The sequence below is a fragment of the Gallinula chloropus genome, assembly GCF_964237585.1.
Source record: "Gallinula chloropus genome assembly, chromosome: 1".
Lineage (NCBI taxonomy): Eukaryota > Metazoa > Chordata > Aves > Gruiformes > Rallidae > Gallinula > Gallinula chloropus.
Genome location: NC_140085.1, coordinates 205,769,239 through 205,913,417, shown reverse-complemented (window position 1 = coordinate 205,913,417; position 144,179 = coordinate 205,769,239). Strand labels below are relative to the sequence as shown.

At 41.1% G+C, this 144,179-nt stretch overlaps 4 protein-coding genes across 4 annotated transcripts in view; 2 read left to right on the top strand and 2 right to left on the bottom strand.

Annotated features, from left to right (window-relative positions):
• The window catches only part of POGLUT3 (protein O-glucosyltransferase 3), a gene marked incomplete at its 5' end in the record, with an annotated part of 12,698 nt that extends 5,363 nt beyond the window's left edge, over nucleotides 1-7,335 (top strand). Inside the window, 7 exons of the mRNA XM_084273868.1 lie at nucleotides 237-434; nucleotides 1,852-2,138; nucleotides 3,040-3,256; nucleotides 3,973-4,169; nucleotides 4,583-4,777; nucleotides 5,765-5,869; nucleotides 6,805-7,335. Coding sequence (XP_084129994.1) covers nucleotides 237-434; nucleotides 1,852-2,138; nucleotides 3,040-3,256; nucleotides 3,973-4,169; nucleotides 4,583-4,777; nucleotides 5,765-5,869; nucleotides 6,805-6,930 — 1,325 coding nt within the window. The 3' untranslated portion in view covers nucleotides 6,931-7,335. The remainder of the gene's footprint in view (nucleotides 1-236; nucleotides 435-1,851; nucleotides 2,139-3,039; nucleotides 3,257-3,972; nucleotides 4,170-4,582; nucleotides 4,778-5,764; nucleotides 5,870-6,804) is intronic.
• Nucleotides 7,336-30,373: 23,038 nt separating this feature from the next.
• On the bottom strand, nucleotides 30,374-95,312 carry ATM (ATM serine/threonine kinase). The gene is made up of 62 exons (XM_084279086.1): nucleotides 95,209-95,312; nucleotides 95,010-95,122; nucleotides 93,680-93,825; nucleotides 93,149-93,313; nucleotides 88,775-88,940; nucleotides 88,274-88,512; nucleotides 87,322-87,485; nucleotides 86,783-86,952; nucleotides 85,247-85,618; nucleotides 84,532-84,726; nucleotides 84,127-84,222; nucleotides 82,889-83,114; nucleotides 81,401-81,526; nucleotides 80,558-80,683; nucleotides 80,347-80,436; nucleotides 79,635-79,797; nucleotides 78,288-78,487; nucleotides 77,907-77,989; nucleotides 77,638-77,793; nucleotides 77,109-77,184; nucleotides 76,827-76,957; nucleotides 74,944-75,064; nucleotides 74,105-74,281; nucleotides 73,550-73,719; nucleotides 73,030-73,276; nucleotides 72,371-72,486; nucleotides 71,571-71,697; nucleotides 70,172-70,371; nucleotides 68,304-68,478; nucleotides 66,261-66,425; nucleotides 65,871-66,003; nucleotides 64,905-65,000; nucleotides 62,879-63,050; nucleotides 62,309-62,450; nucleotides 61,481-61,657; nucleotides 60,925-61,096; nucleotides 59,888-59,975; nucleotides 58,966-59,121; nucleotides 58,003-58,111; nucleotides 56,968-57,056; nucleotides 56,771-56,873; nucleotides 55,732-55,880; nucleotides 54,441-54,545; nucleotides 53,818-53,937; nucleotides 52,563-52,797; nucleotides 49,688-49,855; nucleotides 48,915-49,034; nucleotides 47,792-48,009; nucleotides 45,927-46,134; nucleotides 44,950-45,063; nucleotides 43,367-43,525; nucleotides 42,082-42,220; nucleotides 41,662-41,744; nucleotides 40,737-40,877; nucleotides 39,257-39,373; nucleotides 37,712-37,861; nucleotides 36,531-36,696; nucleotides 35,170-35,256; nucleotides 34,977-35,091; nucleotides 33,465-33,528; nucleotides 31,842-31,978; nucleotides 30,374-31,712 (listed from the first exon to the last, which is right to left on the bottom strand). Exons 1-62 carry the CDS (start codon nucleotides 95,278-95,280, stop codon nucleotides 31,529-31,531), a joined length of 9,189 nt encoding a protein of 3,062 aa, XP_084135212.1. The 5' UTR covers nucleotides 95,281-95,312; the 3' UTR covers nucleotides 30,374-31,528.
• Nucleotides 95,313-97,309: 1,997 nt separating this feature from the next.
• NPAT (nuclear protein, coactivator of histone transcription) lies at nucleotides 97,310-123,123 on the top strand (the record flags this gene model as incomplete). The annotated part of the gene is made up of 18 exons (XM_084265843.1): nucleotides 97,310-97,346; nucleotides 100,594-100,712; nucleotides 102,313-102,373; nucleotides 104,407-104,479; nucleotides 104,943-104,983; nucleotides 106,034-106,264; nucleotides 106,776-106,860; nucleotides 107,894-108,026; nucleotides 108,513-108,604; nucleotides 108,688-108,775; nucleotides 111,198-111,294; nucleotides 111,794-111,925; nucleotides 112,350-114,044; nucleotides 114,500-114,615; nucleotides 114,709-114,817; nucleotides 116,527-116,584; nucleotides 118,570-119,725; nucleotides 120,837-123,123. 18 exons carry the CDS (start codon nucleotides 97,310-97,312, stop codon nucleotides 120,912-120,914), a joined length of 4,401 nt encoding a protein of 1,466 aa, XP_084121969.1. The 3' UTR covers nucleotides 120,915-123,123.
• Nucleotides 123,124-123,250: 127 nt separating this feature from the next.
• Nucleotides 123,251-139,845, bottom strand: ACAT1 (acetyl-CoA acetyltransferase 1). The gene is made up of 12 exons (XM_084265864.1): nucleotides 139,782-139,845; nucleotides 137,563-137,610; nucleotides 134,667-134,784; nucleotides 133,628-133,723; nucleotides 131,955-132,055; nucleotides 128,987-129,130; nucleotides 127,417-127,567; nucleotides 126,799-126,894; nucleotides 126,046-126,159; nucleotides 125,657-125,721; nucleotides 124,964-125,121; nucleotides 123,251-123,651 (listed from the first exon to the last, which is right to left on the bottom strand). The coding sequence occupies exons 1-12, from the start codon at nucleotides 139,830-139,832 to the stop codon at nucleotides 123,531-123,533; spliced, it is 1,263 nt and encodes a 420-aa protein (XP_084121990.1). The 5' UTR covers nucleotides 139,833-139,845; the 3' UTR covers nucleotides 123,251-123,530.
• Between the last annotated feature and the right edge of the window lie 4,334 nt (nucleotides 139,846-144,179).

The window sequence follows — 144,179 nt, the reverse complement described above, 5'->3', positions numbered from 1 at the left end:
AACATTTTATCTCCATCTGCAGGTTTTCCTTTCATTAGGAATGTGATGATCAAGAAAATCTATCCTTCCATCATTGGAAATTAATTTTAGCAACTTGGTGTAATTAAAAAATTTCTAATGCAGTTAAATTCAATACCATGGACTTAATCCAGTAGAGTTTGCTCTCACCTTTATTTCATATATGTGATTCCAGTAGCTTAAAGTGCTTTTCTCTCTTTTTATTTTCCTCTTTTCAGGAAGCACACAGTTTAAAGTGGTAATTAAAGCACTTTCTCCCAAGGAAGTCACTAGAATTTACACTCCTCGTCCTTTGGATAGAAATGATGGCACGTTCCTCATGCGGTATCGGATGTACGGGAGTGTCAGAAAAGGGTTAAAAATTGAGATACTTTATGGTGATCAGCATGTAGCTCAGTCTCCTTATATTTTGAAAGGTAAGGGTATTTTTTTTTTCCTAGTTAATGTAATGTGTGCTGGTAGCTACAGAAGTGCTCCAGACCAATTTACTGCTAGGGGAAGAGGTGGGAAATTAGAGGTTGGTTTGCCCTAGTTCATGTAGTCTCTTCACAGATGTTCTCCTAATACAGAGAAGTAAGCACTGACAATCTCTATATGTTGCCAAGTTACAGGACCTAGATACGTGAGCACATGGATCCTGACATTAAGGTGATGTGTCTGGACAACCTTCTTACATAAGGAAATGGATCTCTTCAGATTTGGCAGGGAATAAGAGAGCAATGCTTGTTTTTTTTACTGTTTTCAATCAAATATTGACTTAAACATTGTCTTATTTTTATCTAAAGTAGAAAATATTACCTGAAAAAACAGGGAGTTTGTGTTGTTCCCAACATTCTACAGTTCAAATGCCTGGCATTTCTGTACAGGCTGAGCCTTCATACTCATGAAGACAGTATTTCTTAAACCAAGCAAAATTTAACTTCCTTTCCATTAGCCCAGTTTAATTCTGTGCAGGCCTATACTATGGAAAGGCTATTTCAAAGCAGGGAAAACAAGGCAAATTATGCCCTCATTCCACATGTGCTTCTTTAACTTCCTTCTCTTCCTATCAAATGGACTGCTGTTTAGCAAAGAAAAATAGAATAGAAGGCTACTTCTCTGGAGAGTCTTTCAGTTCACCACTACTTTTTCTAACCAGAATTTGCTCATGTTTTGTTGTTCGGGGGGTTTGGGGTGACTTTTTGAGATTTTTTTTTAAAAATGTTGTAAATATAAACTTGGTAATGTCATCAAACTGAAATGAAAGTGCCCTGAGTCCTCAAGGTTGTAGTGTGCCTTCTTTTTTTCTGGAGCCCATTTGCCAGCAGCCACGAAACTATGACACAGGACAGAACCTGTTTGGATTAGAAGTCCATGAAATAAGGGCTTGTTTTCACGCTCTGTGAGGCTCTTGCTTATACCTAAGCTCTCTGCTTCAAAAGGACAGAAAGAACAGCTGATTAGACATAAAACACCTTATGCCAGAGGTAAAGACTGCTGTGTCAAAGTTCTGAATGCAATACCCAAGCTTTGCCAGGTAAGGATGGTTAGAGCAATTCTGAATACCCTACCTGACTGGCAGATTGCACAGTAACAGAGCTTCATTTTGCAGGTGAAGTCTACCTTGATAGCAAAAGATCTATTACTTTGATTTCTGAAGAGTAGAATGTTGCTGCTTTCCTAGTTACACCACTAACCCCCAGAATGTTAAAGGGAGGATGATTTCCCTTTAGAAAACTTGGAATAAAAACTGTCAAGCCACTGTAATGGATACATTTATATGCCCGTGTGTTTGGGGAATTGGGATTGATGCAGAATCAACAAATACAGACTCCAGTGCTTTGTTTTCTGCAGGACCAGTTTATCATGAATACTGTGACTGTCCCGAAGAAGACCCTGAGATCTGGCAGAACATTATGTCGTGTCCATCCCAAGACCCTCAGATTACAAAGGACTTCATGTCTTTTCCCACCATTGACCTTCAGCGAATGCTTAAGGAAATCCCAACAAAGTTCAGTCAAACAAGAGGTGCTATTGTTCATTACACTCTTCTCAATAATCACGTCTACCGTCGCTCCCTAGGGAAGTATACAGACTTCAAAATGTTCTCTGACGAAATGTTCCTGTCACTGGCCAGAAAGGTATCAGTTTCCATCATTTAAGACTATGAAGTCACGTTCTAATATGACAATGCTGCCATTTGTTGTTGTATCTTCAGATCTGTAATTCCTCAAGTAACATTTGACTTCTGCTTCTTCAAGATGATGACAGTGTCTCTTTGGGTGGGCACTGAGCTTGATGGTAATGAAATTGCTAGGAAACCTGGAGGGGCAAAGGCTCGACTCTGATAGCCTTTTCTGGCCTCTGAGAGTGTTCTTTCCATACCTGCCTGTGGGGCAGAAACTTGAAATTCATACCTTAAATCTCTTATCTGATAGGTTTATTGACTCTGCATGATAGAAGGGAACTGAGGAATATGAGAGTGACAACAGCTTCTTTTGTGTCCAGTTCTGGGCTCTCTGGTATAAAAAGGACAGGGATCTCCTGGAGAAAGTCCAGAGAAGGGCTATGAAGATGATTAAGGGCCTCGAACATCTCCCTTGTGAGGAAAGGCTGAGTGAGCTGGGACTGTTCAGCCTGGAGAAGAGAAGACTAAGGGGGGACCTAATTAATGTTTATAAATATCTTAAGTATGGGATGCAGTGGAAATTGGCCAGCCCCTTTTCAGTGGTCTGTGGAGACAGGACAAGGGGCAATGGCTGCAAGTTGGAGCACAGGAAGTTCCGCACCAACATGTGGAAGAACTTTTCCCCAGTGAGGGTGACAGAGCCCTGGGACAGGCTGCCCAGGGGGGTTGTGGAGTCTCCATCTCCGGAGATATTCAAGACCCGTCTGGACGCCTGTCTGTGCAATGTGAGCTGGGGAGCTGCTTTGGCAGGGGGGTTGGACCTGATGATCTCTCGAGGTCCTTCAACCCCTACAATTCTGTGATTCTGTGATTCTGTCTCAGTGTCTATTATCCTTTCTTGGCTATACATTTAGGTTCGTCTTCCTGATGTGGAGTTTTATCTTAATGTTGGAGATTGGCCAGTTGAGTATCGGAAGGCTAATGATACACCTGGTCCTATACCTGTCATTTCATGGTGTGGTTCTGTGGATTCAAGAGATATAGTCCTTCCAACGTATGATGTAACCCACTCAACACTCGAAACCTTACGTGGAGTCACGAATGATCTCCTTTCTATTCAAGGAAATACAGGTAAATTAGAAAACAGGGGTTAAAAATAAATAAATTGTCGATTCCATCAAAGAATTAAGTTCTATTCAAATAACATTTTGAGGTCTTCAGTTAACAAGTGCCTTGGGAGATCTCAATATAAGCAAGCTGGTCCTTATAAACTCTGAACACTTTGAATACTGCTACCAAGCAAGTGTTTAATAAGGATTTAAAGATAAAGTGTAAGAGTAAGTTTACAATAATGGTGAATTTTAACTTATCCAGAAGATACCTACTGTGACCTGTCAAAAGAGAAGTCAATATAATTAAAAGGCCTTTCTCCTCAAAGACCAAACTAAATTGTTGGGTAACAGAAGTGGATTTCACTAAGGAAATTTTGGTTGTTGTGGCAGGCTTTATGGATGAAGAATTACTTTAATTATTAGTATTTTACTGACATAATTTGATTATCTAGCTTTCAAGATATTTCAAGTGATTTAAGTATAAACTTGTGTGGAAAAGCAATTCTCTGATTTTCCTTTTGTAAGTGACTCAGAGTCTCATCCCAAAATTCAAGCCCAAAGTGGGAGTTTAAACCCTATGATTACTAAGAGATTATGGATTCAGTACGAGATCATGCCTGGTTTACCATGTCTCTGACTGTAATGCCACTGTGATGGCAAGTTCCTTATTTGCACTAAACAAATCACAAACATGTCATTACTGTTTGCTTTTACCTTCTCACTCAACGCTCACAGGCCCGTTCTGGGACAACAAAACTGAGCGAGCTTTATTTAGAGGTCGAGACAGCCGAGAAGAACGTCTCCATCTTGTCAAGTTATCCAAGGAAAATCCAGAACTACTTGATGCTGGAATAACAGGATATTTCTTCTTCAGAGAAAAAGAGAAAGAGCTGGGCAAGGTTCAGCTGATGGGCTTCTTTGACTTCTTTAAGGTACCAAGCAAATCACAGTCTTGGATTAATTTTGCTGGCAAGTTCTCAACAGCTGAAAAGACAAGATTTACTTTTGCTAACTCCATTCAGTAAACAAAATAGTTACATTACACTAGGGATACTGCTCCATGCAGGGTAGACAGACCACCTGTGATCAAAGTCATAGTGGGATACACTTCTAAAGAAAGCCACTATTTTTTCATGGAATCTCTTAGAAACTGTTCTTGGAGATTTTTAGGGGGTTTTAATAGATTGAGAAATTTGATCTCTCACCATCAGGGATTTTATTTATTTGGGGTAGATACAAGAGCAATGGACATAATCTTGCCTGTGAATGTAATCTTTATACAGTCAGTGTTCCTATTCTGATGCAAAATGTTTCACCTTTCTTTTCTTCTGTATTCATATTGTAGTACAAATACCAAGTGAATGTAGATGGGACTGTAGCAGCTTACAGGTTCCCTTACCTCTTGCTGGGTGACAGCCTAGTATTGAAGCAAGATTCCCAGTACTATGAGCACTTTTATGTTGGATTAAAACCTTGGAAACATTACGTTCCAGTTAAGAGAAACTTAGAGGACTTGCTAGAGAAAATAAAATGGGCAAAGGTAAGTTCCATTACAAATTGAAGTTTCAAGTGGTAGACATGTAAACCAGTTATCTTAATACTCCCTTTTTTGTATTTCCACATACATACCTTTCATGAACTCTTATGGAGATCCTAGGAGAAAGGAAGTGTATTTTGTTGTTAGTGTAAGATGGGGAGGCCTTAATTCAAGTAACTATCTCTATTTGGGGACATTCTTAAGAAATCATTATAGGTATGTACAGAAGTGTTTCATGTGTCAGAGCCTTAGCATACTGACTAATGCAGGTGATTTTCAGAGAAACACCCAGAATCCTAGATACTACTTAATTAATTCTATCACTTTTTTTAAGGTCCTCACTAAACCAGAAGTCATTGCATGTTCTGTCTGAATGCACTGCTCTGTACCATGCTCACAATGAGAAAGGCTGGGATTCTGTAACCAGACACAGCAGTATAACTGTGTGATTGCAAACAGCATTTGTGCTTAAAGCGTAGCTATTAGGTCAAAAACATAGGAGAAGCTTCTGTTCTGAGACTACTGTAGCTCTTCATAGAGGGTCAGATAAGAATACTAAAAGCTTTGAAATACAGACCTAAAAAAACTTGAGACTAAGTACACAAATTCCAGGAGAGCCCTTTTCAAAAGGAAGACACTGAATTGGATTGCGTAGGAGAGGACAACATCTGTGGCTTAGTTTCTGTGAAAGTATGTCTGGGAGATGTCAGACCTCATTTTGAAGAGGCTTGTGGCTTGCTGAGTTTTCAAAATCATACAGTTACCCACAAAAGTAGTTAGTGATAGCCCTAAGGTAGCAGTTGTGACCATAAAAGCAATCCAGTATTTTTTTTAAATCTGCAATTTAAGGTGAGCCTTTGCCATCTACCTGTAACTGCACATAAACTCAGGGATTTGAATAGCCCCTTTAATAAAACTTCTAGTGCCAGCCAGGCTTTGAGTAACTCACTGACTGCTCTATTATTTGTTCGTTTCATCTCCATTTTCCAGGAAAATGATGAAGAAGCAAGAAAAATTGCTAAAGAAGGACAATTAATGGCAAGAGAATTACTTCAGCCTCACAGGCTTTACTGCTACTATTACAAAGTGCTCCAGGTTAGTACAACAGATCACTTGACTACTTTCCCCCACCTGCTACTGATGCTACAAATTTCATTCTCAGTCCTTACTTAGATCAGTAGCAGACATGGTTCATATAATGCATAGGAGATCAGTGTGAAAAGCTTTGCTAAAACTTGCTTCATCATTAAAGAGGTGACCTGAGACAATAGCTGTCTTACAGAATCAGAGTTTATGGTTTTTTTCCCCTATCCCCAGAGTCAGACCCATTTTCAGTGTCACTTGGTATGTTGTTTCCAATAGACATAGCTGATGTCTACACAACGTTCTTCCTTTTCATAGAATTGCAGACTGGTTTGAGTTGGAAGGGACCACAGAGGTCATCTAGTTCCAAACCCCCTGCCCTTTCCAGCCCCCCTCTCCTTTTCCCCTTCATGCTTATATTCCTTCATGATCTACTCCACTGTATTCTGTAACAATGAATGCATGGAAAGGAAATTCTGGCAGTGTGGCTAGCAGAGTGGTAAGGGGTGAAGTCATTGCTTCCCTGGGAGATGCAAATCTCCAATGAAAGATGTTTCTGTCCTCTGAAAGTATTCATTTCTTTTTCCTGTTTTTCTGTGCAGAGTTAGATCCCAGCTTCAGCAGCCATGGGTTGACACAAAGTTTGGAACTGTTCAGTGTTCAAATATGACAGCATTACCTGCATAAAGTGGTTAGAGGCACAAATAATGACAATATTCAAATTACCATTAATAACAGGACAGGGGGAAACATTAAAGGAGGTTTTCAGAGGCAGTGTAGCCTATTAGAAGGTGTGTTATAGAAGCACCTTGTAAACAGTTTGTAAACAATGACATAAGGAGTGTGGATAAAGGCAAGCTTGTGAGTGGAAGGGAGGAGGAAAACTCTGTTTCATGAATTATATGTTGGTGGTTATAGCATTCTTAAATGTTGTTTACATATTTCAGAAATATGCCGAACGCCAAGCCAGCAAACCTGAAATACGGGATGGAATGGAACTCGTACCTCAGCCTGATGACAGAGACTCAGTATGCAGCTGCCACAGGAAAAAGCCTTTAAGGGAAGATCTATAACTGTACCGGATGGAGAAAATCACCCACTTACAATGCAAGAATTTAAATAGGAATTAAGCTGTGAAATCTAAAGACACTTAAGCACTAGCAAACATTCTTAGTTATGTATTCTTGTATTTACATACCCTTTTTCACACTGACTCTGAGCAACGACGTTGGTTCCCACAGTTTCGTCTCCGTGAGCACCAGCAGACAGATACTGAGCCTGTAATGGGGAGCGTCTAGGGGATTTGTTTGATGTACTACATCATCAGGAAGAAGAGTGTGGTGCTGCTTGTGTTCCAGCTGGGACCTAGTTACCTAAGTTTTATGAGGAACCAGTAATCCACAAAAGATCTTCCATGAGTCAGTGCATGTTATTCTAAAGGAGTATTTGCAACATACTAGAACAGTGTTATGATTTCTCCATAAAATTCACCTCTGTGTTAGATTGTTTCTTGTACACAAAACAATTTTCTAACTAGACAAAGAAAATGAATATTTGAAATTTACAGATACAAAATCTGGTGATGCTTTGAGATTATGTTGTGGTCTGTGAACAGAGAACATGATATAATACCAATTTCAGAGGAAAATTAGGAGGAGGGGGAGAGATCAGAGTAGTATTTTTATAGATACCATGGCTGTGAATGACCAAAATGAAATGCTGCTTTAAAGGGGACTCTGCAGGTATCACAATCACGCCGCTCTGAAGACCTGTTCCCTGCTACCGACTGTGGCACAGAACCACAGAAGGATTTAAGAACTTCACGTGAGGCCAGGTGACATACTGTTGTCTAAGCTCAGCAATACAGTCTCCAGTATTCCAGGCTACTTGGGTATTCACACATCTGAAATTTGTGAGTAGCATTGTACGCTGCCTAAGTTTAACTTCTGTGAAGAGCTAAGGATCTTCTTCACTTGGGTTCATGAACTACTTTGTCCTGTGCCTAAGTCCCCAGAGGGATCTTACCTATTTTCTGAATTTAGATCATACCTAAACTTATACTGAGATCAGACTTCATTATTTTGGTTCAAATATATGACAGAAAAACTTCAAGCTGCACTCTCTATGCACAAGGGGTTAGAGACCATACTAAGCAATTGGGAAGCCACTTGTCCTCCCTGGTTTGATTCAAAGCCATTTCTCCAGAGTGCCTTAGCTCCAGACTGGGGAAGAGGTCTTCAGGTCTTCCACTGAGGTTGTGAAGCCATGAATCTAACAGTACCAAATCCACAGGGCCAGAAGGAGCTGGTCATACCATTGCAATAAAGTGTGCCTTTGGGTGGGGCGGAGGAAAATCCCTAGTCCTGGATGTGGCTTCCAGTTTGTCTACTTCAGAATGTATAAACAATCCTGGGAGACCAATGCCCACAACCACCCATTTCTGTCCTCTGTATTTACATCTTGGCTCATGTAGCCTGCCTGAGTGAGTAGCTTCCTACTCACCTCCACTCAGACACTGTCTCTCATGGAGACCAAATTCTCCCTACACAAAAAAGGAATGGAAACATCTGAAGATTGTGGACTCATCTAATTGCTTAGATGTCTGCAATTTAGTGCTCTACACCTCATGTAGGTTTCAGTCTTGGTTCTACTGTGCAAGTTACTCTCCTAAAATCCATAAAACAAAATTTCTGGACAAGAACAGGAAGAAAGACTGGATTTTTCAGTATGCTAAATATGGAAAGAATTTGATGTTTCTAAAGAGGTAAATGCAGCCATCCGACCATCATTTACTGCATTACATCAGTTAAGAAAAAAACCTGGATCATACTGCTCTACCCATCATCCTGTTCGTTCTGGTTCTAACACTAATACATAAAGTGGTTGTATATTTATTTAGCATGACAGTCCTAAAACTTCAGACTATATATAGATCACCTGACCTATAATTTTCTACATCAAAATTCAGGAACAGGGTTACACTGCTGAAAACAACACTTTAAACTTATTTGCACCCCTTCTCTCTGTACAGTCATTTTTACTGTATATGATTTAATTTTGTGATACTATCCATTATACCACGTGCATTTTATATTCATCAGTATTTATGGAAGTGGTGTGCTCAGCAAAAGCAATTCACCATACCAGCAACATGAAACAACAACACTTTCCAACTTGCATACATACATGTCAAACCAAAAGTCCAAAAATGACCTGCTTTAAAAACAGAGGGAACAGGGAGAGGGGTCGTGAGGCATATCTTAGTGTTCCTAGGAAACACCTGTAGGAAAACTTGCCTGGCTTGAAATAGAAGTCTTTCAAACTGGAAGGAGAATCAGATAAAATTAAAACGGTCATGAATATAAATAAATGTGAATATTTCATCCTTCCTTTCTACCCTCATAAAGAGGGGAAAGCCATTCTGAATTGTCTGCCAAAAAAAAAAAAGCCACCTTGCATTTGTAATAAGCATCCCTTCAAAGCAAAGAGTAGTTTGTCACTGAATGCCTGACAGATGCTTTTATAGCTTAGAGGCAAGAAATGCCCTGAAAAATATGAATGCATTCATCTTCCTGCCAAAGTTAAAAGACAGTAGAGGCATTGTAGAACTTTCATTAACACTGCTTAGTCATTTGAGAAAATCTGGTTCAATTTATAACTACAGGTCTCCCAAAGATAAGGGAAGGGAAAACCTCTCTTCTTTCCACTGGTGGTACTATATGCAATTTAAATTGTAATGCAGAGCAATCGTACCAATTGCTCCTCCGGGCCAGAAAGTGTGTCAGATCTCTGTTAGTTGGATGGCAGGAGGATACTCATTGGACTGGTGTGTTACAAGAATTGCTAAATATTCAGTAAAACCTGTTTGTACAAGTAAAGTGTAACACATACATTACACAGTATTTTTAAACGACATACATACACTAGTTTCTATTACTCTATAGTAGTTCTTGAACAGCAACTGGGTAAATCTCTTGTACACCTATCAGTTGGTGGTAATTTTAAGGAATAGTTACTATACCACAGTACTGAATTTTGCTACAGTAATTTCAGCTTTTAATACACAACATAGGATTTAATGGAGTAATGTCTGTCCAGTTATCTTCATCAATGGTATTCATTTTTAACACACTGTAGAACTTATCACTGATGACACAGACAGGTTTGTTTGTTTGAAACAAATGAAGTCCAGGGCTGATATTTTCAAACACAGAAGCACTCTGACTTCCAAAAAATGTTGGTCACACAAAGCCTTTACTCAGGGTTCCTTTTTTTCAGATCCCTTCAGCTTTAACAGTAGCTTCATACAGTGAACGCTCCAGAAAATTAGTCCTTTAATGTTATTTCATATATATATATATGAGAAATATATGCTAATATATTTGGGCACCCACATTTGGAAACAGCCAACCTCAATTTCATCTCGAACACTAGGAAATCATGATCTATTGAACATAAAGGAGATATAAATTCAGTACATTTTGAGACTGTATTTTTGAGATTTACCTCAAGATAACTAATATGCTAGTTTCATGACAGTATTGGGCCAGGTCTGCGTTGTAGATTCATAATTAAAAAAACCCTATAATCATAGCTTGCCTGATGGAATGTTAGATTCAAGCATCCATGCTGGGAAGCATACGCCCGACATTTATTACATTAGAAAGTAAATTATTTAGTTAGGGAGGAGAGCTGACAGGGAAAACACACATCACCTGTTTGAGCACGCTTGGGAAGCTTGCAAAGAAATTATAATAAAGCAGCATTATATAAACCTAGGATATTATCAGCTCCTTTACAGCTTTGGTTTTTCAAAAGTGTTCTGTGTAAGGGCAGTGATGAAGTATAAGACGTTATATAACTATATTGTTCAAGTTCACAGGATTTAAGCACTAGAATCTTCTCTGTGAAAACTTCTGTAGCATTTTAATGAGGCTATATGAGTTCTAAGACTTGGCTTTTGTTTTGACTTGTTAATAGTCCAAGAAAATCTATACTGTAGAGAGCTGTGACATTCATTTTGGGTTGGTTGCTGTAAAAATAATGAAAAAATGATTAATTTGCATGCCTGTTTGAACACACCATAGACATCTGTAGCACATACCTTATTTGAGTCCCATCAAGCAAGACTCAGGCCAACAGGTCAAGGGAGATATTTCTTCCCTTGTGTTCAGCAGTTTTAAGACTGCAACTGGAGCACTGAATTCAGTTTTGGACTCTGCTATAGAAGGAAACATTAATTTAGCACAGCAGAGCCAGCTGAGGACCATCAAGGTGATAAAGGGGTTGGGGCACATGAGGTTCAAGGAGAAGCTTGAGTGAACAGGGTTAGGTCAGCCTTAAAAATGGGAGGCAAGGGAAAGACTACCCTGCTGAACTCTAAGGGGAGGGTGTAGAAAAGATGAGTCTGGACTTCTCAGAGGTACAGAGCAGAAGGCCTGCAAACCACAGACACATGCTGCAACATGGGAAATTCCAATTAGATAGGGGGAAAAAATCTTCACACTGATATCCCCAAGGAGATGAAGCTTGGCCTGGATGACCTCCAGATGTTCAGTATTCAATGAACTACATTTTGGTCATACAACAAGCATTTATCTAGTCACATAGCAGGAGGATAGAAGCATCCAGCTCTTGAGTGTCCCCAAAAGGCAATGTAGCCTTCCTGTGCTGACACTATCAACACTACACCTGTTTATGTCTCCCTTGATAATGTAGCATGTATTTTAATGTTGGTTTACAAGATTATGAAATTATATATTAATATCACGTATTATTGTAATGGTTTAGCCCCAGATGGCAGCTGAGCACCATGTGGACACTTGCTCACTCTCCCCACATGGCAGGGGATGAGAATGGGGAGACAAAGGCAAACTTCATGGGTTGGGATAAATATCGTTTACTGGGACAGCAAAGGGAGGGAGAAACAACAAGAAGACTTAGCATGGAATATACAGAACTAGTGATGCACAGTACAGTTTCTCACTGAACTGCACAACTCAGACCACACAGCTCAGAACCATCCCAAAGCCAGACTGTCCCCAAGCTGTGCACCCTGGAGCTGCACACCCCTCCACTAGCCCCTCTTTATACTAAGTATGATGTCATGGTATGGAACATGCCCTTTAGGCAGCTTGGGTCACCTGTCCTGGCTGTGTCCCCTCCCAACTTCTTGGGTGACCTCATTTTGTCATTAGCAGGGCAGTGTGAGAAGCCAAAAAGTCCCTGACTGCTTGGCAACAGCAAAAAACATCAGCATGTTATCAATGTAATTCTCATCCTAAATCCAAACCACTGCACTACACCAGCTGCTAGAAAGAAAATTGACTCAATCCTAGCTGAACCCAGGACAATTATTACTATTTATTATCACAATATACCAGTCATAGAGTACACAGAGGATTTGACAGGATATACTGATTTGGCATTACATGCATGGACACAAGACCTGTTCTCTCAAGCAGCTGAATCACGGATTCATCAAGGTTGGAAAAGACCTCCAAGATCACCTAGTCCAACTGTCCCCCTACCACCTACATTACTAACTAAACCATGTTCAATCTTTCCTTGAACACCTGAGGGATGGTGACTCCACCACCTCCTTGGGCCACCCATTCCAATGCCCAACCTCTCTTTCTGAGAAGAAATTTGTCCTAATTTCTAACATGAATCTCCCCTGGCACAACTTGCAGCCATTCCCTCTTGTCCTATCACTACTTATCTGTGAGAAGAGACTGACCCCCAGCTCACCACAACCTCCTTTCAGGCAGTTGTAGAGGGCAATAAGGTCTCCCCTGAGCCTCCTCTTCTCCAGGCTAAGCAGTCCCAGTTCCCTCAGCTGCTGAGGGACAAGACTTGTGTTCCAGATCCTTCACCAGCTTCGTTGCCTTTCTCTGGACAAGTTCCAGGGCCTTGATGTCTTTCTCACAGTGAGGAGCCCAAAACTGAACACAGTATTTGAGGTGTGGCCTCACCAAAGCTGAGAATATATGCTTTACACATATCAGACCATTACAAAAGATTTTGAGTACAGTTATGAGCTGTCAAAGTAATTAATTTTTAAGCAGTCTGTAAATTATACATATACTTAAGTGCCAGCATACTCTGTAGGCCACTGGTGAGTGAGCATGGCATATTCCCATCCCAGTCCCAACAATAAAGTCAGTCAGGATCCCTCTGTACCACAGATTTGCAATAGATCTCTCTTTGCAGCACAGAGATACCCAAGACAATAGGACAGCATTTCACATAGTTAATTTCCTGCTGAATACATTGTTCTGGATGGCACCTGCCTAAAAGCCAGACAATTCAAGCTGTACTTGTGAGACCATAATTTCCACTATAGCTCATGCAACTCAGAGAGGTTATTTAGCATTAGCAGACATTGCTTACCTCTGTGTCAACAGTAACCATGCTTCCAGCAACTCTTTTTCTCCTCAAATGTCCAGCCAAGCTGTTACACCACCCCAGCTGCAGAGCTGTGCCATATCTGATACCAAGCTAACATCCTGATTTCGTCTTGCCTGCTACTCTCACCAATTTTTTCACTGTTGCAACAGAAAGAGATTTGAGTATTTGATTAATTTTAACATGGAAATCTGCTGACAGAGTGAAAACAGTTTACAGCAAAAACTGGGTTAGCTTCCAGGTGACAATGTTTTTGCCTTCATGAAGAAGGTAATTTTGTCAATACAGTTTGAAAAAAATACCAACAGTAATACCAAAAATATTCTGCTGGTAAAAGCTGATACTCTTGAAGAAAGATATGCTGGTATATTCTTTGTAGTGAAGGCAAAGCATGAAGTGAACTTCATGAGCAAAATAAGTTTAAGGGGCTACTTCAGGACCAGTCTATACTCTATGAACACTAATATTGAACTCCAAGATCAGATAATTCACAACAGTGAAATTGTCAGTTTAAAGGTGGTACAGATCACACAGATATGATTTCATAACACAGTGTAAATATTTGGCAACACTTAAATGCAAGTAATGTATATATATAAGATCATAGAATCACAGAATGTGTTTGGTTGGAAGGGACCTTCTGAGGCCATCTAGTCCAACCCCCTGCAGTGAGCAGGGACATCTCCAATAGATGAGGTTGCTCAGAGCCCCATCAAACCTGAAAAATGCAGAATAATTCTGAGCATTTCATTGAAATAGTTTCTAAAGTCTGGTTACCTGCAGGAAAATATTTTTTCTGTGATAAAATGTTTCATCAACTAAAAAATATTCCCAAGGATCCAGAAAACCTGTAACTTTTTACTATCAATAATACTCAACATACAGTGAATCATTCACTGAAATTAAGACCATGGCTATTGCTATTTGATCTTTGGCAAGATATTTCACTCATCACAGTTCCATTCCAGTCAGAGAAACACACACCAGCAATTGGATTTTTTTATTTCAAACTTAACAGATACACAGGAAAACTGGCTTTTCCCTGTAACACGTGAACTGACCAACTCAAAACAGGCAATTTCTGGACTGGAAGATGCCAATTTGAATGAGGTCTCCTCTAGGGACAGTTACTGTCATACTCCTGTTCATGAACCAAATGAAATAAACTCTTGGGGAAGTCCTTCAAGAACACACAGCTCTAAGTACCGTTAGCAAACAAATTCAAGCATTTACTTGACTCTGATGATCAAACTACTCTCATAAGCAGTAGGTGCTTTCTCCATTCCCAACACAAGATGGAATTACTCCAAAACCAAACAATTCTTCTGCTCAGAAGCTACTACCTTCAACCTTCTCAAGCAACAATGGTCCACTATCAACTGTGTTTGCTATATTAATTTAATATTAAGTTACACCCTGCTTTGATGACATGCACTAATGTGTAACAGTTGTCAAACTGGATCTGTTAAGTAGGTTACTAGGTGCAGTTGTCATCAGTTCCTTGATGATCTAGTTAAGGAAGCCACTATAAAATCATTTCTGATGGGGAATACAAATGATATTCTCATAGGGCAAGTTCTAGTCCCAGAAGAGTAAATGGAATAGGGTTTTTGCTGAGTGTGTTCATATTCATAATTAAGGTCTAGAAGGTTACTGATGAAAAACTTGAGGGAGGGAAACGCACCTACTGTTCAGAGGCAAATGAAAAATTAGCTTGAGTATCTTTGGGTTTGAGACACAGGACAGCTAATCTAAGACTAGCTAAGCAGTTTCCTATTTCTATGAACTTAATACCTTGCCAAGTGGTCCCCTAGATCAATTCCCTTGAATCAGCCCATCATTTGAGATGACTAGCTGTTGTAGTTCTGCATGGCTGGGTTCTGGTGGAGGAGGGGGGCTGCAGGGGTGGCTTCTGCAAGAAGCAGCCAGAAGCTCTCTGCAGGCCCCACAGAGCAAACACCAGCTGGCTCAAGGCCAGAGTCGTGGCTGACCAAGGCCGAGCCCATCAGTGATGGTCACAGCGCTTCTGGGAATCACATTTAAGAAGAAAAAACCCACAAGCAGCTGTTTTTTGCCACCAGAGAAGGGAGTGAGAAGATGTAAGGGACTGTGCAGACACCAAGGCCAGGGAAGGGTGGGGAGCAGGTGCCCCAGGTGCCAGAAAGATGCCCCTGCAGCCTGTGGAGAAACCCATGGTGGAGCAGGTGTCCCCCCACAACCCATGGAAAAGGCTAAGAGTCCACCTGCAGCCTGTGGAGCCATACAGAAGATGCTGTGACCCACGTTGCAGCAAGCCTCTGCCAGCACTTGCAGCCCATGGAGAGAGACAGAGACACAGAGATGACAAAGAGAGAGAGATCTGTGCCAGAGCAGATTTGCTGGGGGGACCTTGTGACTGCATGGGGTACCAGGCTGGAACAGTCTGGGCTTGAGAGACTGAGAGACATTCTATGATTTATGGCTGCACCCCATGGAAGTGACCCACACTGGGGCAGCTGGTGAAGAGCTGAAACCCCATGGGAAAGGACTCATGTTGGAGAAGTTCATGGAGGACTGTCTCCCATGGGTGGGACCCCACACTGCAGCAGGGGAAGGGTGTGAGGAATGCCCACCCCAGCTATGAAGGAAAACATCTCATGAGGAACTGACCAAAACCCTCAATCCCCCAGTCCCTGTCCCTCCCTGTGCCACAACAGGGAGAAGGGACTGAAATCCTGACTAAAGTGAATTCTGCTAAGAAGGGAGGGGTGGGGGGAGGTGCTTTAAGATCTGGTCACACTTCTCATTACCCGACTCTGGTGTCACTGGCTGTGCAGGGCAGTGTCATAAATTAGAGTTTTCTTTCCTTTATTCTGTGCTGAGTCTGTTTTGCCTGTGACACTGATTGGGGAATGATCTCTCCCTGTCTGTATCTCTACTCCTAAGCCTCTCAATACCTATTTTCTCCCCTGTCCAGCTGAGGAGCGACAGAGTGACTTTGGTGGGTGTCTGGCCTTCAGCCAGGGTCAAACCATCACACTAGCCAAAAATCTAAAGCAAGTAAGAAATGGTATACAAAACTGTCAAAGTTATGGAGAAACAACCTTTATGGCTTTCCAGTTAGGCTTGTTTCTTATTGTTACACCACCAAGTGCAATTTTAACAATCTCTGCCCAGATATGAAGAGCCTAATGAATGTGGCTGATAAACTATGTCATTCCCTTTGCAACAGAAACAACATCAACTCTCAGTGAACTCATAAAATTGGACCTTCAAAATTACATCATATCAAATCACAGTCTCCTACATATTTCTAAGAACAAAATGGTCTGTTCCTAAGGAATTCTCGGTAATGTAGAGAAAGAGAAAATATGTAATGATACTTGCCACTTAATTAACCCAATTTAGTAAGCAAATAAATTCAGACATATTCTTGGACGACTTCTTTAAAATGGTTTGGTTTTTACTAAAAAACTGTGTTAATTAACCACTTTATTAATTTTTGATTTTTTTAAGTGGACCACTACGCTACATTGTGCCAAGTTAACAAATGGGTAAAATGTCTTCCCTGTAACTCAGCAATTTCATGGGAAATAACTATTTTCTGAGTAAATAAATATATTCTGATAGTGCCCAAAGACTTAAAGTGGGTTGCCTGAAAAAGAAACCTATGAAGTTTCTCTTCTTTATGAATCAAATCTGAGACAGACTTTCCTTTGGGAAAGAAAAGAAGTAAAGAAACCAAACCTTGAGTGGCAAAATTAGCAGTCTGACCTCAGGGGAACACTTGCCCCTGTCACGGAGCTGGCAGATACTCCCTCAGTTATCATCTCAAGCTCTGAGAGCCATGACACCTCTCCTGGCATTTCCCTATTGCCAAGCAGAATTCACTCACAGTAGAGGAACCAGACCCTGTATTTTCAGTTAGGTTCACACTTGCTACAAGGCCCTCTTTGCTCTTCCCATGAACAATGTCATACATTTATCTTTATAGCTACCTATTTGTATAATAATGTACATACATTTGTATTCTTCCTATATTGTCAAACTAATATTTATCTGGATTTAGCTTTGCATTTTAATTTAATATGAAATTACATGTAATTACTTTCTGTAATAAATTTTCATTTGGACTACTGATGAAGATGAAGGCCTCTGGCAAGACCTGGCTAATAAAACTGGCCTGAGCAAGTTTCAAAGCTATCCTGTGAGTTAGCATAGTTGGGCCTACTTTCATATTACTTACACAGCTTTTTGATTGGTTTCAAACTTTGTCTTTCAAACCAAGCTGTAATGTCATCAATATAACCAAGGTGGGTTTCTGCTTGTGCTGTATGTCCTCTTCTTCAAGGATTCAAGGATTTAGAATCTCGTTACATACAAGGCAAAAGTTTTGGTGAAACAGTGTGTCCTGGTTTAATCAGTACAGGCATTTTTTCCTTCTCTTTTATCTATCTGATTTTATTTATGTATCTGATCTAACACCATTAATCATATCTAAAAGATTTATTTTAAAAATTTGATTTTTGCACTTAATAATACAGGGTAGAATGCTACAGGATAAGAAGGATTAATAAACCAAAATTAAATAAAGTCTTTTCTTTCTCTGATTATTTAAAAAAATACCATTACTTGGGACTGGATGCACAGTGTGAATACGAGTGTCATCTATCTGGTCTTCATATTACTGGCAAAGAATAGAATCACAGAACCATAGAATGGTCTGAGTTAGAAGGGACCCCAAGGAATTCCAAACTCCTGCCACAGGCAGGGCCATCAACCTCTAGGCATCATCTAGACAAGGTTGCCCAGGGCCCCATCCAACCTGGCCTTCAACACCTCCAGGGATGAGGCATCCACCACCTCTCTGGGCAGCCCAGCTCAGCACCTCTCCACTCTTTCTGTAAAGAACTTCCTCCTAATATCTAATCTAAACGTTCCCTCCTTTAGCTTCAATCCATTCCCCTTTGTCCTGCCATTGTCTACCCTTTTAAAAAGTTGATTCCCCTGCTGTTTCTCTGCTCCCTTCAGGTACTGGAAGGCTGCAGTGAGGTCTCCCCACAGACTTCTCCAGGCTGAACAAGCCCAGCTCCCTCAGCCTCTCTTCATAGGGCAGGTGCTCCAGCCCTCTGATCATCTTTGTGGCTCCTCTGAACCCTCTCCAACAGTCTTTCTTGTATTGGGGGCCCATATCTGGACACAGGACTCCAGATGGGGCCTCACGAGGGCAGAGTAGAGAGGGACAATCACCTCTGTCCCTGGTGGCCACCCCTCTTCTGATGGAGCCCAGGATACCATTGGCCTTGCGAGCTGCAAGAGCACACTGCTGGCTCATGTTAAGTTTCTCATCCACCAGAACCCCCATGTCCTTCTCAGTAGGGCTATTCTCAAGGAGCTGTTCTCCCAGGCTTTATATCCTTTCCTCCTTTCTTGTTCCTCAAGGGAAAAGGCCGATTTCTCTTCTCATTCCCTGCATATCGCTCCGTGGGGCACCACTTCCTTACCCGTGCATCAACCTCAAATTTGGAGACCATCGAAGCCCTCAATCTCCTCTTTGGAATAAGGCTGTTCCTTCAGGCTGCCCGCCGGGGGCGGGAGAGCCGGCTAGCGACACAACCACGCGTTTACCGTGGGTTTAAAGCCTCAATTAAACCATCCCTTTCCCCGAGGAGCTGTCGGCGTTCCTCTCGCCATCGGCTGCCTGGCCCGGGGCGGCAGGCTCTCAGGGAGCGCTTTCCCGCCGGAGAACAAGGCCCGGCTCGCCGTGCTTGGAAGCGGCTGCAGATCCCCCGCAGTCGAGGAGACCTCACCCTTCTCCCGCTGCCGCCCTGCCGATCGTGGCCCTCGCAAGGGGAGGGCGCCAGGCCAGGCCCGCCCCGCCGGCCGCTCTGAGGCGAGCACGGATCTCCGGAGGCCGCGGACGGCCCAGCGTTTGTGTGAGCGAGTGCACAACCGTGGGATATTTTTCAGTGATTTTTGAGCTTTTAATAGTTTGGAAACATTTTAAAATCACCGCTTTTGCTATAGCCAACACTACGGATTGAAACAAGAGGTGGGAGCTGTTGGTCTCAAAGAACTAGTTTTCCTCTGAAGGCTTCCTTCAGCCAGTACACTCTGTGTGTGGTTGAGTTGTGGTCACACAGAAAACTGAGTATGGGAGTAATATCCGTTAGAAATGGATACACATACATTTCAGATGTAGATGAACTAGAAAGTTTTAGAAGAACAGATCTACTTCTGGTGAAGAGCAATTGCCCTCAGGAGATAGGAGCTGTATAGGCTACACAGTACAGTGCAATGTCAGATACTTACCTTCTACTCGTGGCTTGTCTCACTGTTTTCTAGTTGCAGTACGGTGTTGTACAGCAAAGGTCATTACAGACAAATAACGTCTGTAATAAAATACATAAATATTTTCATTTTATATATATTATATGTGATTTTTATAGATTTATACAAAAAGTATAATTTTATAGAAAAATAAACGTTATAAATAATAATAATAATTTGGTTTTAATATGTAGGGAAAAAAAATTTAAAACTTCTTTACTGCCCTCAGTCTTTCCTGGGTCCCACAGTTCCAGATGCACTGTGTGGTTGAAAACAAACTATCATCCAAGGGATCCAAAGTGGAACATCAAAGTAAACACAAACAAGACAAAACTGAAGAAAGAAAAATATTAAGCACACAGAAGGCAGCTGTCTTTTAGAATTAATTATAATGGACTGGAACTAATTTCTTACAAGCCACTTGAAAGCTGTTTGATAATTATGAAAATATTTATTGGGCAAGTTGACTTCCTTTGCTTGTCCCTGGGAGACTGTAGATGGTGTATTCCTGTAGCAGCTTTGCCTGCTTGGCTAGATGCCTCATGTTTTACATGTTTTCTAGTAAAGTACCTAAACCTGATCAAGAGCTTGTTTGTGCACGTACTACTAAGTAACTGAATCAGAATATTCACAGTAATATGTTGTTTCTGGCTTAATTTCATGGTAGGACGGGAACATTGAAGATTATTGTTTTTGTACTTGCAGGCAGAGATGTTAGGTGTTGCAGCAGGTGCTTTCACCAGATTCAAAATAGTTGCTGTATCATTTTATGGTACATGATGCGGTGGTATTCATTCTGGATGCACAAAATTGCCACTACATGAAATTATTAGGTATATTTGCATACATTCGACTAAGCAAGTCAAGGTGGATAAAACTAGGTTCCTAAATCCAGTCTCCGCAGTCAATCCATTTGTCAATCCATTCAACTCAGAGATTAGTAGATAGACTGCTGTACTAAAAGCACAGCTGGTTTTATCCTAGTCTTATTTTGTTCTGATGATTTCAGTGGAACCTGTTTTATAGGCCAGACTTTTAGTGGCCAAATTTATTCCACCTGTCTTTGGCCAGTTGGAGATACAGAACATAGTTGTTCAAGATCCCTCTGTAGGCAACAGGAAGAAATTATTATCTCTTTTTGGCAGTTAATATCTTCGCTGTCTTTGTCTCCCCAGTAGCTACAGAGTGAGCCTATGGTGCATAAGCTTCTGACTTGGATATGACAGTGAGATTTGAAAAGTGGTGTGAAATGCTTAATTATTGTGTTATATGAAATGTCTTGGTACATTCATCTGCTTCGAGTTAGGCATAAAATACTTGCCTTTTGATTTTTGATATTTAAATAACTTGAAATATCATAGTCCTAGGTAAATATCTCTTGCTTTTAAAGTATTTAGTTAAGAATGAAGAATTATGGCTACACCACCAGAAATTGCTGGAAGGAATGTAATTTATTGCCAAAATTATTGCTCAGCTGTCTGGCATTTTTACTAAATTTCTGCTTTTCTTCTATAATTATCTAGTTTCTGTTCCAAACCTCCTCCTCCTTATTTACCATTGCTTTATGAACAAAGCCATCATTAGCGTGACTCACATCAATTACACAAGAAGCTTTAGACACTACTTAGACTTCTGTTCAAGTTACAGTGTAGAGGCCAAGTTGAAAAGTTCATTTTTTTTCCAAGATGACCCCCATAGTAGGAGCATGAATTAAGGAAAGAGTATGTAGGTAGGAATTATAGAACCATTGCATAACTCTCTAGAGAAAAAAAAAGACACATACTGGCTGTGCAGTGAGGTAGAGCTCCAGGTGAAAGTACTTAGAAAAGGCAAATATTTTGTGCCAGACTGGTCATTGCCAGCCATGGCTCAGCATTTGTTTCTGAAGTTAACTGGTCATTGCTCCAGAGGCAGGTGGTGTTCCTCTTTGAGAATAGAAACAAATACAGGTCACTCTTCTCGTGTAGGTTGACACTGTCTAAGAAAACTCTTTCCACAGTGAAGCATCATACAGAATTACTGCCATGAACCCTCTGTAGCAACGTGTAGCAAGGCAATCTGTCAGCTGAATCCCTAAGCTGTAATAGCCCACTAAAGCATTTGAAATATTGACCTGTTCAGCCATCGAGAGTTCTGCATAATTCATCTATTCTTTTTAATTACTCTAAGGATTAATTAGTTTTATTGTCTTTTATTGTTAGCATATGGGTTTGTTAATTGAGATTGTATTACAGCCGCATGTGTACTCAGTGTATCTTAGAATTAAGGTTATTCTGTTCTTGACTGGACTGTTTGAAGAACAGCAGACAGTATCACAAAGGCAAATGCAATTCTTTGCAGCACTGTCTCTGTGTCTATATTTAGCACTTGCAGTATTAGGCAATGTGTGTCTTCTACCACATAACAAAAAGTGTCATAAAGGCCAGACTTCAATACGTGGGAGTGATCTCATGGATCTTTCAGGAAAATAACCTGGTTTATATTATTCCAGAAGATTCAGTCACCCTCAGATGGTAAGAAAATACATCACCCTTCAAAAGGAAGCCTTTGTTTTCTAAGTTTTATCACCCACTAGGTGGTAAATTCAAATTAGCTCATAGAGAGACTTGGAAAACTGATATTGAGTTAACGGGCTATTCTTAAATTGTGTGTGTTAAATGCATTGTGGCAGCCAGCATTTAAAATAAATTAATTATTTTATATAGGGAACATGCTGTAACGGCCTCCTGCTGCAGCTAAGAAACCCATTACACTCCTCAGTGTATAGTCAATTGGACTACTAGAATACTGACACATTTATATTTCTAATAAAGAACAATTGGGCAATGCAATAGGGTAGAAATGTAAAAATATTTTTTCTTTTTATGTCATCGCCAAACTTGTTAAAATTATTTTACAGTCATGTAATTTCTTAAAGCATTATTTAACTTTAAAAGCTTCAAGCATGCCTATAATTAAGCAATGAGTTGCACTTGCACAGCAGCAAACTATAAAAAGACCCTTCAGCTACATCTGTGATGCAGGTGCTGTAATGCAAACAGGAAGCTATGAGTGAGGTCCTGGAGAGACAGGCTGAAAGTCATGTCTGGTGAGGGCTTTTGGAGTCAAAAGAAAAAGGAGACTTTGAAATCACTAGAACTAAGACTTAGTGATAGGATGAGGGGGAATAGTTTTTAATTGGAAGGGTGTAGATTTAGATTGGATGTTAGGAAGAAGTTTTTCATGATGAGAGTGGTGAGGCCCTGGCAGGTGGTTGGCCAGGGAAGCTGTGGCTGCCCCCTCCCTGGCAGTGTTTAAGGCCAGGTTGGATGGGACTTTGGGCAACCTGGTCTAGGGGAGGGTGTCCCTGCCCAAGGCAGGGGCCTGGAACTTGATAATCTTTGAGGTCCCTTCCAACCCAAAGCATTCCATGATTTAAAACATACTGTAGGAGCGAGAAGGGAAGTGGATGAGAAGAACAGTGGGAACAGTGCAGACAGGGAGCCCACAAGCTTATTTCTGTGTTTTATGTTGTGTAAAGCTGATAATTTGGAACTGAATGATGACAGAACACTTCTGCTTTAACTAATCATTGTATATCCTGAGGAGAACCACAATCTCAACAGTCTGTGTTTATCTTTCCCTGTATAATGTCTACCTTAACACAATACCTCATTTATTGTCATTGCTTGAGGAAGCCTTGTGTGTAAATGATGGAATTAAGATAAATGGGTAAGAGATAATTATAAACAGATGTGTGTCACATGGTGGTTTGCACCCACAGTGGTTTTCACAGACCTAAATAAATTGATTTTAAACTGGTTTTAATTACACTGGTAGGACTGCTGTGTGCTGATAGGGCATCAGTTATGCCTCAGTTTCTGTGTTGTGATATAGCTAAGGGCCTTTTAGGGTGTATGATCTAATTATGTATTATGCAATGCATAGGTGTGTTGACATACTTTATCAACTGATTAACATAGTGAAGCAAGTCAAAAACACCAAAACAAAATTGTGTTAAGAGCCTTCTCTCATTTATACTTATGTAATTTAAAATCTTTAATGCAATTTTGGGCTTACACTGCTGTTTGCAAAAAAAAATTGGCCAACAAACGGATCTTATGAGAAATAATATTTTTTTAACAATAGTGCAATATCAAGTAGAAATTAAGTAAAAAACACCCAAGAGCATTCATACCAATTATGTACCATACTTATTAAAACTAGCTTTTTAAATGTACAGTCTTAGGGAAAGTTCATTCTTTTTTGTCTCCATTTCTGTAACACAAATAGAACTGTCTCTAGCTTTGGTTTTGCTTTTGGGTTTAGTTGTTTTGGGTTGGGTTTTCTATAGTTTTATGTTATAAGGATTTATAGCTGGTGTTGGTAAAGATAGCATAATTTTAAATACCTAAATTATATCTTTACTTGCATTTCTCTCTTGTTTATACTTTGTTTCTTAAGTCACAATATGATCTACATGAATCTGAGACAATTCCTCACCATAACTCACAAAAGAGCAGCAGACTTCACATCAGGACCAGACTTACCAACACCATGTTCACCGGTTCTCCAAGGATTTACCAAATGGATACAAATCCTGAATGGTGATTCTGCTACTATTTGTTTATGTTTTGCTCTACTTCCCTGTGATGTGGAGTTGGAATCTCAGGAATAGAAGCTGATTAAACACACACCTGCCTGACTGAAAAAGCAAAAGTCATCTGCTTTGCAGTGGTCTCTGCAGTGGAATCCAGTTCTGCTCTAAATGTCATCTGCAATAGTTTCCTTTTCCAGAATGTGTTCCCTCAGAGCACAGCACAAGACTTCTGCACAGCAGATTGCTGAATGAATGCACAAACTTTATACTGAAAAAGTTATTACAAAGTGGTACTTTTCTTCAGTTCTTATTTTCTTTAACCTGTTTTGAAAACATTTACTTAAATACTTCTGCACTCCACCCATCAACTGTGATTATTCTGTCTCTGTGTCCAAGGCCGTTTGATTTACTTCTGGCAGCTGACTGAAGACAGAAGCACTGCTCAGGAACGGATGTTATAAGGGGATGTTTTGTCACTGGCAGTGTGGCAAAAGCCACAGGGAAGATGAAGCCTGTCTGAAGCATTAGCTCTAAGCCCTGAAGAACCATGTAACTCATATTAGATTTTGCTGAACTGAAGTCTTTGTACTGCTAAGGGAGCTAGGAAGCATGCTCAAGGGCCACAGGTCAAGCAAGCTGGATCCCTGATTCTCCACACTGCTAAATAAACACCTCATTTCTGGGCTCTGCTTTGTACAGCACCAGTTGGCTTTTTCTGAGCAATACTTGGCATTAGTTTGGCACACAGTTCCTTCCAGGAACAGGGTCCAAAAGGGACAGTGGATAGCGCTGCTTGAGGTTTGGCTCCTCCCAACTACACACTGGCCCAAAAGGGTGAATCACAGAATCACAAGGTTGGAAGAGACCTTTGAAGATCAAGTCCAACCATTCCCATCCTATGCTAAACCATATCCCTGAGTACCTCATCTACCCTTTTTTTGAACACATCCAGGGATGGTGACTCAACCACCTCCCTGGGTGGTTGATCCCATTGAGGTTATATCCTTAAACATTCACAGGTAACCTTATGTTGCACCCCACTTGTGCAACATGGGACTTGGTGCCATCCTAAAGCAACTGCAGGTTGGACTGCAACAGAAAGGTATTTCAGAAACTAAACAAAAATCTCCTGAGACAATAAATTGTCATGCCCCAGCTGGCAGCTGAGCACCACACAGCTGCTTGTTCCCCTCCCCGCCCCCTCAGTAGGATGGGGATGACAATTGGAAGAAAAAGGTAAAACTCATGGCTTGGGATAAGGACACTTCCCTGGGACAGCAAAGGGAGAGGGAAATACCCACAGTAAGACAGAATATAGGAAGCAGGTGATACCATGGTGTAATTTGCTCACAGCCTGAAGCCTGACATTCAGCCTGTCCCCAGGCAGCAATGGCTCCTCCTCAGCCAGCTTCCCCTTTACATACTGAGCATGACATCATATGCTATGGAATATCCCTTTGGGTAGTTTGGATCACCTGTCCTGGCCATTTACCCTCCCAGCTTCAGCCTGTGCCAGCTGAAAGCCAGGAGAGTTGCTGTTAACATAAATGGCTAGTATTTATGTACCAGGACAGTGGTACCCAAAAGAACCCCAGGTAGGGGGCTGTGGGTGCAGCCACTTGGCTAGAAAAAGGAAACACAAACCAACGTGAAGATAAGCAGAGTGAGAGATGCTAAGGAGGCTGCTTAGATATAGTTTCTTTTTAAGTCTGATTAGTGTAATTGACTTAATTTTAAAATTTTAATTGAACATGCTGATTTTACTTGGCAAACTTCACAGAATGAAAATCTTAGGAGTACTAGTCTAGTCTCAAAGTGCCAACCACTTGAACACAGGTCAGGAGGACTCCAAAGGTCTCTCCTCCCCCACAAAAGCATTTGGTTTGGAAAGTGCCCATGGGAAGTACTCAGCTGAGCCAGGACTCTCCCATTGACAAGTGTTATCTACAACTTGCAATGGCATGTTTGGGTGCTGGGAGAAGGGCTGGAGACTGGAGGACTGAAACTGTAACTCTCTGTTGAGCAATAAGTGTGTTGATAAAATTTATGGTGTATGGTCTTGGTGGTAAGACGTTAAATTCCCTTAAGAGGGCAGTGGGGGTGGAAGATAGGATATGGAATGCACACACTGCAAGCTTCAGCTGCTGTACAACTGTGTCATTTCAGATTGTCCTTTGGCTGACTGACTGTGTGCGTGTTTAGTTATTGATGGGCCATAATCCAGCAGCAGTGTTCAGTCAGAGGGAAGCTCAATGAGTGTAAGGCTTCTGGATATTCTAGGTAAGTCATGGGAGATGAAGTACAACTACCTTACTGTTTATTTTACTGCAGTCTGAACTCTGTATGGAATGCTTCTGGGTAGAGAGTTTCCAAAGCCACCATACAGACCTGAGAAACATCTACAGTTCAATGGTTTGTCTTCCAGAAATAAAAATCTGTGTCTCTGGGAAATCTGGAGAGCTCTATCCCAGATGCAGGTAGTTTGGGAGAAGTATGTGGAGGGAAAGCTGGTTTTCATGTGGAAGTCTTAACATCTTTGGTGACAATCTAACATCCTTGTCTAGGTGGGGGGAAAAAAAATCACATAAAAACAGGAATTTACCCTTCCTTTCTGCAAAACCAGCTGCAATCAATAAAATGTGGTAAGTGTAATGCTCTGGGACTCTCAGGGACTGGTGAGAGCTGCAGAAATTAATCTCTTGGTAGAATTAGGTATTTTCTTTTTCAGGTGAATATATTTTAAGTAAATACTTTAATAAAATATATAATATACATATGTAATGGAGGCAGTAATGGATGTGGAACAAACTTACTGAAGTGCTCATTAACTGATGCACTGAAATCACAACTGAGCTTAAGGAACTGCCACGTTGGCACTGTAGGTGCCAGCATCACACGCAGCGTAAAGACATTTTTCCAAATAGTTAGAAATAAAATCTTCCCTGTCAGAAAAATGCTGATCAAGGCATCACAGGCTGAAGAACCTTTTGTGCTTGATAGCTATCCAGCTCCCTATAAAACAAGCTCTAGCTGTGATGCAGGGCAGGATTACACTTTAGGGAATGGCTTCATTCCTGCTATGCCATCGTGTTTAATTTCCAGGGCACAACATTGCCAACCCATAAACTCAATTTTCTCTGCTTTCATGAAAGCAAACATGATGTGTGAGAGCACAAAATAGGGGCTTTGAGTGAACAGATCAACCCACTGAAAAAATTCCTGCAAGTCCAGTATGTGTTCTCCATGGCAAGGATTGCCTGCACCTGCAGACCAGGGCTCTGGGAAGAGCAAGGTGACTTAGTGATTAGCAGCATTAAGGATCCTCATTACAACCCAGGGGCACATTATGTCTTGGGACTGGAAACCTGAAAACTCTATTCTGCAGTAGCTAGAAGAGCATGGTGAACCTCTCTCTCTCCTCTTTCCCCCACCCTTCCTACCCCCATCCTCACATTCCACATGCGTGAGGAATATTCCCAGCACTGATTCAGTTCTACTTTAATCACAGAAAGAAAACTATGTCTGGGAAGAATACCACACTACTCAAATTCTGCTACTTAACAGGGAGAATCAACCACCACAGAGCACCCACACTGTAATGCTGCCTCATCCTAGAAACTGCAGGGAAGACTCAGTGCAGCACAGCCAAGGAATATTTAAGAGAGGAGGACTTCACAACTCAATTCAAAAAGTTCCTCCAAAAGGGGGGGGGATCTTCTGTGGGTAGTTGTGGTTTCTTATAATCCTTTCTGCTCTGCATCCAGCACAGGTGGCATACAGCACCTGAAGCAACCAAAGAAACCCACTGTGGTGTTTGGCAGGATGAGAGTGGAGAGAGGAAGAAGAGCTATGGATGCTGCAGCAGAACTCTCCAGGACAGGCAAGGGTGAAGTCACTTTGCACCACATTTGTTGTGGACACACGTACAGCAAGGAAGGAATGAGGGAGCAGGGAGAGCAGCAGCTGTGTGTGCCCTTGAAGATATAGCTGACAGTGTTCACCCTGCAGCTGCAGAAGCTGAAGCATAGGTCTACTTAGCAGTGCTGGTGTGCGTGAGAGGTGGTATGGGCTTATGTTCTGTGAACAAGATGTTAGTCTTCTCATATAAGCAGGATACAGGCAAGACTGAAACGGGGGGGAGTGGGGGGAGAGAAGCTAAGCCCTCCCTTGCACACTTCCCAGCTTTCTCACCGTAGTTTCACTCTCCAACCTACCTGTTGAAATGAATGACTTTGTTTAACACTACTACTGAAGTGCTAGTATTAGGTAATCTCTCCCTGACAGCTGTTCCAGGCTATCTATAGGTTTCAGAAGACAAAACTGTCTTACTTCAGCTTTGAACTCCCAGAGATGAAAGCACTTCATGTTTTTACGTGTAGTGACTTGGCTGTCACACAACCAAATCCCCCAGGCAGAGTTTGGAATAGCCTGCTTATGAAGGTGCCTTTATTGACCCTTTGTCGCTGAAACATTTCCACTTGTGCAGGTAGGGGACAACAATATTGATGAAGAGTATAATTAGTAACAGTGTGTGATAGAGTGCATAATCCCCTGAAAACATGAAGCCTAACACTTTAGGGCACTCAAAACCGTTTAGAAGTAGTGAACACTTTTTATAAACTCAAGAGTAACTTAACAGTGAAGTAATTAATTCATAGTTACTGAGAAAATTATTTTTGTGTGGTTTTGTCTGTAAGAAAACCACAGGTTTTCAGATCTGGTGGCCCCTTTAATCTGATTCCTTTTCAAGGGACAGAGCACCTTTCTGATGGAACATTTAGCCAAGGTATGTAATTCCAGTTGGTTTACACATAACTTTTAACACTTCACCTTTTTACAGTTCGTACTCCTGAGGCCGTTTCTCCAACAGACGTTTCACCAGAAAGAGTTGATTTCAAATAAATACACTGCTGCTTGTTTATGAACTCATCCCCATGACTGCAGATCACAGGCTCATTTTTCTTAGAAATTCTCTTTTCTAAATGTAAAAGTTTAACATTACTAAGATGCATTAACCCCTCACCCCCAACCCCAAAACTTCATTGCTAGAGCCAACTTATCTCACATAGGTAAAGAGCACCTTCCCTGCTTACTGCAGGGGGTTGGAATAGATGACCTTTAAAGGTCTCTTCCAACCAACCACATTCTTTGACTCTGATTTCTAGCTCACTATGCCAGTACATGAGGCCCTCAGACACTAAGCCACCTTCCCAGCAGCAGTAGCGTTCGTGACAAAACCAGCCTTTCCATCCAGGTTTTGTTTTTCTAGCTTCACAGGGGAAAGCATTTATCTACAGATGATACACTGTAGCACACCACTCCCTTGCTAATTTTGACTATTCTTTAAAAATGAAGACATTACTGGAATAAAATGCCAGCAGTCTCTGGTGGTTACTCCTTGCCTACAGGCGGCTGTGCAGAGATGACAGTTACCTCAGGAATGCTACACTGGCTGAACTCCGATCTCATAGTAACAGGATTGTGTCACATGGATTTTCACAGTGTTTTGGAGACTCTAAGGGTAGCTAATAATTCAAACTGTTCCCATATTTTCATCAGCTAACTGGTGGTTCACTGCTACAGGAGCTTACAAATAAGGCCAGCAGGTTTCAATTACATTTACAGCATCTATGTGCATTTTTATGTGCGTTTCATTCAGCGTGGGCAATGAAAATGTATAGACATTGGAGATGTGGAGACACTAAACACCAAGTTAACGGCACTGCAGGGGAATAATCAAATTATTTCCTCTGAAGTCAGACTTTCAGGAGGCAGTCTCATTAATATTAATGTTTCACTGTTTGCTGGAAGTAAAAAACCTGAACAGCAGCCCAGCATGATGAAAATATTCCTTGTCAAGTGAAGCATCAGCAGCTCATGAAGGACAGGATCTGCCAAGTGCTTTTATGCAACTATATGATCACTACAGTTCTAGTACTAACTAAACCCAAAAATGCCTACAGAACTTCCTCTCTGAGAGGCACAGGAAAAGTTTCCAGATTTGAAGTCTGTGTTTAAACAGAAACATTCTTTACATGCATTTGTTTAGTCTTTTCCTACCTGTAATTGCCTGGTAGGACTTTCCTCCCTTCCCTAAGTGTCATTTAAGTTTCATATGCAGAGTGTGTGCTCTTGTCAGTGAAGCTTCATTTTCAGAGCACAAACCAGTGTATCCCTGGAGGAGAGCTCTAACCCACAGAAAGGCCAGGACGCGCTTTTGGTTCTAAGGATCAACAGAAATTTATGTCGGCTTCATGAAAACATAATACAAAAGACTCATCTTGCCATGCTGACATTAACTTATAAAACAAAGACACAGCACAAAAACTGTGGATAACTGTACAAATAAAAATCAGTGAAATGCTAATTAGAACAGAAATTCTTCACTTGTACTGCCATAAAAATGCATAAAGGGTAAACTAAGCTCACCTGAGAGCAAAGTAAATTGTATTAATATTTTAAAATATTTTGACCTGGGAAGATTTATCAGTTATAGCTTCAGGGGATTCTCCTACTATCTGTGCTCACTGACTATCCAGTTACAATAGGTCTTTCAGAAGGAGCAACCTTTGTAAAACTTCTGTTTTACAGAATGAGATTTTTGTGCTCAAAACAGAAAGTCAGAGTTTCTGACAGGTATTTATTGCAGATAAGGAGGACTCTGCTTTAGAGGTATATCGGGAATGCTAAGCTTCATGGTATAGTCAGTCTATTTTGTCAGAGAAGTCAGACCTAGAAAAGCTAAATATTTTAAATTGCAGTGTGCTATTAATGGTATGAAAGTACCAATATAATTTTGTTTACAACAGGAAAAAAAGCAGCTGTATTATACTGGGCTATAAGTCTGCACCTACTTAAAGAAGTGCCCATTTAACTAAGCTGAAACCCAAGAACCCTCTATTTATGAAACTTGAGGTCCTGTGGGTTTCTTTTACATTCACTGTACATTATCTTTAAGTATACTCCCCTTTTGAAATGCACTTCAGGTAGTGAATTCACGACTCCTGGTTCTCAGATCATCCATTCCGCACAGGGATGTGACCGTACAGAATTGCTCCATACACGGCTCTGATTGTGTAACATACACACCAAGGTGACAAGTCTGTAGGAGCAGCATGCCCAAGGTATGCCCAAGGGAAAGTCCCTGCAGGCCCCAGGGAACAGCACAGCGCTGCTGGGTGCTTCACACCGTCTGGTGAATGTCAGGGGACAGACGATGTTTTCTCGGTAACAGGGTACTGAAAGAAGCCCCCAGACACCCACCTAACACTACTGTGAGCAAGCCTGCCTGGCTGTGAAAGACCACTTTGAAATGTTAAGACACTTGCTGGAATAAAACATATGTTTCTCCTAAAAATGTGCTGGATCCTTCCAAGTCACACCCAGGGTTTCCATCCGGGAAAGAGTCGGCTCAGATTTTTAGGGTCCATGGCCTGCTGTATGAGGAGGTTCACCTGCCCTCCCACACTGAGCACTGTTCCCTCCTCGACACCTTTCAGCTTCTCCTGAAGTCTCATCAGAACACGCTCAGCCACTTTGTTAAAACTCTGGTCATCGCTGCTGGCAGAACAGAAGGAGGGAAACGGGTGCGTTACACAGAACCCAAACAACATGAGCAGCCTTCAGAAGAAAACCGGCAAGACCGCGGCCAAAGTGCAGCACGCGGATGAGAAGAAATAAACCTGGCACCTGGCTTTTCTTTTACATTCTTGTGGATCAGCACTGAGTGTAGAGCTCATGTCAGCCTCATCCTCTGGTCTCTGCTGCAAATACAGCGCTTTCAAGGGGTTCATGGTCCAGTCGAAGAGAGGATCGTAGAGCAGCACCTGCACCGTAAACAAATCTCTACTTGATTTACATGTAATTACAGCCAGTTTAGTGCCTGAGCAGGAAAGAAACACTCTGTTGGTAATGCTCGGGCTAATTGCAATATTAGGAGATTGGGGTTTTTTACAATTAAATAGAATTGGGCTAAATTGCATCATTCATACCCAGTTTTGCCATCCAGTCGCATCTCAGCCTTGAGGAGGTCATTTTTTAATATGCTTCTAGGCACTAAATAGCATCATTAGTTTTTAATGATATGAGCTGCTTTTAAAAATTACTCTCATTCTCATCTCTGTGACCTATGCAAAGAGCGCTACTCCAGATAGGAACCTTGCACTATGGCCACAAGCGTGTTGATCCCTTCGATTGAGGGATTGAATGCTCCCTCAGTAAGTTTGCAGGTGACACTAAACTAGGAGGAAGTGTTGATCTGCCTGAAGGTAGGGAGGCTCTTCAGAGGGATCTGAACAGACTGGACCGATGGGCTGAGACCCATGGGATGAAGTTTAACAAGGCCAAGTGTAGAGTGCTGCACATGGGACGTAACAACCCCATGCAGCGCTACAGGCTTGGGGGAGACTGGCTGAAGAGCTGTCAGGAAGAGAAGGACCTGGCGGTGTTGGTTGACTGCAGGCTGAATATGAACCAGCAGTGTGCCCAGGCAGCCAAGAAGGCCAATGGCATCTTGGCTTGTATCAAAAACAGTGTGGCCAGTAGGTCTGGGGAGGTAACTGCGCCCCTGTACTCGACATTGGTGAGGCCACACCTCGAGTACTGTGTCCAGTTCTGGGCTCCCCACCATAAAAAGGATATTAAGGTCTTTGAGCAAGTGCAGAGAAGGGCAACCAGGCTGGTGAAGGGGCTGGAGGGCAAATCCTATGAGGAGCGGCTGAGGGAGCTGGGTCTGTTTAGCTTGGAGAAGAGGAGGCTGAGGAGAGACCTTATCACCACCTACAACTACCTGCAGGGAAGTTGTAGAGCGGAGGGCGATGGTCTCTCAGCCAGGTGACAGAAGATAGAACAAGGAGAAATGGCATGAAGCTGTGCCAGGGCAGGTTTAGATTAGTTTTAGAAAAAATTTTTTTACTGAAAGAGTTGTCTGGGCCTGGAACAGGCTGCCCAGGGAGGTGGTTGAGTCACCATCCCTGGATGTGTTAAAAAAAAAGGGTAGATGAGGTACTTAGGGATATGGTTCAGCTTAGGATAGGAATGGTTGGACTTGATGATCTTCAAAGGTCTCTTCCAACCTTGTGATTCTGTGATCCTGAAGAGGGAAGATGCACGTGCCTGAGACGAACAGTTCCCCCAGGAAATGCAAACTGGTCTGATTTTATTCAAGATTACATGAATTAATGCCATCTGGCCAACACTGCTACATTCACACTGAACAAAACCCCTCCCCGAGTATTTGGTACAGTGCTGCGTGCTGAGACAAAGACAGGAAAGCGAAGACACTCCGTCAGGTTACTATCAGAACCCGCTTACCTCTACAATAGTCAGCAATGCCTCCTGAGAATTTCGCATAACAGCCATTGTTTTCTCACAGCACCTGGAGGATATTTCAGTTTGTTTTCAGGTTCTTTTTGGTAAAATGCAATTGTATTTTCATCATTTAAATAATGGTATCTGTACCCTTCTTAATGGTGAATTTTTAACATAGGAGTAGCCTCTCTGAAATGTCTGTTTTGGAAAAAAGTAAATGGAGACATTCAGAGTTGTAAGACCAGAGGGAGACAGGGTAGCTCTCTGGCTGTATTCCCTGTGGGAAGGAAGGAGATCGCCTCTTCCACTGCCTGAAAAGTTTCTGTGCACAGAATTATCCACTAGTGAATGCTGATGGTTGAGGTATGCCACGGCGCCAGAATTGCTGGGCTGGATGAAAATGCCGGTGGCTGGGGCACTCGGCAACACATTGGAGATACTGGATTCCTTCACGTGAAATGAGCAGATCCAGCAGCCAGACAGGAAGCTATTTCTGAAATCTCTCCAATGAGGTAAAATATAGAAATTAACAGTCACACCCATTCCTGAGATGACTTGCTTATGCACTTACAGCTATACTGCTAATAAACTCGGCCTGGCTGAGCCACAAACAAGACCTGCACTGGCATCTTTTTCATCACATTCCCTCCAGCTGGAGCCAAACAATTCCTATTTTTTCTGTATCATGGGGCAGAGGTTTCAGAAGTGACACAAAACTGGATTTGACAGCATCATCTTTAGAAAAGAAGTGGCAGAGGCTGTTCCTTTGTCCTACAAAGGTATGTACAGAACTACTTCTTAACGGCAATTGCTACCTTGCAAAGGCAAAGCCTATGCTATCAACTTTGTTAAAGACATGAAATTTGGGGGTTGCAAGCACTACGTTCATGAACATAATGGAAAGTCTTGAATGAGGGAACTGTCTGCTTTTTAGGACTCTCTTGGATCACTCATGGAAGGTAGGATGGACACTGAGAGGAACTCAGCCCTTTTGGGGTTTCCATGTTTTGCAGCTCAAATCTGTTGTGGGGTTTATAGCTTGCACTTGGCAAGTGATATGAAATACATGATGCAAAAGAGGAAAAAGACTGTAAGTTACTTAGACAAAACTGAACAGAAAGAGGAGACTGAACAAAATGGTTTGATGGAACTTAACAGCTCCTGCTATATAGCACAACTCTGAAAGAAAGGCATACTTCTGAAGGAAAAAAAGTATCAACAGTCTAAATCAAGGGATGACATTGAGCTGGGGAGCTTCTGGAAGCACCGAGTCATCCTGGAATTCCACAGGAGCACAACAATAACCCAGGAGTTAGCAAGGAATATGTAAGGCTGGGCAACAATAACTTGTAACTGCTTATATAAATAATGGTGTATGAGTTAGAGGGCAGCATTTATGTTTGGATACTGTCAGCATAAATCTCAGGCTCCTCTCACGCATCAGAACTATGTAACAATCATAATGCCAAAGTACTCTGCTGCCTCCTTACCCCTATGCAATGCAGGAGCACTCACCTTCTGAAGACTCCCTCCACGCCAGTAATGCCCATTCCATCCACAATGTCCCTGGTTAATCTAAACGGAACAGTCTCTGGTGTGGGGAGGATTTTACCTTGCTCGAAAGCAACACCTAAGTGAGAGGATCATAAACGTTTTAAAAAACACTCAAGTAAAGAAAAATGCAGGTTCTCTTGTCTGTCCCACTTACCCAGATCTATATGCACTAGTTCTGCAGTCTGTTCGTCTATCAGGATATTCTGAACGTGTCTGTCTCCAAGCCCAAGTATGTAGCCAACTAAAGGAAAAGGTAAAGCGATGAAAACATATTTACATGCCATAAAAACCAGGGAAAATTTAACAGAGAGAAGATTGTCAGTGTAACACGTGTAATCAAATTAAAAGTGAGACTACTTCTTTCCCCGTGTGTCAGTATCACTCCAGTGAAGAGCAAGTGCCATTCCAAAAAGACATGGTTAACTGAATGCAATTCCAAGCAGGTTGTTCTTGTATGAATGTATATTGCTTTATCTACAGCAGAGTTCTTGCCTGTTTCTCTCTGAAGGTTGGTTAACCAAACAATCTCACAGCTTTAGGAAAAAAAAAAAAAAAGGAAAAAAAAGCAAGCACATGAAACCCTAGGGTTTGTTATTACTACTATTTTTAAGAAAACCTTTTAACCCACTCCAAAGCAGGACTGGACATAATGCAGTCCACAATTCAGTCAGGCATTTGTTCCTGAGTGATTCTTGCTGAAGTCAGTTTTAAAATCTCCAGTGATACTAATATAGGAGCTTCCCCCATAAGCCTGTTCCAGTGCTTTACTGTCCGTAAATGCAGAACCCCTCCAAACAAAACCTCCCTTGCTGCATTTTACACCTGTTGCTGGTTTTCCATTAGCTGGCAGACATGGATAGCAGTACTCTTTCCTACAAAAATCTAGGATTTGAGATCTGCTAAACTGAAGATTTAGTTTTGTTTTCCCCCAGAGAAAAAGGAGGTGTATGAACAACACATTAACATCTAAAATAGGATCTCCTGCAACGTATGCAATCTGCTATGTAATGTCTTCCAGAGACTCAATACAGAACAGAGTCATCCAAAGGAAATCCACAATCTAAGCACATGTATTTCCTTATCAAGGCAGAAAAATCAAAGGGGAAGTGCCAAAGCTTAAAACAGCATTTTGGCCCTGGCTCACAATGCCAGTACAAACAGAGTGAATAAGCCTTTCATCTCAGTTAAACCATTTGAGGTTACAGATGTGATGAATAAATGTTAAATCAAAACAACAGAATTAGTCAGCTAAAAACTGATCCCCCCCACAAACCACAACCTGAAAGACACAGAGCGTTTTCTTCTGTCCTGCTGCTGCGAAGGGGCAGGGGGAGCTGGGGACATTTCAGACATCTTAATTACACAACTAATGCCGGTGATATGGCTGGCATTTTTGGCCCCTTACTGTCCCTTTTCTGACTCATGACAGAAGCAGAAAAGCCATTACCTCTGACATGGTATAAACTCTTTGTTTACATCATCTGAAAAGCTAATGTTAGTCATCCTCTGTAATACCTATAGAAGATGTAGCCACGCTGCGAGTGTACGCCAGGCGTTTCTCAAACCACACGGCTGGATCCAGGAACTTCTCCATGCAGAAATAACGGAACACAGGCTGGAAGTGCTCACAGACTTTCATGAAGATGTTGTATTTCTCCTCAGAATGCTTCTTCTGTGCATCCTTTAAACACATAAGAAATGTTTTCCCATGACTACTCTGAAAGTAAAATGACCTCTTCATTTGAAACACACTCCTGCTTTCTTCCCCTCTCCCCTCCATCCGGTGCTGTTGAGCTGTGACTTCATGTCTTTTCTATTTTACAACAATCAGTAAGGCACTTATCCTGTTTTACTAAACAATTACATTTTCATGCAAAACTCCTGGGCCACATGTGAAAAACATGCTCCCATCTTTCTGGCTCAGCAGGTGCATGTTTTCAAGGCACACCGAGGTAAATGCATCTTGTTGGGAGATACTTCCTATGACACCGTTCTGGTACCTTTGCTTATCTGATGGCTTCAGGTCACTCTCACTTGTTCACATGCAAAAGCTGCACAAAGCCAAAATTAAACATACTTTTATCCTGTTAATATTATACAGATTTGAAAGGAAATAACTTCTTGCACTATTACAGCTATAGAAAGTAACAGGCAAAACTGCCTGCTATTTTCTAAACCTACGGTGAGGTGGTTTGTGGAACTAAACTAGATCAGCTGAATCCACCCAGCAGCTACCTATCACCAGAAGAGAGAAACCTCCAGGTATTTTTTTTGCCAGTTTAAAAGAAAGTTGATCTTCTTTCAGCTTAGCTCGCTGCAGGGGGCAGAGTACACATCTGTCCCAGTGGCAGAGCAGCCAGACCCCTTCACACTGCCTTACAGCAATTAAGACATTCTTATACTCTCAGCTGCATTCTAAAATCACACTTTTATTTTCAAGGGCTAGTATTTTGAATTTTGGGTTATTCATGAAAATAAAACGTTTTTTCAATGCAATGAGAAACACAACAAATATAAGTTAATTCTCTAAGATAACTTTATGCTGACTCTGTTGGGTCTCTGTAATGATACTCCTCACCACTGGTCATATTCATTATTATATAAATTCCATATATTATATATATTCCATAAAATCCTCCCCCCCCCAGTAGAGAATATGAGCTAGCTATTTGGGTTTTTTAGCTGTTTTGACTCACCACCATTATTTTCTGACACTCATTACTGGAGTAATCCTTTGGCCTGTATCTCTTGTGAGCTCCCTCTTCCACATTCACAAGAAACTCCCCGATGGGAGTAGTTCCTGAGCACCACTCAAGAACACCGCTCCTCTGGGAAAGGGGAACCACCTGTGAAAACAAAGCCACGGGGCAGGGTTATACACACACTGCTATGAGCCTGCTAGGAGCCTGCACGCTCCAGAGCATGGGTGGTTATTTGTGCTTCTTTAAGAAGACAAAAGACCAAACCACAGAGCTGACCACAATCTATGTTTCACATACATATGTATCTGTGGATATAAAACACACTTGAGGTTTTTCTAACAAACACTTGCAATTTTTCTCCTAGCCCAGAGAACCTTCTGCTGCATACTCTGGTATGACTTTGTGATTGTGCTCGGTACTCTAGATGACCCGTGACTGCCAACAGCTCACTACGTGCTAACGGGGTAATACAAACACTGTGCGAACTGCACGGAAAAATTAAGACCTGGAACAAACACAGGGTGGCTGCATGAACACATGAGGCTTGTCTGAGTCTGCTTCCCACCCCAGGGAAGAGTTTCTCACTTCATAACTGGATGTAATAGTTACCTCAATTGCTGCAGCACAGAACTGGCTGGAATAAACGATCCCCTCTCCTCAGAGAAATAGCTACTGCCTGCTTCCTTCAATTTTCTTTTCTTATGAAAGTCTCTTTATCTCATAGTGCAGCCCCCATTCTCTTTTTCCCTGCTGTCATTCATTTTACACACATAAAAACCTGAGTCTTCTTTGAAAATTATTAAAAAAATTATGTCTCTACCTCCACCTGTGAATCCAAGCAACTATGCTGGCAATTCAGGTCATCTCCTCTGGAGATCCTGGAGTGCACATTTCTCATTTGTCAAAGATAAGAACTTTTACATAAAGAGTACTTATTCTGAGGTCACCTTCACAGCTATTACTAGAAACCCAAGTACATAAGAAAGGAGGAGGAGAGGAAAGCTCCTGTTCAAATACATTTTCTGCATTCACAAGAATTTATTCCTGTATTGCCAACTCCAAGAAAAACAGTCTTGCAGTTGAAATTCTGCATGAACAGAACCTAGATGGGATTCAATTGTAAGGATACCGCAAGACTGAAATGAATTATTAATTAAATCAGAAATATCACAAGACTGAAATTAATGAGAATTAATAAAGACCTCATATTCTCAAGTCTAACGACTGCCATCTTCCAGTTCAAAGACAGCCCACGACAATTTCTTTTCAAGTTCACATAAAGAAAGCTTTGAAAAGTATTTAAATGTATGTTGGGCAACAGATTTTTTTTAGGATTTGGGAAAAAATGGAATTGTAATAATCATTGTAATCATAATAATTGCATTAAATCTTTATGCCATACCTGAAGGAGCAGGACTGGTTTAATAACACATGCACAAATATCCTTCTACATTGCCTTTGGGTTAAAAAGAGGAGAAAGGGGAAATATGTTTTAGTAGTAACATTTATTCCCCTGCTGTGGCAGCAGTTTGGAGTTACCTTGTATCTTCGGATAGTTAATTTTCTCTTTCGTGTTTCAGTGTTTTGCTGGAGCAATGTATTGCACATCTGGAAAACCTGCTGCATAACAGCATCTTGTCTCAGGTCATCTCGCCCCTTAAGCATAAGCAGAAAAAGCAGTTAAAGAACACTTTCTTCAGCATCTAATTTCTTGTTCAACAACTTAAAAATGTCATTTTTAAAACTCCACAAAACACAAATGACTTTTCCACAGTAATCACCTGTAACAAAATGCAATTAACCATTGTTTTTTCTCTGTATTTGGCTTTCTAACAGAGCTCAGATGCTTAAGCACAGCCATCATTAACTCACATCATCACCTTTTTCTTCTTTTTTACTACAAATGTTATTTGAGTAAGGTTCCAGTCCACCTACGTGCCTTACAGTGCCCTTCCCTTTTTAAACTAGATGCTTCACTCACAGTGTTTAGCAGCCCAGCACAGAGCTGCGGCAGCGGCAGTTGGTACTGCAGTTCCAATTAGTGGATGCAGATGGAAGGAGTCACCCATTCCTTGAAAGCATTCAAAACCATCCCATACTTAACAGCAAAACCAAATTCTCCCAGCAGCTGCTGAACGTTTACATTCAAGGACAGAGTGAAATCAACTGAGTTTCACAGAATCACAGAATCACAAGGTTGGAAGAGACCTTTGAAGATCATCGAGTCCAACCATTCCCATCCTCTGCTAAACCATATCCCTAAGTACCTCATCTACCCTGTTTTTTAACACACCCAGGGAAGGTGACTCAACCACCTCCCTGGGCAGCCTGTTCCAGGCCCTGACAACTCTTTCAGTAAAAAATTTTTTTCTAATGTCCAATCTGTCCCTGCCCTGGCACAGCTTCATGCCATTTCCCCTTGTTCTATCTTCTGTCACCTGGTTGAAGAGACCATCGCCCACCTCTCTACAACCTCCCTTCAGGTAGTTGTAGGTGGTGATAAAGTCTCCCCTCAGCCTCCTCTTCTCCAGGAGTTTAAAGATAAATAACTTTTTCTTAGAGATCTGTATGACAATGGTTATGTTTTTGATTGTCTCTGAATCGTAATTTTTTTTTATATGGGGAAGAAGGAAAACAGGAGGTAGGTAACACAAAATGCTGGTGGCTTTTATTTGCTTTACACTCCTGGCCACTAGTTGAGCCATGAACACACAAGTCAGCAGGCCTGGTAGTTGTCAGGTAAACTATCACATATTGCATGCACTGTTGAAAAGTAATTACAAAATAATTACTATTACCAAATATTTCATTATCAATTGCATTGTATTATTATGATGTTATTTATTATTACTTTGTAATTGCCTTTATTAAAGCATCCCTGGACAAAGAAAACTGTCACTGAACTCTGAACTGCACTCATAGTACAGAAGCAAAATGTAAGAAAACTGACACAAGAACTTAAAAAAAAATTCCAATGTGCCAGATCTCTTGAGACATCATTACAACTGACAGGACCTACCTTGACCAGCTGCCTCCTTTCTTTACCATCTGATCCTACACAATCTATTATTTTAGGCAGATTCAGGCCTCCTGCTAAACGGAATTGTGGCTTGAAAGACACTATTGTCACCAAATTTTCATATCTTCCTGTGGGATCCACCTGAAATTATAAATTAGTTTAATATAAATGGTAATTCCTTTTCATTCAGAGAAAGTGGTAATAAATTGTTTGCAAACCTCATTAGCAGGCTATAGGCTAAATATTACTACGAGCATCTATAAGGATAATACCCACAAAAGCTACTTAAATATGCTCAGCAAAGGAGTGATTTGATTCCTCCTTGTTCACCTCACTGGTAGATGTGGTGCTCAGACTTCCACCAAACAAGCTCTGACACAGTTTCAGCCTGTCCCAACTAGCACTGTCCCCAGAAAACATTCACATGGCATTGGGGAGCACTAGGCTCACGTCAGGCTGCAAACGGACCCAACCAACAGTCCTAAAAATGTTACAATCTACAGGATGTGCATCTTCAGCCATGCTCTGTATCCTCACACCCCAAAGCAGCTCTACTCAGTCATCTGTTAGGAAATACCACTAACTGCTGCTTACATCAGACTTCCAATTAATTTACACAGATTGTACTGGGGAAGAAGAAAGGCAAAGAAAAGGACAATTGAGTCATACAGATGAGCAACATCTGGGGCCAAGAGGAGCCCCACAACAAATGCTATTTGGCATGGGTGGCCATTTCTGGCCTCTGAAGTCAAACAGCATATAACATTCCCTCAGCTTGTTTTATTTGGCTTTACAGACATAGCCTGAGGGACCTCAGCACAGGGAGTTTGACAAAGAGGTATGTGCCCTGACTGCCATTAAAAAAAGCCTGAAGATGATTCTAAGATTTGAAATTATAGTGTATATTTATTTCAACTTCAGTCACCTTAATTTCCATGGTAGGAACAACTACATCCTTCAAGTCCTTCAGTTTAGTAATCGGTTGATCAGCTGGAATACTTATTCCCCCTGTAATTAAAAAGAATTCATATTTTTAAATTCAGAACTATAAACATACATCAAATTTCACCAGAAAAGAGCTGACCCAAAACATCCTGCATGCTTCTGTCAGGCTGAGGAAGATGACCACAGGACAACAGGATTTGTACTCAGAAAGTCAGACCTTTGCAAGTGGTGACTATACTTTTAATCTAGGCCAAATTCTAGATTAACAAAAACAAATACACAGTGCTAGCAGAGTGTTTCCTTTAACTAAACAGCAGTATTTAGTATTACAATTTTTAACCCAAGAAAATAAAGTATCTCTTCATTATTAAAAACAAAAAATGATTTTTCCAAGACTTACTTCTTTGAGATTTCCATGGAGTAGCATCTAGATTTGCCAACGTGATGTAAGCATCACAAAGCGCCTCGATGTCTCTAACCATATGAGCTCTCCTTTTTCTTACAATACTGATTATATTGCTAGCAGCCTCCATTCTGTCCTAAAAACCCCAACAGAATACAAATGTCAGATCTTGCAAACTATGCCATGTAAGATTAAAGATGCATTGTAACACGGAGTCAAATTAGCACAGCTGAGAGAAGTCCTATGCAAACAGAGAAAATGGCAATAATGGATGGCCCTTTGTGATATGAACAGAAATAATTTGAAGAAAAACTGTGTGTTGTCTTGTCTGAGATAATAAGAAAAGTAAAAATATTATTTGGGATGGAGAGGGAGCAATCTGTCCAGGTAAAGAGCAAAATTCTTCAGAAGAAGGGACAGGCAGTTTTGGATGTTCTTCCACAATCTTCCTGTTTGTGTTGTTTCCTCCCAAGTGAAAGAAAAGCCTGTGTGCAAAAGGCAAAACTGTGACCACAACTCCCTCTCATGCCTCACTCTGAGACTTAGCTGAGTTTAGCATAATCCTACTCCCAAGACTGGGACAAGAAAAGATCTACAAATCTGAGAGAAAAGCAAAAAAAAAAGGCCCACAAAAATGTGATGAAAAATTCTATCAGTGTGGGGGTAAGAAGGTAACAAAACCCAACCATGCCAAGCCTACAGTGATGGGGAGAAAGGGGGCATTAATCTAGATATGATATGATTCCAAAGACAGGTTGCAACAAAAATTAAGCAATAATATTAGCACAGTTCAGCATTACCCATCACCATGGCTTTTAACGTATTATGACTGTAAAAAGGAACAAAAGATATGCTTCACCAGGGTAAATACTTGGGAAGAACAGATGTTACTACCCAAAGCAGAAAAAAAATCTTCAAATCAGTATGTATTTTTAACAATAAACCCGCTGAAGTCTTTGTTGCATCTAAAATGCCTTTTACAGACTCACACATCTGACATTTAGCACAAAACTCTCTGTAATAATTGGGTCTATTTGTTGCAGGAAATGTTAACTGCACTTTGTTCAACCCCATAATTACTTATTTCAATAATAATTAGGAATGCATGCACAAAAGGAGGGGATTTTATTATTAAAGGTATTTTGTCCTCCTTTTTTTGTTTCTTAACAAAAGTCAGCTAACAAACTCTACATTAAAATACGTCCTGACATAATTATTTTTTCATTTTTAAACAAGATGAAAGGACTGAATGTGATTAGTAGAATAGATTTTTTGCAGTCACCACATCAAGCTGGGAGATTTCTTTCGGTGCATTTTTAATTAACTTATTTCTTCTTATTGTGTCTGGTTTTGTGAGGATTTCGTCTTTGTTCGCATTTGCCAGTGCTAATATAATAAACAAAGTATGGTGTGGATGATCCAGTGAAATTCTAGACATTAGCTGTGAAGACAAAAAACAAAAAAATCTCATTATTGAAAACTGTACAGAAGAAAAAAAAATAACTTAATTGACATTATTAATTCTTTTGAGCTTCTAGGGTTCCTAACAACACATAAAATGTAATACACTAGATGGTATTTCCACAACTATCACAGAATCACAGAATCACAAGGTTGGAAGAGACCTTTGAAGATCATCAAGTCCAACCATTCCCATCCTAAGCTGAACCAGATCCCTAAGTACCTCATCAACCCTTTTTTTGAACACATCCAGGGATGGTGACTCAACCACCTCCCTGGGCAGCCTGTTCCAGGCCCTGACAACTCTTTCAGTAAAAAATTTTTTTCTAATATCCAATCTAAACCTGCCCTGGCACAGCTTAGTGCCATTTCCCCTTGTCCTATCTCCTGTCACCTGGCTGAAGAGACCATTGCCCACCTCTCTACAACCTCCCTTCAGGTAGTTGTAGGTGGTGATAAGGTCTCCCCTCAGCCTCCTCTTCTCCAGGCTAAACATCCCCAGCTCCCTCAGCCGCTCCTCAGAGGATTTGCCCTCCAGCCCCTTCACCAGCCTGGTTGCCCTTCTCTGCACTTGCTCAAGGACCTCAATGTCCTTCTTATGGTGAGGAGCCCAGAACTGCACACTCAAGGTGTGGCCTCACCAATGCCCAGTACAGGGGCACAATCACCTCCCCAGAACTACTGGCCACACTGTTTTTGATACAAGCCAAGATGCCATTGGCCTTCTTGGCTGCCTGGGCACACTGCTGGCTCATATTCAGCCTGCAGTCACCCAACACCCCCAGGTCCTTCTCTGCCTGACAGCTCTCCAGCCAGTCTCTCCCAAGCCTGTAGCGCTGCATGGGGTTGTTATGTCCCATGTGCAGCACTCTACACTTGGCCTTGTTAAACTTCATCCCATTGGTCTCAGCCCATCGGTCCAGTCTGTTCAGATCCCTCTGAAGAGCCTCCCTACCCTCAGGCAGATCAACACTTCCTCCCAGTTTAGTGTCATCTGCAAACTTACAGAGGGAGCATCCAATCCCTTCATCAAGGTCATTGATAAAGATGTTGAACAAGACCGGACCCAGGACTGAGCCCTGGGGGACGCCACTCAAGGTATATATATATATATACACTCAAGGTATATATATACAGTCAAGGTATATATACATATATATATATTCAAAGTATATTTCTATACGTGCATAAGGCTATTCTTATTCAACAAGAAAATAAATTAAGCAGCAAGGAAAAAAATCCCATATCTCACCCCCCCCCAATGATTTTGCATCACTCATTTTTAATACACCTTTATGACCGACATCATGCGTTTGGCTACAACTGCACAAAGATACATACTGCTCAGAAGTATGCACTGCCAAGCCAAATGAAATATCTTTAGCTAAGAAAAGCATAAATTACATTATTCAGAACTCCATGAAATCCTAAACCGCCCATCATCTTGGTTCCCATCCGAGCAGCCAGCTGGTACATCAGAGGCAAAAACTTGTATGACGGGATCTTCTCTGCATTTTTCTGTAGTAGATGAAATTCAGTTAGAAAGCTGTACTACACACAGAGTTATCATAAAAGACCAAATATGGTTAGCAATTTTGGGTTTGCATTTTTTAAACTGAGAGTAATCATTGCTGTGAGATGAAATGGCAATTCAGCAAGTATGACATCATTGTGGTCCATGTCTCCTGAGTGTTGCAAGTCCTTCACAAGAAAACTACTATCTTCTATTCTTTTGGGGCAGAGCTTAGATATATTGATCCAGAACTCACTTCTACATTCTTTGTGGCAAGAGACAATCCTAATAAAATAAGTAATAAAAATGAAAATCTAGTTTAACACAAATTTGATAGTTAAAAATACACTTTGACAAAGAATTAAATTATACTCTCTTACAAACAGATCATTCAGGTAAGAATGAACAGATATCCTGCATGATTCTAGAAATGATAGAACCTGCCTGACAACAAGAACATCACTAGTCCCTGGCTACTGTGTTATACAGACAATCTAAAAGCACGTCCCTTCACCTAAAAGTGCAGGTAAGATAAACTAGAATCCCATACTAAAGGATGTTGAGGATGGGCAGCATCCAAGGTATTTAATGAACAAGGTGACAACAGTGAAAGATCATGAGATATACAGACTTGCCAAATTAAAATGGTAAATTAAGTTAAATTAAAAGGCATTGAGAATTACAGCTTTCACTGATGAAGACCTAACTGATGAGCAATGATGACTGAAGACAGCAAGTTTTGAATGAAAATTTAAGGAGATGCACAGAAGAACACACTGCACAGCACTGCAGTTCCTTTTATAGGAACACAGGAAGAGAAGATGGAGCATTTAATGTCAAAGCATAAGGGACAGCAGCAGCCATATACCTTCATCATTTCATTGACTCTATCAACTCCAGAGTTTTCAAGCCATAGGGAACAGAGTCGGAAGATCCACATGTCATGTTCTTCTCCACTTAGTAAACAGCTGATATAGTTCTCCACTGCTTTACACAAGAAACGTTTACGATCCTCAGTCAGGGCACGTATGGCACATTCATCCAGTTCCAGTTCTCGCTGAACCTTCACTGTGTATCTATGGGAACAGACATTATTTTTAAACAACAAAGTATCTCTTAAACAACTTACAGCAAAGCTGTCCCTAGTCCTCTTTCTAACACTTTTAACTTGCTTCATATGTACAAGCCCAGTAAAACAAACAACTGAGAACCAAACTGTGGGAGCTAATCCTCTGGTCTACATGCATACAGACCCACCATTCTAAGTAAATCTGCAGTCAGTGGCTTTTTTCTTTTTAATGAATTAATTAATATCAATGTAAATGTGAATTCTCAGTACAGATCATTTGTGTAAAGCTCTAGTTGAAATTTTTCCAACAGCTCTCACTTGAATTTTTCTGCTCATTTGCAGTTGAATCACAGAATATCCTGAGTTGGAAGGGACCTGTAAGGATCATCTGAGTCCTACTCCTGGCTCTACACAGGGCCAGCCAAGTCAGAGCATGGGACTGAGGGCATCGTCCAGATGCTTCTTGAACTCAGTCAAATTCAGTGCTATGATCACTTCCCCAGGGACCCTGTTCCAGTGTCCAATCCCCCTCTCAGAACAGAACCTCTTCCTTATACCCAGCCTAAACCTCTCCTGTCACAGCTTCATACCATTCCCTTGGGTTCTATCACTGGTCACCAAAGAGAGGAGACTGGTGCCCACAGCTTCACTCCCCCTCCTCAGGAAGCCATAGACCATGATGAGGTCTCCCCTCACCCTCCTCTTCTCCAGGCTGAGCAAACCAAGGGACTTCAGCCTCTCCTCATGTGTCTTCCCCTCCAGACCCTTCCCCATCCTCACTGCACTCCTCTGGACATTCTCCTACAGTTCTGTGTCCCTCTTGTACTATGGCACCCAAAACTGCACCCAGTACTCGAGGTGAGGCCGCACCAGCACAGTGTAGAGTGGGACAATCCCCTCCCTGGACCTGCTGGCCATGCCATGCTTGATGCACCCCAGGATACGTTTGACCCTCCTGGCTGTCTGGGCACACTGCTGGCTCATGTTGAACTTGCTGTCGACCAGGACCCCCTCTCAGCACGGCTGGCCTCTAGTGCCTGATCCCCCAGGCTGGATGCGCAGCCACAGCTGCCCCTTCCCAGATGCAGAATAGGGCTCTTGCCCTTGTTAAGCTTCATGCTGTTGGTGACTGCCCAGCTCAGAGTCAATAGCTCCTCCCAATTTGGTGTCATCTATAAACTTAATTAAGACACCTTCTAGTTCTGTGTCCAGGACTTAATTGCTCTTAATTACTTAATTACTCTTAAAGAGGACTCTTAAAAGTAATTGCTCTTATTAAATCTTTGAGAATTCTGTATTAAGATGAATACTGTTGTTTCAGCAAATGTGTAATGGAAAAAAATGTCAAACTTACTTTTATTCCCTAATGTTTTCTTCATCAAGGAAACTGAACATATCAAGGGAATGAATGTGAATTCTGGCCCACAATCTTCCACACTGTTTAACTGTGGTAACACTTTGATTTAGTTTTGGCCCATGCAATCTAACACTCTTCTAGACCATGCTGAGGCACAGTTCAGAAACTACTCACAACAGGCACTGCAGATTTTGGCCACTGCTTTGTGAAAAATTCAGCTGTAGAGGCATGACCCATGCTGTTACCACTCGCCCAGAGAATTAGTAAAGTTGGAGCCTCTGACAGCTCAGTAATAACCACCTCTCACCTATTTGTCTGAACTCGACACTCCCTGAGGAGGCCAACCTCCTCCTTGGCCTTCTTCAGTAAGGCCTGCTTGTTTTCAAACTCTGAGGATTTCATGTAGTTCTCAATCCGCTGGTACTGATTATCTGAGAAACGAGCCAAAGACAGGAACGCCTTCATCTTCCCTTTCTTCAGCTCATCACTGCTGTCCCTGCTGTGGCTTGCAGCAATTTCCACAGCCTAAAATGGAGGTTCAATCATGATAAGACTGATAACCACATTAACAGTGTTGCACAATACTTGATTAAACACTTATTATCACAGAAAAACATAATGGGTGAGGTCGGAAGGGACCTGTGGAGGTCATCTTGTTCAAACCACCTGCTCAAACAGGTTATTTAAATATACAATAAAACCTACCAGGCTGAATATTTTTCTCCTAAGTGAATTTAATCTTTGTGGAGTGTTTAAGTGGAAACAGTCAAAAATATCAACCTGTATGAAACAGCTCTATTAACCATACAGGAGTCTCCCACAGCTATCTTATTTTTTTTGAGTAATGAAGTTTTTTGAGCATGAAGTTTTACATTACTTAATCATAAGATGGTGAGAAAAAAAGTAGAAGACAGTCCAAAAAAGTGTCAAAAAGACAAGGAAATTACATGTGAGCCATTGATTCAAACCATCAGACTGAGGAAATTAGCATGAAATAAAGAAATGAAGAGTGGACAAATATTAATGAAAATGTTTCTACTAGTAAGAAATAATAAAAAGTGCTTCAAAACATCAGAACGCTTGGGGAAAAAAAAAGGTTACAAATCCAATGCCCATACTGAAAGCAAAAGTGGATGATTTGTCCTGAGAAGGAAAGGATGGGGATGGGGTGGAAGAGTAAAAGGAATACTGGACTACTAGTTGTCATCACAACACTAATATGTCAATGTTACACAGAAGTTTCACTGAATTCTAAAAAGCCATATTCTGAGTGTTATACAATACTATGTGAAACTATTATATTTTCATAAGAAACCATATTATCAATCCAGAAATATAAAGACTGCATTGAAAAATTTCCTTGACACTTTCCCACCACAGTTTAGCCCAGCATTCTCCCAAAGACTGCACGTTTCAAAGACTTGATGCACCTTTTCCAAGTATTTCTGCATGATGACTGTAGGGTTTTCCAAGCACGTTTCTGCTAACCAGGTTCCACACAGCCTCAGGCACTCTGTATACACCAGTTTCAGATGAGGATCATTCTCAACCTTTGAGCAAGCAAGTTTTGAGAAAAAAGAGAAAAGTTGCATCAGGAAAGATTTAGATTGGATCTTAGGAAATACTTCTTCACCGAAAGGGTTGTCAGTCATTGGAACAGGCTGCCCAGGGTAGTGGTTGAGTCACCATCCCTGAGGGTATTCAAGATGTGTAGATGCTATGCTTAAGGACATGGTTTAGTGACAGATTTGGTGATGTCAGGTTAATGGTTGGACTCAAAGGTCTTTTCCAAACTAAGTGATTCTATGATTATATGCCTAAACAATCCTGGCCATTAGGTTCTTTGACTACTGGCACAGAACAAGATGATACACCTCTATTTAATAGTTTTGTTTTAAAAAGAAGCATTTTTTTAAATGAAGGGCAATCATCTCTGTTTTAAAAAGCTATATATTTCACAGTGGTGGCACTGACGGGAAAATAATGAAAAATGAATTCTAAGATTTGTCACTCTCACAGACTTGCTTTGAAACCCCGATAAGATTTACTAATACAGATTTTTTTGCTTTCAGATATTCTGAGAGTACAAAACAGATTTAGTAATAATGCAAACAGCCTTTTCTTCCAATGAAAACATCAGAAAGTAGAAATAGGATCTTAAATAATTCAATTTCCATAAGTTTAGACAATGTATGACACATACCTGAAACCAATCTGCATCTAATTTTTTTATCATCCCTTTAAGAATACTCAGTGCAAGACTTTCTTCCTTTTTAGCCCAGAAAACTTGGGCTTCTTCTAGTTGCCATTCAGAAACTCCACATCCTGTTGGATTGTATTGTTTGATCTGAAACATAGCTCTTTCTGGAAGCTGACATTGAAAATAAAAAACATTGTAAACAATTCTTTAAGTTAAATACACATATCTCACAGCAAGCTTTGTTTTTAAACTCCATCTTTATTTACTCTATTTGTGCAGCATGTTCTGCATGTCCAATGCTAAGGATTTATTTGCAGCAAAGAAAATGAGTTATTTTTCTATATACTTGCAGAAAATCCTGATTTGCAATGAAAATACATTATGGAATTAAACATCAAACTCCAAAAAGAAAAGTACCAATGTTTAACATTTTAAATTACTTGGGAGGTAATAAAGTATAGAAATTCTACAATCAGTACCCATTGAAATGTGTGGGTTATGGCTGGGATAAAGGTAATGTTATGGGGCTCTGATTTGGGTTTGTGCTGACAACAGTGCTGATAATACAGAGATGTTTTCATTACTGCTGAGAAGGGCTTGCACAGAGCCAAGGCCTTTGTTGCTTCTCACCCCACCCCAACAGTGAGCAGGCTGGGGGTGCTCAAGATGTTGGGAAAGGACACAGTTGCGACAGCTGACCCCAACTGACCAAAGGGATATTCCACACCATATGATGTCATGCTCAGCAGATGAAGCTGGGGGAAGAAGGAGGAAAGGGGAGAACATTCTGGCTGATGGCATTTGCCTACCCAAGTCACTGTTACATGTTACGGAGCCTTGCTTTCCTGGAGATGACTGAACACCTGCCTGCCCATAGGAAGTGGGGATTGAATTCCTTTTTTGGCTTTGTGTGGTGGTTTAGGCTTGCATACACAGCTCTTGCCTTACCTATTAAACTGCCTTTACGTCAGCCCGCGAGTTTTCTCACTTTTACTCTGCCAGTTCTCTCCCTCATCCCACCAGAGGGTAGTAAGTGAGTAGCAGTGTGGTGTTTAGTTGCTGGCTGGCTAATTTTAGCTTAGCAATTGTTATTACATCCTAAGAGACCGCAGAAAAATAGTCGGAAACATGGTACAACCATACACTAACTCTCTTGTATGCCTAACTCTTCACTATACCATTGGTGAAGTAACATCCTCATTATTTAGTAATCTAATATCCCTTTGACAGTGCAAAGAACAAACTATCTTTTCAACAATGTCAAAAATTGAGACTAAAGTGTATTTTCACAAGTTGTCCAACCAATAACAAAATCAATCAGACTTTTAAATTAGCAAGCTAAGCCATTAAACACAAGAATGCCCATAAATCATAGAACACGTTAGGCTGGAAGGGGCCTTTAAAGGTCATCTAGTCCAACCCCCTGCAGTAATAAGGGACACCTTTAACTAGACCAGGTTGCTCAGAGCTTCATCAAGCCTGACCTTGAATACCTCCAATGGATGTGGCTTCCACCACCTCTGGGCAACCAGTTCCAGTGTGTCATCACCCTCTTAGTGACTACCTTATTCCTAATGTCTAATCTAAACCTACCCTATTCCTAGTTTAAAACCACTGCCCCTCATCCTATCACTATGTGACCTTACGAACAGTCCCTCCCTAGCTTTCCTGTTGGTCCCCTTCAGGTACTGGAAAGTTTGGGTACTTCAATTAACAGTCAGTGTGATGACACTGTATAGCACTATCTTCCTTCTCCCAGATGACAGTAGCACCAAAGAGGAAGAAAAGCCATTAGTTGCAAAGAGTACTTCCTCAAAAATGTTCCTACATCTAGACACTTAGTGTTGTCAACTACTAGTGTGCCAAAAAGAAACAGTTATCATCCCATGGTTTGAAAGATTGGTAAGACCCAGAACTACGTCCCAGTGGTTGCACGTGCCCTACAACACTGAAAAGGCTGGAACAGCATTTTCAGAAACACACATGCTAAATCTTTGAGAAACTTCTAATCCTCCCAAAATATGGCACCCCAACTTTAATCTTATTCTATATGTAAAAATCAATGTGAAAAAGACTTTACTTCTATTGAAGCTCTTACAGGACACTCATCACCACAGCATTAGTGGCTGGGAGGCATGACATGAAAACACTTGTGAAGGAATAATTTTCCCAAATGATTCCGGAGGCATTGAGTACAACTTGCAAATCTATGAAATCAAACCCTATGGCTCTAGTGATTTCATTATTATTCACAAAGGTTAATAATGTTTCACATATGTGAAGCATTAAACATATTTCCAGGATATATATTTAGCTGGAACTATTTTCTGCAGTGTTTCTTGGAGCACATTGCTGCTCTATAAATTCTTGTTGTGTTACTCCTCCAGATGTGCTACCTAGAAAAGCCAAGCCTGACTCTGCACCTCAAATGCACCAGTGTCTGCAGAAAGCACTGACACCAGAAATCCCAATAAGTCGTTCACAGAGGGAGATTCCCCCAGTGCAATGGTGCTTTGGGAGTACAAAACCTTGAAGAAAAGACTAAACATATTTTTGTGGCTTTACTCTGGAACACTGCAACAGTATGATGCAAGTAAAAGCTGAACATATAAAACTACAGAGCTGTAAGAGCATGCTTGACTAAAAGTTTCATTTTTATATTATCTACCTCATAAAGTAGCCAACAGTTGAACAACATTCAGAAGATATACCCACAAAATATGTAGAACCCACTCTTAAGTTGTATTTAAGTCTCCACCTAATTGATTCACTGAATAAATGTAGAACACCGTTAATCTTTAGTATTGTAAAAAAATGAAGTTCTTTTATAAACTAAAAAACTAAACAACTGTGAGTGAGCTTTCCTGGAATTTGTTACCTGGGTATTTTTAGCAGTTCTTGCCAATCTAGAGAGCTCCACTAGATGTTTGGTCAGGATATCTTTAATACATTCTCTTTTTGTATTTTCACTCTCCTTTTCAAGCAAGATCTCCAAAATGACAGTGCGCAGAGCCATGACAGGCTCCTGGAAACAGAAGTCACTGTCCTTGAGAAGCTGGGACTGTCTCTCCCACTTCAAATAAATATCATTCAGTTGTTGTGTAGTAACAGATCTGCAATTGTTACCAGAAGATAAAAGACCTGTTATTAATTCTCAGTTAATATTAGTGAAATGCAAAACTATCAACAAAAGCCAACTGCTGAGGTAGTTCCCAATCTACAATTCAAACCCAAGGAACAGTCCATAAATGGGATTAATATGCAGAATAAACTGACAGGCTCCCAGTTTTCTCAAACACAAAGATCAAGATATCAACACTAGTAAAGTGAAAAACTCCACTGTAAACCTTCTTCATTAAGCATCAAAACTCACTGTGTTAAAAATCTATCAGCAAAGGAAATCACATTGAAATATAGGGCTGTTTAAAAGATTGGAGACCAAGACTCCAATTTTATTATATAGGTCATATTCCATACTGTGACACTGTAGCTGTGTAGGTTGTCACTATATCTATTATTTTCTTAGGTGAAAATATTTTCTTTTTTCTTATTTTCATTAACTGCCAATATGAATTGAACAAAGTCCTGGACATGCTGAATGACTGTAGGATGATTACAAGCTACCTAACTGATACAACTGTACAGAAAAAATTCAGCATTCACAGCACTACAGAGTTGATTACCTTCATATGATTAAACCACACTGTTAAGAATTCAGGTAGAATACTGATGGTGATAGTGGTCCATGAGAAAGGGATTCAAACTAAAACAACTTTCAACAGATCTATGCATTTTTAGAAACTAGAAGAGGATGACTCAGTTATTTAGCAAAACAAAGGTTAAGGGATATGACTTTGGACTATACCAGGGAACTCAAAACAAAGGAAAGAAAACAACTGTTTAAAATACAATACTGGTATAATATCAAATAATTAAAGCTTGACCATGAATAAATCCAGTCTGGAAATAAAGAAAATCTACATTTGTCTTCACACAGCAAAGCTAGAAACTGTATAATTTTAAAGATGAAGTTTGAGATGTCCATGAATAAAATTTGTTGAGGTAGTTTTATTTTTGTGCTAGATTTCATTACAAATAATCCTGAAAACTGAGAAAGGAGTATGAAACAATACCTGGAGAACAGCAGACCTATATTTTCCAACTCTCCAACTAGCTGTAGTCTGCAAAGTGTTGGATATAATGAATAAACCGACTCAAGACTGCCTTTGCACAGCTCTTCTACTTCATTCACTCTATGGATTTAACACAGAAATAGTAATTATTTTTTTATATCCACAAGTAATTCCAAATATCCATAGTATCACTTCCATGCAGTGAACAGAATTCAAACAGTGAAACTATTCAGTTTGGAATTATTCTACATCACCATTAAAGTTTAGAAAATTAAGTTTGTCAGTAAATGAAAGCAAGGTAAGCATATCTAAACTTGCCTATGTGATAGCTCAGATAAAGAATAACATTCAAATCCACTTAAAAGGACCACAAAGTAAGGGGTGCATACTACAGGGAATGTATCCTCAGTTAGCACAAAAATTGCATCTGTACAAAAGACAAATTTAAGTTAAAGAACTTGGAAATTACACTGAAGTCAAGAAGTATTACTTTTATTCTATGTATGAATCTTTATTTAAGCCCACAAAACCCCATAGTAGTCTTTTATACATAAGTTGTGACTACGAACACGCATACACATTCTCTCCATCTCTCTAAGAGCAGAACACTGGCATACAGTTACCTGGCATCTTTAAGGCTTCCATAGAAAGCAGAGAATTCCTTATCTCGTAAAGACTGAAGGGCATCATACAGAGATTCATGGTATCCTGGTCTTCCCATCTCATCTCTTAAAAACAAAAGTAACACAAAATAAAAGTAAAGTTATATTTCTCTCTCGAAGTCAATTGTATCGTTATGAAAAATACTTTAGCTGTATGTTTTCTGCAGTTAGACAGACTGCTGCTTCACTTGATAAAAACTAATGTAACCCTTTAATTATTTTTTAATTTTATAAATTCAAGCTGTTCTTTCGAAACAAAGAAAAAGCCAATAATTGTTAAAATGTTTAGAATACAGAGAATTTGCTCAAGATTGTATCAAAAATAGGACTCAAAGCCAACTGCCAAATAGAAATTTAAATGCAACAGGTTTCTCAGTATTATGCTGAAAGATGCACATTGTGGTATGTGTGCAACTTCAGAATCAATGATTTTTTACAGTTAACTTCCTAAATGTTTTTTAAAGCTGAATAGTCTATTTGCTAAAGAGGTTTATAACCACAGAAGTTTGTACAGACTTTGTCCCTAATCCAGGGACAAAAGGAGTCCACCTGCACAAAGTTTCTTCTGATTGTGGCATGACATGCCCTTCAACAGGGTATGTCTGTGAAGCCTTCTAGGTTGTTCTAAACAATGATGTTAGGGCAGTGCTGGAGAAGAAGATAAGCACACCAAGAAAATGTTCCCCAAATCAATCTATCTATAAGAGTCTTAGGATAAATTCCTCCATTTTCTGACTACTAAAAGTTAATGTAGAAGGAGTTACTGAAGACCCCATCATGTAACTTCTGCTTTTTCCAAAATGTAGGGAATCTATTCTGTGTTCCTCCTGAAATGTGTAAGATGGGTGAGGAAGGGACAGAGTCCACACTGTATCCTGGCTAGTCATCCAAAATAACGAATGCCGGGCATACAGCCTTACCCAAGGGAGGAGATTACTCCTCATGAGGGAGTAGCCATGAATCAACACAGGTGTTTGCCTACCCAAAGGTAGGTCTTGATAACCTCTTGTGGCTTGTATTTTCTCCATTTGCTTATCAATTAAACATTAAAAACTATTTATCCCTCATAAATACTTATGATACATCTACCAAGTCAAAACAATGGAAAACTGCAGTTCATAGCTCTGAACAACTGAAAACAGCACCGACTGCATACACTTTCCCAGGCAACTATTATATTCCAAGTCTTTTTGCTTGGAACTGAAACAATTGCCTTTCACATCAAGCACCAGCAAAAAGTAAGTTGGCTTACTTGAGAGAAGATATGTGGCCCCACTGCATATTCCTCCATGCTGCCTGGTAGCGTATTTCCTGCAGTTCCGCACACCACTCTGTGTTTTCATTTTCCAGTCCTTTTAAATACATGGAAAGAGTGTGGCAAAGCCCAAAATTCTGCAAAGCCTGGAATTAACAAAATCATTGAATGTTGGGTTTTCCTTCTTCAATAAACTGAACTATTTTTTAAATGGGTCTTATCTTTAGAAACAAGTCTTTTTCAGGTGAGTATTTCAAAGTATTCTGAGTACTTAAATGTATTTCTTAACTTGGCATTATGTAAGATGCAAACTTTTAAATAAGACTACCAATCACACTATTGATACCTGTCAGCCCAGAAAAAGTTTCATTACTACTGTGGTTGGCAATCTTTGCAATAAAGTACCATGTTGTGTATCAAATGAACCATCTATCTGCTCACATTTCTCCATCCCATCACTCCTGGGTAGTAAGCCAAAACTGTTTTTACTTCCTAATGAACTGTTTTCCCTGGTAGGGATGTGAAAAAAGTTTCCTAAAACTCCTATCTGTGCTGTGTTATTACAGAAATAGTACAAACATTTTTTTAGGCTAAAAAAGCAACATATTTTTAAGGAATCAAAAAAAGACAATATAAATGCTATTTATTTATCAGAAATACCACAGCCATAATGGAGAGGTTTAAAGAGTGAGGTGGCAAAAATAATTAATTACATTACTATTAATTTTAGGAGCTGGCCAAATTCTATACAAAATTAAATATATTTATTTTGAAGTATTTCATAAAATTCATTACCCAAGATAGGGATTATGGGTAAGTGACAAGAGGACTAGAAGCCTTAATGTTTTCAAGACAAGCACTGAGTAGCACTGAGTTGTCTTACATTAGGGAGTTTGGATGCCTATGACAGTAGGCTGGACTTGATGAGCAAAGAGATCTCTTTTAGTCTTAAACCAATTTTTCCTTTACTACAAATGACTCTCAGAACCATGGAAATCAAGTCCTACATTCATTTCCTACTATAAAATAAAGTTACCTCTATTATTCCTGCCTGGCGAGTAGGAGGAGAGAGGCTTGTCTCGAGGTCGTATGTTACAAGGGCTTTCTCCCATACTGCTTCATGCTCATAAGTTCTTATCCTGTTTAATTTAACAAGAAGTTTTCAGTTTAAGTTCTTTACTAATAAATGAAAGCAGTGGCTTTAAAGAATGTAAGAACATCAATAAATCATACCGTGCTAATGGTTGCAGCATTCTTCCTCCACCACAGCCATAGAGACTGTCAGGTTCTCCAATGCTTCTATATATGTCCATGAGAAGGTCCTAGAACATGCGTCATAAAATGAAGAATTCTCTCTTTTGGGACCAGGTCAAGTGACCTTTATACATATTCACAGTAAGGGTGACAGAGCACTGGAACAGGCTGCCCAGGGGGGTGTGGAGTCTCTTTCTCTGATTCAAGACCCTCCTGGACGCCAACCTGTGCGATATGTCTTAGGGAACCTGCTTTGCCAGGGGGGTTGGACTTGATGAACTCTGGAGGACCCTTCCAACCCCTACAATTCTGTGATTCTGTGATATCAAGTAAGTTTCTAAATAAAAGTCCTTCCACGTAACAAGTTGTTACCATTGCTTAATTTACCTTTTTGCAGTACCTGAGCTTGCTATCACCACAGGAAGAAAAGTTCTGTAGGCTAGCAATTCTCTTCACAATTACCTAACTTCTCTGCTACGTTACTAAGAAACCAGTGAGGACTGGCTGAAAAGCACAAGGCACCATTACTCAATGAGCATCTGACATAGCAGCTAAGCAATACATTTGAAAGACATGCAAGCACAGTTCTGGAACAAAGAAGCATGGAAAGATGTAACTTAGGATGAGGCTGTTGAATTGGATTTTATGTATCGAATACATTTGTAGGAGATAATGCTACTATGGTTTTGATTATTACAACTTGCTACACCACCTGCTGATTTTTAATGAGTATATCTCTCTGACAAAACAAACTGAAAAATACTTGGCTGGTTACCACCATGAGGTCAGGTCTTTGGGGCAATAAAGTCTGCTTTGCTGCAATTTAAAATGTGCCTGGTAATTAGTGTTTCAGGTGAATGAATACTTAACTGAGTTCACTTTGAATTAGAGCATGAAAAGAACTTTTACACAGAGTTTTTGAAGTTTAACAAGATACACCTTCAGCTCAGATGAAGCCTACTGTTAATTGTAATTATATGAGGTTTGTTTTCAGATCATGAAGCACATACGTACCTGTAAACTTACGCCAGATTCTTCTTTACTTTTTTCATTCAAAACAGTAATAGTTGATCTTTGACTTTCTTCTTCAAATGTCAAACTCTTAGCTGCTTTAAAACATGACCTAAAAGAAATGTTTCAACCAGTACAGTTAAATTAAATTTCACACAAAGAACTAAAGAAATTCTGAAGCAACACTTAAGAAGTGGCACAAACACCAAACACAGTATCAGGCCAGTTGCATCTCTGGGTTATGCAAAATGGCTCTTCCCAAGAAGAGTGATCAGCTAAACTGAGAACATAACAGCAGGGGATTTCAACATCAAGGTGGTTTTGCAGAGAAAAAAAAACCCATCTTGTAGTGTCTAATCTTTTATTAAATCAAATTGCTTTAGTGAATGCCTGCAGGTTTTCTGGGAAAGAAAAGCAGCAGCTACATAATATATAAGCTTACAACCATACTTTTGTTATACATTCACTACCAAACAAAGCTAGCAAACTAGTTCTGTGTTTTAATCTTCTTAGAACAAAAGTCAAAGATAATTGTCCATTACAGAAGAAAACTCCTAGAATGATCATTCAGCTCTACCCACATAATTCTGGTCATCATTCTGTGGTTTCTTTCTCCTCTTGATTCACTTCTGGCTTTAATTTAATCACTAGCACACTATTCATTATAAGAAATAGGCTCTGAATATTGTTGAATTTAAAAAGACTATTCAGAAGCATCAGCTTCAGTGGAATCTCTCCAGGACACAGACTAGTAACAAAACCTTTATGGATAGAAATCAAAATTACACTGTTTTGATTGTGTCACAGCTTGCAAATCTGACTGCTCAAAATACTCTACAGGTCAATACACACATGTAAGTTTTTAAGTTTCTTTGACTTTTCACATAAGAAATAATTCCTGGGACACACAAAACATGATCCATTTCACCAGAGATGTCAAGAAACTGCATTTCTCAAGCCTTGTACCTTTCTTGCTGTTTGTCTCTATTTATCTTGTCGGCGTAGATTTCTGCATAGAGCAAGGCTGTGAAGTGAGCAGCACAAGACTGTGCCGCTATAGCCACCTCAAGATAATTCAGGTCTAACCAGAAGCTGTCATCAAAAACTGTACCTGAAACAGATCTGCATAAATACAGACTTTAATATTGCTGTAACAGACCTTCCCTCTAACATTAAACAAAACAAATCCAACCTAACTATGAAGGCTAATTTTATCTTAGTGCCCCCAAAACCCGTAACACAAAAAGTTTATCAGACAAAAAGTTTTCTAAAACTCCTTAAGCATAGTTAGAACCCTTTAAGGCCAGCCATATCACCTCTGTAACAGGAATCACTACTCACTACTGTATTTTAATTATTTTAACTGAATCATAGAATGGTCTGGGTTGGAAGGGACCCCAAGGATCATAGAGCTCCAACCTCCCTGCCACAGGTAGGGCCACCAACCTCCAGGCCTGGATCTACACAAGGTTGCCCAGGGCCACATCCAACCTGGCCTTCAACACCTCCAGGGACGGGGAATCCACTACCTCTCTGGGCAGCCTGTTCCAGCACCTCACCACTCTCTGTAAAAAACTTCCCCCTAATAGCTAATCTAAACCTTCCCTCCTTTAGCTTTAGTCCATTCCCCCTTGTCCTGCCATTATCTGCTCTTTTAAAAAGTTGAATCTCCTCCCTTCAGGTACTCCCTTCAGGTACTGGAAGGCTGCAATGAGGTCCCCCCGCAGCCTTCTCTTCTCCAGGCTGAACAAGCCCAGTTCCCTCAGCCTCTCTTTGTAGGGCAGGTGCAACTGACATGTTTTCTACCACATCATTCTTCCTCAATCTAGAGCATTAAGAGAACAGCCATAATGAAATTAAAGCAATGTTTTGGAAAGCTATAATTCACCTCTTTTGTCTTCTTAAGTAATCAACAACAGCAAGCATGGCTCGTCGGGATACTTTATCCAAACTTCTAAAATTATTCATTTCTTGGTCTGGGATGTATATTTCAAAAGAAAGAATATAATGAACTTCTGTCATAACACATGCTTTTACAAAATGAAAAGGTGTATCCTGTACTCAGGAAAATAGATAAAAACTTGCTTGGACAGCACTTCCAAGATTAAACTAATAGTGTCACAACATGTATTTCCCTTCCTTACATGATGTTAGTCACACTACAGTAGTTTATACCAGTTTTCTTTATCAAATTATGTTTGCATCAATAATTCCATTTATTTTTATAGAATTCAAAGATGATCCAGCACCACTGCATAAAGCTAAGTAACAGACCTCTTCCCTTTGGCTTTAGCTTGATTAGAAAGTGCTTTGTTTTTAATTGAACTTACTCCCTTATCATTACTCAGCTGCAGTCCTCTGGATACAACTTCCTTTCATTCTGCTGGAATGGACAGGTCTTTTGAACATATAGGGAGAACATTATCAACATTAGGTAGCTAAAGCAAGGGTTAGCCTTTTTTCCAAGGGGAAAATTCAGGTGCAAATTCCCTTTAATTGCTCTTGTTTGAGTAAGAGAGTATTCAATTAGTCATTTTAAGAGACAGTCCAAGATTTGGTCTTGCAGCATACAACACTGGATCACATCTAAATTCAGCAACTGTCCTGGTTCTGGCCAGGCCTGAATTAACCTCCCCTTGGGAGGCTTGGGGAGGTTAACTCTGGCCTGGGCAGAACCAGGACAGCAAGTAATAAACATTTTCTTGTGAATTAAGAAAGAAGCTATACAGAAGAAACTATTTGGGTGCTGCCAATGAGTAGCTTCAAAATTATTGGTATCATCACTGAAAAAGGTCAAACAGTTGGACAGAAGCTTCTAAAATTCTGTCTGCCTGCATGTGTGCATCATACATTTGATGCCAGAAGATACATTTTTTCACAACCAGAATCCCTCTTTAAGGTGAAACAAGAATATTATGGTCGTACCTGAATCAGAATTTGGTGGTGTAGATCTATTGGATGAGGCAAATCTGCAACAGGCTGTAAAAAACTTCTGGATATGAACTGACAAAAGATTTCTCCAAGATTCATCCGAGTCATGAAGAAGGATATCATGAATCAGGTATGGAAGCAAAGTTTGACACAAGTCTGTTTTCACCTAGAAAATAATCATGCACAGCAGCTGCTGAGAAAAAAACCCCAAACGCCTTCCCTTTCTTAGGTTATAACCAAACTGACAACTACTCAAGCATGTAATGCTTGAGAAAGAACATGTAATGTAGAAAATATAAACCACTCAATAGGGCTGTGCTGGCATTCAGTTAAAGTAGTCACATAAAGTCATTGGTGTTTACCATTATCTCTCAAATCGTGTATTTTAAGAATGTAGTGTATGGATATCTGCAATATCTGACTACAAAGGGCAGGTATTACTGTTAAGAAAAAGTAGTAACTTAACAGCAGAAATTACTATTTGCTATCCAGATGAGTAATTGTATACCCTTGTGCATCACAGCACATGCATGCAAATAATCTAGCTCACCTCACAGAGTGGTTTCATCAACTGGAGAACTTCATTTTGCACACCTCTGCTGTCCAGTATTGAACTAGTCAGCTGCTTGATCCAGGTCTCATGACTTTCTCCCAGAGGAATCCACAGGTTCGTGTCTTCCAAAGATTGTACAGGAGCCTTCGTATCGCTATCAGGTAGTACAAAAAACTAGAAGGGAAAAAATATATATTGCAAATATAAACAAATGGTATGGCATTTAAAAAAAACAGACTGCACTCTGCACAGATTAAAACATTACATATTAGCTGTGCTTTAACTGACTGAAAAGATCAATTTTATTCATGTAAATGTAAAGTTTTCCAAGGAAATCTGAAAGTATTAAAAATAAAATTTTACTGATAACCTTGATAACGCCACATTAGACACTACACTGAGGTTACAAATCAAAAGTTTGAAAATTAGGAAATAATCTCACTTATGGCTAATTATGCACCTTTTGGGGATGTGTTTTCCACTAGGCTTTTGCATCAAGTGATACTTGAATCCTGAGAAAGGAAGCATCAGATTACCAAATAGCAAATCAAAAGGTGTCTGTCTAATAATGAAAGTAGGTGGCTTTCTAACATCAATTTGCTAACTTCCTATGTGAAGAAGCCACAAATACTGGAACAGAAAGGAGAAACACATGTACAAAGGTAATCATAATCATGTTTGCCACCAGACTGATGAAAAGTCTAAATTCTGCATTCATCAAAGCCTATCTCAAAAATATTTTCACATTTAGTCTTTAAAAAATACCTAATTTTATGCTTTCTCTACTCCAAATGCCATATAAATAAGGTATATAAGAAGAAGTACCTTTTTCCTAGACATTCTGAAAGGCTGTAGGTAGATTAACATGGGATCAGCTTTATTTTTATAGACTTCCCAAAACTCACTGCCAGACTTGGTAGCCAATATATTTTTCAAACAGGAAACAGCAGCAGCTCTAACATCAATACTGAAGGAGTAACATACACAACATTGTTATTATTACTAACTTCATTCAGATATTTTACTTTCAAAATCACATTAATAAACATACAAGACAAAGACTTCCAGAGTCTAATAATGTGTGCATCAAATCAGAAAATCTTGGACTAGTATATGCCATTGCATGTTTTGTTATAAAGCAAAGCTTCAGTATTTACTCCACAGCACTGTTACCCTCTGTACAGAAGATACTCTATGGTTCAAGTCCAACTAGAGAATTTCTAGGAAACATCTAAGCTTGATTGGATAAGTAATCTGAGCCCTGAAGAAGCACATGGTTGGACATGTGTTAAAAACATTTTCAGAGTGTTACTCTGAGGTGATCTGAACAAAGTAAAACTCAATGGCTCCTATTAAGCTTTGAACTAAGCAGAATAAATAAGAAGGTCTACTCACCAATTATCTGTTAGCGCAATATTTATCTGAGTTAACATGATGAAAACCCACTGAAGTTTTCTATCTTCAAATAAGTCCACTGCTTTAGAATCCAGGGCATTTTCAGCACGCTGAAGAGCTATGGTGGAGAAATCCATGGGACCTATTTCTCCCAAGCATCCTCCAACAGCCTCTGCAAAAGCAGGTAATTCTACAGTGTTATGCACCCTAAATCACGGTCTCAGCCTAAAATGTTGCAATTAATATCAGCTGCTTTAGGACAGAGATTATTATGGGGTCAAAAGCTGCAAACATTCATAAACACTTCACATGGACAGCAGTGAATGTAGCAAGGATTACAGAGCCCTAGGAATGGTCATAAGGGTCTCAAGCACAGGTACTTTCTTCATTAGTCCTCACGGTCAAAGGAAGGGGTACAAACCAGCCAGTCAAATCTGGCAAACCAGCAAATGGTTACAGGGCTGCTGCCACAGCCAGGGCTTCAGCTATGTAAACAATGGGATGCACTTTGAGAGACCTGGACTACTGTGGGGTGATGGGGTCCATCTGTCAGAGAAGGGGAAGAGTATCTCCAGTCATAGGCTGGCCAAGCTGGTGAAGAGGGCTTTAAACTGAAGTTGCCAGGCAACGGGAACCTCAATCCATCCTACTCCTACCAGTTTGATGCCAGTGCCAACAATAGATGCCCAGAGCTGGGAGATGGATCACATGTCAGCAGGAAAGCACCTGAAGTGCAGCATAAAGAAATTCCAGCCACTCCAGCCAGTTTAATCAGGACCCAACTGAAATGCCTCCAAGCAAACACAGCTCCCACCAGATAAGGTGGGATGGACTGCTGGCATGGAAGGATATAGGCTCTTCGGGAAGGACAGGCAGGGGAGACGAGGAGGGGGTGTCGTGCTCTATGTCAGTGACCAGCTGGAGTGCATGGAGCTCCACCTGCAGATGGATGAGGAGCCAACTGAGGGTTTATGGGTCAGGATTAGTAGGAGCACAGGGAGTGTTACACATGTCCCTTCACCCGAACAGGAAGACTAAGCAGATGAGACCCTCTATAGACAGAGAGGAACAGCCTTATGTCACAAGTCCTGATCCTCATGGGGGACTTTAAACACTCCAATATCTGTTGGAGGGACAACAAGCAGGACATAAGCAATCCAGAAGGTTCCTGGAATGTATTGATAACTTCCTTCTCCAAGTAACACAGAAGCTAGCAAGGAGACGTGCCATGCTTGACCTTGTTCTTGCCAACAAGGAGGGGCTGGTGGAGAACATGAAGCTCAAGGGCAGCCTTGACAACATTTCCATTTGTTACTACACTGTTTTAACCACCAGTGTAAATAAAGAACAGTTGTGTTTTTCAATTAAATTTAACAAATTATCTAAGGAAACAATGCAGAAAAGGCTGAAACTTACAGCTTGCAGAGATGCTGAAGAATGTTGTATCATACTGAATTCAATATGAGCTTCAAGTGCTCAGCATTTGTAATTATCAGTTATTAATCTTTTAGACAAGTAATGTATTAAGGCAATTGTTCTCATTACTTGTGTTTCTTTTTAGTTTAGATATCTAATTTCAGTAAACATCACCTTCATGGATGTACTCCCCACTTGAGGAAGAGTCCTTTGGATCAAACATTAATCACATGCTCAATGTAAACAGTGAGAATAATTTTAATAATATAGAAGAGGCTTTAAGGTGCAGAACAACTATTTTCAATTCCACTATGAAATGCTTTACCAATTTTCATATTGCTCTTCAATTTTTCTCACTAATTTTCAACCTAATAAACATATAACCCATATAACAGCAGATGACTCTATTGAGTATAAGGAGACCAGGGTCTAACCTGATGACAACTTAACTTCTTAGTCAAAGCTGTAAAATCACTCATTTTAAAATTCTTGATGGCTACCTCTGGGAGCAAATGCAAACCAGCAGTGATAAGTAACACTGAGAACAGCCAGTTTCCACCTGGGGTTTGCAGTGACAGCCACAGGATGCGTGTGGGAATAACTGACTTACCCAGCACTGCTTTTCCACCGGTATGGTTCACTGCCATCTTGGACAGCTGCAGTAAGCTCACCACCAGTTTTACTACTACAGAATCTTCTGGCTTGTCTATCATTCAGAAAGAAAAATAAACCCCAAAAATGTCATTGATTATTTGTAATGTGAACCTATTAGAAGAAAATACTGCTTTACTATCTTCTATCTACAAATGTCAACATGCATTATTAATGCTGAAGCAAGCTGGCGTTACATAGTACTTAAAAAAAATTGTCTCATTCATCATGTCTTGAAAAAGTTTCTATGCATTTTACTATACCACAGAATCCCCAAAACTAGAATACACAAATGCTATTATCTTGAGTCTTTTGATGCAGTAATTAGAATTAAACACAGAAAATATTAGCATAAATTAGTGTAAGAATGTTAAGTGAAACAATGAAATCATACTATGTGACTCCAGTGACAGCACTAAAGCTAATATCATCATTCTGTTCTTAATCCCAAAATAAGGCTTTTTGCCAGAATTCTAGAATTTTACTAGCTTTCAGTTGCCTAATGAGTTTTTCCACATTATAAACTTGAGAAGGATATTTCCCTAAAGAAATAAAATAAGCATAATTTTAAAAGAGTAGGGAAATTCATATTCAAGAAAATTCATTAAGCAGCCACAAAGCAATATACTCGTATGCCATCCCGGTCATTCACAATCAAATGCCAAAAGCTGCAAGAGCATTTTATCCTCTCTGCCATGTAACACCTCATACAATATTTATAATACGCTCTGCTACAGATACTTCAGATTTTGCATTAATAATAAATGCTACTCTGCATCTGAAATTATAATAGGGCTACACTGTTAAACTGACAAAACCCAAGACACTAAATAAAACACTCAATGCCAACTTAGAACAGGGTTCCATCGCTACATGTCTAAAACCAGATACAAAAGAAATAAAATACATAATCAGATGTCAGTACCCTGGATGTTTTTCAGGAGATCCTTCATCTGATCTTTATACTGTCCCAGTTGTTTGCGTAAATCATACAGTCCTTCAAGCCGTGTTAAGGGCAGTGAATCACAAACCCCAACTGAGAGAAAGTGAGTAATTTCCTGCAAAACAAGGTGTTGCATTAAGCACATTCAGCATATAAAAAGGCTTCCAGTAAAGAAACAGATCTCACAATGAGGCTATCAGATATAAAATAGGAACAGAGACTGAAAAATCTCTTAAGTGTCTGCAACTGGCAATAAACAGAAACCACTTAAACCTTTCCCAAATACCTCTCTAGCTAGAAAATTGTTTTTATTTTGCAAGTTTGCATTACAGAAACCACTATGCCATGAGATATATTTTAAAATGTAATTACCTCCAAAAGGGAATATGGTCCTTTACTGTATTTTATTTTCTGTTGAGCTGCTCGCAGATCTTTAAAAGTGGGATGTTCAGGAAAAGGATCTAAACATTTGATTGCTTGGTAGAGATTTTCATTATCTGTATTATCTATCACCAGATACCTCAACAAGCCCAGGACCTGAATATAAAATAAATGAAAACAAACAAAAAACCAAACATAAAAACTTTTTTCAGCCAGATTTCTTCAGGTGTTAAAAGTTCACTATTTCTTCAAGTTCCATTAAACTAAGAACTCTATAAGAAGATGGTAAGATAATTTATTTATGCTGTTAAAAATTATAAAACATTTAGAGGATTAATATTCTAAAATGGTGAGGCATTTTTAAATGGTGAGGCATTTTTGCTACTCCCCTCCCAAACAGCATTAATTATCACACCCAGCAGCTCTATCCTGTCTCTTTATGAACCTGATTTCTAAGACTGGCTAATACAATCACTGCAATATTGGCAATGGTTTAGCAACACACTGTACTCAAGCAGGCCTTCTAATGTTATTAGGACTTTATTGTTTTTACTAACTGAAGTGCTTGTAAATTGAAATTCGACAAATGCCTAAACATCATTAAAAAACATCTAAAACTTAAATAAATGCTTGCTAAAGGGGTACCTTTAGCAAGGCATGCAAACATGCATGCAAAGGCTGCTTTTATGCTTAAAAATCAACACAATTGGATATTCAAACAAGGCAGCTTTGAGGATTCCACAATCTAAATGATGACCTTTTATTTGGAGACTTGTATTGACCTGAAAATGATTAACTAGCCTCAATTCAATGCTAGAGGAAAAATAAAGGGAAGAAACTGAGAAGTGATCACTAAAAGGACTTCCCTGCATGAGTATGATATGAAAAGGTTTCATATTTGATAGCAGTTCCAATTGAGAGAAACTTCTGCCCTCCCTGTGTTGTTTCTGCCCTGGGATGCCCTGACATGCTGCCTTTGCAGTAAATCTGACCATGATTATTAAGCTGGGAAAAAAGATTGCAACGTTTTTCTCAGGTGGATCAGCACAGCCCTCCAGCTGAACTGGAAGTACAAGGTGGAGACAATGCAGGGCTACACAAAGGTGCATATGGCACCATGGGATCAGATTAAGCTAGGAGGCAACCATGAGGACAACAGGCATACGCTTCACACCTTCAGCTACTAATTACGGGTGTCTGGATCTAAGTACACTTCCACTCCCAGCAGAACGAACATAGAAATCACCACAGGAAGGAAAACAAGGCTTGTCACACAGCAGAAACTGCATCACTTCCCTTTTAAGGCCTATGTGCCAGATTTAATGATAAATTCGTTAAATAAAGAACTGAACTACTGAAATCTGTTCTTTCCACATATTTCCTCTCTGTCCTCTAGACACCTTCCCCCTCTAAAGGTCTTCATCATACTTCCTGTGAAACCCTCCACAGAGCTTTGTAGGTAGCTGCTTGGCTGCTCGATGTGCTTGTACTGGTGAGCTCGCCATCACCAGTGGTTTACCACTGCCTATGTTCTCTCTATCTTCTCCTTAGTGTTACCACTGATTTGGTGTCTCTACTCAACTACGGGAACACTGTCTGAAACCTTCCCTGAAGGTTTTAAACCTCTTTCAGATTTGGCTGAAAAAAGTGCACAGATTCAAAGCAGACAAAATCCCATTAGAACAGCACTAAGGCTCTTCAAGAAATCTGGGTTTTTTTATAGACCAAGTAAATAGAGAATTAGAATAAGTGATACAGTAACCTCAGCAATTATGATACACCTCAATCACTGTTTAAAGCCATATGAATGAAATTAAACACTGTATTTGTTAAAACAGATGTGCCAAAAGATACTTTTATTAAAAAAACAAACAAACAATTGAGGTATAGTGTAACATCACAAAATATATTTTTAGCATAAAAATCTACAAAAACATAGAAATAAGTAATTAAAATTGAACATGAGTATAGATGCAGCTTTCGTGACCAGGAGCTAAAAGCTAACAAGATAAGGAATAAGCAACTCAAAACCACCTGTTCCTGAATCTCAGGCTGGTCCACGGCCAGAGGTATTAGGGTTCCTACAATAACATGAAGGTGGCTCTCTAGAGCATCGTTGCAACACGTAACTGCTGTGTGGCAAACATGATGAAGAAGATCACAACAGAGTGAAAAGCTGCGCATGGAAACGTCTCTGATAATAACAGGTCTGTCACAGGAAACAAAAATGTGAATTAAAAAATATAAATTGTCAGTGTCTCAAGTATTAACCTATTATACAACAGGGAATAATATGGGAAAATGGGAAATATGAATAAACTTTCTAGGAGGAACTGATTCTAAGTTTCAACATTTGTCAAATCAATCAGCTCTATGGATTTAGCTCAGGGGGCAAAGGAGAACTAAACCAAACAGAATTTGACTGATCATTTAAAAAAATGGAGAAAAAGAATGAATGAAAGAAAAAAAAAATTCCAAAAAAAAACCCCCAAACAACCCAAAGGAACCCAGAGTGTCTTTTAGATTATTATTTGCCAAAACAATGTTGACAGAAACAGAACAAAGTGGGAAACACACTATCTGAACCTTCTTCTCTCATAACCATTAGGTTTTTTTAAAAGTAAACAAACAAACAACATAGATTACAAAGGACACCTGGGGATTATCTAGCCCAGCTTCCTGCCTAAAGCAGGGTCAGCTTCAAAGTCAGATCAGGTTCTCAGGGATTTACTGAGCTAAATTCTGACACACTCCTTGGATGGTGAATCAATAGCCTGTCTGAGCAACCTGCTCCAGTATTTGACTATTCTCACTGCAAAAATCTTTTCCCTTAAGTCCAATCAGAATTTCCCATACTGAAACTTGGTGTTACCTCTTGTAGTTTCACTGGGCACTTAAAGGAAAAATTTGGCTCTACCTTGTCTACAAGGTATCTTCCCCTCCAAAAACTGGAGAAAAGAAATCAGAGTATATCTGCTCATCTCCTTGGGGGTCTTCCACTCAGCCCATTCTAGCTTGTCCTACAAGACTCCTTGTTCTCTTCTGCAAAGCTATGTTCATGCATGGGGTTATTCCATCCCAGGTGAAAGGCTGAGGGGTTGTCTTTGTTCAACTCCATCATGTTGTTCTACTCCTACAGCCAGATGAGGTTCCTCTGGATGGCAACCTTGCCCCCTCAGTGCAAGGGACTACCCCTCCCCAGTTCAATGCTGATCACACCAGTAAGTCTCAGAGTAACAGCATTTACCACTCCTCAATATTTCAGGGTATGAAACAATCAACTTGAACCTAAATTTAATCACATTCAGGAGAATAACTGTCTCACAAATCCAAAGTTAAACCTCAAGTAAGAAAATATCTTTATTCTTTCTGAAAGGTAAGAATCTCTGTTTAAATGTTAAGCCTGATGAAGTACCAGTTTTCTCAATCTGAAGCTAAGATAACATGTACAATTCTCACTCATTTTGTTATCTACTTATTGGTGAGAATGTAAATGCTGGTACTCTTTCTCAACTCAGTAAGCACATTTTATTTGACATGTGCTTACTTTACACTTAACTCCACAATTCTAGTTTTTCTCCCCACCCCTTAAATTCCCAAATGCACTTTGTGTCACAAAAATCTCCCAATAATTCTTATGTCTACAATTTGATAGCCTGCTGTAGATACCAAATTCTGCACTACAGCAAACATTTTAATATAAGGAAAGAACAAAACATTCCACGTGTTAGTAGGAGCTCTACATTTAAATTATAACATCATCAAAGAAAGGCTTTTTTTTTTTCTTTTAGCAAATTACAGTGATTGCTGTAAATGAACTAACTTCTAGAGATACAGAAATGTAAGGTTACACAAACAAGGGAGCACAGACAGGAAGAACAACATATAATTATCATATTTACCTGCTATTGATGTGGTGAATCAGGGTGTAAATTACATCACGGAGGACGAAAGCCCATGCTCCTCCTAAACCATCTTTAATCTCTTTAAGTAACAGACTAACAAACAAGTGGTAAATCATAAGAACTCTGTGTTTCTTGTAAATGTTGTTTGCGTCTGATGCATGTCGACAAAGAGCTAGAAGGATTTTCTGGAATGAATCCTAAAAATGAGTAAACTATGAGTTATAAAATAATTCATAATGATAATACAGATACATAGAGATTTTTTAGGGATTTTGTTTTAGTAAAAGACAGACAAAAAACCTTTTCTTTTTTTTTTAAATCAGTAAAAATAGTAAAAGACCTATACAGAAACAAATTCCACAAGCACAACTCTAAGCCCCATCACTCCTAATTTTGTTTTCTTTTTTTCCCCCCACGAGAACAGTTTTGACATTTTCAGAAAACTAAAGAATTATGGCAGTTTTCACCAATAGGAGAAATATCAAATAAAAGCCATTAAAATACCAGGTAGTGCTTCAATTTATGTTCTTTCAAACATAATGTTCATGCACACATTTCACAGAATATATCAATACAGATTTTATCCATTAAAATGGTAATCTTAAAAAAGTAAGTAAACAAAACTACCTTAAAGTAGTAGGCAGTTTTTATTTAAAAACACTGGTTGTGTTTATTAATTATTAATTTATTCCACTGACTGGCAACATTAACTTTTGCATTTAAAAGATTTAGACAAGCACCATCCAGAAAAAGGTTTTTTTCTTAATTTTTGATTGTTTATGGATTGGGAAAGGAAGTTGTTGGCATAAATGCAATAAAAGAGCAAAAATTTTGAAAAGATACATTTTTAAGGAAAGATGCTACAAGAGAGTAATATGTTTATGATTTATTGCAAGGGCTGCAGAAATTTACATGCCTTCATGTTTGCCTTTAACAAATGAAAATCAAATGTCCAAGAATTCTACAGACTGTAAAAGTTCACATAGTCGGTAAGGAGACCAAACTTTAATATCTCAATTGTAGATACTATTTAGATAAAATTGTCCAAATATAGTTGTTTGAGAATGTTCTTCAGGCATATGACAAAGAAATAAATTGCATCTAAAGTGTGCCTGGTACACACAGATTTCCTCAACCTTTCAAATAATCCTATTTATACTTTATTTTATATGTATTACATAATGCATGCAATCACTCAAGCATGTAATTTTTTTTAAGGTTACTGTGTCCCTGAACTTAGGCTGTCTTCCATTTCAGAAGGCAAACAAAAGAAGAGAAAGTTTTCTAAGGCAGTATTTTTTCCTCATATAGACATGACAAAAATGTCAAATTATACCAAAATCTACCCATAAAAATAAATGTTATATTCTACAGAAAATCCTCGTTACATACTTACAGGGCTTTTAGAAAGAACTGCTACAAGACTCTTTAATTTGCTTTTATGACAGTTGCTGATATAGTCCAAGGTTGCCTTAATCACGTAAGATGGAAAATAAGGAGGATTAGGTGCAGGATCCAGTTCTCTAAACGAATAAAAAAGGCATTTAATATTTTTTCTTCCTTAAATCAAACCCCATGTATTAAATAAAGTAAATCTGGCTAAGAAGGAAAACAAATCATGAGGAACTGACTGAAACCCCCCATTCCTCCAGTCCCTGTCCCTCCCTGTGCCACCACAGCAGGGACAAGGGCAGAAGGGAGCAAAATCCTGACTAAAGTGAAGTCTGCTAAGAAGGGAGGGGAGGGGGGGAGGTGCTTTAAGATCCGGTCACACTTCTCATTACCCGACTCTGGTGTCACTGGGTGTGCAGGGCAGTGCCATAAATTAGAGTTTTCTTTCCTTTATTCAGTGCTGAGTCTGTTTTGGCCATGCTGCTAATTGCAGAATGATCTCTCCCTGTCCTTACCTTGACTCCTAAGCCTCTCAATATATAGTTTCTCCCCTGTCCCTCTGAAAAGGGGAGTGATCGAGTGACTTTGGTGGGCGTCTGGCCTCCAGCCAGGGTCAAACCACCAGAGGTTCTCCTGACTTACACTGGGGTCACTACGTGTGAAAGCATGACTATGACACATCATCACTAATGGCAATAACATTCTTTAATTATCACCTTCAAGGCCACTTTTTCTTATGCCTGAAGGACATGTTATAATACACAACAAATACACTCGGCATGTAGAAAATCTACAAACACATACCTTATATATTTAGATAGATGAGTCCCTTCTGCTGTGGTATCAGGTGGTTCATGTAAGGTCATCAACAATTCAACCACAATCTCTGGTAAATTATTATGAGATAAACTGTCGATTTGCTACAATGAAGAAAAGGGGTTTAATAAGAAAAAAAGTTTATTTCTTTTCCTTCTAAAAAATCCTATTTTATTCTGTCTGGATTCTTCATTCAATTATCCATGACATACAATCCATCTATGGCTTTCACAGGTAGAACAATTTACTTTCCTACAGTATCTGGAAAAAAAATTGTTTAATTTTACCACTAGTTCTGATATAGAGTCTGCCCCTGGGGAAGATGGCTCATCATAAAGTATTAAAATATCTTAAGACTAAAACATGATTTACTTAGATATATGATAGGAAAATTTGAGGTTGAATAATGAATGGTAAAAAAAATTCCATTACATTCTGAAAATTATACTTTAATCAACTGTCTGCCCAAAGGTTTCTATTGAATTACTACTCAAAAACCTTGGGATAAAAATGTGGCTAATTTGGCTTTATTAAAACAATAACTTTGTATCTAAAATGAGCTATTTACATTTTTATAGAATATATATTGGTTTGCTTTATGCCTATTAAATGCTACAGTATTCAAGTTACATATTTAAAACAGATACCTGTTTTCCTAAGCAGTTTTCATCCTCAAGCATGTCATATACTTTAGAAGCCGTTTCTCTTTGCTCTGCTACTTCACTCTTTCCATGGCTTTGATAGGCAAAATATGGAAGGATGTTCACAACTATCTTTGGAAAACAGTCCGAGAGAATCTGTCTCCAGTCTCTTTCAATCTTGTTGGCAAGTGATTTCACATCTTCAAACTGACTTCTAATCACCAGGTGTGGAACCAAAACTTTATAACAAGACCTACATGTAGTAAATACATTTCCAGAATGTCCTTGAATTATTTTTTCTTTTAAAACTCATGCATAATACACCAAATACCATTCCTCTACTGTACAACTAAGGCTATATGAAAACATCACCAGCATAAATAGAATACACAAGATACTTGGAATTTCAAGCTCTCAATGTGTTCTTACAACAAAATCCTTATGCATGACTACATTTAGAAATTCGAAACCGTGAGTCCTAATTGGAAATACATCTAAATAAACTGCTTTCATACAGCAAACTTACCTGTAGAATTCCTCAAGGCTAGCATAATTCAGAAGAACATAAGGAAAAGCAGACAGGCTATATCCAGTGTCATTTATTTTCAGCCACTCCATCACCAAATAGTCTAAATGTGATGTCATGAAGTCTTCTGTACTTTTATAGCCAAAAATGTCAGATACTTTTTTCAAAACCTGTACATGAGATAAGATTGCAGAAATAGCATGTAGAATCCATGATTCCATGGCAAACTCTCAGTACATCTCCATGTCCCATCTCCTCCCCAGCCTTTTAAGGAATATTTGCATATCTCAGCTTCCACTTAGCATGTTTTATTATTTGCACTGCTGTATCTCAGAAGAGTGCAATCAAGGAACTACAACCACCAGCAGGAGTTGATATGTAAGGCCAGCCAGTAGAGACTGTGTGTAAAAACAAGAGGCAATGAAAAGAAAGAAAAGATAAAAAGGAGACAACACATGCACTAAACCAGTGACTGGCAGGAAAGGCTGCAGTATCCGTATAAACCACGATTATTTCAGTAAATAACCTAAATATGAAATGGAATTTTATACTTGCCTTTTTCACAAGGTGAGGTTCTAATCCATTCTCTTTCACAGACTGGCAAATAGCAAACAAAGCTTGTTTCTCACAGACTGGACTGCAGCACAGCACCATGGTTATAAGCATCAACAAAACTGCTTTTCCATTACACTGTTTGTCCAAAAGATCTTCAGGACTTACATCACCCCTGACCTTCAGTAAGAAATAATTAAGAATGCATACAAACATTGTGTTAAAACAATCTCCTAATTAATCAATGTGCATAATTCAATACTTTCAAATTTAATATTTTAAATTAATAATTTAAAATTAATGGCACTGACATAAATACAGCTGAAAAACTTGCTTTGGTTGCTTAAAAATTACTACCGTCAGCTGTCTGCTCCACTCCTCAGTTATTGCCTCCAGCATGCCAGCACACAGGCCACACCTCATACAGGCCAATACCTCATACACTTCAGTTCATTTCAAAAATAGCAGCTTAAACAAAGGAAATGCACTTAACAGAGAAACAATGGAGGCACTGGCAAGTGTCCTTTTTGCACTATTTGTATGTTGTCTAGAAGACTGAGGCTACAGTTTCCTTTAAGTGTTACAGCACTGAAGCCCACAACAAATAGTATGATACAGAAGAGCAGTCTGGAATATACAGTGAAAAAATTTACACACTTCTAATGTGGGCAGAACAGTGACTGACTCAATGTGTAAGGGATTTTCTGACTACCACCTTGCTTTACCACCTCAGATTATATCCAGAAGAATTAACTTTCTTGGAAAACTAAACATGATCATTTAAAAAGTCATCTTATTCGTTAGAAGAGAACTAGGCAAAACTAATGACTAGATGTGGGTACCAGATTTCTCATTCCTTCCTGAACTCTGAGATAGGCATTCTCAAAAGCCTTCTGCTGGAGCTTCAAAGGAAGAGGTTTCGACATTCCAGATGAATCTCTCTGTTTCACATCTTGAAACAAACTTTTTAAAAAAGAACAATAATTATTAGCATAACATAGACTCATAGAATCCTACAATAGTTTAGGTTGGAAGGGACCTCAAAGACCATCTAGTTCCAACCCCCTCCCCAGGTAGGGACACCCTCCACTAGCCCAGGCTGCCCAAAGTCCCATCCAACCTGGTCTTGAACATTGCCAGGGAGGGGGCAGCCACAACTTCTCTGGGAAACAACATTTAGTCTACAGAATTACTGCATATTACAGATATCAAATAATAATATTCTGGTTTTCACAGTATCATTATTTTCTTCTCAACTTTCTCATACAGCAGTCTTTCCTTCCTTTCCTTGAAACATTATCAATAACATTAAGAACATCTGTTAGAGAAAAATGGTGGAGAATAGCCTGAAAACATAAAAGTTTCCCAATCTCACCATGTTCAGGAAGCCAAACTTCAGCTCTCTATTGTAACAGAATATTTCATATCAAGAAGTACATTGGGAACATATTTATTGAACAGATTTATACGTAAAAAAAAGGTTTCTTAAGGATCATTTTTTTAAAGGTCTGACCCATTTTGTTAAAAAAACCCAGGAACAACACAGTGGATTGGACCAGATGGCATCTGGCCATTTCTCAGTGACTATCAGCAAATACCTAAGAAGGAGTTTGCCTTGTATGCATAAGAATTCCATGATTATAACATTTGACCACAGGTGACCTAGCAGATCATGAGTGGTGACTGTATCTAGTACCCATTAATTATTTCCTCTTTCATGAAATCTGTTGCTATTTGAATGCCTGTGATCATCCAGACAGTAGAAGGTAGTAGGGTAACACTCAAACTGGTGCCGATCTCTCTTTAGTGACCAGTGATAGAACCTGAGGGAACAGTATGAAGCTGCAATAGGAGAGGTTTAGGTTGGATACAAGGAAGAGGTTCTTTACTGAGAGGGTGGTCGGGCACTGGAACAGGCTCCCCAGGGAAATGGTCCTTAGCACTGAGTTTGATTCAGTTCAGGAAGAGTCTGGACAATGCCCTCCGCCCCATGCTCTGACTTGGCTGGCCCTGTGTGGAGCCAGGAGTTGGACCTAGTGATGGGTTCCTTCCAACTCAGGATATTCTATGATTCTATGATGTTGTACAAAAAGGTAGACCTTTTTTTTTCTTAGAATGCCAACCTGCTAGCTTCACTTGATGTCCCCTAGTCTTTAAACTGGAAAAATATGCCAATCTACACACTTTGTTCTGCATGGGGTTTTGTAGTTATGTTATAGCTCCTACAATTAAACTTTCTGTGCCAAAGTGCTCCAGTTTAAACAACCAGTAGCCATGCATAAAGTGTTTCATACTTTTGAACATCCCTCCCCTACTCCTATTCCAGCTGAATTACATCCTTTCTGATGTAGGGAGAAAGAATTACATACAGCATTTAAAACGCAAGATGTTTTGAGAAGATTTTTATGCTATGCAACACACCTAATCTATTTCTACAGGATAAACAACTATTTACTATTCCAGTTTTGTATAATAACTTCAGTGCAAAATTTGCTATCATATATAGTTTATATATATATAGACAGTCTCATATATAGCTCACATCATAGAATGATTGAAATGTAGACAAAGTTTGAATACCTTAACCAAAGAAACTCGGTAGGCCTTTATATCCCATCAAGATTAAATCCCAGAAGTACTGAGAAGAGTAGCTATACAGCAGCAGAAATAACACCCAGTTAAGTGAAATTAAATGTTATAAACAGAAACAGATCTACATTATCACCTGGTAATCAACTTTGCAGCAAGAATGCGAACTTGATGGTGACTGTCTGCGAGAAAATGTGGGAAAGCATCACTCACAGGCAGGTCTTCATTTAACACATTAAGGATAGCCCACTTGCAATGAGGATCAGCCTGAAGAAAAATAATACTGTGGTTTAAAATAAACAGAAGATGTACAACAGAATATTAACTGATGTATGCAAAAGATTGACAAATACTGTTTTTAAGTACACTTTAAGCATATGCTTAACATGCTAATGAAAGTCAGAAAATCTGGGATTACCTCCAGCAGGGCCTTCATGCAGTTTAAAAGGGCCAGTCTTACTGGTGCTGTGCATTTCCCTCCTTGACCTAAATGCCTAAAATAAGGAAGATTTGAATACAGGAAAAAATTGCCAAAATATTTGAGAGAAAGTCTAACAGGTTCATTTCTGCTGCTCATTCACTCTTCTGTGCTCAATTGGCTTGTTTGGGAGGATTTGATGGTTTTATTGGTAGTACACAATTGTAATATTCATTTTTGGTTGCTGAAGTTATCAGTTGTTATAATTACTGACACAATTCTGAGCAGAATCAGCCTTCGCTAACAAACAACAGCGTACCATTTATTCCTCTAATACTATCTTAAGGACAATGTGATTCTTTCCTACAAATCTAACATGAGACAGAAAATCTGGAAAGTTAAATGCTGGGAAAAGATATCATAGGATACCAACAGCAAGATAAGCAACAGCACTACAGTCTTCACAGTGATAAGCAAAATTAAAAATTTTACGCCCAGAAGACTTCTGCATTAAATAGATAAAACATACCAAAAGGCTCCAACAACTCTCAAAACCTGTCCTTGGGCATCCCCTGTCTCTTCAGCTTGTGCGCTGGACTGGGCCAATGCTACTGCTATAGGAAGCAAGTTATTTAGAATTACTTTACAAACGTCTTGATCTCGACGGTAGAAAGAACAAACAGCACTGTGAAAGAAAGAAAGAAAGAAAAAATATCTTGAAACACTAAACCAGCTCCCATACCCTCTAGCTGTTGAACTAAAATAGCTGTAATATATGCTGAATAGTTTCTCTCTTACGAAAGAGGCCTAAGAAGCAGAAGAACATCATCTTCAGGCAAGAGGTGTTCTTCAACAGGGAGCTCCTTCAAAAGGACCAAGTACTGGGGAACATACAAAAAAAAAAGAAAGAAAAAGAACCAAAATGGAAAACAATACTTCAGAAACTAAGGAGACAAAATATATATATACCATTTTCAGTAACTCTTATGTGAAATCATGCAGCAAGGATACCTATTGTCAGCTCTTACATGTTAGACTGACCATCTTTTTATGCAAAGGCTGCCAGCCAGTAATGTGGCTCAGGAAGTTTCTACTTTCAACAAACATATTTCCAGATCCCATTCTACTACAGAGACCATTTCCAGATATTTAACAAACAATGAACAATAAAGAACTCACCATGTGCAGATGCAGGGGCTTGGCAGTATCAAAGATGCTGCTGTCAGTAAGCATTAACAGCTTCCTCCGTATATCAGAGGCTCGGAAACTCACTGTCTGAATTTGGACCGTAGTTACACAAATACACAGGAACCTCAGAATCTCAAGGAGAAGTAAATCCTGCTTTGTCAATTGTTCTTCTGCTAATGGGCTCAAAGCACCTGAAAATAAGATTTGCACGAAAGAAATGCTTCACCAAGGACAATAAAAGAGTTGGTAACATTTTAGATCTTTACAAAACACATTCATGTTCTCAGAACAGAACAGAGTACTCAAAACCTTTATTTGCTTTGAGCAGTTACTGCATCAGTAACAGCTTCTTGAGTGTTTCTCGCTTCTAAAAGACCTCTCAAACAGAGGCTTTTAGTTTTATGTGCCCATACATACCATTCATTTCTTCCTCAAGTTTACAGTTAATACAGCAGAACCGTCTACAGCTGTGTTCTGTTGTTAACTATAACTTAGGAAACATTTTAAACTACAGATTCAAAGTTTCCCCAAAATCAAAATTATGGCAATTACTGGTATGTTAGTATTCTCATTGAAATTTTGATTATAACATAAACCAAATAGCTGCAAGTGCCATTTTTTGTCACATTTAGAAGTCTTGTAACTTTCTGCAATCACAAGCTTCATATATTATTAATCAGATGACTAGAGAAGATACTTCTCAAGATAATCAACATGATGAAGATAATCAACAGGCCAGCATGGCATTAATGTAACACCCTGATTTCCTTCTTATTCGATAATAAACAGAAAACACAGTCCTGATTAAAAGCTATTTTAAGAAAGAATTTAAAACAAAAAGAGAACTTCATTACTTGTAGCTCCTAACAGGAGTACAGACAGATTTGTGCTCCTTTCCCTTGGCAGGTCCAGAGATAATAGAAAGCCGACCTCATCAAGAATTACTGACTAGGAACGGAAAAAAAGTTAAAGGGGACTACTTTACAGACATGAAGTACAATCTAGTGACAGACAGGTATCCTACAGACAACACTTTCTAACCTCTTCTTTGCCAAAATTTCTGCCTGACTTTGAACAAGTTACCTAGCTTATTTGCTTGCATTTTACTATTTATAAAATAAAAAATAAGCTTATTTCCAAATAAGCTAGAACACTTCATTAAATCTTTAAAACACTAACGAGGTACAAAGGGAAGATTACTGTTTATACCTCGTTCAACCATCACCTGCTTCAACTATTAATAAAGCAGCGGGGTTTTGTACCTCATTGTCATTTGAGCAAGGAGCAATCCATGAAAACAAGCTTTTGCAAATAGTTTTGGTCACAGAGATGACTTACCTGTTACATTTTGCATCTCAGCAGATTCATTTGTATCACTGATGTCAGTCACTGAATGATCATCAAATAGATCATCAGATGCTTGATTATCTACTTCCATTATACTCTCCTCAGGATCATTCCCTGTTAGATCCACTTCTCCCAGTTTTCCAGTAAATGTCATCTGACAAAAACACCACAACCTTTTAAAGACAGGAGAAACACTGCAGGCATAACACAAGGAAAGACAGTACAGTTTCCCAGTGAATTAGAACAGGTGAAGACAATCAGGGGTACACTGAATTTATAAACTTCATCCTTTGTGATAAACCTGTCTTTTACATATGAGAATTGTTTTATTTGAACTACTCTCTTTAGGAGAGAGAATTAAGTAACTGCATAAAAGTTAATGTCATACGCTATAGAAATTCTTACTGTGGCATGGAATCTGCATATAATTTCACTCTGGTACAGTATTAAAAAAATTGCTAAAATAACATAATTTGGTTTTTAATGTGAGCTGGCATGCTAACCCTGATCAAATGCTTACATTTTTCCCTGTGTTCAAATTCTAAGAAAAAATGTTTCCAGTTAGGAATTCTCTATAAAACTGGATGTATTTTGATTTATTTTTGCAGTAATAAGTATCTCATTTGGTTTGCCTCCAAATTATCATACTGTAAAGACATTCATAGAAGAGCACTGCATTTAGAAACAGACAGAATGTACTTACCAGAGTTTTGCAAATGTCTACAAGATCATTCATAAATTTTGATGTTAACAAACGCAGGAATATATTAGACAGCATCTTACTAGCACTGTTCTGTAAGACAGAGAGACATACAGGTAAGTTAATTCTATTTTTTCAGGTACCATATGTATTTTATTCAACTTTGTAACCTCATTAATGAAGAAATAAATGTAAAATCCTTTATAAACTTTACCTTGGTACAATTGCATAAACATTTTGTACACTGCATTATCAAAGTCCTCAGTGAATTGATCTGGGCATCTTCATGTAGTTTGGTTTTTGACTGAGAAATGCTTTCTCCAGCATAATGAATGAGAGACTAGTAAAAATACAACACAGTTAAAATTCCTCAGTTAAATCCCTGTATACATTGGCACATGCAGAGTACATACACACAGACAAAAGGACATGATTCCCATTCACACATTCTCGTTCATACAGCTTTGATATTTCCAGTGTGTATCAATGAGTCCAAACATTTTTTCTTTGATTTTTGTTTCCCCCATTCTGATTGAGAAGTGACAAAAGATGATCTAGACCTGCCTGAAACATTGGTATTTTCATCCCAAAAGTACAGCATCTGTCCATAATGTGTATGCTTTGGGTTTCCATATTTAAGCAAGAAACCACTTCAGACAGCAGTAGTAATAATAATAGTTAATAGCAGCCAGCTTTGTGACAGTTTAGATGATAATATGATCTTAACAAATTCCCACAGAAAAGACCCATAAATGAAAGGATTTGTCATCTTTTAAGTTCACTTGTCCACAATTTATTTTTTTTAAAGAGGTGACTCAATGTTTAGAATACTCTCCACTGCAAAACTGATGCACTGGTGTACTGACAGAATTTCAGTGACTTCTCTCTTTCAGCACCAAAACCATAGTTCAACCTGTCTCAACTGCCTTTTTAAAGCAGAAACCAGTGGAAATATTAATGCTCTGAAAAGGTGAAAATATGAATTAAATTTTTAAAAATTATTTTATGCCTAATGGATTATTTCAGTTTAACAGCTCCCAAACACATTACTGCTTACCTTAGCATTCTGGAACAACTCTGATTTACAGGCATCCTCTTCTTTAAATATACCAGTGTAGCAATAGCAACCAAGAACACCAATCAGGAGACTGACGCATCGGACAAGGTGTTCTGCAGCAACAAACTTTGAGGAAATCAGATACACGGTATAAATGCCAGTGGTTTATCACTAAACTTTTCCACCAAAATACATAATTCTTTAGTATTTTTTTTAGAGAATTTTTAAAAAGATTTTACCAAAATTAAAGCTTTGCATCCTAGTGTTTTGCACTGCAGTGCTTCAGGTCCCTAAGAAGTCCTTTTGGCTCTCCATGTTATAATCATCTCTGTACGTCCCATGGCTCTTATGCTTTCTTCCTTCACAATACTTCAAATTCTCACTTTCCTTCAGATTCCATCATAGCAGCACTTCCAGGTCTTCCTACCTGCTCTATTTATTTATTTTACCTCCCACCAGGACAAGAGACAGTATGAGCTAGTCAGGAACTCTATCATATCTTTACACAGGCATAAGTTATATAGCTCCTAATTGCCAAGATTCTTCTCCAAAGGAAAGATTCTGTGGTGTTTCAACAAGGTGCAAATAGGATCACAAGGTAATTCAGGCTGAAAGGGACTTCAGCAGGTCACTGGTTCAACCTTCTGCTCACAGCAGGTCAGCTGTGAGACCAGAACAGGTTATTCAAGGCTTGATCCATTCAGTGTTTGAAAACCTCCAAGGACTGCACAGCCTCTCAGGCAGGGCAACCTGACTCTCCTCATGTAGTAATTCTACTTTTATCCAATGCAAACTTCTCTTGACTCTGCCTGCTGTCTCTCATCCTCCTGCAATACAACACTGTGAAGAGCCTGGATCTGTCTTCTAGACAATCCTGCAAGCATCAGCAGGCTCCCACAAAGCCTGTTAGGTCCCCCCAAAGCCAACTCTGCTCCAGGCTAAACAAGATCAGTTTCCTCTGTCTCCTCACAGGTGAAGTGTTGGAACCCCAGCATCTCAGGGGCCTCCACTGAATGCCATCTAAAGGCACCGAGGGGGATAATTAGTTCCCTTGAGCACTGGCTGTGTTCTTGTTAAAACAGCCTGTATTTGAAGCTTTCTTTACAATTAATTCTGTACACAGCTGCCTTGTTTTACAAAACCTAACTCTTTGAGACCAAGGCTATCTTGGCTGAAAACTAGCAAGAGCTTAAAGCATTACAGGGGCACAGAAGTTGAAACCAACACCACGAAGAGCAGAGTAACTTTGCACATGCTTTGACTTCTATGCAGCTTCTACATATCCCCACATACCTATGAAAATTATGGATATTTTGCCAATGATGTGAAGAAATACAGGTTTCTCTATTTTGCATTATTTGGTATAGTTTTTAAAATGCTCGTGGTTCATTTTTAGTGGCAAAATGAATTAAAATCTATATACTTTCCCTTGCAAATATATTGTTTGGGAGCACAAATATAAGGATGTAACAGTAATCTCTAACTTACCTTCGGAGCATAGCTGCTTAAAAGCTTTTCTGACATTGCAGAAAGGCAAGACTCCAGTGTTTCCTTAAGACTTTGGTTGACAGCAAGTTTTGAACCAGTCACATTTTTATCTGCAACTTTTACTGCAAAGTTAGTGAAAATATCCATTTCATCAAATGTTGTCTGCAGATACAGCTCTTCAACATCAGAAAAATTGTTTTCTTCTTTCCCTTGCAAGTGTTGCACACTTCAAGAAGAGACATCATTTTTACTTCAGCAGCCAGTATGAGACTTACAAAGTCTTTAAAACTATTATTTAAATGCAAGAAATGAACAAAAGCAAAATAAAATACTGTATCTTTTTGTGCTTCCAAACTGTGCTTGATCTTTAATTTTTGAGGTGACTTTCATTGTGGAACGGATACTACTATTTTAGCTGTGTCTGAAAAAGCTGCGAGGGCAAACAGAGCCTGCACACACATCCTATATTTCACTGCAGTTTATACAGCAGGAAGTGTTTTGTGTTAAAGCAAAAGTAGGTTGAGGTCAACCTACTTTACAGAACTGGAGCAGAAATTCACAACCCCCCTGAAGACAGTACTTTTAACTTCTAGTAGGGAAGTCTTATCTTCCATCAGAACAAGTTAATACACACTTCAGTTTCATTAAGAGGAAACTGGCTATGGTCCAAGAGCTTGAACATACTCATCAGTGAGAGATGCAACAGCATTCAGAGAGTAACTGACAGACTCAAGTAATGTGTGGCTGGGGCCACAAATGTAGGTGGAATGGCATGAGGACATATGGACAGTAAGCATCTAGCCAACTTTCTACTTGGCATCTATCTTCAGGAAAACTCTTGAGATACATGCTTCTATAGCACAGAAGGCACTGTTAGAAAGCACAAATACACAGTTGTATGAAGTTACAAATTATTTGAAAAATATCACTGTAATGAGTTAAAAATACCTAATGAGCCAAATATTTAGCTGTACTGCTAAAGGGATATGATACATGTATTCCTTACAAGGCATTTCGTTCAGTACCTAAAGCTTGACTGTGAGCAAGTGACTATTCTAATGCCTGCTTAAAGCATCTTAACAAATTGCAAAAGTGCTGTAATTTTGATGGGGTCTGAAAGATGCTGTACAGAAAGATGGGAAAACCCTTGAGGAAGTATGTGTTTTGTTATCTCCGTTTGCTAAAATGACAAAATAGAAGAAGCTTAAGCACCTATAACAATTGATTTAAAAACATACCATTTAAAGTCATTTTGGAAAAACGTCATGGCAGCTCTACAGTTCTTCATTGTAAGACTCACAAGAATTTTTTGTAATAGAAGATGAGGAAAGTCACTGTAAAAAATAAAGAAAAATGCTTTGTATTTTCTTGCAATCAGATAAGCTCTTGGAATTCCTGAAGCACACTCAAACATTAACCAGATAGACAGTGTATTTTTAAAGAAGTATTAGGTTTTCAGTTAACATTTCTAACACATAATTCATGTATCTGCTATGCTATGGACACAGAACTAATATGTCCCCAGAATAACATTGTACAGTAAGCTATAAATTCTACCAAATCATTAACATAATACAACTGCAATGCAATTTTCTGTGTTACAGGCTGAGCTTACATACAAAATCACGCCACAAAGAATTTACCTGCAGAGCACAGGAGGCAATTCTGCAAATTCTTCCATTTCTTCCTCGAAATAGGAGGACAGGAGCCATTTCATTACAGCCTCCTTCAACAAAGAATCCAGATTTCTTTCAGCATTACTCTGTTTCATTCCTACATCCAAATTTTCTGGCACTGAACAGGCAGACATTACTAATGATAAACAACATACAGCAGAACTGTAACAAAAATGGAATATGGCACTTGTGAGAAACGATGTGGATTTGTTGATCAGCACTCTAAAGCAAAGACAGTATTTCTGCATATTGGAAACCTCTTTATTAGAATCTCTGCCTTTTCAAAAGCCACATTGGTGGTGATTACTGGCATTTCTTGTCTATTTTAAAGAATGTTCCAGACTATGCATTTCAGAATCAAAATATTTAGAAGAAAACATTTAACATCAAGAAAACTTTTTAACTTCAAAAAATTATTCTTTCGGAATTTAAAGTTTAAATTTATCAGTCCATTTTACATTTTTTAGTCAATTTTAAATTTGAAGATGCTTGCCTTTCCTCTTCTGCCTCTGCTTTCAGACCTATGTACCTATTTACACTTGTTTCAAATGTTTGAAACACAAACATGGGGAGTTCTTAACTAGAAATGCAGCCACAAGGACAGTATTACTTTGAATAATGCAGTGAATTTGGTTGCACAGTAAAGAACAACACAAAATATTATCCTTGCTTCCCATTTTACCTTGAAGGCTTACATGCAGGTCCTGAAAATATCTTCCAGAGTTCTTTATCTGTTACAACAAGGTTTCCTTGGATCATAGCTCCAAGCAGCCCAAAGCTTTCCACTTCTATTTGCTGGAAACTTATGCTACGGATGGTAAGAGACCAAATCTTTGCCCAGGTTCTCTGGAGCTCCAACTTGTGCTTGCTTTTCAAATCAGTCTTCTGGTTTTGACACAAAGCTACTTCTGTGAGACACTTCAGCACGTACGGGGTCCTTTCTCCTCGGCGCTGCTGAGGCAGTAACTGGTGAAGTACATTGAGTAAGGGAGGTAGCTCACTGTTAGGAAGACTCATGGGATACTTTGATATTAACTGAGCTGCAATCTGTAACCTTGAAAACACAAAGTGAAGCAAATAATATCAAACATATGTAAATCTGCACCTTCAAAAGTAAATTAACAAAAAAGCCTTCTCTGATGATTGCTTCATGTTTATAGTCCCCCATACTGAGCTGTTTACTATCAAAGCTTAAAGATTTAATATTTCTACTGTTTTTACTTGTCAAGTTTGCTCATCTAGCCTCACTATTACTAATCCTTCATTGCAAGCTAACTTCACTGATTTCTGATCACAAGATAAAAAAAATTCAACAAAATAATATTTTTCTCCTTCAGAACTAGCCTGTTAGACACTCTGGCCCAGGGAGTGACCTTGAGGGTGAAATTGCATGAACAGGAAACATTGCAACAACCTTTGCAGACAAGAAAATTAAAATCTATCAAATGAACAAAATGTTGAGCTGGGGTTGGTTAAGTTGGAAGAGTTTTGCTCATAGCAATGGCTGCAACTCTACAGTACAGTACTTGGAGTATCTCTTGGAGATTGCCACCTCCACGCTGAATGGCATGTTAACTTCTCAACTGGATTCCAAGCTAAATTCTGGGAAATTCCAGCTGTGGTCTTTTAAGGACTCAATTCCCTGCTACACGCTCTGCCAGGGTCCTTCTCCTGCGGGGATCAGGGGAGAAGTTGTGGACCAATTCAGAAGATCCTCACGTCAAACAAAATACTCCTTAATCAGGGTCTAAGCTAAGATGCCAGGCTTTGCACTTCAACAGCTTTTAGGCCAGGTATTACAGCAAACTGTTGAAGTAGTCTAAAATGGCTGTTGTCCTATGACACAGCCAGCTTAAGATGGAAGTAAATCTCATGTTTGTTTCCTAATACTGATAAGCTGGATCACACCCCCAATGTACATAAATACTGGTAATCTCTAGCACAAAAGACAGATAAAAAAAATCAGAGGCAGTAATATCTTATATACTACAACACAATTTACCAGACCTTAATGTGATTTCTTAGAAAACACACAGTCTTTAAAGCAAGAGTGCCAAGAACACTGTTTTCCAAATGCTGTGAGAATCTAAGCTTAGTGTTTAGACATATAATTACAGCACATGCAGACACCTAATCTGAACCCACAACATAGTCAGAAGAACACTGAAATGACAAAAGATGTGTGTAGTGATGTCTGTTTCATGCAAGTTGTTATTACCATGGTATGACATCAAAATCCTTCTGAGATCTTTGCAGGTTGTCTCGAATTACTTCCCAGCCTAGTTCAATCCTCCTGCGCTTGCTTGGTACTGTTTCATCACTGGACTCTCTTTGTGAAACAGCATATGGAGGGGTAATTTCCAGAACTTTGGTATCCTCTGTAAAAACCTTTTATGCAGAGAAATTAAAAGTATGCAAATAAAAACCAAAAGCATTTACAGAAAAATTTCCATGTCCAACTGAAACAGTCCATTTTTTACCATGTATAAAACCTCTTAAGAGACAGCCAGATTTATTGTTTATTATTTACTATTTTTGCTTACAGTCTAACACTGGTGAAACTTATATACACATTTTTTAAAGTGCATAAAAGTTAACAACTAAACACAACAAAAGCACAGACAAAAGGAATTAATACTTCATTAAATGATGTTGAGGAAATGCTAAAGCCATATTACTTTTAAAAGCAATACACAAAAGCAATACATACAACACAGTAAATACACAGACAACTTTCTATTAAAATAAAAACGTTACCTGATGACAAGTATCAGCCATTAATTCAATCAAATTTTCCTTTACAGCAATATTACGTGAGCCTGAAGAATACTTTCCCCTACTACCGATGAGATTTATTTCATTCACCAGCAGATCATACAGGTTATGTAAGATCCTTTGCCATTTTTCTGAGTCATATGCACCTGTACATGCAAAAACAATTGAAAGATAACACATACCACCCACTTGATACAAAATGTAAACCTACTTAGACAACACAAAATACATCCAAAACCAGCATAAAGCATACAGAGCTTAACTAATGCAGACCTGCAGAACACATGCCTTATAGTAGAGAATTAATAAAGTAAAAAAGTGAAAGTTAAGAGAGAATTTAATCAGCATATGCAAGTAATTAAAGTACAAATGAAGTTTCTAATGAACAATTCTTTAACTGGGAAGACTACAATGAAATGCAATGGATAAATTTGGACTAATATCAAACACTCTGCCACTTGTAGACAAAGTTAGAAAAAAAAAAATTTAACATGAGTTTATAACTGAAATATGCCGTGACAGACAAACAGTATTACTGATTGATGTTCTCTGACCAGTGTTATACACTAGGTCAGACTCACACCATAGTAGTAATTTCTGGGCTTAAGTAAAGATATCTTAAGTAAGATATAAACACGTGGCAATTTAAATTATTATTTCCCTTCCCCAAAGACTTTGTCTTTTGATTTAGTACTTAAAATCACCTTTTGATTAAAAAAAAATTTAAAAATCAACATTTACAGGATTTAATACAATTAATATTCTCTTAGTGTATACAATTTTTAATGGATAGTGCAAAACTTCTGACAAGTAATCATCACTTCCATTAATGCTTCCAAGATTCAGCATCAAAATTCAGAAAGTTGGTGTAATGATTCAATCACATACAGTTATAAAAGAAAAACCCCAACAAACAGGAAACTTTTAATTGTACCTTTTCCTTGAGTTTTTGCACCCTTTGGATGATGAATGTGAACTTGGAGACGAAATAACTCAATTATTGATTCCTTCAGGGAATCTTTTGGTTTATACTGAGTCCAAATATAAAGCACTGTAGGCAAAATTTCTTCCCCTACTTTACAAATCCGTATACGACAGTTGGCAGCAAATTTATTGCAGAAGATATTCATTGCTCCAATGATATGATCCAGACCTGCTGTGCTCTTCTCCTGCCTGCAACATAAACCAATCACTCAAACTTCTGTGAGAAATCTTCTTAATTCTTTTCACAGGAATATTTTAAATGCTACTATTAGGTAACTACATTCGGAATATTATTTGCCTAACAAATGCACAAGTTATTAATATTGTAAAGAATCTATTAAATTGGTATTTAAAGATAAACAAAATCTGTCCAATGTAATATTACCTGCTATTACTCAAGTCTAATCCCAAATGCTTAAAATGATATACAAAAGGAGCACATGCAACATACCTTGCACACTGCATTGCTTTTGAAAAGAAGAGAAACATATCAGAACTCTGCCCATCAGTCTGGAAGCAGTACCCCCTCGTCAGCGTGTGAATTATCCTAGCCACCAAGACTCTATTAATCTTCCCAGAAGGTTTGAGGTACAATTGGCCATACAGGGTCAGCAACTCTGCAAATGTATAAGAAAAAGTATCTATGAAACAGCGTGCATGTATGTTGTAATTATACAAGTATACAAAGTATACAAACATATAGATTACATTAAGAATGTTTGACACAAAAGATTGCATTAAATATACAGAAACCACCATTCTGAATTCAGCTGCATGTCATTATTCATGAAATATCCTATTAAACAGCTCTGATCTCAACCCACAAGTTTCACTTTCATTTTTGGTTCTCTCCTCCATCCCACTGACATGGGCGTGAGTGATCCTATGGCTCTGCGGTCATTTTAGTTGCCGACCAGGTTAAATCATGACACTGGGATATATCCAGTTCTGCCTTAATTCCTACAGCAGACAGATGAAATAGCTCTAACTTCAGTACTGGTGGTGACACAGCAATTAGTGGACCTGGACATTTAGATTAAGGAAGACACTGTGTAATTTGTTCAGCAGCAAGAGTGGCTAGTGTCTCCTGGAAGATGGATGTAGAATCTTCTGCAGCTTACCCCATGCAGCGGTACAGGCTTGGGGGCGACTGGCTGGAGAGCTGTCAGGCAGAGAAGGACCTGGGGGTGTTGGTTGACTGCAGGCTGAATATGAGTCAACAGTGTGCTCAGGTGACCAAGAAGGCCAATGGCATCCTGCCTTGTATCAAAAACAGTGTGGCCAGTAGGTCTGGGGAGGTGATTGTGCCCCTGTGCCTTGGTGAGACGGCATCTCGAGTGCTGTGTCCAGTTCTGGGCTCTTAAACATAAGAAGGCCACTGAGGTCCTTGAATGAGTCCAGAAAAGGGCAACCAGGCTGGTGAAGGGGCTGGAGCTGTTTAGCCTAGAGAAGAGACGGTTGAGGGGAGACCTCATCACCGCCTACAACGACCTGAAGGGAGGTTGCAGAGAGGTGGGACATGGTCTCTTCGGCCAGGTGACAGGAAAAGGGCAAATGGCACAAAGCTGCACCAGAGCAGGTTCAGATTAGATGTTAGGAAAAGAATTTTCACTAAATTCTGGGAGCCTGGAACAGGCTGCCCAGGGATGTGGTTGAGTCACCTTCCCTGGATGTCTTTAAAAAAAGGGTAGATGAGGTACTTTGGGATATGGTTTAGCATAGGACAGGAACGGTTGGACTTGATGATCTTAAAGATCTTTTCCAGCTTTGTGATTCTGTGTGCCTGAAGGAGTACTGAATGAGGTCACGGAGAACTAATGGACTACCTCACCCATTTTTGCTGTGAATGTGCTCTGAACAAAGCAACTACCTTCCTAGATTAATGATCAGTTTATGTTTGTATCCTATGGAGATTACCAAATTGCTCACATACGTAATCAGTGTGTGTGGCAAAGGGAGTGTCACCAAAACTTTCTGCTTCCTCACTTGGTCACAAACATGCTGAATAAATGGAAGCCTGTCAATCTACTGCCATGGTTTAGGTCAGGACAGACTAAACACATTCACTACTGCATGGTAATTTGCCTATTTTTTGCCTCAGAAACTACAAGGAGAGCACTACAAAATTGCAGAAATATGGTTCTCTCCTTCCACAATCCTTGATGACAAGAGCAGTGGTTATCAGTGGTCAGAAGCTTCTGTGTTAAGCATGCTGGTCCTGGTCATGTGAGCCTGGTCCCAGGAATCCCTGGCGGTCCTCCACCCACAGCCTAAAACATGCTGACATACCACCACCCCTCTGCCCTGTCAAGCTAAGGTAGATGAGTTTTATGAGGTGGAGAACATCTTCCAGATTGTTTTGTGTTTACCCATCAGTGGAGTTCTCTGAGTTATTGCTCACTGACTGGTGTAGCAAGTCACTGGATCATTTAAGCTGGCTCAGCTATGAGATCAGCCCATCCGGCTTTGAATCACTCATTCTGGTGTAAATTTGATCCTGCTATTTCTGTCAGTTACATCGCTTTTTCCCTGCAACACCTGCCTAATTGTGCTTACTCTGGACAAAAAGTTACACACTTAGCACCTGCACAGCAGCATACCAAAGGTCACACTGTGCAGTCCAACATTCACCTCATTACTCGAGTTATACCAGCTCAGTAGGCCGCAACACCTTCTGCCCCTCGCTCTAACACTCATTTAATGGCACATAGTGGGAGGTTACCTGTATCATAAATTACATACATCCTTTGCAACAATCTGCAAACTCAAAAAGTTTGGAGATAATGGATGATACAACATAACTAGTCAAGTCCATGTTCTTCTGTCCCTAATTTCATCACTTTGCTTTTGAAGTGAGATCCATTACCAAACTCAATTATTTCTGGTGTACCATATCTTCACAGAATTTCCTTTTCTAGACCTATTACAGTGCTTTTAGCAGTGGCATAAGATACTTGGCAAGTCTCCAGACAGCTTGCAGTCATTTCTTTAAAATACCAATTTCCCCCTACTAGACTTGTAGTCCACTTAGAACACATCTCCAGTCTCCCAGTTTAAACTGCAGTACACACATACATATCCCCCACCAGATCACTGATTTTATAAATGGAAAATAGGCTTCCCTGGGTTAGTCCAAGAATTACAAATAGGCATTAAGGTGGAGTCACTAAAAAAGGTTATGATAACCTTTACAAAGCTCATGCAGAAGCAACTTGTTTCATTTAATGGATTTAAGGCTGACCTCCTCTAGATTTATGGCCTTTAGCCCGGCCTCACTTCAGTAATTAAATTCCACTGTGACCTTTATGTGGCCCCTAATTTCTTTTGTCACATTTCCAGTGTCTGTCCATACACAAAGAAATTCACAGAATCACAGAATGTGTTAGCTTGGAAGGGACCTTTAACATGTGCCTGTAATATTCAACAAATTAGACTGTAAAACTTGGAACACTTGGTTTTTTCTAACTGTGGTGTTATTACATGAATAAATGAAAACATGGGCTGAGAGGTTTCTTCACATCAATTAGATGATTCAAAATACGTGAATATTCTTCTCCATTCTTGTCTTGGTTTTGGCTGGGATAAAGTTAATCTTCATCCTAGCAATTGGTATAGTGCTATGTTTGGGATTTAGGGTGAGAATAATGTTGATAACACATTGATGTTTCAGCTGTTGCTGAGCAGTGCTTACACTAAGTCAAGGATTTTTCTGCTTCTCACACCACCCCACCAGTGAGGAGGCTGGGAGCACACAACAAGCTGGGAGAGGACATGGCTAGGACAACTGACCCCAACTGGCCAAAGGGATATTCCACAACATATGATGTCATGCTTTGTATATAAACTAGGAGGAAAGCTGGCTGGGGAGGCTGCTGCTTGGGAACAAACTGGGCATCAGTCTATTGGTGGTGGACAACTGTTTTTCATTTGCATCACTTGCCTTCCTTGTACTTTATTTTTGTCTCTTTTTGTTACATTCCTTTTCATCACAATTTGTTGTTATTATATTTTTATAATATATATATTTATATATATTAAAATATATTTATATTTTATTTCAATTATCACACTGTCTTTACCTCAATTTTTCTCACTTTTACTCTTCTGATTCTCTTCCCCATCCCCACTGGTGGAGGAGTGACCAAGCAGCTGTGTGGTGTTTAGTTGCAGGCTGGGGTTAAGCCACAACAATGCTAAGTAAGTTAACTCTCTTGGAGTAGAATCCAATCTTCTGAGAAGTGAAAAATGACATATGCATTTCCACTCAGTTCAGGTTGCATGCTATATCTTTATTCAATTTTTTAATAGTTTGGGGGTGGTTCTATTTAAATCTTAAGCTATTCTTTCTTTATATTTATGTAACACCAAAGAATAAATGCTTTTTGGACCTTCATGAGCCAACAAAACTCAGATAATAAAATTTAGTACTAATACATTAATTATATCAAAACTATACCTAATAGCTTATAAACAATTGCACACCAACACCACTTTTACTGATGCATACACATTGCATGGATTTGTTTTATATGTTAGGTCCTGTGGAGACAATGCACATAAAACCCAATTGTACATGGTCTTGTACATATGTACACATGTAAGGTTATCTATTTCAATAAGCAATAGAAAAACTCTATGCAGAAGTGTAAAAAATCAATTCCTAATCTTTGCTGCTTTACTTTGATGGTAAGTCTTCAGGTTTGATGCTATTTGATGCATGATTTGTGTGGTACCTCACAAAAATGGCCACTGAACAAATTAAAAGACACCTAAGCATGCTACTATAATAGGAAAAGACATTTGTAAGTAGGCTTAAAAACGTTACCTGACCACTGCTGCTGGGATATCTCACACCAGTATTTCCTTACTGGAAGGATATCTTTTAGTAGTATACTACTACAGTCAGATCCATAAGCAGCACAACTTGTTGGATCTCTTATAATTTCCATGACATAAATCAGAAGTTCCTGACATTTCAGTCTGGGTCCTCCTACATGAAGAAATAATGTGAAGCTGCAATTAATCAGAAGCATGCCAAATAAACCTGGTATTGTTTGTAAATGCTTACTTAAAAACAAAACACTATGCCTACAGTTCAGAAACTGTTCTGTCCAAAATCATCTTCCTAAACAAACTCTTTCTAAGAAAGAGAGAATAAGAGAAAGGCACTGTGAGCATCAACACAGACAGAGAAGGAGCACAACGGACCAACCCACATGAAGATACTTAAATTGTAAACACCTGGAAGCAAGCAACATGTACCCCATGGTAGTTATTTACTTCAGAGTAAAAATTCAAAGTTAAAAGCAAAGCATCAATATGAAACAGTAATTGTATATGAATATATATTACTGACTTTTATTAGCACATCTGATGAAATATTTGACCAGACTTCCAACTTCTTGCATCTTTTTCTGTCTGGTAGTCTGAGTTGAAGCAGATGCATTTGGTTTTGTCAGCAGAAGGTTTTTCATTTCTTTCTGGAAATATTTCTGTAGGACACTTTAAAAAAACAACAACCACAAAACTATTGATCAAGGACCTGCATATTTATGATTGAAGTAAAATATGTAAATGTCATCGTATCCTAGAACATCTGAAAATTAACTGAAATAGATTACAGTCTGAACATGATGGAAATAATGGAAACAATCTATAAAAGGAGCTGTAAATTTTAAAGATAATCCAGAAGCAACCTGAATAGGAACCAAACTTTACTTTAAACTTTGCATAATGCTAACTCTACAATGTATAATTAGAAAAAAAATTACAATGTCAAGTATTTTTATGTATCTTGCAACATTATATAACAAAATAATAAGTAGTACTAGTACTCTATTGTCCTATTTCTCCATCATTAATATACAGATACATTTCAGATCTAAGCAGATTAAATTTTTCACTGGCTTTGCCACTGGCAATTACTGTAGATTACTGGCCTATTATTTGTATTCAATTTACAGTCTCTATTTCTGTATTCCTCCCACATACTTCCAATATATTACTGACGATCTCACAAGCAACATACAACATTTATTAAATATTTCTTAAGAGTTTTGGTACAGCTAGGAAACAAGAACTGTTCCAATGCTTCCAATCAAAAAAGAGTAATGGAAAGCTGACCATACACCAGCCTATGAAAGCTAGTACTTCAGATGCACTGTTCACATGAAATTTAATACTGGTCCCAGCTGCTCGAAGAACTTATCACACTCATACTCAGTCCAATCTTGTAGTACACCTAACGCAGATTACATCAAAGATGGACCTCTGTAAACCTCAGCATAGATTCTTTCATTCACAAGTCACAGTTCTCCTATTGTGTCCTGAAGAACTTGGTTACACAAAAAATTCCAATGAGCTATTTATTATCTACATATGAACTATACATTGAAAATCAGATACAGAAGATATTTTCCAATAAAATAACTATTATTCTTGCCAGGAAAAACAATATTTAATTATCGATCAGTTTCCTAGCAGTTAAGTTTTATGTGTAAGTGTTGCATTTTTGGTTATTTCCTATTTTCTTCCTTTAGAGACCAACGCAAGTCATTTCTTGTTTATAAGCTGACAAGAAGTCTAAATCAATCTAAGATTGGTCTGATAAACAAAATAATTGTGTTCCATGTTAGAAAATTGCAACTATTCACAAGAAAAAAAAAAAAGGAATAAAAAGAAACTACCTAAACACAGCATCCCAGTTGAGTTGCTTTCCTTGTTTAGAATCAGAATTCCGGTCCAGCTGGAGGACTGTTTCAGAATCACGGAGAAGTCGCTTGAAATTTTCAATTTCCTTCTGAAAACGTAAGTCATGAGAGAGAATTATTAAATTATTCCCTTTGTTGCTAATCAAAGCACACACACCAAAAGAAAACTTGTTACCCTTCGCTCCACAGCTTTCTCATTTTCAAGGCGACGACAACAAATGAGCAGATCATGTAATGCAAGACTCATGGTTCAGTTTTACAGAACAGTCATTTGTATCTGCAAGCAAAAGAAAAGACCAGCATTTAACACAGAGCCAGCTCAACCAGTCCAAAATTTGAGAATGCAATACACTGAAAAAACAGTATAAAACATAACCACAGTGTTACTTCACTGACGAGCTCGTATGTTTCTGTGTCAGTCTTATTGGTCACAAGACTGAAGCAAATGTAATAATCTGTTCCCATGGGCAACAGCTGTAGACAGTAACAGCACAGTCTCCCTTCATGGAACTGTGACTTCCTCCCTTTTTATGAGGGTAACAGAGTAGAGTCAGTCCAACAATAGGGAGCAAAAATGTAAGATTAAAATGGTACAGAACTGAATACATTCAGGCAAACAGCACGAACTTCCAGAAGCTAGCTATTATCAGCAGCTGCCTTAACCTGCTGCTGCCAGAAGGTAGCACTTTCAAAACTCTTTCTCTCTCCTATGTTTTCATAGGTATGTAATATCACACTGACAATAGACAACACGTCAAAGGAGAGTCGATTATCAATCACAAGAGGAAACAGCATTTTCCTTCTGTGACCACTTAAAATTATGCCTCATCTTCAACAGCAGTTGGAATTAGCTAATCTTGCATTTCTGATTTTTGTAGTTAGGCCAAGACAGATGACAACAATGACATTATATCCACCTTGCATGCTTCTCCTTTTACCCCTTTAAACGCAGCCCTAGAAAAAACATTCTGTCCAGAAAACCCACAAACTGGAAGCAACTCTAAGCATACACTGCTGAGGCAGCAATAAGCAGCTGAGAATGAGTGTTCCCAACGCACAGCACTGCATCTTGAGCACTGAAGTGAGGGTATAAAAACAGCCATTTAGACAAGTACAACTTTAAGTATCTACTGTCTTAAAGTATATTTATTTCCTTTGGCTTCAGTCAAGATCAGGATGGGCCTGAGTATGACCAGAGGTCTGGTGAGAGGTGTGTATGACAAGGAAACTGCCCTAAGCACAAAGGCTGGCTGAGCTGCACAACTGAACTCTGGTACATCATGAGGTGTGCCTCTGTAAACTCACTGCTTTTGCTGAAAAAGAAAGGAAGAAGCAACTTTCCAAACGCAAACGGCCTCTCAAATGCTGATGGGCTGAGAAATGGCAGACCAACAGCTTGTGGCAACAGTAGCTGTAGGGACTAGCTAGCAAAGGGGAAGAGGTCTGTCCTCTCGTTTGTACTTAATGGTACGTCAACTGCAGCAACAGTAGTGAAGAGTTCCCAAGACTGAATTCATCTACTGCATCTCGGGCCACGCTCATTTCCTATAAAAGCTGCACAGCAAGGAAGGCGTGCAACCGCCCAGCAATCCAGTCACAGTGAGGTGTTTGCTGAGTTGCAGCGGTGCTCAGAGACTTGCGTACGGGGCAACTACAACTAACGGGCTCCGCCGCGGCGAGCTCTGGCTCCCCGACACCGCCGGGAGGCCGCCCCGCAGCAAGCGCGACGCGCCTCAAGGGCCTGCGCCCGCCGCCCGCCTCCGCCGCTGCCGCTACAGCGGCACGACCGCCCCGCCGAGCCCGGGCTCCTCACCTCAGCCGCCCCCGGGGCGATGGGGCTGAGGGCCGGGCTCACCCCCACCCCGCCGGGACCCGAGCCCCGTCCAGGGCAGACCGAGCAGCCCCTCGGGAGTTGGCCGCGTCCCCGCCACAGCCCAGCGCGGGGTCAGAAGGAGAAGGCAGGCGCAGCCCCACCTCCCACCGGCGCGGCGGGTAGCGGGAGCCTGGCGGACGGCAGGGCAGCACCGGCCGCGGCGCGCAGTCCCTTCGTCCTCCCCCCGGAGGCGCGGAGCAGCGCGCACGTGAGACAGCGGCCGCGGGCGGACCTGGAAGCGGATGCGCGGCAGCGGCGGCGGATTCCGGCGGAAGGGGCCGGGCGCGGCGCTGGCTGACGGAGTTTCCGCGCCTTCGCCTCGGTGGCGGGGCGGTCGCGCTGTGCCTCCGGGAGCCGCGTCCCGCCGACGCCTTCTCCCCCGTTCCCTTCGCCGCCTCGGGCCATGCTGCTGCCGTCCGACGTGGCCCGGCTGGTGCTGGGTGAGTGAGCTAGGGAGGGCAGGGCGGGGTCGCCGCTCGCCCCTGAGGCGCGGCGCGGACTCCCGGGGCGAGGGGCGGTGGCGGCCGCGGCGGGGGGGGAAGGGGCTCTCCAGGGGATTGTCAGCTGCCGGCAGCGCCCTCCGTGCGACAGGAGAATAATGACGTGGCTGCGCCCTTGACCCTCGACCGCGTCGCGCTGGCTCCCCCCAGGCTGGGTTTGTCACTGTCTCTATCGCCGGGGCGTAGCCCCGTGGTCTCCGGGCTGGCCCCCCGCTCCCCCTCCGGCAAACGCACCTCGATCCAGAGGGACTTTCGGGCCTCCCTCCGGAGCCGCCGCGGGCGCAGGGGAGCCCCCCAGGCCGTGCGGGCCGGGCCGTGCAGCTCCCCGGCCGCATCCTGAGCTCGAGTTCTCTGCGATCACAAGAAAATGGGGTGGTCGGCGGTGTCCGCCTACAGAGCGGTGCCCGGTGTTCGATAAAGTATCTGGTTACAGGAGGACTACAAGGGTGATCCGAAGCCCCAGGCGAGGTTAGGTTAAGGTTCACTTGGTTCTTCTTTCCCTCCCTGGTTCTGTCACTTACGAGGCTGCATTCAGAGTTCAGGTGTGCTGGGTGGAATAAGTATGTTCAGGACGGCAGCAGCAGGCGGGGAATTATTTCAGTGACTTGGTGCTTCAGATTGTTTGGGTGCTGCAGGAGATAAGAACAAATGGGTGGTAATAAAAAATATGACCGTGTATTTAAGTCCCATGCGTAAGCACCTGTTGGCACAGACTGCCAAGATTTCCTGGCAGCTTCCATTGTGGGATTCAGTTTTCAGGTATCCACAATTCTTCTGGATCCAAACCCATGAAGGCTGAACTTTTTTTTTTAAGTGTTCCTCCAGTACAGTTTGTTCTTAAATGCTACCTGAAGTGTTTCTTGATACTGTCTCGAGAAACAAGGCTAGTAAGAGATGCCAGGTTTTTATTCTGTGAAGCAATAGAGGATTTTTAGAATCTCCATACATTGCCTGTGAAGATGTAACATCATTCAAGGGAGATTTCTCACTGTATTTTTCTATAAGAAATGGTTAAGTTGTAAGTTTCTGGGTAGAAAGCTTACTTTGCATGCTGTACAGTATGTCTGCAAGCCCCTGGTAAATCTTGGCTACATCGTCTGTACTAAGGATGATCCATCCTATCTTGTGTCTGTTGTGGCGCGGTGCATGCATCACATCTAGAAAACTTAGGAGCAACCTAAGGTTGTAGAACAGGATATTCCTCGTAGCTGTTTCTGCCTTCTAATAGGGATTCATCTTCCATGAGGCATCTCAAAATTTGGGCGGATAAACAGGCTTCCCACTGCAGCTCTTCTTCCATTGTCTTTTTTTTATCCCTTTCTTTTTGTAGATAGGTCTGGTGCTGTGAAGGTTGGTCAGTATTGGTTTAAGAAACAAAAGTGAAATGATAAGATGACCTCACCCACGGAAAAATCTATTAGAAAATTTCTTTTTCCAATTAACATAAGAGTGTGTACTGTGGGTTAGACGTGTGTCTTTACATTTCTTAAGACAAAACAGAAGAGCGAATCATTCCTGTTCAGAACACGCTGCACTTTTGGTGCCTTCAATTTGGTTTTAGTGATGTTAAAGATCGTGTGCTGTTATGTCATATAGCACATGCACAGGGAGCTCAGTTGCACAGAAAATCTCAGTTCAGGCATTTTTAAACTTTGGAATGCCTTATTTTGGAGGAGGTTGGTATATGTGCCGAGTACGCAAGCATTTGGCCATCCTTTACAATACAGTAGTAGTAGGTTCAAGAAAGAAAAATTGGAAGTCTTTACATGAATGTCTAGAGGTGTTTGACTGTAAGAACAGCAGTACCAGCACAGGTTGAAACTCCACTTAGCCTAATACCTCACCTTAACAGCCTGGCCAACAACGGGTGGTATATTGGGTAGGAATAAGGCTGGCATATAATTATGTTTCCCCCAAATACACGTCCAGCTTCCAGCATTTTGTGGCTTGAGAGCTCTAGCAAAATGTATTTAAAAAGTTAAATGGGACATCCCTTTCCTTTCCACAGGTACCTGTAGTGTTTTCCGCTGGATAAGCCAGCTCATGCATCGCAGTGTGTTAAACTCAAAGTGGTTATTCCCAACCTGTGTTTAACTTTCAAGTCCGGTTATTTATGAAGACCTGAGCAAGGTCTTAATGTGTCTGAAATACAGTGGTTTATTTCAGCTATACTCAGATCTGTTGAAAGGTATTTGTCTTCCTGCAAACTAAAAGGCTGCGTTCCTGAACTGAGGTGGACCGTTTGGGGGTCCATTGAAATAGATACACCAATGTGCCTATATCCTGTGTTGTTTGGTTAGGCACATATTTACCTTATTGAATATTTTGTTTTATTGAACATCACACTTTCAATTCCACTAGAAGCAGGAAAGAGGAGACATCTTTTGGGCTTCTTTGTTCTAGAGTCAGTCATTCAGTTTGGTCTGTTTCTATCTTTTAACATCTCAAGTATTTGAAGATTAAGGCAGGGCTTAAGATTAATTAAAGCAAAACATATTTGCTGAGGAATGGAATTCTGGAGAAGTTAACTTTTTCAGTGTGTCTCCTGTTGATGTTACTACTGAGCCTTGAGTTGTGTTGAGAGTGTAGGTTGCAACTAGTACATCTATTTGACGTGAACTTTACAGTAAACAGGGGAAAAAAACTCCATTTTTTCTGTTATTAATTTTTGTACAATGGCAAATTTTTAGATAAATCTTATAAGTTGTTGTAACAGCTACACAGATTTTACCTGTCTTGAAACAGGAGGTTGCATGGAGAGTAGTTGTTAAATGTCAATGCGTTGTATTAACAAAGTATTGTAAAATTCCATTTAATTATCCAAACACGTTGCTCAGCCCATGCGAGAGTTACTTCGTCACCTTGAACAAAGAACTTTTATCTTCTTGTCTGTACAGTGTGTATTAAAGATGATCAGAAATTGTACATCCTGCCTCACTTTTAATCTTGAATAGTTGGTATATACAGTGTAATATCAATAATATTTTATGCTCTTTCAGGTTTTAACTACTAAAGAAATATTTTTTCAAGATAAATGTTCTTTCAAAATAACTTCACTTTCCTTTAGCATACAAATCTTTACTTGATTATTTCAACGCTGTATGCAGCTGTTTATGTTAATGCTTTGGTACCTATCGAGCAGAAGTAATGAATGAAATAACAACATTTTCCATCTCATTTGTTGCAGGGTATTTGCAACAGGAAAAACTTCTAGCTACCTGCCGTGAATTTATTTTGGAAAGCTCAGATTTGAAAGAATATGCAGAGCACTGTACAGAGGATGGGTTTATTCCAGCCTGCTTGCTGGTGAGTTTGTATTTGCAAAGCAGAAAGTTAAATTGTCATGCATCCATGAAAAGAAAAAGGTTTCTCAGTGTAGCAGTTAATTCTCAGATGCTGCTTAAAATGTTTAGTTAGATCGTCCTCTCTGGTTTTTGGTGGGGTTTTTGCATCCTGTGGTATTAGCAGTTACTTGGTTTCTGGTATTTAATCTTAGTAAGAGACACTTAAGTGTAAAATACGCAAGCTGGTTGCAGCATATTAAGTACAGTCTGCTGTATAGCTTTGGGGTTGATTTATGAAAGGGTGTTGCAAGGGTTTTATTGATTTCAGAGCTGCTCTTGTAATTTATTTGAGATCACTTTCCTCTCTAAGACACTGCAGCTGGTAATGTTCCATTTCAAGTACATACTAAATATTTAGGTTATGTCAGCTTTTTCTAAGGTATGTCAGCTTTTTCTAAGGCTACCAAATTTTGTTAGCAAAACCTGTGTTTTGGTCCAGCTTCCTCTTTGATCAGTATCATCTGCTTTGTCCCAGGGGAAATGTGGAATTTTGGGTGCATAAATACAGTGTGTAGCTACATATGTGGGTATGTACAGATAATTAGATACTTTGCATTTTTAACATACACAGAATAGGATCTTTTTTTTTATATAGTATGCAAATCACAGAGTTTAGATGTTGCTGTGTATCCACCTTCATGTGCAGCTGTGCATCTTCTTCCTGTTTTTCCTTTCACTCTTCTAATACATCTGTTAATTATATGGTCTGAGATTTTTTTTTTTTCTGCAGTATTCAAACTTTGTGGAAGTCTCTGGGAATCCAAGGTCTTGATGAACCTGTTCAAAAGAGAAGACTGAACTTATTTCTTTTACAAGTGTTTAGTTAGGAGTAGGGAATTGAGACCCAAGCTATGGGCAGCAAAAGTTAGAAAAAAACAAATGTAAATGGATTATCCAGATTGTTACAGTCTTTAATTACCATCTTTGTCTCAGTAGAAACATTCTTCCTGTTTTTCATAGAAAAGTGGTAATATGATACTGACTAGGAAAAGATTCTAGCTGCAGCTCACAATAGTTCCCTCTGACAGACAAGGCGGTACAACAAACAATAGTGGTGGCTCAAAATTCTTAGTTATCTTTGTTTCACTTAAAATAAGGGAATAAGTAAATATGATATGAAAGTTAATTCTGTGTGACTGTTAAGGGTTTTGCTTTAGAGAGTTCTCCTCACATCTGCAGCTTAATGCATATTGCTTTCCAGAATGATGTGTGCTCGTTATGTGCACTCATTACTCTTACAGCTGTTCATCGTCTTATTTTTGTGGTTTTGTTCTACCATAACAAGGGGGTGGGGGGGAGGTCTGTGCAGCTCTAACTGCTACACCAGTGTTGTGCAATGAGAATCAAGCCGTTCAGATTTTGTGTTCATAACAGCATTTTGTTCTGTAGATTGTTCTCCACCTAGTTTGATACAACTCAACCAGCAGCATAAAGTACGGTCCCTTGTGCTGGAGGGCCAGCATGATCTAGTCTTTTAAAGAACTGCTTACATATAATGTAATGCAGCAGATGGCATTTAAGTTACTAGTGAAGATTCTAAGATCAGTATTTTTTTTTTCCAGTCCCTCTGTGGAAAAAACTTGACAACTATTCTTAATGAATACGTAGCCATGAAAACAAAAGGTAAGCTTTCAGCATGAGATTTTATTTTTTCTTATTTATTAGTTGCCAACTCCGTGAGGAAGAGGTAAAATCTCCACCTATATATGGACTTAGAGCAATTCCCCATCTATGCTAAAAGTTGCAGGTCTCTGTATTATGCAGACAAACACCAATTATATCAGCATCTTTTGAGTAGTTAATTTATTATCTTAGTTTAATTTGCCAGCTTATATATTCACTTTGAATTTGAGCAGAACTACTAATGCAATAAAGCACAAAGATAAAGTGTGAAAGATGTCTGGGTTTATGCTTCTAGAATTATACTGTTTAGAGAGGGGTGGTGCTGATCTCTCTAGTGACCAGCAGTAGGATGCGAGGAGATGCAATGAAGCTGCGTCAGGGGAGGTTCAGATTGAATATTAGGAAAAGGCTCTTCACTGAGAGGGTGGTTGCTCACTAGAACAGGCCTCCCAGGGAAGTGCTCACAGCACAGAGCTTGTCAGAGTTTAGGGAGCCTCAGGACAACACTTTTAGTCATGGGTTAGTTTTAGGTAGTCCTGCAAGGAGCAGAGGGCTGGACTTGATTATCTTTACAGATTCTTTCTAACCTGAGGTATGAAAGTATGAAATAACCAGGAGAGTCCTGTGTATGGTGTGAAATGTTCCTAGTCTTGCTTTTACAGCTCATTAAAATAATTTCACCATAACTTAGTATTTCATATGAATACTAGAGACAGAGTATTTCCTGTTTTTAAAAGCAGTTATTGAGCTTCTGAATGTTGTCAAGTCTTAGAATTTTTTAGACACATTTTGTATGATCCAATTTTAGTGGTGCTGTAAGACTTGCAATTTAAGTCATACCATGTTTGGAACACTTCTTAATTGAAATGGTAGCTAAGACACAGACATTCTTTCCTCAAAATGCTTTGTCCTTAGCACCTTGAAAAACTTTGTACTTTGCACCACTTAGACACGAGCCGACACTGTGCTCACAGCCCAGAAGGCCTGTTGTATCCTGGGTGCATCAACAGGAGTGTGGCCAGCAGGTCAAGGGAGGGGATTCTGCCCCTGTACTCTGTTCTCATGAGTCTCCACCTGGAGCACTGTGTCCAGTTCTGGAGTCCCCAACAGAAGGAGGACATGGAACTGTTGGAATGGGTCCAGAGGAGAGCCGCAAAGATGATTGGCAGGCTGGAGCACCTCTAGCATGAAGACAGGCTGAGAGAGTTGGCCTTGTTCAGCCTGGAGAAGAGAAGGCTCCAGGCAGACCTTATAGCAGCCTTCCAGTACCTGAGTGAGCCTACAGGAAAGATGGGAAGGGCCTTTTTAGAAGGGCATGTAGTGGTAGAATGAGAGGGACTGGTTTTAAGTTGGAAGGGGATAGATTTAGATTGGATATTAGGGAGAAAATATTCACTGTGAGGGTTGTAAGGCACTGGCACAGGTTACAGATGGTGGATGCCCCTCCCTTGGGCAGCCTCGTCTAGTGAGAGGTATCCCTGCCCTTCGCCAGGGTGTTGAAACTTGATGATCTGTAAGGTCCCTTCCAACCCAAACCAATCTCTGACTCTATGATCTTTCCATTTAAACTTGAATGTTCTGTGCTTCAGAAATACTCAGTGTTTTTACCTGTTCAGGTGACATCTTAAAATAAGCCATTACTTTTAAAGGCCTGTCTGCCAGCTTATGGTTTTTAAAAGTATGCAAGCGACTTGGGAATATCAATACCATTCCCAGAAGTGAGTTAGGTTAGGTTAGCATGTATTTGTCCAGGAGTCAACCCCATGTGCTGATTGCATTGAGAATTTTCATCATGAATGTCTTTGCCTTGGTTTCATACAGGCTTCTAAAACTGAGAACTGAATCCATCATACCAAGTTCTTAAATTAGGAGTTAGGGTGCTCTAATTAACAGAATATTTGGAAGGCAACTAGACACATACAGTTAGATGATATCTGAAACACCCCATAGTAATTATTTTGCTTGTGATCTTACTTTTTCTCAACATGTATCTGTTTAGGCATCTAAAAGTATTTTTCAATAATTTATTTTAGAAACAACAAATGAAGTTCCAGCAATGATGTCATCTCTCTGGAAAAAATTAGACTATACACTTTCTCAGATCAGGTAATACAGTTTTGAAATCGAGAAGGTAAAATTTCACTCTAAGGGTGAGTCCCTGTGTCAATCAACTCCCCTTACTGTATGTCTTCTATCAGAGAGATGGTGGGAAAAGGTAGGTGTGTGAGAGTTGATAGTTGAGTGGACATTTCAAGGTTTTAATGCAGGATGGGCAGGTAAGGAGGAGTTCACTGTGAGTGTGTGGCCATCCTGTAGTAAAACAGTATCACTATTTAGAGCCCAGTACCACTGTGGTTATGTGATCAGAAATACAGCAGTAAGCTTCATTTGAAGGCTCTGTGCCTGTTGCTTGAAAGAATAAACCCAACAATCAGTAGATTGAAGCTTTCTAAAGTAATGTGTGGTCGGGACCAGGCTGAGTTTAACCATATGATAGATACTGTTGTGCTGTGTAGCTGAGTGTTTCCACCCTGCTCCTTTTATTTATGTCACCTGCTTTATTTTTCAGGAGCATGCAGAATTCCACGGGATTTTCTGCCAATCAAAGGAGTAAGTAACTGAGCCAGTTTCATGGGGTCAGTAGGCTTTGTGTTCAGATTTCCTGTTTGGGCAAAACATGGGGAAGTGCTGCAGCAGTCAGTAACACATCTTTACTCTTAAAATGTCATCAAATCTCTTCTGCAGTGCTTCTTCAGAGTGTCTGTTGTCTTCAGTGCAGTCTGTAGATTGCTGTAATGATCAAGAAAGGAAAATAAGCTGAGCTTTTTGCCAGGGGGTTAAATTCTCTGTATAGCATTTTTCTTCTGCGGAAAACTTCTTAGAAGTTTACATGGTTAAAAGGTTTTAAAACTGCTGTTTCAGTCCTGAATTGGTAACTTTTGTAGTCCTCAGAGGAACTGAGAACATAACCAGTCTAATTACGGTGCATTTTCATTTTTTATAGCAGGGGAATATAGAGATCTATTACAGTCTTTAAATTACTATGTTTTTATGCATGCACACATATATCTAAGCAAAATATGAAAAGATAGTTTTTCTCTCTGAAATTGTTTCTTTCATTACAAGACCTGCCAAATGAACTCTCAAAAAAGAAAAATTATTGTACTGTGAAATACTTTTTTTCTGTGCATAGTACTTCTCCTGAGTAACCTGTGTGACAAAAGAGAAGGTGAAATATAGGTAGTGATTGTTCTTGGATCTGAGATTCATTGGATTGGGTGGTGGTCTGTCATTTAAATTTGTCCTATTTAGTCTGATAAATGCAGATTTCCATTGGGCTAGCTATTTCAGCTAAGGTCAATTATATGAGTGGTAGTTATGTAATGAAATATGATTTTGGTATGATTCCTGTAAATATTTAAGCAACAATACACACACATGGTTACAATATCTATGTAAGTTGGCTGTACTTCAATTACTTGATTCAAACCTGTAACACGGAACACAAAGATGGGCGCTGCTTACTCTTTGAGTTTCATGAATTAGTTGTTGAAGCATGAAGAAGTTCAAATGGAGCATCTTTAATTAGCACTTGGAAAATTAGTAACCTTTTTTTATTTCCTTTATCATATGTTTTCATCTTGTTTTTATTATCTCCAGCACGTACAAGAAGTGGAATTGTAGAAATGAAAAGACAGAGGATGCTTCAGCAATCAGCTCCTGCAAACTCAGGGTTGTTGTCAGTAGCCCATCAGCCAGGGCCACAGAATCCCTCTTCTATTGTGTCTCCTCAAGTTTTTCCCAGGCCAACAATAAATCCAAGTGTGTCACAGACAAGACTGAATACGTTGTTCGTGCACCAGTCACAAGCCCAAGAAAACAAGACCAGCAGTAAGTTGCACACTATTTTAAATGGGTTTTTTTCTGTGAAAAATCTATGGATGTAGATAGAGATTTTCTAAAATCAGGGCTAATCATCTTCCACCAGAGAAGTTTAAGAAAATTCACACTTTTTTCCCTTAGCTCTCCAGACTGATTCAGGTGAAAATAAAAGCAGTGCCCCAAAGAGGAACGGCTCTTTCATACTTGCTTGCTTTCCTGAGTTCAGAGATCAGAAGTGCATTAACTTGTCATTCTGTCCTGTGTTCTCACCCTCACCCAAAACACTTGCCTTAGCTGATAGAGATGACCCACATCAACTGAATGTCTTTCTTGAGATAAGTTTAAAATGAACAATTGTCATTTTCATGATAATACCAAATTATTTTGACTGAATTCCCAGGAATTGATTGAAACAGAAGCATCTAGATTTCTCTAGTGCTCTAACTGGAGCACTAGTGTCACTGGAGAGCATACTGGCATTGTTAACTTTTATTTTAATTTTTTTTTTTCCTTTATAAAGCAGGAGATCTCATACACATTCAAGTTCCAGCATCACAGGAACGAAAGCTTCATTCAAACTTGCTTTCTCCAGGAAGACGAAAAAGGTAAACGCAGCTTGTTGGGTTTTTTAAGATCATTTAGAGGTTATGCAGTGTTCTAACCTGTATTGTAAATTTTCTTGAATGCTGGAGTGTTTCACACTTAGGATCCTGCTGAGTGCTGCCAGCATGTGATGTTTCACAAAGGAATGTTAAAGAATTTAACATAAAACTGACAGGAAGCTACCTGTGGTTCTTTATAGCATATAGCCAGGCTTTACGTTATTCCAGTTTTAGGCATAGGCATGTAGTCTTGGAGCCTGAGCTTTAGTATTACTTCCAAAATATCCTTACTAGTTATGAAAATTCTTGATATAAATGTGGATTTTTTTCTGGTTTTAATTTAGAAAAACTAAATTCTTAAACAATTTTTGCTTTTTTAATTCTTTGATTCCAATGTCCTTTTGTTTCTAATAAGTTGACTGGTCTCTTTGTGTTCCATTTGCTGTCTTTATCCCTGACCCAGTCAGTGGTTTTGCTTATCAGTTTTTTCCAGATCCTTAATCACATATTTTCCAAGTCTTGTCTATTATTGCATGAGGTTGTTTTTTTTTTTATATCATTGATTTTAGTGCCCTGCTGATTAATGGTTACAGAAGAGCCTATGCCTCAGTTTTCAAAAAAAGCATTAAATTTCCTGTTCATCTCAGTTGTTATGCAATCTAACATTTGTTTGACAGCAACTGCACCTTCAGTGGTCTGTATTTTCAGTGGTGATGCACAGATCTTTTTCTTGAGTGGCAGTTAATTAGAACCTGTACTACCAGTTAATGTGTACTGGAGGGAGGGGGGAAATACTGAATAGCAGACACAGTATTCGGTTTGCCAATGTGCTGTAGACCCACAGTCTGTATATTGGTTTCTAACAATATATACGTGTGATGCAATGAAATAAGTGTTGGTTTATATTGTCCTTGCAGCATGTAGTTAATTTTCTCTTGATTAGAACCTTTCAAGAAATGCTTGTTTCACTGACCATTAGGTTCATTGTTTGCTGTGTTCTCTCAAAATACATCATAAATTTCCTGGAATGTTTCAGTGAATCTCAGAAGAGGAAAAGTATTGCAACATCTGGACCTCTTCCAGCAACTAGAAGTTCTCAAGACCCTGAGGAAGTAATAGTAGAAAAAGAGAGTGAGCAGCTTGAAGAGTTCATAGATGGTAACTTCCCAGTGAGTATATACTTGCAGAAGGTATTTACATTTAAGAAATAAATTCAGAGTGAGGAGAACTACTCTTTTACATATTGATGGTCTTGGGTATTATAGAAATTAACTTTAGAAACTAAATGTATTGTTTTGTGTTTGAACTAGCTCTTCTGTTTACTAAACTGCTGAGGCCGATGTGGGTTTCCCTCTTCATGTATTTGCTTTGCTAAGATGTCTGTAAGCTGTCAGAAGACAGTAATTTTTTGAGAGAACTGAAACCAGATAGCACAATAAACCTTCTGTACTACTTCTCTCCTAAAGTAAAGCCAGGTTTTGGTATGATTCTCATAGCAATGACATGCAGTAGCAGATTGGTTCTCTCTCTGTTATGAAGAGCGTACTCTTGTGTTGAATTATTTGAGGCTTTTTAACACTAAGTTGCAAATGCATGCTGCTTTTCTAGTGATAATAGAAATAGAAACCTGAACACTTTAAAACTATGTTTTCCAGCAACTGGTTATTGAAAATGCAAGAGAAAAAATCTTAAGCAACAAATCCCTTCAGGAGAAGCTTGCTGAGAACATTAACAAAATCCTGGGCAGGTAATAAAAGTAATCTCCAAACTTCATACATGGTCTTACTTGTTTTATTTTTGAGTTCTGAACTAATGCCTGATGTATTCCAGTGATGGCAATGTCGCTCAGGCTCCTAAACAGGCTGACAGTGGTCCCACGGAACAGGAGACTTCAATTGATGAAATCCTTGGACTTCAGGTAGGTGTGAATTGCCATTTACATTTTTTGAGGACCAGGGACATGAGGATGATCACTTTTGGGAGCTCTGCTGAACCTCTGTGTACGATAGCTGAGACTGCTCACCTTTTTCTCCTCTTGGTTTGTTTCACATCATTTTACAGTGCAGCTAAGCCTGTCTAATTGCTAGCTTCTGCCTGGGGTCGGTTCCACAGTGGCCAAACGCCTTGCAAAGGCATTCGCTCTTCTTGTCTCTATGCTGGTGGGCACATTCAAGAAGCTGGACTGCCAGGATACTGGAATTTTGTTGGGGTTTATTTTGAGCCAGTTTTGCACTCTGCTGTCATTCCCTGTGCCTGTACAAGGCAGTGTAAGCATGCAGCAGGGTCAAAAGCCAAGGAAGCAGGACCGCTGCTGGCACTGGTTGGCTGTTAACATTACCCGCCGACCAAGGTCGAAGTACACTGTCCCACGGTCACCAGCCACATGCTTGTCTTTGGTCCCAGTACTTGCCTAACAGCTTTTGACTGGGGATCTGATCAATAGCTTCCTAAAGAAAAAGGAACTTTAAAGATCTTGTGGTCTCCAGACATGCTTAATCCGATCTGATTTTCTGATTCACTGCATGATAAGAATGGATTGTCTAGTGTAGCAAGAGAAATTGTCTCTGGAGCCTAAAGAAGGGTGCTTTTTCTTCAAATTTAATAATTTCTTAGGTTTGGAGGGAATGTACATTCCACTTCTACAAACTATACTTCTAGTGTTCTCCATTCTCTCACAACTCTCAAGCTGACAATCGCAGGGTTATAAAGGGCTTTTAACGAGGGAATTAAAATGTTCACAGCCTTCTTGAGAAGGGCAGGAGAGTAGAGACAGCGTCCTGTTTATGACATAGAGGTGTCTGTCTTTTAAAAACTATTCTTCTGTCACTTGGTGATTTTTTTAGGTCAATCTTTGTCAAAATATGGGGCTGAAAAACTGTCCTCCACTTTTCTGAACAGAACAAAATGAAAGCAGCTTCTTGGTTTGGTTGGAGTAGCTGAGACAAAATAATCAAGCGTATCACATGGCATATCCAGACTCACAACCACCATGTCAGCAGCTGTAGAATGCTTAGGGCATCTCCAGGAAACTGTTTGAACACTTGAAAATGTACTGAGTGCCCCACTCATCTTCTGGAGCTGCTACCAAACAAGTCTTCTTGAAACAGGCACCTTAGCAGTGTCCTGTGTAGCTGTGCTTTCCAGTTGCCTTCCACAGAAATAGTTGGAAGTTACACTGCAGAACATGTAATGGGTTAATGAAATAAAACTTCACTTTGCTTAGCGTTGTTTGCTGCATCAGTACAGGTTGCTGCAGAGAAGGACCTGAGAGTCCTGGTGGACAACAAGTTGAGCATGAACCAGCAGTATGGCCTGCTGGCCAAGAAAGCCAATGGTATCCTGGGGTGCGTTAAGGAGAACATGGCCAGCTGGTTGAGAGAGGTTCTGCTCTGCTCTGTCCTGATGAGGCCACATATGGAGTTCTGCGTCCAGTTCTGGGCTCCCCAGTTGAAGAATGACAGGGAGCTACTGAGGAAAGTCCAGCAGAAGTCTACAGAGATGATGAAGGGACTGAAGCATCTCTTGTATGAGGAGAGGCTGATATAGCTGGGTCTGGTTAATCTGGAGAAGAGACTAACTCAGAGGGGATCTGATCAATGCTTATAAATATCTAAATGGTGGATGTCAAGAGGATGGGCCAGACTGTTTTCAGTGGTGCCATTACAGGACAAGAACACCAACTGGAACATAGGAAGTTCCATGTCATTATGAGGAAAGACTTCACAGTGAGGGTGACAGAGCCCTGGGACAGGCTGCCCAGGGAGGTTGTGGAGTCTCCTTCTCTGGGGACATTCAAAACCTTCCTGGACACGATCCTGTGCAACCTGCTGTAGGTGATGCTGCTTTAGCGAGGCTGGGGGTTGAACTAGATGATCTGTCAAAGTCCCTTCCAACCCTGACTGTTCTTTGATGCTGTGACCATAGATATATGCAGAATCAAAAAATAAGGGTTAATTTGGGGATTTTTGGGGGGTGGGGGGGTGGGCATTGGCTAGTGCAGGCTCCTAGCGTTCATACCACCTGCATAAGTTTCCATTGTAGACCATCATTTAATCCCCTCAAACATTTGCTCATTATGTGGAGAACACTCCAATGTGTATGTGCAGCATGTAATGTCTCACAAAGGTGTTTGGGAGACTTTATTTCTTAAACTTCAATCACAAATGTGTTTTTAACAGATACTAAATTTGTGACAGAAGCATTTCTGTCATTAGTCTTCATCCTGAGCAGGATTAATATAACTACAAACCATCTGAAAAAAAACCCCAACCAGTAATTCTTGTCTGTTCTTTTAAGTTATGCAAATAACTAACAGTTCTGTATACCTTGTCTTTTCTCAGGGTGAAATTCATATGTCAGAAGAGGCTATACAGGATATTCTAGAGCAGACAGAATCCGACCCAGCTTTTCAGGCACTCTTTGACTTGTTTGATTATGGTAGGGTATATTATACTCCATTATACCGTTACTGTAAAGCATCACGAATGATGAGTTTTCCTAAGTATTGCTTGAAGAAGCAAAGGTAATTCAGCAGCCTCTTTTGCAAGAGAAATGGACTCTTTGGCATCAATATGCGTCCCTCAGTTCAGAGTTAGAATTTTTATAGTCCTGAATAAATGTTTATAAAGTACAGCGTTTTCTTGTGGCTGAATTTCTGGTTTTGTGCTGGCTCAGTGTTATTTTATTACTGTTATTTTAGACTCTTCTGGGCTAAAGGATGATAGTTCATGTTTGTCTCATGAGGGATGGCCTCACATAAAATATAAAGACCTTTTTGTGCTGTTTCTGGATTTGTAATGAATATACACAAATAGCTCTTTGAGTTGAGGGTGGCATTTCTTAAATTTGAAATTTCCATTTCATTTAAAATGTAATGGTCACATTTGTGTGTAAAATGACATATTTAATCTTTCTTCATCTTTTCTTTTGCAAATAGGAAAGAACAAGGTAAACAAGAACTTACCTGCTGGTATTTCTGGTCAGAGTGGAGTAGAAAATGCAATCGTGGTGGATGAGGATAATCTGGAAACACTGGAAAGTTCTTTAGGAACAGAAGAAGCTAGTAGATGTAGGTTTTTGTGGTTTGGGGTTTTTATTTCCCCTTTTAAGCTCTCTTCTAGCCTGTTAATTTGGCATTATGAAAATACTTCTACGTAATACCCAGTCTGACACTTACATTGCCACGTACGTACGGATACACTGAATCTGTTAAAAAGTTGCAGTCTGTTAAATTTAGCACTTGATGTGTGCTGTTTGCTTATTCCATGTACACTTATTATTTACATATGAACTGATTTGTCTGACTGCATAACATATATAACCATAGGTTTTGTATTCTTTCTACTTGGCTTGAAAGTAAGAATGAGTAGCATTATTCCCAGCTGGTTTCATGTGAAACAGTTTTCCACTGAACTGGTAAGTTGCTTCTAAATTGCTGTAAAAGGATCATCTGTTGTAATAATTATGCAACTGATTTATTCTCTGTTTTACAGGTGATAGTTCTAGAGAATCGCTGTCCTGCAAAGGTTTTCCACTAGGAGAAGCATCGTGTGCCTTGAAGACCAGCATTAATGATGATGGTATGGCTAAGAAAAGTCCAACCAACGAGCAGCTGCATGGAAATTGTAGACCAAGGAAACAGACTGAAGTACTTAAAACCATTACTCCTGAACACATTGGAGAGCTTGAAATTGCTTTTGACTCTGTGCCTGGTTTGGCTGAACCTGACAAGAGACAGAGTTCTGAGAGCGAACGTAACGAACACGGTGGAGGTTCTTACGATAAGAAAGAGTCGCCTGCATTAGTATCTGAAAGTGAAAGAGCCATGGAAATTGAAAAGGGCCCAGTAAGTCATAGTCCTCAAACGAGTCCTAATTTAGAATATGTTCATTCTGGTAGTCCACAGATTTCTTTGATTTCATTGGCAGAAGGGACTGCAGCCAGTGAAAACAAAACACATTCTGGAACTAAATGTCATTTATCACCAGAGACATCATTATCTGAAAAAACACATAGTGAAAACCCTTCTGACAGGAGCCCTGGCCACAGTGTGCTACTGAGAAAAAACAGTTCATCGGTTTCTAGCCCATCAGCAGATGCAGGAAAAGAGCAGGATGCACCAAAGGGTACAGCTGCCTTACCCAGTATTTTACAGGAGAGCTCTAGCCACCATTCTGACCAGCAGGACCAGAGCATGCAGTCAGACTGTGCTGCAAGGTCAGCAGTGAAGATGTCAGATCCTGACAAAACAGAGTTACAGCGTGAGGTTGTTGATACTTCTAACAAACTGTACCCAGATGATCAGCATACACTTGATAAACCTTGTAAGAAGGATTTTAACCTCCCTTCAGGGTTGTCAAGCGCAGAGGGAACACAAGGGGAAATGCAAGAACCTTCATCTTCTACAAAAGTAGATGCTGATAATATGTATTTCTCTGCTGGTGACAATGCATGCACAGAAATTTCTGTAGTATCCACTGAAAATAATCTTACTACATCTGAAATGAGCCACTCTTCTCTCCCAGAAGCTGCATCCTTAACAGACGAGTCGGGTACCGAGGCCAAAAGTATAAGTGGTGTATCTTCTAGTAGTCAGCCAGTGGATGTTGATCCTTCTAATATAATGTCCCTCAAGATCATCATCAGTGACGATCCGTTTATTTCACCAGACACGGAGTTAAATAATGCTGTGTCCAGCATCACAGGAGAAAATTTGCCAACTATAATACTGTCTTCTCCAGCCAAATCGCCAACCAAAGCTCCAGGCCTGGCCAAATGTCTGACCTCAGAAGACACGGAAAAAAATGTGGATTCACCTTTAGCAGAGCAGAATCTTCTCATGGTTAGACCTAAGGATCCTGTGGTCACCCCAGTTAACACTCAGAATGAAGACTGCACCGGTTTTTCGGTTGCAGGTACAAATAACCTTTCCAAGGAAGGGGGGTTTATACAGTTGATGCCGACAACAAGCACAGCTTTTGGGCCTTCAAACAACCTTTATATAGCCACCTGCATGACCGATCCAGCGACCCTGGGCACAGCTGTAACACCATCAAATGTAGTTGTATTGCCCGGCAGTTCTCTGCCGCTTGCTGCCCAAGCTCCAGCGGTACAACAGTTAATGACTCCTCCTAGATCCAGCAACACGTTTGCAGCAAGCCAGGCTGTCTCCCCAAATTTCCCACAAGGTAATCTCATTATTAGAAAACAAATGAAAAAATGTGGTGGGTTTGTGGTGGGTTTAGTTCTTTTTTGTAAGTGCATTAAAAGTAAAACAGTTTTTAAACAGGGCTTTGTCTAAACTTGAAACTAACCAGGAGTTACGTATTTTTTGAGTATGTTAGTTGCTACTAAAAATTAAATAAAAGCTAGGGTCATTGACCACATTTGTCATACTTCAGGCTTAATTTTGAACCATTTCTTAAATGGGAAAACAGACTGAAAGTAACACTGGTTCTTACCCTGTTTTCTAGTAATGATGCATAGTAACAACAGTGAGGTTTTTCCCAAAGAGCCAGAGCTGTACTTGCCATAGGTTTGACCGTGCATAATTTTAAGACATCCTTTCTTGAAGCTTTTCTTTTCAATGAAGCATTTTTGATTTCTCTACGATTTTGATGCTTTGATATGTTTTTTTTTTTAGGTTCTGCCATTATAATTGCATCTCCAGTGCAGCCTGTTTTGCAAGGAATGGTGGGGATGATACCTCTCTCAGTAGTAGGACAAAATGGAAATACATTCTCAGCACCTGCCCGCCAGGTAGCACGTCACACACAGAGCTTTTCAGCACTGAAGCTGGAGTGGGAAGGGGTCTTTCAGTAGGCAGTAATAGAACATTTTTATTCTTTCAAGGTTCTACATATGCCTGTGGCTAATCCAGTGTGCAACAGAAGCGTCCCAAAACTTCCCATCCCTCCCAAATCACAAAAGATTCCTGGAGCAAGAAACAAGACTAATACAGGTACCCGCCTTCATTCTTTAGAAGGGCAGAGGAAAAGTGGGGGTTCTAAAGACATGTAGGTCAGTTCTGAGTTTTATAAATACCAATGCCTCTCTGCCATGTAACTGCTGGGATGGCTTTGAGAGTGGCCTGTACGTGCCATTAGTAACTGCTCACTTTACAAAGAACTCCCAGCATAGAAAATAATTCCAGATTGATCTGATTTCCAGTATTTAATGTTTCAGGGCTGTAATTCAGTATTTCAGTTTGCTTGCCTTTATGTTTCTGATTATTTCTCTTTCATCTCATTGGCTGTAAGTACAGTTGACTGCTGCCATTGAAACCAAGCAACGGGGTAACAAGGACATTGTTAGAAGAGTCTAAATGTTTATTAAGGAAAATATGTAGCAGAAGTATTGCGTATTTATATGACAGAGTGCACCCTGCTGTCTGTTTTCTGCCTGCCAGTTCAGGTGTACGCTTCCTGCTGAGAAGGACTTGGGGATTGTGGTGGATGAGAAGCTTGACATGAGCCAGCAGTGGCTCTTGCAGCTCGTAGGGCCAATGGTATCCTGGGCTCCATCAGGAGAGGAGTGGCCAGCAGGGACAGGGAGGTGATTGTCCCTCTCTACTCTGCCCTCATGAGGCCCCATCTGGAGTCCTGTGTCCAGGTCTGGGCCCCCAATACAGGAAAGATGTGGAATTGTTGGAGAGGGTTCAGTGGAGGCCACGAAGATGATGAGAGGGCTGGAGCACCTCCCCTACAAAGAGAGGCTGAGGGAGCAGGCCTTGTTCAGCCTGGAGAAGAGAAGACTGTGGGGGGACCTCATTGCAGCCTTCCAGTACCTGAAGGGAGCAGAGAAACAGCAGGGGAATCAACTTTTTAAAAGGGTGGACAATGGCAGGACAAGGGGGAATGGATTAAAACTAAAGGAAGGAAGGTTGAGATTAGATATTAGGGGGAAGTTTTTTACAGAGAGAGTGGTGAGGTGCTGGAACAGGCTGCCCAGAGAGGTGGTGGATGCCCCGTCCCTGGAGGTGTTGAAGGCCAGGTTGGATGGGGCCCTGGGCAGCCTTGTTTAGATCCAGGCCTGGAGGTTGGTGTCCCTGCCTGTGGCAGGGGGTTGGAGCTCTATGATCCTTGGGGTCCCTTCCAACCCAGACCATTCTATGATTCTATGATTCCGTATCTTCCTTCCACTGAGACCTTGCTGCTTTAAATAGTAAATGGGAACAAGGCTGGAGTTATGTTCCTTTCTCAGTGTTGGGAGGAGGTAAAGTAATTGAAATGAGAAGCTAAATTGAGTTACAAGGACCACTTGTGCTGTAGCCTGTGTACCTACTTACAGAAGAGTGGACTTAACCTGAAAATAGAAAGTTGCAAATCAAGAAAAAAGCTGGGGCTGTATAGGTGGTGTGTGTTCTGGTTTGCTGGAGGATAACCCCGAGTCCCCCGTGGTTATTTCCCTTCCCTGCTGTGCATTTGTCAGTCCAGCATAGTTGGTTTTGTCTTACCAGTCTGATGTATTATCAAAGTGTAGGCAGCAAGCTCCTTGTTGATACTGAGCTGGTGCCCTTTGCTAATGTATTCATCTGTTAACTTTAAAATTACAACAAAATTGCAGAGTTTTTCCTTATTGATCCTCTGTTGGGTGAAATGCCATTGTCCTAGCGGTGAGATGATTTACTTGGAATATTGTAGTTTATTAATATTCCATCTGTTGTTCCAGGAAAACTGGTACCAAGTGTAACTGAGCCCTTGAACCACCCGAACTCCCGAACACAAAGGTCAGTAGTGTGAGATGCTCAAGCTTGCTCTCTTTTTCCTGACGTGAATTTCTTTGTCCAGTACTGGAGGAGGGGAGAGTAGCTTTTATTTAACCACAGCATAAGCAATGCCTCCTTTATCTCCTCCTATCTGTCTGCTGGAGTATTGACACAGGTGAGTGCTGGGGCAGCCTGTGCTAGAATTTTGCTGTTCCTATGTTAACTTTGTCTGGCTTTGTGTTGCATTTTCTCCTGTCTCAGTTGTGAAGTAAAAATTCTTTGAGAGGAGTGCAGGCTCAGAGAAATTGTCTGTTAGATTTACTGAAAGGATTTACTGAAAGATTTTAAAGACTAAAACAACTTCCCCCACACCCTCCTTTTCAGGTGAGTGGTACCCAAGGTTTTGTAGTATCATCTCCTTTACCACTCTCTGTGTTCCAGCTGTGCAGATGAGAACACTGTTTGGTCATTTATAAAGTAAAAAGTCCCAAGAAAGATGTCTAGAAGAGCAACATGCTGACTTCAGATTGATGAATGTAACTTAATTGCTAATTGAGCTAGGTACCAGTTTTCTGTTGGGTGAGGGAGAGAGGAGAAAGCAAGGCTTCAGTAGGAACTCCTTATCATTAATTGTTTTCAAAAACAGAAGGATGTTGCAATGAGCAAAAAAGTGTGGGAGGAGATAAGTACAATTTAAATATTAGAGGTGAAATGTTTTTTTACTGTAAAAATAAAACATTTTTAAAAAATTAATCTACCTATTCAGAACTCAGTTACAGTGTTGGAAAAGTGGAGGAGAACAAGAACAGTAAAGTCAATGCAGTTAAAATACCCCAACCTGTGCCAAGGTGTACAGTATAGACATCTGCTTTTTAGAAGGCCACAGAAGCAAGGTTTAGGTTAATATTGCTTGGCTAATTCAGCTTTCTGTTAATTGTAATCGCTCTGAGATACATGTTTTGCATAGCAAAGAGAGCAGAATGTTCCCTGTGAAGAGATGTCATTCCTCATTTCTGTTCTCTGCCTTCTGTCTCACCTGAAATTTCATGGCAATAAAACCATACATTCCTTGCTGCCCGTTCCTTTGCCATCCCAAAATCAATGTGACTGCTCCCCTTCTCCACACCATAAAGGCTTATCTGCGTGGGGAGGATCTCACTAGCAGAGACAGATACACAGAGGCTCCTCTCAGAGAGGCAGTTTAAGGCAGAGGGCAGGAGCATGACAGCAGTATGACCTGATGGAACTGTTTCTCTTTTGCCATCACTGTGGTGCAGCGCTGGCATTATTGCGTTACTACGGCTGGCAGCCAGGCAGAGACCAAGCCCTGGGAGAGGTGTACGTTCTCACCCAGGCACCCACTGAAAGCTTTTTGCCTTGCTCAGTATCCCATCAACTGCATATGCACAGGGGAGAGTACAGGGCACGCGCGTGATGATACTGCCCGGAATATTCTGTCAGCCTCTTAGTTTCAGCTCCAAGGACTTCCAGAGCCACCACCCGTGTTCTGGGATGGACTGTCCTGTCATGAACATGCACAGTTTCTTTTTTGAACTCAAACTATCAGCATCCACAAATATCCCAGGGTAAAATAGTTCCCAGGCTTAATTACATGTAGTGTCCAAACCTCCTTGATTTGTTGTGAACCTGATACTAATTTTACTTGATGCCTCTAACTGCAGATAGTTTCCTTTTTGTTGGCTTTTTCCCCAGAGCTCTGTTGCATTTCCCCCTCAGTCGTCTCTCCCTATCCAGGCTGAGGAGCCCCAGTTCTTTGTACAGACTCCGTTCCATACCTCTGTGTCATCCTCTTGGTGTTCTCTGAGCTTTCTGCAGTTGCCATCCTTTACTCTTGGTCTTTGCACACTGGTAAAATCCTTTGCATCTGGAGAACAGAGAGAGCTTTAAACAGGCGTTAGGAGAGCAGGTGGGGACTTCCAGCTGGCTGAAAGAAGCCTCCTGGTAGAAACAAATATGTGTCTGAAACTCACTCATCTCATTTTCAGGACTGGAAATTCGGACAAGCTTATCAGCACGGAACTAGGAAGGAAGGTGGAGGAGAACTTACCCGTTGCACCAGTAGAGAGCACAAGCTCAAATTCTAGGCAAAGTGAAAGTCACAGGAGAGTCCTTTGCTTTGATAACGTCCTGCCTGCTTCAGGAGGAAACGCCCAAATTCAGACTACTAAAAGTTTATGCCAAAAAGAAAGAAATGAAAATACTTCATTTGCTGTTGACTCTGCATCATCCTCTGCTAAGGCACCGGCAGCAAAGAGAGAGAAAGATAAAACCCTGCCTAGAATTCTGTGTAAGCCAGAGGTTGGCAGCAACAGAAGCGCGTCTGCAAAGGAGCCGCAGCCCGAGCGGAAGGTGGCAGCTGCGGGCCTTCCATCAGATCCCTTTCACAAGACTACAGCCAATAAAGAGAACGAACTGCAAAGGGATACTGATGAAAAACAGAAGAACCAGGACGCTGCCAAACTGTCGAATGGCCAACAGAGTGTCAGCTTGTGGAATGAGAAGACTGTCGCTGCAGTGCAGGAGCTGAACAAAAAGCCGGGGCCGCTGTCGAATGGCAGCGGCAAATCTTCCGTGTCCGTTTCTTCGGCTTCAAAGGAGCCAAAGCGAGAACCTGCTAAAGCGGCCAGCCAAGGCCTTTGCCTGTCAAGTCCCTTCACTAAACAGTGCGTGGAAATGCTGCAGGACATTCAGTGGCATAGCCCGACTGGTAAAGCAGCTGAAAACGGAGACCTGCCGGTGCCCCGGACGCCGTCTGGAGTTGGGGACAGGCATACGGATGATACCACAGACAGTGTCCGGACACCGACGTGTCGGCGCTTCAATGAGGACAGCACAACCCCTAGGACGATGGTGCCCCCGACTACCCCAGACTTGCCTGCCTGCAGCCCGGCCAGTGAGACTGGTAGCGAAAATAGCGTCAATATGGCTGCTCACACGCTGATGATACTGTCGCGGGCGGCCATTGCAAGGACTAGCACTGCAACCCCCCTGAAGGACAATACTCAACAGTTCAGATCTCTAAGGAGCACAGTAAAGAAAAGGAAACTGGAGGACTTGAATGAGGGTGAGAGAAGTTCTCGTTCTGCAAACAGGAAAGACCTCCAAAGCTCTCCAACACCATCAAAAAAGAAGAAAATAAAGGCAAGTACAGGCACTTGCTTTCTCATGTGGAAATCTGTATGTTAGACATCTGTATATACATTACTTATAATGGGGTGGTTCAGAGGCGATGGTCCAAAACCCCAACACCCTATTTATATTTGTCAGTTTTACTAACTGCCTCTTGAGCCTACTCAGAGCAGTTTTCTTCAGCTTAGTGTAGTCTTCAGATAGACACAGTAAGTCCTACTGACTTGTACCTCTGAAAATGAAATTATTTTTCTTAAAACATGAATGAGTTGCTAAACTCTGACTTCAGAATAAGTTTCCAAGGGGAATAGAGGGATTCAAACTCAAGCTAGGCCTTCCCAGAAATCAGGCTGTTCTTGCATCCTTGCTTACCACCAGGACCAGGAACCACATCTCGTGTCTTCCCAGCCTGTAGCCTGCAGCACGGTGCCTTGGACTTGGGGTATAACAACAACTAGCAAAGGTGCGAGACTTGAGGAGGTGATGTATGTAAACAATCAGAAGGGAAAACACAGCGTGACTTCGTTGTTCACCGTACCCAGTTACAGCAGCCTCCTGAAATAGGGTAACTGGAAAAGGCTCGCTGACTCGTACTGTGTATGTGAGGAGAGCCGAGAGGCTGAGCCTGGCTGGAGTCTGGGTGGGCGGCTGCTGAAGCTGAGAGCTCAGCTACCCCATCCCAAGCAACAGGTGATGGGATGAGGGGGAATGGGCTCCAGCTGTGCCAGGGCAGGCTCAGGTTAGACATTAGGAAAAAATTCTTTACTGAAAGAGTTATCAGGCACTGGAACAGGCTGCCCAGGGAGGGGGTTGAGTCACCAACCCTGGTTGTATTTAAAAGATGGGTAGATGAGGTGCTCAGGGATATGGCTTAGTGGAGAACAGGTATGGTTGGACTTGATGATCTCAAAGGTCTTTTCCAACCTAGAGATTCTGTGATAACCACGTCATTTTTGCCCTGGGGTACCTGGAATGTACATGCATTTCTGCAAACAATTTCTGGGTAACCATTGTACAGTTAGGCCTGCAAGGTGGATGCAGGGGGCTGAAGAGGAAAATGTAGAGAGTCCTCAGTATCCCCAAGCTATTAGTGTTTGACACCTTTCTTTTTCCTCTCCTACAGAAAAAGAAGCTACCAAATTCTTTTCCAGCAGGAATGGACGTGGACAAGTTCTTGTTGTCTTTGCATTATGATGAGTGAAGAAAAAGCAGCTGAACTGTGACTGCCTAAAGCTAGGTGGTGTTTTGCAGAGGTCTTGCATTGGAAGGGAAGTTAGTTCTAAAGGGTGAGTTGCACTTTGGGTGCACTGAAGTTTCACTTTATAGCAAAATCGTGCTGTTTCCTAAGCAGGTTGCTAAGTGTAAATACTGAGTTGGTATATGTTTATTTTTGAAAAAGCACTTGCTTAATTATAGAGCCATTTAATTCACAAACTTGTAAATTTGTATAAATGTAAGAAAAGTTGTACGTTTCCTGGTACACCACGTTGTCTGTGTTCTGCTGCATTCTCTAATTACCCATGGAACTGCTTAGCCAGCTTGTGGCAGGGCTGTGACTTTGAAGGTGGTATTTGCAGTTCGCCGTCCAAAGACATGGGCAGCTGACTTGGCCACTCCTGTTGCCTTGTTGAATCTGAAAGGGACTTCATCTTCAGCCATTGCTGGCTTGTACCAATGCTCTCTTCTCTCCTAACTCCAACCCACAGTGTCAGGCTTTCAGTGAAGTAACAAAAATACCAGTAAATAATGCAAGGCCGATAAAGCCTCCAAAAGGGATTCTCATCTCATAAAGCTTTTCCCAACCAGCCATTCGGATAAGGACTTTCATTTGGACATGCCCCATCTCTCCGCAGTACTTGCTGCACAGGATGCTGTTTGGATGCAAAAGCTGTTAGCAGACAGCATACACTTTGGTGTGGGTTGACCCCTGTATTCCCACTCTGGTGTCATGTTTAAACCTTAGGAGGAGCCAGGGAGAATTTCAGCGTGTTAAGAGTCAGTTCTTCTGACTGCTGTTTGCACTGCTGAGAAGTGTTCATTAATATTGCTTAATGTTTGTGCCAGGCACGGAGAAATTTGCATCTCATCTTTCTGTTGAGCACAGAACTTGTCACATCTGTTACACAGAATCCTTTAAAACCGGCACAGGAGCTCAGCCTACCTTTTAATAACAGTTAGCATGGGTGAAGATTACCATACTAAGCCTTGCTCTAGTACCGCAGGGTTTTCTCTACTGGTGTTTCCTCCTTTGTTCTCAAATTCTTGAGGTCTTTCAGAAATGCAAATTTTCTTGTAAGAGATCTGTACAGCAACAGGGCAATGTTTCAGATAGTATACAAGGATTCCTACGGAACCAGTATTATGCAGTAGATGTTTATATTAAACCCATCCAATAACTAAATACTGCATAGCATTTACAGCTTAAATAAATATTTTTGGTTTTAATAAAACCTGTGTGTCTTGTTTCATACTTGGTCAGCCCCTCAGGGAGCTTTGCTGATATTGTAGAGAAAAGCCACGCTGATCAGACCTTTTTTGAGACGAAGCCATCAACATGAAACACCCAAGTGCCAAGAGCAGCGACTATCAGAGCTGCAATAACAATTCTCTCTGCTACATGGTAGAATTCACACTTTGTAGTAGTCTGACAGTTACATGATGTTTTCAAATGGATTTGAGACCCATGGTAGCTCTTCCCTGGGACAGTCATCCACCGTAGTCCTTCTTTTCCAGTTGAAGTGATCTGGGAATTAGCAGTTCACTTGCACTTCATTTTCCTAGTACAGAGCATTGAACCCCCCCTGTTCCTTTGCTCCCTCTACATGTAGAAAACACCAACCAAGCCCACTGCAGTCCAGGCAGAGTATTTATTGCCCAGGTCCCAGGAGGGGACAATCAGCAGGTAAAGACCTTGTGTTGAAACTAACCTCAAACTAAAGCAGTTGGCCTGAATCCCCATTAAGTGTGGTTGATGTTTATCCCTGGTGAGAAGGGTGAGGTGGGAACGGGCTTATCACCAGTCCAAAAGCCAAGTCTTGCCCCCTGGGATAAAGCCTGCCCATCACCACCTCACTGAAGCCTTGAGTAAAAGTCATCCCAGGAGAGTATCCTGCTGTCTCCTCCTACTTGCAGTAGGAACCCTGAAACCCTGTATTCCTCAAGATTTAACTGTGAATTCAAGAGCGCAGCCGGGCAGCTCATAGTAATTGTAATTGTACTCTCTGTTCTGAATCTGCCTTGACTTAAACGTGTATCAACAAGACTGTGCATCAGAGGTTTAAATGAATGAAACAGGAGCTGTAGCATTTTCAGGTCGTGTTGGTACTTGCATGTGTAAGTTACCATCTCTCCTACTTTGCCTTGCAACAAGCGAGTGCTACAGCAGGGCTGCTTTTCTTCAAGGGACACAACAGCCAAAACCCCACCTTTGAGTAAAGGTGTTTTCTCCATGAAAATCATGTAGCAAAATTAAGCAACAAAAATTGTAGGAAGTACCTACTGGTAGTAGCAGCATTATGTGAGTTGTTACACAGAGAATTCATCTTTGGTGGCACTGGAGCCACAGGTAACAAACATTTTTTATTGTCAGGTCGCAAGACATTATCGTAACCTGGGTTTTATATTTGTTTGTATAAAAACTTACACTGAGTGAAGGTAATAAAAGCCAGTTGTCTGTGTCAACAATCAGTGATGGTTTAAGAAATTTCAGGAGAGCAGTTAAGGAACTCCTCCACTTATTGATAAATAAGATGTAACAGGTACCACTCATCACTCTGCTCCGCCGGGGTTAAGGCTCTGGTTCCCAGGCTGCTCAGGACTACAGCTTCTGGATCAGTATTGCCGAAGCACCTCCTCCTCCATTGCAGATCCCTGCGAGGCCGTACTGCCCTTGCTTCAACGCGTGGGCCATGTGAACCACAATTCTTGCTCCAGACATTCTAAATAGAAGGGAAAAAAATATGTACATATTTGTACATATATACACATTTGTGCCACGCAGGCCAGGTGGCAGATTATAGCAGGGATTCACTGGAGGGGGCAAAACTCCCCAATAAAAAGACCAACCCCCTTCATCTATGTTTAGGATGCGATTCAGGTTATGTTTTCTTTAGCTACAGTACTTAGACAAGAAGATTCTTACTCATACACAAACAAACCTCAGTGCTTATCTAGACTTGCTTTTGGAAAAGGCAGTGGCCTCTAGGCCAGTCTGGCGATGATGAAGTATCTACATGTGAGCAAAGTGCTTTCAAAGCAGGTAACAAATCCACCACAAAACCCAAAGCAATAGTAATGAGTCATTTCAAAGTTTCTTATTCGCTTACAACTAACTTGATGCTCTGCAGTACACTACTCTGAGCCATCTCCTGCAAAATCAGACCGTGAAATTCTGTCCTAGGACTTGAAATTATCTTTTAAGGGGAGAAAAATAAAAACAAAGGACATCATTGCATCATCAGAGGCAGCTGATACTGCAGGAGAGGCCATAATGTCCTGTGGGATTATGCCTTGATTAGAGGTTTTTTATGATGCATGAAGTAGTCCTACTTGTTTCGGATATGCAGCATGGTTACTTCCCATCTATATTTACTTGGAAGCTTTAAAATGGGTTTTTCCTCATAGGCCTGCAGCAGGATCACCCCCAGGGAGTATTAATAGGATATATTGAGGCTGTGAGCCAGTTCCAGGTGTTGAGGAACACGGCAGGTGGTCTCACTCCTCTGACCAGATGACAGAAATTCAAGCACAAGACCCACCAACACCCAGTCCCCCAACTATCTCTGACTGCTACATCAGGTGCTCGGAGATTTCGGGGTTCACTGCCAGAAATGTTTTGGCAAGACCTGGAACTTCACTGTGCTGCTGTAAAAGTCCCTGTACCACATCCTTTGCTCTTTTCCTGAGTTTACCTGTGGACTTCATTAGCTTAACTACTTGGTTAATTATTCCTGTTTATTCTCTCACGTTAGTAATGATTTGGTTTTACTACTGCATATACCCACGTAGCTATGGTAACCAGCAAGCTCTTTACACAAGTAGTCAATAACTATGAAGAGAAAAACCATGTCGTGCTCTTTTCAAGGCACCCTGAAGTTTAACACCTGAAGTAAGTTACTATGTCCTCGGCAGCAAGTTTCTATTAGCCTCCCTTCGTGCATTAAAACTGAGAGCAAAAGTATGTGTGTTTGCAGCGTGCCAGAAGGGGGTGCACCTCTGTGCCCACCAGGAGCCAGCACCTGTTCCACCTACCCGATGGGATGCCCCAGAGAGACGGCGCCTCCGTTCATGTTTACTTTTTGTGGGTCGATCCCCAGCATTTTAATATTGGCCAGCACCACAACACTGAAGGCTTCGTTGATTTCCCACATTGCAATATCTTCTTTCTTCAGGCCTGTCTCACTCAGAATCTAAAAGTAACAATAAAACTATTTACTGCTATGAAAAAATGAGGAAGCTAATTATAGAAATAGGTCTGTTATGAAGAGGGTGACTCAGGCTGCCCACAGTCTGATTCAAGGTCACATTTTGGAACCTCTTCATCAGATGGGGAATGTAAAATTGTACCAAAGCCCAAACCTGAGTTTTCTGAGAAGAAATGGGGAGCACCTCTGCCAAGAACACATATTCATCTCACCGACACCATGACCGCCGCTGCAGTAAGGACATTTGAACTGATACAGTACTGCCTCGTGCCGTATGCTGGTCTCCAGTTCTTTTTTGGACTCATCAATATTTATTTGGCCTTTTAGCCATAGCAGCTGCAAAGCTTCCAAAGTCTGAACAAGCCCAAAGTTCATGAAAGCAGTGTAAAAAAAATATTCTCTTCCAAAATAAGTCTGAGAACTCTGTTACTCTGAAAAGTGTGTTCTAGACTCGACCCCTCCTAATTAGAGGGAAGAGCCACTGAAGTTTGTTGTTCTCACAGGAGAGTTTTATTCTTACCTTGGGAACAGCATACGCAGGTGCAATCGGGAAGTCAATAGGATCAACGGCAGCATCGGCAAAAGCTGCAAAAATCACAAAAGCCGTTGCAAGACCTTTCACCACACATCGTTTTCATCCATGCAAGCAGCAAACCCAGCCAAGACAGAAAAATTCTGAATATGAAATAGGTGTATCGGAGGTTCGGTGCCTTAACTGAGCCACATCGTAACATTTCAAGATCTTGAATGTGATACTGTATAGAAAATTCTGTTTACAGTGGTGCAACACTTGCCATTTCAAGGCCTGCATTGTTAAGACACAGCCATAATGCCTCAGGGCTCACATTTCTGTCCCGTGAACACCAGATACCCAGTCAGGACTGTGCTCAAAGATACGGAACAGCTTACCTACTATCCGCGCCAAGGGTTTGACTTTCAGTCTGTTGGCTGCCTCCGCAGTCATCAGCACCAGAGCAGCTGCTCCGTCATTCAGAGTACTGGCATTGGCAGCTGTAACTGTTCCTAGAAAAGGTAAAATGTTGTTTAACTGCGGGAAAGCGTGAGACAGCTCACGTATATCCTGTTAATGACTTACTCTTCTTTTACTACAGGCCCTCGAACATAAGGTCTGAACAATACAGTGATACCTGCTGCACTAACTAAAAAGGAGTTGCTTTATTTAAATCAGTTGGATTAAACAAGTATGACAACATCTATTTGTATCTTTATCCAAGCGGCGGTTTAGCTCGTGCCTTCCCTGTCAGCTGCACTGCTGGCACCCAGGCAGAGCTCCAGCTCAGAGAGGGGTGTGAACGAGCAGACACTGCCATAGCCAGAAAGATTTATCAACTGCAGATCTGGGGAAGTAACAGCTACGTAAAGGCGCTCCCCTCCCCCTGGAACCAGAGGCTGGAGAACAGGGCAGTAGCTAAATTGAAACCAATCTGGTTTCGGCTTTTCAAAGCCAATGCCCACACCAGAAGTTTTCACTGGTTTAAGGTTCTTGGAGCATCTTCTAATCCAAGGCACTTAATGCCGTTGTGAAGCAGACATTTAATGGACTACAGTTGGGCACTGGAGCGCCTGTGAACAGCACTCTTCTCTGTAACACAGGATCCTGGCACCTGGTAGAAAAGTAAGAGTTCATTTAACAATATTTACCATTTTCTTTTTGGAAAACAGCTTTCAGGTTGGGAACTTTACTAAAATCAACACGTTTGTATTCTTCATCTTCCTTCACTTCTGTATCTGGCTTTCCTGAAATTCAGATTTGGTTAGTATTTGAGAGAGCAATCTGTTCTTAAGACATTCCAACACAGGACTTGGATCAGATGCTGCCTTATTTAAACAACTTCCATTAAAAAAAAAGTACATGCATGTCAAGAAATGTGCTTACAAAAAACAAAACAAAAATATTCCTTAATTGCAGCAAATCCATTTGTACTTCCTGGTGGCTGAACGAAAGACACAGAGAAGGTACCTTACAGGTAATTAACAAGGATATTAACACAGAGATGTCCTCAAGCCACACTAGCTGAAGTCAACACCTACTCTTCCACTTACATAAAGCAGGAAGAAGACATGGTATGTAACAGTAAAGAAAAATTAAAGCCACAACCAGCCCACAGGTGAGACTCTTCACCACGACACCTGCGTAACACAAAACTCTGAGCTGACCAAAAATTAGCGTTCCTGGGATCTGCATGTTGAAACATCACAATTTGCACTGAACACGGACTCAGTGAGAAACCCAACTCACTTTATCACACCTTCCCATACCTTTTTTTGAGATAGTGACAGGAACTATTTCATTTGCCAGTATTCCTGAATCCCAGGCTGTTTTGCTCTTGGTGTAAGAGCCAATGGCGTAAGTGTCCTGTTCTTGTCGTGAAATAGTAAACTTCTTCGCTGTATTCTCAGCACAGTTGCCCTTGAAGAAAACCAGGCACGTTAGGTTTGGTGTTTCTGGAGATGTGAAGTAGACATGTAACTGAAAAAACTCAACCAGCAGATTTGCAGAATTAAATGTGACATATTAGGTATTCATTTCTAATTTACAGTCTCATAATCAAACAGTCACTTGTGTCTGGAATTGGAACTTCAGATTTTGCAAATGTTTTCTGGATCCATACTATTAAAGCCATGGAGGAATTTTCCTTACAAGGCTTTTTTTGAAGCTAAAAACCTTTATGCAATGTAATTTTTAAAGTGCATAGGGCTGAAGTCTTCAGAGAGTGAAGATCCTTGTTCAGCCACAGAACAGCATGTTCACATCATCTTACTCCTGTTTTCATTAGCTTGCATATTCCAAAGGTTACAAGAACTGGTCGACACGCAGGGCTTACTTAGCCTCTGGCATCCAATGCTCTAAAAGCTGTACAAATAAAAGCATGTACACCTTTTGCCTAGTAATAAGTAGAATGAAACAAACACTTTATAGGTCAGAGTCATAATTATAAGATCATAATTCATTACCAACACAGCTTAAATACCTAGTGACAAAATTGGAAGGAAAAAAACCCTCCTGAAAAAAACCTGAAAGATTTGTTCTTAAGCCAGGTTCTCTTCCACCTCTCATCAAAATCTACTTTAGCTGCAATGTGGATTTCCACCAACAGCCTAAGCAGAGTGCTCTATACTGCAAAAAGAATAAATGACACACAGCAGCAGTGAACTCTGCATCAGATACATGGATCACAGCAGAATATTCTCCATGACACGCTTTCCTGTACAGCAGCCAGAACACCAGCGGATCCATCAGCAATGCTCTACAGTTATGAGTTACCATAGGCAAAGCTCAGACATATCTGTAAACCAAAAGCAGTCACTCTCTTTTCAAACCCTGAGGTTTGTTCTTCACTATCTTCCTATCAGTTGTTTTCCAAACCCATCCCAAGTTGCAGTTGTTTGTCCAATCTGGGTTAACATGATGAGTAAGCATATATGCTGACTGAAACCTTCCAGCAGAAGACACAAGGTGTGTACGCTGGGGGAGGGAAAATAAACATGGGAGCCTGCTGACCCGTACAGAGGTGCCCTCAAAGATAACTCGGCTGCTCCCACAGACACAAACACAGCAACCCATCATTTTAAATCCCCGCTCTGGGCTGTTCTGACTTCAAAGACAGATAAATATTAACACACAATTTGCTATTCTGTTTTGGTCTTCTGTCTACCCCCTCCATTACAGTTACTGTGGGAAGCCTGGCAATGGAAGGCTTTTTCCTCCTCTGTTACTGTCACTCCTCGTTTCTATGTCTGCCAGATGAAGCAGTTTCTCTATGAGCAAGCTCTTCAAGGCTGCATCAGGTCTATGGTTGGAGCTTTACTGCTGCACAGGAATATTTACCATATGGATATGGTTGTAAGCATCCGTCAGCCCATCTTTTACTATCAGGTCTTCCAGCTTTACTCCTCCGTAAGGTGTTGATCCTCTGCTCATTGTGTAGGGAACGTTAGACATGCTCTCCATTCCACCAGCAACCATTACATCCTGCTCAAAGGACACAAGTTAGGATTGTTAATAACACAGCGTGTTCTCCGTGGCTTCTTGGGGGAACAGATTTTGGCAAAAGCTCAAGCATGGACACTCTGTATTTCTGAGGGGTATAAGAGGAAAAAAATAAATCTTCAGGCATTTGAAAAGCAAACAGCAGGAACAACAGCTGAAGACCCTGACAGAGCAGCTCAACTTTTGCTTTGTGTGCAGTTTGAGAAAGGTGCAGGAGCCACATCAGTTTCTTCTGCTTTTACTTCAAAAGCTTCTAAGATCAAATTACAAATTTTAGTTCAAAATTTCTTTTTCTGTGAGTTGCTCATTTTTGTTCTTCATTTGCAGCTCCATATCCCCATGGAACAAGCAACAGTCTGAATCTGAGTGTCCACTAAGAGATTTATGAGTCTCCAGTTTTACATAATATTGTTTCATCTTACTATGGAGAGAGAGGACTTAAAATAACGGTGTTATCTTCTGAAATGCACAGGAAAAATTAAAAAAATGATGATTACTGAATTTGAAGTAAGCTGGTTCATTGTGGGCATTTGTAAATTAATATACTTTTCAAGCTGAGACAAAGCAAACAAACAGAAAACCTACAAATAGCAAAGCTGTAAAGACCATATGTGTACCTACTGTTCATCAGGCTCTACCCCCAAATCCCCAGGATCTCAGGATGGGAAGAACAGGCACTGTTGACTTTAATGACAGATATGAAATATGCATAAATGTAAGAAAAATACACACACACCAGTGTGAGTCTTTGAGAGTCCAACAGTGCAGTTAATATAAATTCAGAAAGATTTTACATCCAAACAGCAGTAAGGAAAAGATGAAAGCTTTTTTTGGATTCTTTAAGACTCAGATAAATAATGGTTTGGTTCAGAATAGATTATAAATTAGATCCAGGAACAGTGATGTGAAGTAAAAAGAAAGAAGGCTGGAGACAATCTGGCAAGGCAGATAAATGAGAAAGATTGCTGAGATATGGAAGCAGTAGATCAGAGAACGAGACTTCCTGGCATTTCAATTCCATAAAGTGAAAGACTTGGAGACAGAGGTAATAGAAATACAATAGTTTAAATGATGATGTACACTGACTCCAGCCACTAGGATCTATCACTGACTTTCCTACCACAGATACCTCACAGTCTGCAGCCAGGAAAACCAAACAAATACCAAAGTCACAGAATCACAGGGGTTGGAAGGGACCTCAGGAGATCATCAGGTCCAACCCCCCTGCCAGAGCAGGTTCCCTAGGACAGGTTGCACAGATAGGCGTCCAGACAGGTCTTGAATATCTCCAGAGATGGAGACTCCACCACCTCCCTGGGCAGCCTGTCCCAGGGCTCTGTCACCCTCACTGTGAGAAAGTTCTTCCGCATGTTGGTGTGGAACTTCCTGTGCTCCAACTTGCAGCCATTGCCCCTTGTCCTGTCTCCACAGACCACTGAAAAGGGGCTGGCCAATTCCCCCTGTGTCCCACACCAAAACCCTCAGTAACATACAGCTCTAAGAGACTAACAACTGGCCAAATCCAGACCGGCAGCACGGCTGCAAATTCCTCTTCAGATCCCACGGCCTGTGTCTGTCAGGCCATCCAAGTGACAACCACGCTCCTGAAGTCCCTGGACACGAATTACTAAATCCACATGTAGCTGTTTGCACAGACATGCTGAGCTTGGTTCAAAGTCCAGTGACAAGACTTCCACTGACTTCAGCAGGCACTGAAGGATGAAGTGCTGCTCTCTGCGGAGCAAGGTCAAAGCAGTAAGTGGTTGCTTAACTCAGCTACGCTGTTATTTCACAGAAGGGACAGCAACACTTGAATATTTTACTTTTCATCTCAACAAACAAGAATTAAGTACATTTCTCACAAGCCACTTACTTTGTAAACCAAAAATACATATTGAACAGACATTTTCACTTCAGAGAAGTGAAATGCCAAAATGCTTTTGAGTATGGAATTAAAACCAAAATCGAAATGTCCTTCCTCACATTCACACTTCTCCCACATTGTTTGCTGCACAGCATTTAACAGCTGGCTGAAGATGGTGCCTTCTCTAAGGAATGAGTCCCAAATGACTTCTGTGAGCCCGGGCTGTGACAAAGGGAAGTCACAGGGAGGGGCCTGGTGTCACTTCTCTTGATTTTGCCCTAAAAAGGTCACCTGTTGCCATACTGGTGTCTCAACCACTCCTAGAACTGGGGCCATTAAACAGGGACTTGTACACAACCGCAGAGGGACTCAACTCTTCCATGAAAACACTTACACAGCAACAATAGATTGTTTTTTCTAAAACACTAAAAAAAAAGCCTGAACGATCTTTAATGTACTTGGAAACAACATTGCTGTAATATGTACATATCATTCATTCAAGTGTTAAAGCATCTTAAAGTCAAGATTAAATGTGTTCCATCAAAAGCTAAGTCTATAAAAATGTCATCAATTTTTCAAACCAGAAAGCTTGAAAATTCCCTGAATTATTTTTTGGGGGTGAAGCTGGAGGCAGGATGGGAGAAGAACAGTAGGGAGACAATGTAAACACAGACACACACAAATCCACCTTATTTGCTCAGCTCTAAAAATAACCCGATGGTTTCCTAGCCATAATTCTTACCTTTTTTTCTGGTTTTAACTAAAACATGCTGAAGTGACTAAAAAACTAAGGTTGCATAAGCAAAACAAAACCTCACTCATTACCTTTCTTATCCCAAGTCAAAACACAGTCCCAAATCAAGGAGCAGAATCACTATTAGGACAGGATTTACCCCATTAGTTGTGTGTTTTTTTGGTAAAACAGCACCAGAGTTCACATACCTGACTCCCACACATCAGGCTTTGTGCCGCCATCATGATGGATTTCATTCCTGAAGCACAGACTTTATTGACAGTTGTAGTAGGAGTGCAGATCGGGAGACCTGAGTCACAGAAGTTGTACAAAGAAGTGTATTATTGAAAAAGCTGACTAACATTTTGCTGCGTCTCAGCAATATTCCATAGGAGATCAGTTTTTATCTAAGCCCAGGGAGTCCAGCTTGCACAATTTGGTGCAAGGGCAATTTATCTACCCTCACCCTCAGTTACTATCCTTCTCAGAGACTCTGGTTGTTTGTCCCCTTCCAACAACAGACTCATGATAAAGGGGCAAGCAAGTGAAGAATCAGACAGAAGACCAGGAAAATGACTCCGGAAGTATTCCTCCTCCTGCCACCACAACACCTGCCTCTAAGGATTCGAGACTGAAAAGGCATAAAGAAGCTGTAGGACTTAACAGCTGGCAACAAGGCAGACCCCAGAATTACAGGGCCTCCAAATACACAATACTGAACAAGACCAAAAGTGGCAGGTGTCAGTATCATTGACACCGTTACTACTGTTACCAAGTGCCTGTTACTATAGCTTTGGGCTACGCTTTGTGCAGCTCGGCTCGCAGCCATCGTGTCACTGCCTCTGCCCTAGGTTTGCTCTCGAGCGTTACAGCTCTGCTACCAGCACATCACCTCTGTACCTGCAGATGGGGAAACTAGCCTGGGGAAAGGAGCCACGTTCATCCCTCTGCCTCACATAGAAGCAGTTGCTTCTCTTTCAAAAAGGTTCAGGGACAGCACAGAAGGTATCCAGCCTGAGCCAGACTTTCCTGGAGCCATGCTAAGATACAGAATCCCATCCCACAGTGAAAGGGAGAATAATTCCTGCAGCCTAATAACATCCATGCTGCAGGCAACATTACAGAGTGAATCTTGCCAGTGATTCATCTTCCCTCCAGACTCCATGGGAAGATGAGCATAACGACATACTCTGATCTGCAGTTCGAGACTCACTGACCCCTTATCCAGTCAGGCTTAAGAGTAACAATACACTGAAGAAAAAAAAGTCTATTTCACAGAATCACACACAGGGTTGGAAAAGACCTTTGAAGATCATCAAGTCCAACCAATCTCATCCTAAGCTAAACCATATCCCTAAGTACCTCATCTACCCTTTTTCTGAACACATCCAGGGGAGGTGACTCAACCACATCCCTGGGCAGCCTGACAACTCTTTCAGTAAAAAATTTTTTTCTAATGTCCAATCTAACCCTGCCCTGGCACAGCTTCATGCCATTTCCCCTTGTCCTACCTCCTGTCACCTGGCTGAAGAGACCATCGCCCACCTCTCTACATCCTCCCTTTTTTCATGAAAGAGTCCAAGAGCAGCATCCATCACAAGCGTAAAATGCTTGGGAAGAACCAGCCTGGTCTCCAATATCATCTTCTCACCGCAGGCAGTCACATCCAGTGTGCATACAAGAACTGATTCCCAAGGACACCCAGTCAGGCCCACTTACATGAGTACACCACACACCCTTCACCCACCATGGGTTAAAAAAGCATTCACAGACTGTCTTGGCAAAAGGCTGAGAACCACTCAGCTTCAACTCACAGCTCCATCATCTCCACTGTCTACAGAAAGACAGAAAACCTTTAACCCCAGGATCAAAGAATTAATACCTGCACCCAGGACTGCTTGCCTTGCCGGAGCTTGTCCTTGTCCAGCCTGCAAGACATTACCCATGTACGCTTCTTTCACCTCTTCTGCGGGGATACCTGTAAAACGAAGTTATGTAGATTCAGGACTCTTTGCAGGGAAGGTGTAACCCCCTTTTACAAACCTTCCCACTGAAGTGTTCTAACAAAGGCTGGTGAAATGTGCCCTGTCTGAGCCGTGTGCCCTGTCTGTGCCCTGTCTGAGCCGTGTGCCCTGTCTGAGCTGTGTGTGAGCCGTTCGCAGGCCCCTCTCGGGTGCGTCCCAGATCGCTGCCCTCGCGTTCATGGAACACGGTGACCTGGCGACCCACAGAACAGAATCCACTTACCCTGCAGAACAAGCTACAGCTCGCTAACTGAAGTGAATATTTCCAAGTCTTACTAGTCACCAGAGCAACTCAGTTTCCATGGATGGCTGAATGCACACAACTTTCTACCTGCTGCAATTATGTTTGAAGAACTGGGGTTCTTTGTGTGTTTAATGGGGGAGAGCCAAGACCTCAGCTAGGTGCCACCAGACAGAAGAGGCCTGCTCTCCTGCTGCATAAGAGATGCAGCAGCCCTGGTGCTCAAGCTCTGGTTTCTTTGTAGAAAATTAACCCTCGTCTCACCAAAAAAGAGATTTTTTTTTTTTTTAATTTGAATCACCAATTGACTCACAAGAGTGTCCTATAAGCTTACCTGCCCATGTACACAATGGGAAGGGAAAGGAAGGGCCACTGATTTTTCAGCAACAAGTAGCCTTCACATCAGCTGAGATGTGTCATAAAACCCCACCCCAGAAAAGCAATGAGCATGTCCAATCAGGTTTGGATTAGCACAGATACCCCTAAGGAATATTCTGCTCCTAGAAGCCCAACAGTTATCTATGGATAAAGATTTAAGCATGCCACAGGAGCTAAAAAACTGGGGTTCTTACGATCACCAGGCCATTTAACAGCCACCAACTGATACTGTTCTGAGACACTTGGGATGTTCTCACAGAAAAACTATTTACACATACCTGCTCTGTCAACTGCTCCCTTAATTGCAATGGAACCAAGTTTAGTGGCTGGCAATGAGGAAAGAGATCCTTGGAAAGATCCTATCGGTGTCCTTACGGCACTTGCTATCACCACCTCCTAAGAGGAGAAGCATGGAGAAACAGTCACAGTCTCTCTCACATATGCACATTTAGCTGTACTCTAACAGTGTATCTACATTCACTCTTTCCTTGATGTCACGGCTTCCCTTTTATCCTGCAAGTGTTTCAGAGCGCAAGCTTTATGCAGCATGGGAGGTCCCTGTGCAGCTGCAGGACTACAGTTTTGGGGTGATGAGCCCTGGTGGAATGCATGGCTGGAGGGCTGCCATGCAGGGATACAAGCTCTTTAGAAAGGACAGGCCAAGGGGGCGGCAGGGGTTCCGTCTGTGACAGAACAGCGGGAGCGCATAGAGCTCAGCCTTGGGGTAGATGAAGCAAAGGCCCAAAGCAAGCTGGTTAACATTTGTGGATTACTCCCTTGTCCCAAACTCAGGAGCAGTCAATTGTAACAAGCACAAAGTTAGGTAAAGGCACCAAGAGGTCTACATGGATAACCAAACCAAAACAGAAGTATGCAAAAGGAGGCAGTGGGGACAGGGAACCTGGCAGACACTGACCAAGCATGCAAGGATAAAGTTGCAAAAACCAAAACCCAGCTGGAATTGGATCTGTCAAAGGCAACAAGAAGGGCTTCCACAAGCACCTAGGAAGGTGACTGGGAAAAGCCTGGAGCAAGGAAGATGTACCCTTGGGGGAAGAAGATCAGGTCAGGGAAATGCTTCAACAACCTGGACCTACATAAAGATACAGGCCTTGCTCAGTGCTGTGGGAGCTGGCTGATGTCTTTGTCAAGTCACTCTCAGTCTTGGAATGGACACAGAAATTGTGAGAGGTGCCTGAGCAAGCATCACCCCTGTCTTCAAGGAGGAGCACCCAGGGAGCTACAGACCAATCAGCCTCACCTCAACCCCTGGAAATGTGACGAAACAGCTAATACTGGAAACCACTTCCAGGAACATGAACACCATGAATTATCACCAGGAGTCATCAGCCTGGATTTACCAAAGGGAATCCATGCTCAACCAACCTGGTAACTTTCTACGGTGAAATTACTAGCTTGGTAGATGAAGGGAGAGCAGCAGACATTGTCTGGTGAGACTACAGTAAGGCTTTCAACACCATTCCCTGTAAGATCCTCATGCAGAAGCTGACTGTATGGGCTGGATAAACAGTGAGGTGGACTGAAAGCTGACTGGCTAGGCCCAGGGGGTGGTGATCAGTCACACAAAGTCTGGTCAGAAGCCGGTATCTAGCAGTGTACCCCAGGGATCAATATTGGGTCCAGCCTTGTTTAAGATCTTCATTAATGATCTGGATGATGGGGCAGTGTTCCCTTGGGAAATCTGCTAATGACACAAAGCTGGGAGAAGTGACTGATGCACCAGAGGGTTGTGCCGCCATCCAGAGGGACCTTGACAGGCTGGAGAAATGGGTTGACAGGAACTTCATGAAGTTCTTCAAGGAACAGTGCAAAGTCCTGCAAAAGGAACAACCACAGGCACCAGGACATGCTGGTGGCCACCCAGGAAACCAGAAGAAAAGGACCTGAGGAACCTGTTGGACACAAGGTTGAACATGAGCCATAAATGAGCAAGGAAGGCTGATGGTATTGGGCTGCATCAGACAAAGTATGGCCAGCAGGTCAAGGGAGGTGATCCTTCCCCTCTACTCAACATTGGTTGCTCTACTCAACTGGGGTGCTGTGTCCAGTTCTGTGCTCCCATACAAGAGAGACATGGACATGCTGGAGAGTCCAATGAAGGGCCACAAAGATGATTAAGGGACCAGAACATATGACACAGGGGGAAGGACTGAGAGTGCTGGGATGATTCAGCCTGGAGAAGAGAAGGCTCAGGGCCACCTCATCCGTGTATATAAATACCTGAAGGGAGAGTGTAAAGAGGACAGAGGCAGGCTTTCTTCAGTGGTGCCCACTGGCACAGACTGACATACAGAATGTTCCCTCTGAACATCAGGAAATACTTATTAACTGTAGGACTGAATGATGGAACACATGGCCAAGAGAGGCTGTGGAGTCTCCACCCTTGGAGATATTCAAAAGCCAGGTCCCAGCATAACATATCAGCAGCAGTTGCTGCTTACAGAATAAGATATTCAGCTTTATACCTAGTAGCACCTCAAAACAGATTTACTCTTATTTTACCTCTGAGCTTTAGTGCTACATCAATTGCCTGCTAACCCTGGGAGAGTAGCATGAGGACCTGGCACCAAGAAGATGCATCTTGCAGGCCCCTGGCCATCCCCAGCCAGCCACTGAGAAGCAACAAAGAATACCTCCAATTGTGCTGGTTTCAGTGGAAGACAGACACAAAGCTTTACAGGGTCTCACCATGACATCTTTATTTAGACAAGCAGAGAAAGGAAGCACTAAGAAAAAAATAGGCAAATAATAGACAAATTATACTTGGTCTGTCTGTTTCTGTAACTTCTCCTTCATGATGGCTGCAGTGATAGTAATGTACTCATCCTCATCTTTTACATGGTAACAGCAAGTTGCAGGATAAGATACAAATGGGGATTAGGGAAGGGATTAGTTGGCAGCAGCTGCATCTCCCAGTAACGGGTAGATGGTTGCATTAAGCTTGTTAGCTGAGGCACTTCTAACAACTAGTAAAGCAAAGAAAGGAAGAAAATCTGACTTCTACTCCAGATTTTGCAGCAGTGTGACTTGGGCACAAGTCACATTGTCTTCAATGCAGATTTTTTTTTGTGGTAATTTGTGCAAAACCCTCAATGATTACAAAACACAATTAAAGCAGTGTTTTATTGCAATCAGATGGTGCTTTGTACTTACGTTTAAAGTACGCTGTGATGCATAGCCACGGCTTGCGTATTTCAAAGCCTGAAAATAAGAAAGTTCTCAGAATTTCTTATCACAAAAGCCAGTGCCACATTCTTTCAGTAAGTACCACTTTCATAGAAGACATCAGAAAGACACAGAAAGACCAGAAAAACCTTAAATTAAAAATCGTAACAAGGCCTTTAAAACAAGTGTGGTCTAGTACAGAGTCTCACCATAACGTCTGTGAGAAAATATTTTCTGGAAAATAACCAGAAGATCTGTAAAAAACAAAACCCAAATCACTGTCACCATGTCTTACATACACATATAACATATGTCTAAACCAGGGAGTGCACGGTGCTGTCTTGAAAAAGCTTACTAGCCCCTCTTTTCTGCTTCTCCAGTCTTTGGTTCATCCATTCCTATCATTAAGTTCACTGCTTTTTAAACAGAGGCAGTTTTTGTCTACAGCTTCACTTCATGAACAAAAATAAGGATAATTAATGCTACAACAAAAGATGATAATAAAACAAAACCAAGAGAAAGGTATCACCTGGGCAGGCTAATCCACCAGCTATTGGCTTCATCTGACTAAGCAGTATAAAGACACAAAAATACATCTGTAGGTAATTGTTTCCTATATTAACAGAATGATCTTTCAATTAGTGGTTTAAGCCACTTTCTCCTTAAATATCAGTTCAGCACACTAGAAACTTCTGGCCACTACAAAATGGCAACCAAATAATGAATAATTAAAAATACCTACTTAAAGACACCCCAAAACCACCATCAATTTTGAAAATCAAAGAATGCCTTCTGGCATCATGTCCATGGTATGAAAGCATAGTTTGGTTTTCTCTCCCTGTTGACAAACTTCAACTAAGAGAAGAAAGGTTTTGGATTTTTTTTCTCATTGTTTTTCAATTAGTTCTGTTTGGATTTTTTTGGTTTGGGGAATTTTTTTTGGTGGTTTTTTGGTTTGGGTTTTTTTTGAGGAGTGGTTGTTTGTTGGGTTTTGGGTTTTTTTGTCCAGACTCACAGAATCACAATGTTGGAAAAGACCTTTAAGATAATTGAGTCTAACCATTCCCATCCTATGCTAAACCATATCCCTAAGTACCTCATTTACCTTTATTTAAACACACCCAGGGAAGGTGACTCAACCCCCTCCCTGAGCAGCCTGTTCCAGGCCCTGACATCTCTTTCAGTGAAATTTTTTTTCCTAACATGTAATCTGAACCTCAGGTTCCAATATCCCGCAGAAAGTTTTAAATTAAATATATACCTGACAGCGAATTATGTCCCTGCTTGGCGTTAGCAATGCAGGTTAGCGCCGAAAAACCCTTAGCAGGGTAACACGCCCTAAGCGGACAGCTCCTGAAGTTTGCCTCAGGAGTAAAGCGGACAGCCCGGACTTGTAGGTGCAGCTGGTGCCTACTGGCAGCGCCCGGGTCAGCTGCCGGCTTCTTAGAGAAATCCCGCAAACCAAACCGCTTCCGCAGCTTGTAAAACAGCTTCGCACGGCGCGACGTGGCCGCGGAACTGCCCTCTCCTCTGCCAGCCACCCTGCATCGGCGGCACGGCCCCCAGCGCGCCCAGCCGCCCCAGGCGCGATGCAGCAGCGCCTCAGAGGCCGCTTGGGCGGGAGCGCTCGGCGCCTGGCCTCCGCGCCGCTCTCCGCGGGACCTGCTGCAGGGCGGCAGTCCCAGGCCCGGCTAAGGAAAGCCTCTGACCGCCGCTATGCATCCTCACGGCTGCAGCGGGTAACGGACCGATACAGGGGCTTTGTGGGCCGGAGAACCGCGAAGGAAGGGGCGGGCTAGGGCCCCAGCCAGCCCTCTGCGCTCCCGGCGCTGACAGGCGGTTACGAGGCAGCGGAAAAATCGCGGCTAAAGGTCCCGCCGGGCTTAGCGCGGTGCCCAGCGTGGGGCCGCCACCCTCCAACCCACCCTGCAGGCCGCGGCGGACACCGGCCCCGCTCCCTCAGCCGAGGGCACCGCCGCAGGAGCCAGCCCGGGACGCGCTCCCTCCCCTCAGCTCCCTCCGCCCCGGGCCGGGGGCTCCCTCCCGCCGCGCTGCAGGTGTGAGGCGAGGGTGGCGGCGCCGCCTTCCCCGCCGCAGACGCGGATGTGACCTTGGCCAAGTCTTTCCGGGTCCCGCGGCGGGACCGGGGCCGCACCGAGGAGGAGAGGGGAAGGGCCGGGACCTGCCCTGCGCGCCGCCCGCCTCACCCGCAGCAGCTCCGCGGCCGGGCGCCGCCACCCCAGCATCGCGGCCGCCATGCTCACGCCAGCCACCTCCGTCACCTTGACCGCCGCCCCCAGTCCGGCCTATAGACGGCGATTCCCGCCCCCTTTCAGCTGCCATTAGCCCCAGAGCCGAGGGCGGTGCCAAATCCGTCCCTGCTATTGGCTGAGCGGGAAGGCGGGCCGCAGTGACACCGCGGGGCTGAGCCGGGAGCGGGCGCTGCGCGGCCCCGCAGGCCGTGAGGCGGAGTGGGGACCCTGCGCCGCAGGACGGGTGTCCGACCCCTGCCCAGCGGCTCACGCCGCTGCCGCGGAGCCTCCGCCCTCCCTGGGACCCCGTTCTGCAGTGACGGGCTTGGGGCCCGAGCGGGGCGGTGGCGGCGCAGCCCGCCCTGAGGAGAGGGGAGGGGGCTGAGGCGGGGGGGCAGCGCGGGCAGGAAGCCTGCTTTCCGAACCGAGCCACGAACGGTGCGGAGACGGAGCCGAAACTCCCTGGGGCCCCTGAACCGGGTACCAGGGCTGTCCTTTCCTCACCCAGGCAGCGAGAGCAAGGCCGGGGCTGGGCCCCGCCCGTCCTTGGCCTAGCCCCATCCTCCGTGCACCGCCTTCGGAGGTCCGGACCCGTTCCCCAGCTTCCCCCCACCGCCCGCTCGCCCGCTCTGCGCCTAGAGTTGTAGCTGAAAGCCGGTATCAAATCTCGGCGGCTGCCTAACAGCGCCTCTCTCCAACACGCACAGCACCAGGCCAGGAGAAGCCCCGTCTTTCCTGGGCCTCGGCTTTGTGTCTGGAAGGACAGACTCAAAGGACACGGTGGCATTCCCTGTGAACGGCACTGCTGCACCCTGGCTAGGATAAGCGGTCCTGGCTTTGTTTCTGATCAGTCCTGCTCACCGACTCCTCAGCCACTTATTCCATTCCTGAAGGAATGAGCACACCATGTGTCACAGTAACCCGCAGCTGACTGCTGCATTCCCTGGGGCTGATGGCTGCCAGCCAGGTAAAGTAGCCCTTGACTTGCACCTTTCCTTCCTTCCCCTTCGGACCACAGCCTATAACAAACACAAAGAAGCACCCTTTGGATACACCATCTGGAAAGCAAAAGTCTCTCAACAACTTGTTTCTATCCACTTGCTTACCTGATTCATTTTTTAATTATTTTATCTTCTCATTGTAAAACTAACATTCATCAAAACTGCCTCAGGTTAGTTTCTGTTCTACATCTCATTCTTTTCCCTTTGAGAGAGGATTTCACTTTTCTCTCTGTCTGCTCTCAAAATACTTCTTGCTCTCTGTATCAGTCTAAGATTCTCCAGACACACAGTCAGAGGCTGATTGGGACTGACAGAGATGAGGGAAGCATTTCTACTCTGCTGCTTCCTTGACTGTTAGTAGCTGATGTTTAGAGAGTTTGACCAACCTAGCCTAGACCTTTGGCTCTAAATCAAAGTTTTCAAGTACAAACCAGAGATAACACAGGAACTGTCAAATATTGACTCAGGAATAGCTGAATATTTTACCCTGAAAAGACACCCACCTTGGTTGGATGAGGATTTTTTGAAATGCGTAACGCCAAAAGCATAAAGAACAACAACAAAAAAAGCTCTGATTTAACTCAAGCTTTACTCCTGTAGTACAAGACCCTTTTTCTGGGATAGAGCCTGTTAACGCACCAGAACAACTGCTCGTATCACCCCAGACATATTGATTAATAGGTCCTTTATTTGAGCTCGCCTGAGAAGGAAAAAGAGGGCAGTGTGGACAATCTTACCTCCCTTCGGACTCTGGGAACTGTCAGCAGTGCAGCATCAGGCACATCTCCCTGTCAGGGCACAGGCCACTGTGGTGGAGATCCCATCCGTGGAGAGATCCCCCAACACTTTAGAGCTCTTGTAGGATCCTCTGAGAAGAAAACAATCCCGGTGCTCACTCCTACTGAACAAAAGGATATTCACCCAAGAACATGCTGCTTTACTTTGAGGCTAGACAGCATGCAGGCCGTGTAATTGCCAGTGCCAGTAGGGAAGAAGTCCAGTGCCTAGAGAAGCTGAGTGAAGAAAAAAGAAACATCTCCTCCCTGTAGTTACTAAGTGTATTTCAGGACACAAATCCTTTAACACAGTATCAAAAAATAGAGCGAGAACACCTTTAACAGGTCAAACCAAAAATCTATTGAAGCCAATGCTCCCTCATGTGCACATGGGCACACACTGGCACAGCCCCTCTCCTGGCAGCCTGGGCTGCACTTTCCCCACACCTCCCTGTCCTGACCCCATGCCAACAGCATGATGACTTCACCAGCCACCTCCTAGCCCCAGCCACACAGCCACTCACACCGCAGCAAGGAGGAAGCTGGAAGAGGAGGTAAGAAACCCTTCCAGGGTTGCTTAGGTATCTTGCATCCCTCCTAAGGCAGTGGCCAGGAACTACTTGAACACCTCCAGAAGATGGCGAATACCAACAAGGGTGCTCTGCTGGGTGGTCCCCTTGCCTTTATTCTCTCTTACCCATGAATTTGTCTCTTTGAGCCTGCTGATACCTGTGACCTGCTGCCCCAGCTTTGCCTGGAGCAAGTCTTCTTTTAGTGTTCTAAACCAATCTTCTGCTGATCTTATCAAGTAGCCCTAGAGATGATGTTACAGGACTCTGGGAAGATAGTTCTGCCTTACTCCTTTTGTAAAGCAGAGTCACATTCCATTGGAATGCTCCTCTCCCAGGTGAAGCTATAGCTTCCTCAGCTCCATGGCCATTTGGTTTCCTTCATACCATTTGGTGTGGCAACCTGCCCGTCCCCTGGCACCAACACTGGCAGCAGTGAGAGGTGACAAACCTCAGCCAGCAGTTGTTTCACACCTCAGTTCCTTCAGAAGCTTACTGACACCCAGAATCCCTGCTTGGGGCAATAAATCCTTCTTATTTACCTCAGCTTGAGCTAAGTTCCAATGTCTGTTAAATAAAAGCTGGAGGTGTGGTACTTTCCTTAATGCCTTGGCTACTAACAATCAGTCACTGCATTAGGTAAGTACAGCTCAGGATTTGCCATCTAACATCACACTATGGGCTTGAAACCAGAAAAGCATTCAGGAAGGAAGCCTTCTTTAATTCTGTCAGCACCTTGCAATAACAGCTATAACGTACAAACTTTAGAATTGCTTGTTTTCCATTTCCAGGCTGCTAAAAGCCACCACACTGAGCTCAGGAGGTCCTGGATCAGCAGATCCCAGCAGCAGCCTTCACACCACCTACCACTCTCTCTTTGGGGCATTGCAAGTGGCACGCAGGACACGGGCACAGAAGCTGAGCTACAGAGTGGATCACCATCACTTGAGTAAATGAGGACAAAATACAGGCACAGTGCCCACACTGAGAGAGATGTTTGCATGAAAGCAAGCAGGTTTACAGCCATCCACATTTAGGTCAACAATTCTACCAAAACTGTGATCAACTTATAGTTGAATCTGTTAAGTAACTCCTGTGATAACTGGCTTATTTCTAGAGAACTCCTACCTGGAAAACCATGGCTGTGAAAGACTACTCTTTGCCCTAACAGAGGGGAAAAAGTTTGGAGATAATGGCAACATACTGTCAAAGTTCTGCCAGGAAGAACTGCCAGGCTGAAACGTGCCACACACCACTCAAAGGCAGCTATTTATTCCATACATACAGTTCTAAGCTTTGCACATGCTAGAAAGCACAACACACTGATGTTCGCTGGCACACTGAAGAGAAAAGGAGCTGGAACAGAAAAGGCTACTGGCATTAAAAGGGAAGGACAATGGGGGAGGAGAAGCCATTACAGTAAAAGCACTCCTTTGGGCAAACGGCTGCTCCCACATCACTGTTTGTGTACTGCAGGGCCAGGTACCAGAAGGTCCCAATAATCTAGGACACCATCGGTTGGTTATTTTCAGTGACACTCATTGCAAGTGGCTGCAGGGACAAACCAACCCAAGCACGTCCCCAGGAGCTGCAGAGACACACAACGCCATGAAGTCAGGCAACCCCAGCCACTTCTGGCTCAGCAGGCTTTGATAAATCCAAAGACCACAGATAACCTTTAAAGAGAATTTGGAAAACTACTTTCCTCTACCTATAACCCTAAGTACTTGAAAAATCGTAACAAAAAAGGAACCTGTTTCCTCACACACACACAGTATGTAGTATTCTGACAGACTCTGGGACTTTTAATCAGGCAAATGCCATAGTGGTATTTTTTAGGAGCAGCACCCGAATTCAACTTACAAATTTTGCAGGGGAGGACACCAAAATAGCTTGCTAAATGAGTAGTCTTTTATATTACATTTTTATTTTGCAAGAAAATAAATTATACAACTTAAAAAATAAAATTCAAAAATTAAGCAGTACATCAAAATAGTTCAGCTGGAC

Excerpts from the sequence above, each read along its gene's own strand:
- ATM (XM_084279086.1), bottom strand. The coding sequence starts at position 95,280 with ATGAGTCTTGCATTACATGATCTGCTCATTTGTTGTCGTCGCCTTGAA. Across the intron at positions 87,486-88,273 it reads TGCAAAAACTCAAGGAAAAG|GTGCATATGACTCAGAAAAA; the intron begins GTACAATTAAAA and ends TTGCATGTACAG. Across the intron at positions 58,112-58,965 it reads AGAGACAAACAGCAAGAAAG|GTCATGTTTTAAAGCAGCTA; the intron begins GTACAAGGCTTG and ends CATTTCTTTTAG.
- ACAT1 (XM_084265864.1), bottom strand. The coding sequence starts at position 139,832 with ATGGCGGCCGCGATGCTGGGGTGGCGGCGCCCGGCCGCGGAGCTGCTG. Across the intron at positions 134,785-137,562 it reads CATCACAGCGTACTTTAAAC|GAGGTGGTGATAGCAAGTGC; the intron begins GTAAGTACAAAG and ends TTCTCCTCTTAG. Across the intron at positions 126,895-127,416 it reads TGTCACTATCTCAAAAAAAG|GAAAGCCAGATACAGAAGTG; the intron begins GTATGGGAAGGT and ends TCTGAATTTCAG.